At 37.9% G+C, this 121,896-nt stretch overlaps 4 protein-coding genes across 10 annotated transcripts in view; 1 reads left to right on the forward strand and 3 right to left on the reverse strand.

Moving 5' to 3' along the window:
* Nucleotides 1-2,073, reverse strand: part of LOC121294391 (nucleoredoxin-like protein 2) — a 2,957-nt gene extending 884 nt beyond the window's left edge. Inside the window, exons 1-3 of the mRNA XM_041218069.1 lie at nucleotides 1,990-2,073; nucleotides 1,025-1,566; nucleotides 1-26 (exon numbers count right to left, since the gene is read on the reverse strand). The exon at nucleotides 1-26 is cut by the window's left edge and continues 884 nt beyond it. Coding sequence (XP_041074003.1) covers nucleotides 1-26; nucleotides 1,025-1,326 — 328 coding nt within the window. The 5' untranslated portion in view covers nucleotides 1,327-1,566; nucleotides 1,990-2,073. The remainder of the gene's footprint in view (nucleotides 27-1,024; nucleotides 1,567-1,989) is intronic.
* A 13,439-nt stretch (nucleotides 2,074-15,512) lies between these two features.
* Nucleotides 15,513-40,565, reverse strand: spinb (spindlin b). Of its 4 annotated transcripts, none has more exons than XM_041250353.1 (8): nucleotides 40,384-40,565; nucleotides 31,923-31,998; nucleotides 28,482-28,743; nucleotides 25,758-25,952; nucleotides 25,507-25,555; nucleotides 21,202-21,455; nucleotides 17,367-17,600; nucleotides 15,513-17,048 (listed from the first exon to the last, which is right to left on the reverse strand). In XM_041250353.1, the coding sequence occupies exons 5-8, from the start codon at nucleotides 25,530-25,532 to the stop codon at nucleotides 16,849-16,851; spliced, it is 714 nt and encodes a 237-aa protein (XP_041106287.1). In that variant the 5' UTR covers nucleotides 25,533-25,555; nucleotides 25,758-25,952; nucleotides 28,482-28,743; nucleotides 31,923-31,998; nucleotides 40,384-40,565; the 3' UTR covers nucleotides 15,513-16,848. The 4 variants fall into 4 exon arrangements, with proteins under 4 accessions (XP_041106287.1, XP_041106278.1, XP_041106270.1 ...); XM_041250344.1 differs by having other exon boundaries at nucleotides 25,758-26,317; XM_041250336.1 differs by lacking the exon at nucleotides 25,758-25,952 and having other exon boundaries at nucleotides 28,482-28,568.
* Nucleotides 40,566-53,631: 13,066 nt separating this feature from the next.
* Nucleotides 53,632-78,171, reverse strand: LOC121317256 (tip elongation aberrant protein 1-like). The gene is given in 15 exon segments (XM_041253028.1): nucleotides 53,632-54,119; nucleotides 54,598-54,702; nucleotides 56,046-56,130; nucleotides 57,452-57,552; nucleotides 57,708-57,795; nucleotides 60,208-60,256; nucleotides 63,737-63,824; nucleotides 67,315-67,400; nucleotides 68,553-68,628; nucleotides 70,104-70,180; nucleotides 71,674-71,774; nucleotides 75,068-75,119; nucleotides 75,859-76,005; nucleotides 76,561-76,637; nucleotides 78,110-78,171. Coding segments are annotated over 15 exon segments (1,299 nt in total). The 3' UTR covers nucleotides 53,632-54,014.
* A 3,505-nt stretch (nucleotides 78,172-81,676) lies between these two features.
* mfsd14bb (major facilitator superfamily domain containing 14Bb) lies at nucleotides 81,677-120,241 on the forward strand. Of its 4 annotated transcripts, XM_041250367.1 has the most exons (13): nucleotides 81,677-81,952; nucleotides 90,832-90,876; nucleotides 92,133-92,228; nucleotides 93,322-93,384; nucleotides 97,271-97,398; nucleotides 98,844-98,958; nucleotides 110,189-110,407; nucleotides 110,672-110,785; nucleotides 111,244-111,315; nucleotides 111,763-111,875; nucleotides 114,697-114,794; nucleotides 115,529-115,689; nucleotides 119,182-120,241. In XM_041250367.1, exons 1-13 carry the CDS (start codon nucleotides 81,875-81,877, stop codon nucleotides 119,395-119,397), a joined length of 1,518 nt encoding a protein of 505 aa, XP_041106301.1. In that variant the 5' UTR covers nucleotides 81,677-81,874; the 3' UTR covers nucleotides 119,398-120,241. The 4 variants fall into 4 exon arrangements, with proteins under 4 accessions (XP_041106301.1, XP_041106312.1, XP_041106322.1 ...); XM_041250378.1 differs by lacking the exon at nucleotides 90,832-90,876; XM_041250388.1 differs by lacking the exons at nucleotides 90,832-90,876; nucleotides 92,133-92,228.
* The last annotated feature ends 1,655 nt before the right edge of the window (nucleotides 120,242-121,896 follow it).

The following is a 121,896-nucleotide window of genomic DNA, read 5'->3' on the forward strand; positions in this document are numbered from 1 at the left end:
TGATGTTGTACTTCTTTTTTAATTCACTGGAAGAGAGGAACACGTTTAATCCAAACAGTTACATTCAATTCCTTTTTTTAAAAAAATCTGGTATATCTTCACGCTTTATTTATTTTAATTATACACTATTGCTCAAAGGGTTCAATGTTTAGTGATTCCATAAATGTTAAAATTAAATTCAGACATATCACCCACTGCTTTCTATGCAGGCATCTGTGTTTAACCTACTTTTTATACTTAGTTCCATTAGTGTTTGACTCTTAAACCTCTTACATACAAGGTTACAGCTGGTGCTTTTGTGCAGTAGTTAGGGCTACAGAAACCTACTAAACAGTTGTATTCCATTCTGTCACGTATTCCTATATTTGAATTGATAAAGTAATGTCACAAAAATGTGTTTAATATATGCTAATTTATTGAGACAATAGGGTCCCCTTTCAAACAACTGCAGTAAGTTACAGACTGGAGGGAAATGCCTAAGGGCACCTTAGTGTCACAACAGACTTATGCCTATATAAAGCTACAAGCAAATCTAGAACAGTTTAAAAACGAGCGAGATAGAGGGAGATTACATGCTTGAGATTTAGCATTGACAACATTTAACACATTATAGACATGCGTCTGTAATTACATGGGGTCTGTTTTTTAGAAATGAGGGACTCATAGGAATTTAAGTCAACTGTTATGAATATAATACTGCTACTATACACAATATCATTTTTACATTTTCAGTGACACCTAGGTAGGCACACATGGCATTTATTTCAAAAGCTAGAATGTAATGCACAGCTGTGTCATTACAAAAAAATGTAAATACAGTTAATGTGAAGTACCAGTGTGCAAATGAACACAGATCCAAACCGCTCTGCGTTTCTGATGTGTGTCTTTAAAAACCTTTTTATGGAGAAAGCTAATATACGCTATATAAAGTTGCCCGTTGAAACGGATTTCTACTGCACTGTACTTCCAAACTTTTATGACGCTTTTTTTTTTCTAGATGTCAGGTATGAAAGTGTACACTTACTGCCTATACTGATCACTCCATGGCAGCGCCAACCAGTCCCCGTGCATTTCATGCATGTACTCCACCATATCCTCTGTCGTCTTGTCTGAAGAGATAAAAACTATTTCGAACTGGGCAGGTGGGTCGTTTTCCTCAACAATCTCAGTGTAGAAGTCACATAGAATCGGCGTGAAATCTCTGCAAGGAGGGCACCAGCCAGCAGAGAAATACAGGCCGACGACTTTATTTCTTAGAGCTTCTTCAGCGTCCACGGGATCCCCATCTTTATTGAGAAGCGTCCGACCAGAAAACACATCAACCATATTTTTCTTTTGATATTATTAAAGCGATGCGCCGAGATTTTGCAGTCAGTTATTAAGCATAACCTGCACCTGTTTATCTTTCAACTTTTTTTTCGTCAGATTTCTCTACACATCGCTTTCAAAATTAAAAACATCTAATGAACTTCAGCGTACCAGTTACCTGGTACATATGATCAGTGATCTTGTCCTTAAGCAATTTAATTGAACTGTAAGCGAATCCAAGATGACGAAGGTTGTTGTCTGTGAAAAGGATAGAATACTGACCAGTAATGCAACACGCTTATAACATCAACATTTGAAGAAAACAGCCCAACAGCTAAATAGAATACATCTACAGATCTACAAGTACACAGTATAGAAAATGTAATATAAAAAGTTAATTTACTGCATTTCATGTTATCAAATGTACACTATAACTGCATCCGTGTTTCGTTCAAAATGTGCTTTTAACAGTAAGTTACTTCAGGAATTGAAATTTGCATGCGAAGCTAAAGCTTGCCCAAAACATCTGCGCTTTGCTTTATACTTAAATTACATTTTATTTAGTTTTACATAATTTAAGCAGACAATACACTCTTGGGGTTGGTGTTTAAGGTATTCAATTTTTATAAGTGCTATAAAACACTATAAACAGCTATGTCATTTGGTTTAAAACGCACTTACTGTGGTGATAAAGTAAGCTTTCGCACAGCGCTGTTTTCCTCTCTGTCAGGTCAAGTAAATTCAACACAAACGAATACAAACCCGCCTGCTTTCTGTCTGCTGAGCGGCATCCAAACACACCAATCAACGAATGCTGTTTAAACTAGGAGGAGGTATAACCTTTCAACAGACTTTGCCAATGAACACACTGGAAATGCAGAGGAGAAAACCGAGTGAATGTCTATGAGCTCAGCGGGCAATCGTTGAGAATGGGAACGATAACAAGCCACAGCTGCTTTTTATTCCACCCATTTAAACAATTAATAACTGAAAAGAAATACTACATATGTTTTTTTTTTTTTTTAAAAAAGTAAATTAATGTGTTTTCAAATCTTCAAGGGTCAAAACCAGGTACAATAATTATGTACATATTTGTGTACATTTTTTTTTTATGTCAGTCACACAGAACTTTTGTTTTTTAGTTACCTGTATGGTATCTTACACGATTATTATTATTATTATTATTATTATTATTATTATTATTATTATTATTATTATTATTATTATTATTATCGGCTTAGATTCATCATAAACGTCTTGGAGTAGGTGCATTAAAACACATGCAATAAACTGTATTTTGACGAAAGAGAAATAATAAAGGATAATTTATCCAAATTATATTTTCTAACCTAACCTTTGCGTGTCCATTCTGTAATAGTCTATCTAGTGAAAATGGGCTGCTGCAGTAGAACATTTATATGAAATACTCCATCTTCAGCTTTTCTTAAAAAAAAAAATGTTGCTGCCCTCAACTGGCAAAAAAAGGTATTGCAAATCCATGTTGAGTCCAAGAAAAAAAAAAATAAATGAATATCGAAATTTTTGTGTAAATTACAAACTGAGACTATATTTGTATAAATAATACCACAGTTAAAAGACAGTTACTCCTACTGTAAATAACTGATTTATAAAAGGTAAAACTTTATGAAAACTGAGTCTTGTAGAAATAAATTACAAACTGAGACTATATTTGTATAAATAATACCGCAGTTAAAAGACAGTTACTCCTACTGTAAATAACTGATTTATAAAAGGTAAAACTTTATGAAAACTGAGTCTTGTAGAAATAAAACTGAAATCCCAATTACCAGTAGAAGTGAACCACCCACTTGGCTTGTGACTTGCACTGTTTCCATAGACACATCAGATATACATATCCCAGTTGAAACGCAGCCTTGTTGAAAATGTCTTTTCTTGTTTTAGCTGTTTGTTTAAGTGTACTGGTTCTTTTTAAATAGTTGGATGTTGCTGGAGAAGCGATGTGGTCGGTTTAAACTGAATTTAAAATTACATTCAATTAAAATGAATAATCCGCAAAGTAATTTATAAAGTAAGTTTCAGGTGTGTACTAGTTAAAGCCAATTATTAAATTATTAAAGCATATCATACTGCAACAAGGCACCCAGAGGTAGCATTAGGGCTTACATTAACACAGAAAGAAACTAGAACACAGTCTAACTGGTCATTGTTCTATATGCAGATGAGATAGGAAACGTTAGGTTACTTACCGTCACCCTGGTTCCCTGAAAGAGAAGACGACCACCAACTACACGAGGGAGAAGGATCGGCAGCGAGGGACGCATCAGAACCGCATAACCCAAGGGTTAGTGGTGTGACCTTACGCCCTCAAGGACACTCGTGCCTAATGAAGGCTACCTTAATGAGGTAGAACCTGAAGAAAGTATGTGGTTTAGCCCAGCTAGCCGCAGTACAAATATCAGACATCGAGGTCCCTCTGAAGAGGGACCAAAATGTAACCAACCATCTAGTGGAGTGTGCGGCTATCCTCCCAGGTGTCCACAATCCAGTGTGAGAGACGTTGCTTTGAGAGGGGCTGTCCTAGGGTCTGTATACTGTGACAGACAAAGAGCTGGTCAGAATGATGCAGTGCTCTTGTCTTATCCACGTAACGCTTCAATACCTGTACCGGGCAGAGGAAATTCAATCACCTATCCTCCTCCAAAGCAAACGGAGGTGGATGGAAAGACTCCAATTCCAGACTGATTCATGGGGAAGGCTGTACACAGGTTTGTATGCAGTGACACCCTGCTGCCATTGACCCAAATACGCATACAGGAGCTGTGCACCGATAGTACCTGTAGCTCACTGACCTGCTTTGTGGAAGTAATATCCATGAGGAAGGCTGTCTTCATAGACAGATATTTCAACTCCTTGGAGTGTATAGGCTCAAAACGGGGCCTTCGTGAAAGACGCCAGTACAACATCAAGACTCCATTTGGGGAGAAGGGCCCTCCTGGGAGGGCCTAACCACGAGCACCCTTCAAAAAACGGGCTGCTAGTATAGAAGCACCCAGGACACTGAGTCTATGGGGACATGGCATGCAGATATGGCTGCTAGGTATACTTTCAACATAGAGATGGATCAATCTGCCTCTAACAGATCTTGCAGAAACTGCAAAATAGTTGCTATAGGGCAATAAATAGGGTCATGACCTCATGGCCATGCACCAATTTTGAAAATATTTCAACTTATGGCATATAACACTGCTGTGGAGGAGGCCCTAGCATTCTGCAGTGCACTGACAACTGCGTCTGTGAGCCCTAAGGCGGACAGACGGTCCCGTTCAGGGGCCACATCCACAGTTGGAGTCTGCCCAGTCCTGGGTGACAGGATGCCTTGCACCTGACTGAGGAAATCCATGGGCAGCAGGATCCCCCGGGGATGGCCGTGCAGCAGCTAACAGAGTTTTAAAAAACAGAATCTCTTTGGCCACCTAGAGGCCACCAGGAGAACTGTCGCCTTGTCTATCCTGATCTCGAAGAAGGCATGGAGCAGCGTTATCGGCGGGAAAGCGTACAAAGCGCATTGGGCCACTCGTGGAGGGTGCGTCTGTCATCACCATTTGACGGTTGTGTATCATTCTCTTCCTTACGCCTTCGCTCATGTGAAAGGCTTGCCTCCACCAGCGTAGATCTTCCCAGCAGGGGCGCTTGGGGTTCAGCTGAAAGGTAATGAGCCACACTTGGATCAGGCACATGTGGAGTAACCCTAGTTGGGTGGGTGATGAAGCTGCAGCCATCAGACCCAACAGTTTAACACAACACCAATTGTACTGTGGACCCTTGTTGAATAGGGCCAGACAGTTGCGAATGGCAGCTACTCTGTCGTCTGACAAGTAGGCTCGCAACGTAGGGAATCCAGCCGGAGACCTAAGTAGACCGTACTTTGCACCGGTACAATCGCTGTGAGGGCCACTGCTGCTTCCTGAGACTGGGACAAATTAATCAGTCATCCAGGTAGTTCATCAGGGAGCTAAGTGGAATAAGTGTCCTTTCAGTCCACTGTGATAAACCATTTACCTGGCTGGACAGCCTGGTGAGTATGGCGGCGCCAGCATCTTGTTCTCTCCCGTACCAGAGTACAGGAGGGAGGCATTGAGGCTACCTGCCAAGACACTTTGCATTCTCAGAAAGAACGCTGCAGCAATTCTTCAACCACTGCTCCAAAGGAATAGGCAGGGGATGTAGGGGCTACTTCTGAAGGAAGAAGCTATCTTCTCATGATGCTCCTCAGCAATGCTGACATCTGGTTCTGTAACATCCAGGGTGACCACCAGTGCAGGCAGGGTCAGCTCCGGGGCCAGCATTATTTGTTGAGCCTGCTGTCTGGCAAGGGGCTCCCAACACCGCATACGGTTCAGCCGTGCTAGCAGGGGATATTGTGCAGGATGTGTAAGAGTGGACTTTAGCCAATCTTAATGTCTGCACAGTTCCAAGGGTGTGGTTTAAACACCGGAATGTGTAGACCTGTGTATTGAAGCACTCAGGCACCAAGGGTGAAAAAGCACAGAGGACACGGAGTGAGGTAGAATACAGTCCTGGTGCACCCCAGAATCATCGGGGCACCGAGAGCAGGTGTTATTGACATGCTGTGGCTCTAAGCACCAAGGCATGGAGCATCCATCCTAGCCTTAACCGCGTGTAGTCAACACAATCTGGGGTAGGGCATAGCATACACCAGGGTGGATACACAGGCTCGAGTGGCTGTAGGACGCAATCAGGAGACCAGTAAAGGAGAGCGCACGGTACTGCGCGGCGACAACCTGGTTCTGGACTGCGTGCAGTCACACAATGTGGTAGTGCGTAGCGTATACCAGAGTGCAGCACTAGCTCAAGGAGCTGCGACTTTTTTTTTCTTTTTTTTAACTGGAAGGTCAGTAATAGGAAAAATAGAGGATTGTGCACACAGCAATTCAGCTATGGGAGAAACACATTCACCATGCCAGATGGGTGACCAAGTGTGCCGAGTATGTGGGCTAAAACAAGCCTGCTGATTCAACTGATCAGGTTCTGACTTGACAGCTAACAAGCTGGATACTTTGGCTGTCTGATGCTGAAAAGTTTTTTGCTGACGCGTCCTTGCGTTTGGCGCCGTGATGCATTTTTCAATAAAATCTTTTGAAATCTTCTTCTTGGAAACCGGTGAAGCGATTGATATGACAATTGGCATATATCACCAGCATCCAAACTGGCATCAAGTTTGCGAAGCAGACATTTCTGCGATAAATTTTAATGTCAAAATGGCTGCCACAAATCTTATCGAAACGCGCCCTTAACAGCAAACTGCTGCTATTGAACACCATTTCACCAACAAACGCCAAACATGGTAGTTATTATCCCAGTAACAATGGAATACAAATGTCAAAATGGTTGTTTTATAAAACAAGATAGCTGCCAGGTGTATGTTTACGTGTGAAATTTAAAACGGCCTCAGTTGACAAAAGATTTACTTGACTAACTTTAAACTTCACAAGCATCATCCTTTATACTGTAGCAATACAACTGACTTTTAAGAAACTTGCGTTAAACAAGATGGCTACATTTTTGAAAAAAAAAAAAAAACTTTAAAAATCTTCTGTGGAACAGTTGAAGTTACTGATTTTAAACTTGGCACATTGAGAACTAAACACGTTTCGACGGGTACTGATACTGGGGCTTGGGAGCCGTAAAACTGTCTGGCAGTTGTAGTTTATTTTTAAATTGCAAGGCAGTAAAGAAACGATATACCACAGCAAGCTGTGAGGGTAAAAATAACAGCATGTAGCATGCACCAGGGGGACAAGGGCAGAGTCGGAAGTAGACATTGAAAACCGTAGAATAGATAGTGGAGAGTACACTGTTTACAAGGCCCACTCAAGAGGCCCTGTCTACTTGACAGCGGGGATGTGGCAAGGAAAAGAAATAGACAACCACTCGCGGATGACTCCACAGGCAGTTGCTCACACACGACAAACAGATAACCAAGAGCGGCCTACTACGCAAGCAAGGACACCGCTGAAAGACAGAAAGGCGGGTCTCGGTCTTTTCAGAGTCGTTGATTCCGGGATCTTTTCTATCAACATGTTCAGCTCAACACAGAGGTCTTATCTTACCATCTTGAGAAGGAAAGAGAAATGGCTTCCTCAGGATGACAGTTTTAATCACTCGGTCGGCGAGAGTGCGTCATCCCAGGAAGGGACCTATTGGCAGGTCTGATAAACCAAGGGGCAGGTATATCCCATAGATAATGTCATTGGTGGTCATCTTTGAATTGAAAGGGAACACTGCATTCAACAGTGTAATCTTTAGGCAGGCTGCCCTTACAATATATATGGACGTTCTTTAAACAGGGTTGCCTATAACTCAGCAGACCTCAAGAGTTAGAGTTAGGAGGGACTTCAGTTTATGGCAGAACTGCAATACTGAGCTAGTTCACTTTAAGAAATGGAAATGACCATATGTATGGGCTCGGCTGAAGAAGGGTTCTTAAAGTAGTGTACAAAACTGTGTCTGTCGTGGTCTTTACTTTACTTCGCAGGCCCCAAACGCCAAGAGCTTAAATGTATCTGCCTTGAGTACTGTTGGCAACTTCCACCGATTGAAGGTTGACAAATATGGAAGTGAATTCCTTGTCCAGCACTTCACTTTTGGCAAGATAGTTGCTTGGGTTTTCCTGTCAATCAGATGACCATATTTGCAAGTGCATTGAGAGTTTCCTACCTAAAGTTTTGCATAGCTTAACATACTTTTTTGTACATTGTCTTTTAAATGCTAACTGTACCCATTCTCATGCTTCAACAAGTTTACCACTAGAGGGCAGCTGTGTGTATTGTTAATTAAGTTAAATGTTAGATGAGTGCAAAACAATCACACAATGAGCCCTTCCAGTCAGTCATATGGTAACACAGGTGGAAAATAGACTAGCAGTACATTAAACTTCACTTTGCTCAATAGCCTTTTTAATTAAAGTCCTGAGGACAGTATTTTTTCATAATTTGTGGAAAAATCTAGTCTTTGACATCCTCCTTTTGCAGACAGAACTAGGGAATAGTCGGCAGATAACTCCTCTTTTCTTCAAGGCAACCACAAAATGGTTCTAGAAAGCATCAAGCTATTAAATTTCAAAGCATAATGTTGTTGTTTTTTAAAGATTATTAATTGTTGTTGGTTATTGATGACAGATACAGTATTTTTAAACAACCCATTATTGATCAGCAATCAGCTCGCCCACACAACTCCATACACGCTGTCTGCCATCTGTCCTGTACAGTTGAAACTGGGATTCATCCGTGAAAAGCACACTTCTCCAGTGTGCCAGTGGCCATTGAAGGTGAGCATTTGCATACTGAAGTCGGTTACTACGGCGAACTGCTGTCAGGTCAAGACTCTGGCGAGGACGACGAGCACGCAGATGAGCTTCCCGGAGACAGTTTGTGCAGAAATTCTTAGGTTGTGCAAACACACAGCACAACAGTATATATAGATGCACGTTTTACTCACTCTGGGGTTGTTCGGTGCTCGGTGAGTAGGGAACGGGAGAGAGAGGAGGAGAAACCAAGTTGGGGTTTAATATCAATTTCTATTACGTGCTGGTGGGACCAGCACGATACTTATTTATTTAAACTCATCGTGTTTGTTAGTGTGTCTATCTGCTCACCATTTGTTAAGTGTTAGTCCATTTTTGTTTGTCTATTTATTTTGGCGTAAAGTGCCGTGTCCTGTATTCCGTTTGTTTCAAGTCTCAGTTTCAACTGTGAAGAGAAGACTTCAAGCTGCAGGTTTGACAGGTCGAGTGGCAGTAAGAAAGCCATTGCTAAGATGGCAAAATAAGAAAAAGAGGCTTGCCTGGGCCATCAAGCACCGCCAGTGGACTACTGAAGACTGGAAGAAGGTCTTATGAATGATGAATCAAAATTTGAAATCTTTGGTTCATCACGCAGGGTTTTTGTATGCCGTCAAGTAGGCGAAAGGATGGTTCCTTGTTGTGTGACACCAACTGTCAAACATGGAGGAGGAAGCGTGATGGTCTGGGGCTCTTTTGCTGGATCCAGAGTCGGCAACTTGCACAGAGTGGGCGGCACCCTGAACCAAAACGGCTCACACAGCATTTTGCAGCGCCATGCAATACCCTCTGGTATACGCCTAGTTGGTCAGGGGTTCATCCTACAGCAAGATAATGACCTAAAACATACCTCCAGGGTATGTCAGAACTACCTTAGAAGAAAAGAACAAGACGGTAGGCTTCAAATCATGGAACGGCCAGCAGTCTCCATCGAGCTGATTTAGGATGAACTGGACAGAAGGGTGAAAGCAAAGCAACCTACAAGTGCAACACATTTGTGGGAACTTCTGCAACAGTGTTGGGAAGAACTTTCCGAACAATATTTGATTTGATTTCTACTGTAGAAAAAATGCCACGAGTGTTTTCGGCTGTTATATCTGCAAAAGGTGGCTACTTTGAGTAACAAATTTAGATTAAATTTTGTTAAACAAAACGATTCCATGATTTCTTTTTATCTCCAATTATTTATTTGGTCTATGCTTTAATTTCATAGTACATTGAGACATTAAACTGCATAAATTTCAATAAAAACTGGAAAAATGGAGGCGTTCTAAAACTTTTGACCAGTTGTGTGTGTGTGTGTGTGTATATATATATATATATATATATATATATATATATATATACGGCAGGGAAGGGGTTAAGTTTTCCATGCCAAAAGACATGTGAGAATGCACATTTGGGTGTTTAATTGTAAATTAGAGCCAGGTGCAGGGTATTTAAAGAAAGCAGCCAGTGCGCTTGAGGCTGTAGTGTGAAGAGCCCGGTTGTGATTGTGTGCAACTGTCAAAAAGGTACTGTGTGTGAACCTTGGTGTGTGGGTTTTTTTTTTTTAAACCGGTAAACAGCCTAGCTGTACGGTAGTAGGTAGGTGATCATTTTTGTGTAGTTAGTGCCCGATTAGAGCTAGGTGTTATTTTGTGTTTGGTTATTTTCTGTTTTCGTGATTATTAAAAATAGCGCACAAGCGCTTAAAATGCCATTTCCGTGTCCTGTTTTAAGGGGGCAACGAACGGTGAGAGTTGCAGGATCAGTTACTATATTATACACACACACATACAGTGCCTTGCAAAAGTATTCAGACCCCTGACCAATTCTCTCATACTACCGAATTACAAATGGTACATTGAAATTTCGTTCTGTTTGATATTTTATTTTCAAACACTTCAACTCAAAATAAATTATTGTAAGGTGACATTGGTTTTATGTTGGGAAATATTTTTAAGAAAAATAAAATACTGAAATATCTTGCTTGCATAAGTATTCAACCCCTGTGCTGTGGAAGCTCTCAGTTTGCACCGATGAAAGAAATTGCCTTACCATTGGTCTCCACCTGTGAACCATTAAAGTTGCTGTCACATTTTCTGGATAAAAACCCCATTGTTGAAGGATCATTGGTAAGGCTATGAATCTGAAGGAAACTGAAGGCCAAACTGTGGGAATGCTTCTCATCAACAGGGTCTGGGCATCTTGTTACAATTGAAGGAAGAATGGATGGAGCAAAATACAGGAAAATACTGGAAGAAGATCTGCGTCAGTTCGCTAAAAACCTTAAGCTTGGGAGGAAATTCACCTTTCAGCAGGACAATGATCCCAAACACAAGGCCAAAGCAACACTGGAGTGGCTCAAGAACAAAAAGGTGAATGTCCTACAGTGGCCCAGTCAAAGTCCTGATCTCAATCCCATTGAGAATCTGTGGCACTATTTGAAAATTGCGGTCCACAAGCGTCGTCCAACCAACCTGAACAACCTGGACCAAATCTGCCAAGAAGAATGGGCCAAAATCACTCCGACACTGTGTGCAAAGCTGGTACATACTTACCCCAAAAGACTTAAAGCTGTTATTGCAGCAAAAGGTGGCTCTTCCAATTAATGTATGGGGGTTGAATACTTATGCAAGCAAGATTTCAGTTTTTTATTTTTCTTAAAAATATTTCCTAACATAAAACCGATGTCATCTTACAATAATTTTTTGAGTTCAAGTTTAAGTGCTTTAAAATACAAATTTCAAACAGAATGAAATTTCAATGTACCATTTGTAATTCAGTAATATGAGAGAATTGGTCAGGGGTCTGACTACTTTTGCAAGGCACTAAATATAATAGTGGTAGACGATGAAAACGGTCCGTGTTATTTGAAGTATTAATATTATATATATAATATTATATATAGATATATATTTATAATATATATAACTATAGATTCCCTAAGGTTTCCCGCTATTTCTGGTGAGTAGGGTTTTTGTTTCCTTACCTGAGCGCTGAGTGGTTGTGATCTGCAGGGTGGGGGTGCCTTAGGTTGCCTCGTTCTTTTGGGGGGGAAGGTGGCCCGAGTGCCACTTGTCCTGCTGCTGACATCCACATTCATCACGCATATATATGATGCCTGCTCCTTGAACTAGGCAGAACCAAAAGTAATTATCATGTTCTATTACAAAGATATCATTCTATTCTGCATCATGTCAGACCAGGCAATTGGTCAGTCATTTAATTAATTTTACACATTATAAATGGACATTACCTGCATTCCTCAAAACACGGGTGATGGTTTACAATGCAAACAATTGGCGGCGGCCGTATTTATTTTGGGGGAAGGTGGCCCCAAGTGCCACTTGTTCTGCCTGCTGGCCGAGCCATTCTTAATAACTGTATTGCATTCATCTGAGCCCGGCTAGCATAGGGGCGGCTATCGAGCTCAAATGGAGGTCATGGGCCAAATTGTAATGTGAATGTATTATGTATCTGTCAGCTATTATGTTCAGGTCGGGCATAACTGTTTGCCAATTGTTCATGTGCCACCAGGCATATCTTTCGCAACCAATAAACTTATTTTGTACAACTAAGTGGATGTCTTCTTTCTGAATAAAGTTTTCAGATTTATACGAAGATGTTTTCTAAAAAAAAAAAAAAAAAAAAAAAAAAAAAAAATGCTTAGGTGTACTTTTATTTTACAGAAAGATTCTCTTCACAAAATGTAGTCAATTGTCACATTTGCAAATACTGGCACGTGTTGCTTTTGGGTGATAATCAGGCGTGGGGGGGTGGGGTAGGGCGAGTGTGGAGGATCAGCTTGCACAGCATACAATTTCATTGGTAATATTCACAGACTGGCACTGGAGTGCAGGTTTTAAGCATGTATTTATTAAGGATAAAATTGTAATTCAATTACAATGAGATGAACAGCATTTTACATAAATACATACTTGGGAGTACACACACACTGCAGAAATAGGCAGATGAACATCATTAGGAAATATTACATTTGAATTAAAGACACACTGCCATTTACTGCAATTAAACAATTTATTAGATCAGATTTTCTTTGCAAGATGCTGAACATGTCTACCACAGTCCTACGTGCTTGTTTACTGGTATTGTGATAGAATCCTTTTTTTTTTTTTTTAATTCTGAACTCTTAAATTATAAGGGGTTACTTTTATTAAATCTAAGATATGCATCAGCAAACCATGAGAATCATTGAATTGAATTGCGATTATAATGGACCAACTAGAAACAGATAGCGGTTTGACAACATATTGCTGAATAAGACGGCATTAACAGACATGTTGCTGTACGACACACATCTTTTACAAGTTTTAAATATGACCTAGTTTGTTAAATGTACAAATTGTAATCATCTTGCAATTGTTTCTCCATGTACTAAAGGAACTCAAACATTATTATAAACACAAAACTAACTTCAAAATGTTCCTAGATTGCAGAAAAGCCCACCTCTCTGTCTTAAACCCAGAGGGGTCAAGAAAATACAGTATGCTGTATGGTGCAAGAACCTTTGCGTCTCACCCATCAATACAACTGCCCCCAAAAATGAAATGTACACACAATCCACAAGAGTAAAAAATTAGTTGGGGAAATCTAACTAATAATCTAACAATCCCACGCAGCTCTTGTAGGGAGGGAATGGTATGCACAGTCCATGTTCTCACCACACTGAATTAGCCTACCTTTCATTCAAGCGATTCATATCTACTTACCTTAACACATTTAGCAGTGACAAACTTTTTCTGTGGACATACCAAGACGGTATGTAATTCAACTAAATCATAAAAGCTTCCAACACTGAATTGCACATTAAGTTTTTATTTTTATTTTTTTAAATGTTATAAGGATAAAGTTACATCATAATTCTTTAAACAAAAAAAAAAAAAAAAAAAAAAAAAATACTTATAGAATTGTTTTTTTTTTTTTTTTTTTTTTTTGTGTGTGTTTATATTGCTAAATGCAAAGGACATGAACTATCTACATTGTTAAAACAAACAAAAAAAGGCCAAATAGAAGCCATTTATCTATACGCAAAAGAGAACATCGAACTCCACATGTATCTGTAACCATTAAACTGCACTGTATTTACTGTAATTACACCAACAAAAAAACAAAAAACAAACAGCATCTTAAAAGGAACCATATTGGGATATCTTTTGCCACTCTTTCATTTTTGGACGTTATTAAAAAAAAAAAAGCAGTAATTTATTCTGATATGTAATTTAAAACTAAAAAATGATTTTTATTTTTTTTTACGTAATTCTTGTTCGACTATTTCAGTATTGTCTTTTTGATTTTGGCACTCAAAAGAACACACAAGTTTTTTTTTTTTTCATACTACCAGTATCAGTGAACATCTATGGTCCCTCAAATGCTGCATGACACACACACATACCACTGGCCTTAGTTGGCACTCTGCTTGCATCATCAGTGCATTTGATCCTACCAAGAATCTTAAAAAAAAAACAGCACGATAAAGATATAAAAGGACATAAATAAAAGTAAATTAAACAAAAAACAAATAATAATCCTGCTTAACATGCAACTCACTAGTTACATTAACTGCGCTACCTGAACTAAGCATGCAAACATAATTGTCTGTATTTAAAAGCTTCCAACATGGACCGGACATCAAACACAGTACAACAATGCTACAGTAGGTAAATGAAAAAGGCCAATAATTCTATACATATACATATATATTTTAGACTTGCACTTTTAAAAGCCCCAAGACTTCCAGAAAGTAACATGGAATCCCTGCAACAAGGGACTTGCATTTAGTTACCCAGGTAACACAAGAACTGCATACAGATCACAAACCTGAGCCCAAAGCAGATGGACAGGGATTACAAAATTCCATATACTAAATAAATCAGTTGTCACTAGAAACAGATATTTAGTATCCAGGAGTGACTGAAGGTATACCTCAGCAGGATCCATTTATATTTACTGTACAATAAGCAAGAAGCAGCATAACAAGGAGGTCGGGTTAAGTGACTACAAAGAACTTTGCTTTGTAAAATAAGTACTGTTTAAATATTGTAATACTTGCACATCAATACAGTAATAGCTCTCACAATGGACTGCAAATATTCTCATACCTTAACTCAAGCAGGCTTTGTTTCAAGTATTATTCTGAAACTTAACCATTAAAGTTGTTCTGTTGCTTAATATCCACTTAAATGCTATGAATAACATTGAGCTTCATCTCAAAAGGCTCAGGTTGGAGATGTACACACAAGTATTTAAAGTGTCATAAAAAATAAAAAATAATAATAATACCCATACCACCCCCCCCCCCCCCCCCCCCCCCCAAAAAAAAGTAACTAGAGAGAACGGCAGGATGCAGAGGACGAATTGCAAGATTGAACACTGTCATGAACACAATGAATCGCATTTACAACATGGATATTTAGTGCTTTATAAATGTTCATGAGAATCAATTTACCTGCCTTTGATTACCCATGTTAAATACAACATGATGGGAATGCACTGAAAAATGATACTACTGTACCAATACTGCAATGTTTATTTACTATTCAACACAGCAATGAGGCATACTGCTTAAGGCTCAAATGGTAATCCGGCAAAACAGAAAAAGGGTCATAAACAGCCGATTCCAAAATGCGCAAATGATAATAAACGGACACTCAATTCTGTGGGGCACCCGGAGATTCTGTATTTGCTAAAGAATATCAGATATGTAGTTTGGGCGTCCCGCATGTTTTTACAAATACGTTTATTACTATAATTATTTATTTATTTATATATATATATATATATATATATATATATATATATATATATATATATATATATATATATATATATATATATATATATATATATAAAATAAATAAAAGCTAAAACTATTATAGATTTGAGTGCATTTTTTTGTGGGTTCAAAAACTAAAAACGGGGACCAAACAGTTTTAAAAGAACACTTGTTAAACTAAAACCAGTACTTAAATGATATCCAGCACCATACTAGGTTAAGGAAAGCAGTTTTCATGCCATACTTGCAGGCATTCTTGATGTTACATACCCTGATGATGAAACACTGACCTGGGAAGGGAAGCTGTCTTGAAGCAAGGAATACAAGCAGCTTTCTTTAATCCAGTGTGGTACCAACTTTTGTGATACAGGTTTGCTATAATGTGCATGTTTCAAAACTGCATCTCTAATAATTTCAAATGTATCTAACAATGACCAAATGGAAATGACAGGCAAGATATGTGGAATTATTTAATGTATACCCCTTTTATTACACTTTTTTGTAACTTTCAGAAATAGAATGGTGCAAATTACACTGAATACATACTAGAAATGAACCTTCCAGATTGGTCTGATGTTATGATATTGGTGATATTATTATTATTATTATTATTATTATCATTAATTTAAAACAGAACTGCACTGAATTTTTTTGTAAAGACAAAAAAAGGTATTCTCTCAATTCAAGATTAAGGTGAATTAAGGCAAAAATATTACATCTGCAAATAATTTAAACTGATGTAACAAACTTAAGTTATTAAATTATTTATATGGAAGTGTGTTTGCATTCTTAAAATGAGTTTAACAAATACAGATTGCAAGCTTCCACATTAGATATTTTTAATCCTTTAAGGATGTGGATTTAAATGTCAAACAATCATATTTTAAAAAAGTGACATTTTTAATAGATTAAAAAAAAGTTTTAGCAAGAGAAAAAACAAAACAAAACTGAAATCATAATTAACAAAAACTAAAAGGTTTCTCTAGATTTGCCAGAATAAATTCTCCAAAACTTACTGCGAAAACTGTTGCTGTCTGGTTATTTTCGGTCTACTTTCTGTTCTTGGAGTGGTTTATCTTGTACAGATACATCCTGAAGAATTAACTTCTTATCTTAGAACAATGTGTGAAGACTGCATCCTCCTGGGGCATGTTCCTCTGTCCTATGTGTTTAACATCATCATGTTGGGCATTGCCCTCCCCCCTGCCCCCGCCCCGCCAAAAAAATAAATAAAAAAAAATTAAAAAAAAAGGAAAGAAACAACACTAAGCTGGATGGATGGCAGGGATTGTGGGCTGGCGGAAACAGCATGCTACTATGAGCCTGGAAAGCAAAATATCCATTTTGTCCCCTCAAGTTGTCCAGAGAAAAAGTTCAAAACATTTGGCAAAGTTTTTTTTGTGTCTTCTTTTAAGTAAGCCTAAGATGTTTTTACCAAATCATAGACATAAATGTGGAAATCGTCATCAAACTTGATGAAATAAACCGATGGTTTGGCTTCCACCTGATGGATGACCATGCCAGTCCTTTTAGAGCCATCTTCTTTGGCATATTCCACTTGCTTCCCCACAAGACTGTCAACAACCTCTCCAGGCTCTCGCTCAGCAGGAGGGGTGTCATCTATAAAATGGAAAGAAGGTTCACTCACTATTTCAAACTGATGATCCCAGCTTTGGCCTCAGGGTTTTAAACCTTAGCCTTACCTTCTACTGCTAGTGTGGAACATAAACATTTATACAATTTAATTAACGGTCCACCTTTTTCAATCTGTTACTGGACAGCTTAATGGATCATTACCAGTTACAAATAAGCTATCAGCAGACAATGTAAGAACATAATTCTTATCTTTTGTTAACTGCTTATTTATAAAACCACAATGTACAGAGTATAGCATATGCATTACAAAAAAAAAAAAAAAAGAGTAAAATGCATAATTACTGGAGTCTGGCATTATCCGCAGGTCACCCTCTTTATAATCATCTAGGAGTTGGTACATGTATAAAACAGGATCCTTTTCATAAGTGATATAAAACCATGTGTTCATAATTGGAGCCCGGGCTAGAACCATGCCCCTCCATTCATCTTTTGATCCGTCTTCTGTTTCAAACATGTGCTCCACAGCTTTGCCAATCATTGTATCTGCAAGGTGTGCATCACTGATTCGAGAAGAGGCTGTAAAAATAATCATATTAAGCAATATCAGTGACATTCATTCTCAACCAAGGCAAACTGGCTTGCCAAAAAGAACTTTAGAACCTCTACATTTCTCTGTATCAATACTCATCAATTTTGTCTTGGGGAAATCTGACAAGACTGAAAACAAATACACCATTTATATGCAGTTTGTTCAATTTATATGACGTTTCAGACTTGCTTTTGCAGTAAGAACACAACACTTCATCTGCTACAGTTTTTACATTGGGTCAAATACGAATTTTGGAACATCCTCTCAAGGATTTGCCTGTATTTAGCACCATTCATTTTGCCCTCTACCCTGACAAGCATCCCCATGGCATGATGCTGCCATCACCATGCTTCACAGTAGGGATGGTGTTACCTGGGTGATGTGATGTGTTGGGTTGGGTCCGCGCCAGACACAATGCTTTGCATTAGGCCAAATAGTTCCATTTTTGTTTCATCGGACCACAGAATCTTTTGCGTCTCCCAAATGCTTTTTTGCGAATTCCAAGCAGGATTTTACATGGGCGTTTTTCAGAAATGGATTCCTTCTTGCCACTCTTCCATACAGGCCAGATTTGTAGAGTGCTTCAGCTATTGTTGACACATGGACAGTTTCTCCCATGAAACACTGTAGGTCTTTCAGAGTTGTCATTGGCCTCTTGGTGGCTTCTCTGACCAATACCCTTCTTACGCGGCTGCTCAGTTTGGTAGGATGGCCTGCTCTAAGCAAATTCTGGGTGGTGCCATATACCTTCCACTTCTTAATGATTGACTTGACTGTGCTCCAAGGGATACTCAATGCCTTTGAAACCTTTTTATACCTTTCACCTGATCTGTGCCTTTCCACTTTATCCCAGAGTTGTTTTGAAAGCTCCTTGGTAGTATATTTGCTTTGAATGCACTACCCAACAGTGGGACCTTACAGGGACAGGTGTATTTAATCTGAAATCATGTAAACCACTTTTATTGCACACAGATGGACTCCATTTAATTTTCTGTTTGAATTCTGAAGGCAACTGATTGCACCCGAGTTATTTAGGAGTGTCATAGCAAGAGGGAATGAACGCTTATCTAATGAAGACTTTTCAGGTTTTTATTTTTAATTGATTTGTTTTTTCACCCCCCCCCCCCCCCCCCCTTTTTTTTTTCACACATTGAAAGTGTTGAGTAGGTTGTGTAAATCACAGGGGGAAAAAATCCCATTTAAATGCACCAAGATTTCAGGTTGTAACACAGCAATCTGTGCAAACTACCAAGGGGGGTGAATACTTCCTATAGGCACTGTGTGTGTGTGTATGTGTGTGTGTGTGTATGTATATATATGTATATATATATATATGTGTGTGTGTATGTGTATATATATATATATATATATATATATATATATATATATATATATATATATATATATATATATATATATATATATATATATATATAGAGAGAGAGAGAGAGAGCGCGCGAGAGAGAGAGAGCGACATGTAAATACATTCATTCTGAAACACAGATTAAAGGCATTAAATCTTCATTCAACTCAACATTCATGAACGTTTTACTTGTACATTTAAAAGGGACAGTCTACTGGAAATTAGCAGACCGGTTTGTAGAACACTTAAGAAGCACTCACATTAATATCACTGCATTTCCAGTAGCCTATCACTTCAAAAGTGATGATCACACTGCTGAAGACATCACAGTCTGTGTAATCAATCAGTGCTATGGAACAAATGTTGTTCCTTTTGTTTCCGAGCAAGAGTTTATCTTCAAACTGGGAACTTTGGAACCACTGGGAATGAACACTCTATTCTAATAATCATGACACCATTCACATCATTTTTGTATAATTACAATTCTTGAACAACAACAAGTTTTCTACACTGTTTACTTTTCTTTTTAAACAGCTGAAGGACTTTTGCCTGAAACGTCCTGAAAATAAGATTTTTTAATCTTTTTGTGTACAGATTCTGTAGCCATGTGACAAAAAGTCTTGTGGTCTGACAAAACTAAAATGTAACTTTTTGGCCTAAATGCAAAGTGTTGGAAAACATGGATTGAGAATTGATTAGCAGTTTGCTATGCATGTGGACTCGCAGAGCTATACTGGTGTTCTTTTCTGAAAAGAGACTAATATTGCAGATAGCAGACTGTTTGGTTCAAATTGCATGTACTGCTAACCACTGATAGAGACGTTGCGTCTACAAGCTCTTGCCCAACATTGACTGCAAGCTAACGAGATAACAATACTGTGGACTAGAAGGGAACAGGCTCTAAAGACTTCAGAGAGATCGAAAGAGATAATGCCACTAGGATCAAAGGGGGTCGCAAGAAGATAACAAAAGGCAGATGTATGGACCTGTTGTCTCCAGGAGTGTGAAGAAAGCACTGAGTTCAGAGGTTGTCACACTAGACTACACACACACACACTCACACAATAAATTAAATTACCTTGACCATTGGTTAAGTGTCAGAGAAAGGGGAGGTGGACCATCTATACAGAAGGGTATTTAATGTCATGCAAACATTGTAATGTTGAGTATTCTGTTTGTCCTGTACCTGGGACCAGACTCCCTGCATATTTCAATAAACCTGGCAACTGATTGAAGAAAAAGACTCTGTGCATTTTCTTGAATCTACTTAATCACAATCATTTTTTTTTAAGTTACTTCACAAAGCGTTATTTTTGGTGCAAACCCAACACAGCGCATCACCCAAAGAACATCATCCCTACTGTGAAGCATGGCGGTGGCAGCATCATGTTATGGTGATGTTTCTCATCGGCAGGGATTGTGGCACTTGTCAGGATAGAAGGGAAAATGAATGGAGCAAAGTACAGAGAAGTCCTTGAGGAAAACATGCTGCCTACAGAACAAAAACTGAAACTGGGACAGAAGTTCACCTTTCAGACAGTTTTGTAAAGAAGAATGGTAAAATATTGCCAAACAGGTGTGCAAAATTGGTAGAGACCTATCCCAACAGACTCACAGCTGTAATTGCTGCCAAAGGTGCTTCCACCAAGTATTAACACGGGAGGGTGGAGACTTATCCAATCATGATCTTTCAGTTTTGTATTTTTAACATTTAATTTTTTTCTCAATAAAAACTTTTTTTACCCTTAACAGTGTGGAGTATTTTATGTAGAGAAGTGGAAAACAATCCTTATTTAAACGCATGAGGCACTGACACAACAAAATGTGAAAAAAGTTCAAGGGGGTGTATATAGTTTAAAGATGGCGCTTACAATAAAATGGACTTAAGTTAGGAAATTCACCTTAAAATAAGGAAAATGGCAAAAGTGGGCTTACTGTAATAATACATAATACATGATACAATATAGTAGACAATAGTAAATCGACAGGATCATTTCTGCAAATATCTTATGGTACAGTAGTTAGATTAAAGGTGAAACAACTTCCAAAATAAATATTTCATTTTGACCGTCACCTGCAAGCAAAATTCCCACCTTAGACTAGTGTCTTAAGATCCTGTTTAATTGGATTGTTTCTGTTCTACTGACCTGTATTAAAGGCAAACCATACCAAAACATTGGCAAAAAACGCCACAAAAACTAAAATAAATAAATAAAACACCTTACCTATTCGGTCTGGCAGAACCTCGAGACCTTGAACCCTGTCATCTTTGTGAAGCTCAAGTCCATAGACACAGTCAAATCCATCGTATTTAATTAAGTAGAGGGAGGGGTTAACTGGAACCTGATCTAGAACGGTTCCCTTCCATTGTGTCACAGGTCCACTTCCTTCTTTCCAACCATGTTGTATTCTACACCCAACAATATTCCGCCGGGGCTGTGAAACAGGCTTGCTTGGCCCCACATTATTTCGATGCTTTCTGTATCAAATGTAGAAATTAAACAATACAATTTAAAACAGAAAAAAAAAATAATGCATTTGACATGGTATTCACATTAATTGAATTTCATACCTCATTTTATTTTAAGCACAATTTACAAAGTGTTTTTATTAATGATAAGCAAAAACATAGTGCTTGACTATTTATTTTAAACCAATAGTCCATGGGAATACCCATATTTGTACATTCAATGCCAGAAGTATCTGAATTTTTATCTTTTTCTGCTTCAGGCTTTAGTTCTTTTTCACAGCAACTGCCTCAGACTGTTCCTTCCTTGTTACTATGCTGCGCTGCAAGAGATTCAAATAATTCTAAAGCCAAAACACTTTTTGTAGATTGCAAGTGGAGTGCAATCATTTTACAGGGAAAGCCATTGCAGAATAAATCCCAGAGACTGTGTGAAGAAGTCTATAGAATAGTATAGACTTAATATTCTAATATTAAAAGTAGTGTTGTACTTGGCATTCCTTAGCCAGAAACCTATTTGAGAGTAAAAATGAAGGGAAAATATATTTAAAAACAAAACAAAAAAAAAAAAAACTCAGATAAGACATATAGTTGATATTTTGCATTGTGTGATTTTATTTCTCTTGTTTCTCACACTGAATGCAAATATGAGTGCTTTTTTCCCCCCTTGTATTTTCATTTTCTTGATCTTATCAAAAAGTTTCCATAAATTCTTCCGTTACTGGACTGAATCTCATTGTTTCCAAGTTCGCGTCATTGTCATCTTCATTTTGAATTTGCTATTTCTTCTCTGTTGTACTGTGCTTGTCGTGGAGTGATGGTAGCTGTTGTTTGTTTTTAAACAAAGCTGCCAACTAGGGAGCGTCATGACGTAGGAACACGGATTCATATGTACATGATGACAAGGATCGATTTCTTTAAATATAGCTTTCTATTCCCATGGCAACACACACACTTGTCTAGTCTTTGGATCCATTTTATTTCACACATTTATGGGGATATTTTTATGCCTTTTGTGTTTTGATAAATCACTATCTAGTTATATAATACTCACTACTGTATTTCTTAAGTCACTCACTCTCTTCCATTTGTTAACTTTCTATTCAACAGACACTGTAGATATGTCCTAGTAATCAGAGAGAACATGCCCACTTCTATTTTAACTACACACAATAGTAAGACACAGTTAGGAAAAGAAAAAAAAAAAAAAAATTGTCAAAATTGTCAAAACAACATTTTGAAAAACTTTCATTTAGAAGTCTATCAAACTATTATTCTTTTTTATTTCTACATATCTGAAGTGTGAATGTTTTATAAGTACCGAGGACAGACTAAACATTTCTTAGCAGTATACACACAATGTAGTCTAATATAGGCCAATGGAGTGCATTATTTATGGAAAGTAGGTTGTTACAATCCTCTCACATGCTTTATACACTACACCCTTGCTATAACAAACCTGTTGGTGTTCAAGCCTTGTATTCTTTATATCGCGGGGTTAATCTCAGTGAAAGGACAATCAAAATGAAAGATAAACTGTTGCAGTAAGTTAATGAGATGAGATTGTGAATACAAGTAGAATTATATGCACCTGTTTGTCACATGTATGCAGCATTCTGCCTTTGCTTTATCCTATTCGTTCAAGAATTAAAAACGCCATACAAAAAGCAAAAATCCCAAACTTATTCCAAATCAATCTGACAATACTCCTTTAAAGTGCACCAACTCTTAAGAACATAAGAACATAAGAAAGTTTACAAACGAGAGGAGGCCATTCGGCCCATCTTGCTCGTTTGGTTGTTAGTAGCTTATTGATCCCAAAATCTCATCAAGCAGCTTCTTGAAGGATCCCAGGGTGTCAGCTTCAACAACATTACTGGGGAGTTGATTCCAGACCCTCACAATTCTCTGTGTAAAAAAGTGTCTCCTATTTTCTGTTCTGAATGCCCCTTTTTCTAAACTCCATTTGTGACCCCTGGTCCTTGTTTCTTTTTTCAGGCTGAAAAAGTCCCTTGGGTCGACACCGTCAATACCTTTTAGAATTTTGAATGCTTGAATTAGGTCGCCACGTAGTCTTCTTTGTTCAAGACTGAACAGATTCAATTCTTTTAGCCTGTCTGCATATGACATGCCTTTTAAGCCCGGAATAATTCTGGTCGCTCTTCTTTGCACTCTTTCTAGAGCAGCAATATCTTTTTTATAGCGAGGTGACCAGAACTGAACACAATATTCAAGATGAGGTCTTACTAGTGCATTGTACAGTAAGATCTTAATCCAACACCAACTCTTAATCCAACACGCAAGAATCCCAAACTGAGCTTTGATTCAAACTTAACCAGACATGAAAAGTTAATCAGATCCTCAAGTTTTCGTTGTTTTTTCTTTAATCAAATTTTACTTTGCAGCATGGTTGCTGAACAAGCCACAGAAGTGCTTTCTCATGCCTGCGTTACTTTCCAGCTTTGTTGCAACATAAAATTATTTTTGTTTTGGAGGCCTACTTACACAGCGCGTATTTATTAAGACAAAAGACTTGACTTCACTGTGGGGTGTCATCCCGTGTGTACAGAGCAGAACGCTGACAGGGTGTGAGAATTATGTTTGAACACTTTTTTTTTTTTTTTTTTTTTTTTTTTTAAATCATTGTGGCTGTTAACATCAAAGACTATTCTGTCCTGTTTTGTATTTTTCAGACCAAGAAAACGGTCTTGTCATTCTTAATTGTTTACTCTTCACACCAGCAACTTATTCATCAACATATTTAATGTGGTTAATATAGGATGTGGCATAACAAAATATATCAAGACTATCTGATAAAATACCATATTATTTGTAGTGATATGCAAGAAATGTGTCTCTTAGAAATTTTTAGTACTTGTTTGAAGCAAAATTTGTGGATGCCCTTGTGCTCTCCCACACATGTGCAATCAATTCTAGTCAAATTAACCTTTCTGCTGCCAAGTTAGAAGAATGTTCCCAAGGTAAAAATGTCCATTTTGCACTGTTCTGTTACACTAAAATAATGGCTGCAAATTCCTATGAATCCCAATGCATTAGCTGATATTCCTGTGGTGTTTCACGTAAACTAAATCTGTGCCCATTTTTATTTGATTTATCTTCAGGACTACAAAAGATGATTTAAAAAAAAAAAAAAAAAAAAAAAAAAAGTGCAATCCTTTGAAACTAATGATTTTCATATGACTCTGTGGCCATTATTTTAAACTGTCACCCATTGTTCTATTTAACACACACACACTTTTCAATGATAAAACCCAGATTTTAGACAGGATAACAGAAACATGTAGCAGCAACAATGCTCATTCCTAGTGCACTGGACAGTGTCAAAAGTTTTCTGAAGCAAGTGTCTGAAAATCATCATTTAAGAGTTCCATCTTCACCTGTATTTTAAACCTCTCAAACTTCATTGCTGCTCACAAGATTATCAAGCTCTAAACGTGACCAGAAAGTCCCACTTATTTTGCAATCTTTATTTTTAACTATATATTTATTATAAAATCTCCTGTCATTGGTAAAGTACATAAGGGCATTCTCATGAAAAAGTGCTGGAACATTTATCTTATTATATATATCATCCCCCCCCCCTGTCTAATCTATGGACATCTCTCTATTGTACCAACACTGTTGACTTAGATAGCACTATGTAACACAATTTTTGTTCCTGGGTAGTAAGTGTTATTTCCTAATTGCTTATGCCTCAAAAGTATAGAAAATGGCTATTATTCCCCACAAACTTTGTTTTTGTGACCAGGACAGTGATATTTCAATACTTTTGAGGCATAAGCAATTAGGAAATAACACTTACTACCCTGGAACAAAAAATAAATAAATAAATAAAAATTATTACACGGTGTAGTCAACGTGGTGTAAAAAGAATGATGATTCTTTTGAGATGGTACAAAAGTACACAGCTTTAGTCAGACAAACACCACATTATGACCCTTTTACTATATAGGAAAACACAGTAGCATTTTCATGCTGAAATTGGTTTTCAGCTGCATTCCATTACACTGTCACAGCAAAATAAAAAATGTTCACGACTTACTTGTGGGAACCCTTTTTCTTCATCATACTTGCAGAAACACCTGTGTGTCCTAAAATCGAAGAAATATGAATGCCAGGGGTGAAAATACTGCACACCATATCAAGGTATATCAGCATGACACAGAACCTGTGCCAAGGGTATACATAACCCAGTACAGCATCATGAAAAAGAAGGCAATGTTTGTAAAACAGCTAACAAGCAGTTTTATCAAAATAACACAAATGACATTACTTAAAATATTGAGAAATTACTTTGTAGTGCGGTCGAGAGTTCCCCTCTAAATATGTACAGAACACAATCTGTACTCCAAAACAGGATCAACCAGCATCCGACATCCAGAGAGGGAAATTAAACATGTCTGTTCAACCTCCGTTTGAGAGCCTCTGTAGTTGTGAGTGTATAATGGCCCACTGAAACACAATGGAACTCCACGATTGCAGCAAAAACTTAAACAAAAACAAAAAATCAGATTTGGGCCTCGGCACCGGCTGAATTAATGAGAAGGGAACTAAATTACATAAAATAAATATTTTGGTCACAGTTCAAAAGACGGCAGTTTTTAGGCACAAAATATAAATATCTCAGCATTGTTTGTTCAATGGGGCCTTCTTAGCTTTTATTGAACAGCAACGCCACTTTGCCTGCAATGCGAGAGCCAAAATAGCACAACATGCCACCTGAAACACTGAAGATGAATATTAGGCAGTCCTGTAATACAGATTGCTTGTAACTCGCGGCTACCATCAGGAATGTTGGATTTCATTGTGGTCTTTGGGTAGTCGCCATTGTCTATGTTCATGCATACACTGTACTGTTTAAAAAAAAAAAAAAAAATTAAAATTGGTGGCGAAAGGGTTCATTTTTAGTGGACTAGAAGAAATGGAAAATCAAAAGAATACATCTGCGCATTAAACAGTAGCTCAAATGTTTTCAGGTCAATGTCATGGTCAGCTATACTGTTAGCATGCAGTTTATAAAAAAACCTGCAAATATGATGTCACTATCTTAAATGGTTTCTTAAATCTACATGGAATCACAAAACCTACAGTAAACATACAGCTCTGGAGAAAATTGAGAGACCAGTGCAAAATTATCATTTTCTCTGGTTTTACTATTTATAGGTATGTGTTTGGGTAAAATGAACATTTTTGTTTTATTCTATAAACTACTGACAACAATTCTCCCAAATTCCAAATAAAAATATTGTCATTTAGAGCATTTATTTGCAGAAAATGACAACTGGTCAAAATAACAAAAAAGATGCAGTGTTGTCAGACCTTGAATAATGCAAAGAAAATAAGTTCACAATCATTTTTAAACAAGACAATACTAATGTTTTAACTTAGGAAGAGTTCAGAAATCAATATTTGGTGGAATAACCCTGATTTTCAAGTACAGCTTTCATGCGTCTTGGCATGCTCTCCACCAGTCTTTCACATTGATGTTGGGTGACTTTATGCCACTCCTGGCGCAAAAATTCAAGCAGCTCGGCTTTGTGTGATGGCTTGTGACCATCCATCTTCCTCTTGATCACGTTCCAGAGGTTTTCAATGGGGTTCAGGTCTGGAGATTGGGCTGGCCATGACAGGGCCTTGATCTGGTGGTCCTCCATCCACACCTTGATTGACCTGGCTGTGTGGCATGGAGCATTGTCCTGCTGGAAAAACCAATCCTTAGAGTTGGGGAACATTGTCAGAGCAGAAGGAAGCAAGTTTTCTTCCAGGACAACCTTGTACTTGGCTTGATTCATGCCAAAGCTGCCTGATTCCAGCCATGCTGAAGCACCCCCAGATCATCACCGATCCTCCACCACTTTCACAGTGGGTGCGTGACACTGTGGCTTGTAGGCCTCTCCAGGTCTCCGTCTAACCATCAGACGACCAGGTGTTGGGCAAAGCTGAAAACTGAACTCATCTGGGGGTGCTTCAGCAAGGCTGGAATCAGGCAGATTTGTCTTTGTGAAGGACGCATGAATCAAGCCAAGTACAAGGCTGTCCTGGAAGAAAACTTGCTTCCTTCTGCTCTGACAATGTTCCCCAACTCTAAGGATTGGTTTTTCCAGCAGGGCAATGCTCCATGCCACACAGCCAGGTCAATCAAGGTGTGGATGGAGGACCACCAGATCAAGGCCCTGTCATGGCCAGCCCAATCTCCAGACCTGAACCCCATTGAAAACCTCTGGAACGTGATCAAGAGGAAGATGGATGGTCACAAGCCATCAAACAAAGCCGAGCTGCTTGAATTTTTGCGCCAGGAGTGGCATAAAGTCACCCAACATCAATGTGAAAGACTGGTGGAGAGCATGCCAAGACACATGAAAGCTGTGCTTGAAAATCAGGGTTATTCCACCAAATATTGATTTCTGAACTCTTCCTAAGTTAAAACATTAGTATTGTGTTGTTTAAAAATGAATATGAACTTATTTTCTTTGCATTATTCGAGGTCTGACAACACTGCATCTTTTTTGTTATTTTGACCAGTTGTCATTTTCTGCAAATAAATGCTCTAAATGACACATACCTATAAATAGTAAAACCAGAGAAACTGATAATTTTGCAGTGGTCTCAATTTTTTCCAGAGCTGTATTTTATCTATCTCAAAACACAGATCTCAGGGTTAACAGAGTAGTAGTGACCCCTAGCCATGAGCTTGGGAATAACTTAAAAGCAACTACAGTAAAATGGAAAGCCCATAGTCAAGACAGAATACTGTCGAATACTTGAGGCTTAAACCAACAAATGTCTTTAAAAACTGGGCTAAGAAAGCTGCCCTGCCCACATTCCTTAAGACTACCACAACTCAAAATTGATCACCCATCTGTACTTTTATGAACAGTAATGTCTGACCAGTTTTCTTTCCTTGTTTAGCCTCATTCATACCAGAATTGCAACATTTCAACTTGCTTATTTTGATCTGGAGCTGTCGTGTTCCACTATTGAATTAGTTTTCAAGACACACACAAAAAGAGTGCCTACCTGCATCAGCTCTGGATCTCTGGCCTGATGTCTTCCCGAATGGGGTCTTCATTCATCTGTGTTTAGATGAGCAGCAAAGCTGCCAGACTAGGGTGAAATATCAATAATAACCAATATTGTGAGGAGACTACAGCAAGAGAAAGCTAATTTTCTTTAATCCAACATGCAGACAGGCTGCATACAGTAGCGTTTCCCAAGGAGGATGCTAGATGTACAGATGGATTTTCAAGGAGCTGCCGAAACAAGGTTCAATCCCAGGTTCCTGTAAAAGTAATAATATGACTTTGTATCCTGACTGGTACTGGAGATTAAACTAATATACATATACATATAACATGTACTGTTGGCTTAAAGTTTAAATCATCTGAAAATGCCAAAATTCCAGCTCTAACAGAAATTCAATGAAATGCTCTTTGAAAAAGCAACTATGCATGTGTGTGTGTGTGTAATTATATATATACACACACACACAATTAGTGATAAAGAACTTGGCTTTACAATTTATTTCCTCCCTATTTGTACAAGGTATACATTTTATTATTGCATTTTTTTTTCTTCGAATTTGTACTGGGCAGTGGAGGTTTTATTTTGATCAGTATGGGATTAAATTATAGAAACTCTGCGAGAGCTCCAATGGGTACAGTCATCGGTTCAGTGTTCTCAGATTGACCCGTCTGGCTGCCCCCCATGGTTCCAAACCACTCAGAGAATCATGTGGGAAATGTTTTTTCCCCTCCTAAACCTGGGCTACCATTTGTACATAGATAATTTCTACACAAGAATCCCTCTGTTTAAGGCCTTGTACACATCCATAACAATGGCTTACAGCATAAGACCAAACAGGAAGGGATTTCCTCATCAATTGGTAACCAAGAAACAGAGGCGTGACGAAATCAGCACTCTACACTGTGAGGAACTGCTGCCAATGAAATATACAGATAAATAAAGGATGTGTACCTCCTCACCACCATCCATGATGAGGGAACAATAGCAGTTCCTGTGCAAGGTACAGGCATGCACACAAACAAGCTGATGTGTGTGTCGCGGACTACGATCAAAACACGGGAGGCACGGATAAGCTGGACCAGATGCTGGAGCCGTACAATGCTGTTAGGAAGACCACTGCATGCATGTACAAGAAGCTTGACATGTACATGGTCCAGATTTATTTGTACAACAGCCATGTAGTGTACAGTACGGCTCCAGAGAATCGGCTCACTTTTCTGGACTTTCAGACCTCTGTGATCTCAAGCCTTCTGTTTGATGCACAACAAATGCCAGAGACTGAAAGAGTGGAAACAGTAGCAAGACTTAGTGAACGATATTTTATACGGATACTGCCACAATCCGAGAAAAAAGCCAAGCCACAAAAAAGGAGCCGTTTGTGTTTTCCGCAAGGGCATGCGGAGGGATACACTGTACTACTGTCCCTGCTGTCTCTCTCAGCCAGCCCTATGTTTGGAGGAGTGTTTTGAAACCACATGGTACAGGAGAGACTAAATAAACTTCAGGCACTTGTTTTTATGTCATGCAGCAACATTACCTTGGGCTCCAAAGGGATTATGCCACTTGAAATTAGGGTGGGTACTATGAACCATGGACTGCATTTTTCAAAGGGGAAAGGTCAAAGGTCAAAGTGGCCTACTCTCAGTCTAGGGCCTGTAAACGCCTGAAAAGCTAGAGATATTTGAAGACACCAAGTTACTAAATTTTTCACCCAATATAGAATGCCTGAAATGCTAAAACAATCTCTAAGGAGGTGGGTGTCAGTGACGAAAGCACTATCAGCCACATTCTGAGTAGTTGTGGTTAAAATAAATAAATAAATAAATAAATAAATAAATAAAATAAAAGTAGTGCTGGATATTTTAAATGCTGCAAGACTTTATTCTCTTTATTCGTACGTGATTCTTGGCCGCTATCCTTAAGCATTATAGAAGCTCAGTACACTGCAGTAAGTAAACAGTTTTGAGAAAAAAAAAAAAAAAAAAAAAAAAGATATTAAGTCTATCTGGGTGTTGCTTTGCAAGCGGTGACTTTAGCTTTAACTCTTAAAACTCAGTCCCATTCATTTTGGGGCGCCAGCGCACCGAAGGTTACGCACATACAGGGTTCCCACTCTTTAAGAACTCATTTTCCAGAACTTTCCAAAGGATGTTTTGCAGGTACAAACACAAACAATGATCTAATACATCTCCGGATGCAACAGTCAAAATAATCTCAGTGTCATCACACTATATACCCCACCCTCACACAGGTTTTCTCAATGCCCCCCTTTCTGTTCATGTAGCCTACTTTATATATATTTATAAAAATCTCATATGGAATAGCTTGTGGCAAATTTTTCTGACCACACTGGAAAGGACGGGACAGTGTAAAGACAACACAGATGAAAATAGTTCCTTTTAACTATTTATTGAACAGATTGACAGCATACAGTTCAATTACTTGCTCTCAGTCACTGACTACTTCAGGTCAAGACTACTTATTTGTTTTTTATTTTTCCCCAACCCTGGTTATCATTTAGACTGATTTTTGATTTTGTCAACAGAAATGTGCCTTAAAATGTCCCTGTTTTCTGTGGTACTGTATGCCAGTTATTGAACAAAAAAATAAATAAAACAATAAATAAGACAACTGCTCTTCACTCTTTGATGACTGCTTCAAATCTGAAACCACACTATCTTTCTATTGAAACCTTTGACTCACAACTCAGAGAGGGTCTTGTCAAGGTCAATTACCTCAGTATTTGTTCAGCCACATTTTCGGTAGGCATTGGACTTGTGAGGAGAGTCCTGCTTCTTTTCAACCCTTTCTGCCATCTCATCTGCTTCTTTTTGCATTATTTAAATGATGTGTATGACCTTTTGCTTCTGGAAGATGTGTAGCGGAAGAGCTGCCAAAGAGCTCAGAGTTTGTCTCCCAACCAGATTCTGCTTCTCCCTTTTGCAAACTCCCATGTACAACATGCAGGCCGCAACTTCCCAGGTTTAGCGGATCAGGTAGATTTGGGTCCTTCGTTTTCTTGTTCTCTTCAAAAATTTCCAATTAACTGTTGGGCCATTTGTCAATAGCAATTTCGAACAGTTGCACAAATCTGGCAGTTTTGAAACTTGTCACATCGCCTCTGTGTTGATTCTGGTGTGTATGATCATGTTGCTGAGAAAATGTCTCGTAACCAATTTATTTATTGATTTTTTTAATTGCATCGTATTTGGAGTGTGGAGACCTTAAGACAGGCAGTGAGAGCATGCACTGACCTGCACCACTGGTAAACTCCATCAACCACAGAAATTACAGCTACAAATAACAGCAGAGGTCACCTAAATATGCAGAATGATGTAGTGTCCCTGGGAGCTTTACATCTTTACACACAGTCACAGAGACTAGTAACAACCTCTTCGCCATGTGGACAGGTTCATCCAACACTTCATACTGTACCTCTATTCTGGTTGCAGGCATCATTGCCGATCCTACCTCCGCTCACTGCTCCTCTTCATACTGGTTCCAATTATATCTATAGATCAACAAAAAACAAACTGAATAAAGTATTAAATTATAAATTTCTACTACAAATGCACAGATTTTCATTTTTTTTCCCTAAACGCTACTCCCAATATCTCACTGCAGTACCAAATCTGGGCACGCCCAGCTAGTCAAAGCTTGATCTGCGTGAATATTGTATATATCAGGCCTGATTAGTGTTGCAGACATTATTTAAAATGGATGGTTGAAGTAAGCTGCTGTTGCTTCTATACAGGTAACGTGTTGGGGGCCAACAAATATGAAATTTAAAGTCATGATGGCGATCTTGGTGCATCACAGCAAAATGAGAACGATCAAGTGGATCGAAAAGAAGGAAAGACGAGAAAAGTCTGGGTATAACTAGGAATTTTACAGCTACTCAGAAAAGCCTACGCTGGACAAACACTGACTTAAAAAAAGTCAGTCTTATAAATCTAATATAAATCACATATTAAATGTCACTCGCATGCAAAAATTAGATCATTGGATTTGTATATCATGTAAACAAAAGTTGTTATATTAAAATCCACTACCAAATCGTTATATGTAGCAAGTGTATATGGCGCCACTGCCATGTATGGAACAGGGTATAGTACCCAAAGCACGGGGGGGTGGGGGTGGAGGTGGGGTATGATTGTAGTGGTTCAGTAAAATATGTACCGAATACCTAGTGTAAAAGACAGTGTAAGAAAAGTGCTATGGTAGAATAGATTTGAAACATACAAAATATACGCCAACACTAATAATTTTAATCTCAAACTAAGCACTGTCCGCCCCTCCCCCCTCCAGCTTATGTTATCCAGTGCCAAAACTTTAATTTCTTCATTAGCCATCTTGACAGCAAAGCGTTGTATAGCGTAAGCTGTACTGAAAGAAATAACTGGGAAACCCCTCTGCTGTTTGGGATTCTTTTTTGTTAAATGCACATATATACATGCATACACACACACACACACACACGTATACATACATACATACATACATACATACATACATACATTATATATATATATATATATATATATATTATATATATATATATATATATACACACACATACATACATTACATATATATATATATATATATACACACACACATACATACTATATATATATATATATATATATATATATATATATATATATATAAAACAGTGATTGTTTAATTCCATAAAAACACGATTACTGTTCTATATAACATTTTAAAACTACATGTGAACGTTTTATTCCATTTATATGGATTACCTGTAAAATAGGATTTTCAATCAAAATATAAACAAATAGCTATGGTGACTTCACCATGAAATTATGCAAATTAGTACCATCTAACATTCGAACCTTCCTTCGGTGTTCCAAACCTTCGAAGGTCAAAATGCACCCTTCGTTGCAGCCCTAACTACAATACTGTATGTTATTGACTACCCATTTATTTGGGCGGTATACTGTATAAAATTATTTGGGCAGTTCAGTAAACAAAAGATGATGCGTGGAAATTTTTAAAATAATCAAATAAACTGTTAGTAGTTCAAAAGTTGTGATTGTTATGTAAATTAGTTTAAATATGTCAAACATTTTATGTCGATTGTACTTTTGCATCAGAGAATAATTTTAGATTTAATTGAGACTGATAAGCCATCCAAACCTAGAAATTTATGTTGATCAGTGTGCGACTGCAATTCCTCAGGTCTGGCCAAACCCCTTTTACACCCGTAAACCCTAATGATCCCAAGAGGTGGGGCCCAGCCTAGCTAGCTGAAAACAAAGTAAATTGCAGGAATATGAAATAATAAACAATAACAATATTTCACCACCTCCCAGATACAATACAACATTCATTCACTGTACAGCATGCCATATCTAGCTTTCTAAGGCATCTACTGTTTAAAAGGTATCTTGCAGTTCAAACACAACAATACATTTCTGTGTAGATTTCATCAACAGAAATAAAACTGTTCTTATGCCGTTAAATATTAATAAACAACAAAGACATGATGGATTTTGTTTAGTGTATGGCCACACCACTCAAAAATCATGCTGGATGTAAGAAAACCAGAAGTTACATATGAAAAGGTAAACACACATGCAGCTGAAAACATAGAAGATTTTAGGTAACAGGTGCCACAACCCTACATTTTTTAACCAGCGGCGAGGCAGCGGGATCCCACTGATCAACAGAGGCAGCAACTAAATGGGGATCGACAAGAAATAGAGTTGTGGATATACGCTTCATTATCTATACTCTGCAATTAGTTTTAGCGATTGTCTGTTATGACCTATAATACCCATTTTGTGTCTGTGATCATAGGCCACACACTGCCATAGAACAGCCGACCACTGACAGCGACACTGAAATGTTTTCAAAGACGATAAAATTACAAATATTTCAATACTGTACAGTAGACATAAGGATCGATAAGATGGCATTATATAAAGCAGATAAGACAACTTCAGCAATGAATATGGAACAATAAACGTTTCTTTACTCACCATTACGTCAGTGGTACAAATTTTCTGGTGCAGTAAAATGCAGATAGGTTTTTGTGATCCAGAAATAGAGATTTATATTCCAATATGGTAATGTCATAACTATTTACATGTTATGTATCCCGATGAAACACACACTATCATTAAAGTCTCGATATAATTTCAAGAGAGCCGATATTATGACTAAGTTTGTCACAAATAGTAATGCAACTGAAATACTGTAACTTACTTACTCGTTAGGTAAGCAACAAAATTAAGAAACAGACAACCCACAGTCCACAAAACGATTTCCTCTGAGCCAGCAATCAATAGCAGTTGCTTTGTCCCTGCCTGTGTTGTTTGGTGACAAATTTTTCAGCAGCACTGTAATTACTGAATGAATCAGCTTTTCTGATAACCGCGATCCTAAAAATTGCATCATAACTTCTTTGTAATCCCTTTGATACTTGACCCCTTTTCAATCCACTCTTATCCACATGATCACTGCAGCTAATTTATCCATTTTCATTACTGTACACCGTATACAATAAGCACTTTAGCACTTTGTATTTTTCAAATCTTATTTTCATTAGAAAAAAAACCAAAAACCTTGCCTTATTCTCATATTTGGGCTAATTTTATTATATATACAGTACTGTGCAAAAGTTTTAGGCAGGTGTGAAAAAATGCTGTAAAGTAAGAATGCTTTCAAAAACAGAAACATTAATAGATTATATTTATCAATTAACTAAATGCAAAGTGAGTGAACAGAAGAAAAATCTAAATCAAATCCATATTTGGTGTGACCACCCTTTGCCTTCAAAACAGCATAGTTCTTCTAGGTACACTTGCACAAAGTCTGGGATTTTGTAGGCATATAGTCAGGTGTATGATTAAACAATTATACCAAACAGGTGCTAATGATCATCAATTCTATTTGTAGGTTGAAACACAATTATTAACTGAAACAGAAACAGTTGTGTAAGAGGAATAAAACTGGGTGATGAACAGCCAAACTCAGCCGACAAGGTGAGGTTGCTGAAGACAGTTTACTGTCAAAAGTCATACACCCTAGCAAGACTGAGCACAGCAACAAGACACAAGGTAGTTATACTGCATCAGAAAGGTCTCTCCCAGGCAGAAATTTCAAGGCAGACAGGGGTTTCCAGATGGCTGTCCAAGCTCTTTTGAAGAAGCACAAAGAATCGGGCAACGTTGAGGACCGTAGACGCAGTGATCGGCCAAGGAAACTTACTGCAGCAGATGAAAGACACATCATGCTTACTTCCCTTCGCAATCAGAAGATGTCCAGCAATGCCATCAGCTCAGAATTGGCAGAAAACAGTGGCACCCTGGTACACCCATCTACTGTCCGGAGAAGTCTGGTCAGAAGTGGCCTTCATGGAAGAATTGCGGCCAAAAACGCCATACCTCCGACGTGGAAACAAGCCCAAGCGACTCAACTATGCATGAAAACACAGGAACTGGGGTGCAGAAAAATGGCAGCAGGTGCTCTGGACTGATGAGTCAAAATTTGAAATATTTGGCTGTAGCAGAAGGCAGTTTGTTTGACGAAGGGCTGGACAGCGGTACACGAATGAGTGTCTGCAGGCAACAGTGAAGCATGGTGGAGGTTCCTTGCAAGTTTGGGGCTGCATTTCTGCAAACGGAGTTGGGGATTTGGTCAGAATTAATGGTCTCCTCAATGCTGAGAAGTACAGGGAGACATTTATCCATCATGCAATACCATCAGGGAGGCATCTGATTGGCCCCAAATTTATTCTGCAGCATGACAACGACCCCAAACATACAGCGAAAGTCATTAAGAACTATCTTCAGCGTAAAGAAGAACAAGGAGTCCTGGAAGTGATGGTATGGCCCCCACAGAGCCCTGATCTCAACATCATTGAGTCTGTCTGGGATTACATGAAGAGAGAGAAGCAACTGAGGCTGCCTAAATCCACAGAAGAACTGTGGTTAGTTCTCCAAGATGTTTGGGCCAACCTACCTGCCGAGTTCCTTCAAAAACTGTGTGCAAGTGTACCTAGAAGAATTGATGCTGTTTTGAAGGCAAAGGGTGGTCACACCAAATATTGATTTGATGTAGATTTTTCTTCTGTTCACTCACTTTGCATTTTGTTAATTGATAAATATAAACTATTAACAAGTCTATTTTTGAAAGCATTCTTACTTTACAGCATTTTTTCACACCTGCCTAAAACTTTTGCACAGTACTGTGTATATATATATATATATATATATATATATATATATATATATATATATATATATATATATATATATATATATATATATATATATATATATATATATATATATATATACACACACATATACATATATATATATATATATATATATATATATATATATATATATATATATATATATTATATATATATAATTTATCAACACATTCTACCCCACAACTTCCAAGTTAAAAAAAAAATTCTAGAAATTTGTAGAAAATTAACTAAAAATAAAAACAGATACACAAAGAGCTTGGTTGGATAAGTGTCCACCCCCCTTGGAATAGCAATCCTAAATTAGCTCAGGTGTAACAAAACACCAAGTTAAGTGGCATCCACCTGTGTTAAATTATAGTGATTCAAATAATTCCAGGATAAATTCAACCGTTCCTGTAGGTTCCCTCTCCTGAGTAGTGCATTTCAAAGCAAAGACTCAACCATGATCACCAAGGCGCTTTCAAAATAACTCTGGGACAAAAGTTGTTGAAAGGCACAGATCAGGGGATGGATATAAAAAAAAAATCTACAGCCTTGAATATCCCTTGGAGCACGGTCAAGACAATTTTTAATAATAGAAGGTGTATGGCACCACCAAAACCCTGACTAGATCAGGCCGTTCCTCCAAACTGTATGACTGTGCAAGAAGGAGACTGATCAGATAGGCTACCAAGAGGCCAATGCAACTTGCCAAGAGCTACAGGCTTTTATGGCCAAGAATGGTCAAAGTGTGCACATGACAACAATATCCCAAGCACTCCACAAATCTGGTCTGTATAGTAGGGTGGCAAAATGGAAGCCATTACTCAAGAAAGCCCACCTTGAATCCTATTTGAAGTATGCAAAAATAAAAACTTGGGAGATTCTGTAGCCATGTGGCAAAAGGTTTTGTGGTCTGACTAAACTAAAATTTAACTTTTTTGGCGCAAACCCAACACATACACACACACACACACACACCTTTGTGTGTTCATGGTGGTTTCCTATAAAACCTCAAGATAATCACCGTCAATAAAGTGCGCGCCACAAACAACAGAATTGTTTTGGTGAACGAATTGCGCAGTGAAGTCCTCTCTTTTGACTTCCACAAACCGCACCCAGGAGTAAAATACAGTGCTCTTTTCCCCTCGAAAGGCATGAACCCGATGCCCTGGCAGGTTGGAGTTCGTGCAACCCCCGCACACGCACGTATTCACCATATTATTATTATTATAATTATTATTATTATTATTATTATTCTCACAAACCTGCAGGCCAGGTCAAATCTTTTTTGCTTTCCACCGTCAAGGTCTCTACATTACTAGTCTCCACAAAAACAACAACAAACAGTACTTGCAGTATAAGCAGCCTCTGTGCCATGACACATGTTCAGTATAAATTTAAAAACTGCCATAGATCAACGTGTTCACATGTATTCTACAGTTTCCAGGTTTCAGCAATCAGTATTGTATTTATGCATATAAACACAGCGAGTTACAGTATATTTCGTGACATGCCTGTGCAGAGGGATTTCTAAAAAATAAATAGTTGGTTTAAACTTAATTGAATTGTATTGTTCAAGTGGCTCGGTCATGGAATTCAGGTTTGATGCTTTACCTCAGATTTCTTGATTGCTTAAATCATGTAACAGTCACCTGATTACAGGACATCAAATTCAGATGATTTGAATATTACTAACCACACAAAACTTTTGTACCTTCGAGTGTTTCGTTTTAGTTGCAACTATATGAAAAAGTAGAGAATTAGTTGCCTGGCATGTGAACAGTAGGCTAGTGAAGTGTAATGAAATGCACAGCAAGCAGTAGTTCTTCAATATCACAATCGTAGTTATGAACAGCACTGTCCTAGCTAAAATGTATCATTTCTATGACTGCTTCTCAAACATACTTAAAATGGATTGAATCAAGAAACTTAAGTAACCTCATCCTATTTGATATCTATTTTGTATACCACCAGCATATCAAATAAAACTAATAAGTGGATACTATATTATATCATTAAATGTGCAGCAATACCTAACCCCACTCCTCTAAGAATTTAGATCTACTTTACAGAAGAGATGTACCCCGTCAACCGTAACCCAAAGGGGTTTTATCATACTGTCAACAGTAGACAACTATTGAAAAACCTTCCTAAATAAAAAAAAAAAAAAAAAAAAAAAAAAAAAAAAAAAAAATTAATAAAAATACAAATCCTAAAACTATGGGGCAACATTTAGGCAAATAGTTTAAAACTGCCAAATCTATATTCATAATCCCCCCCCACTTTAAGTACAATAAAACTACATATCCGTTTGTATATCTGTGGGGTCAACATATCATACTATGGGCAAAATAGGAATTTTATGCAAAAATGGGGCATGCAAAATGTCCTCACATATGTGTTCATCAGTCTGCAAAAACAAAAGCATTAGTGAAGCAGTTGTGTTTAGCACTTTGGTAACTTCATACATTTGGCAACAGTATGAGAAACATGTTGCCAAGGAGGGTTCCAAGAATGTGGACTTTGGTTGTTCTACTGTTTGACAGCACCTCCTCACCTGCAACACAAATGCTAGCTTTCATGTCACCATCTTACCAATATGTCAAAATTCACCAAACGCTGAAAAAAATGCATGCATGGCTCGTGCACCTGTACAAAAATAACTAAATGGTTAAAAATCAAATCAGAAGTTATGATTTACTGTACCTAATTTGACCTTTAGCTTGAGCATTACATTAGTGTTTGACTACCAAATTATAAAAAAATGTTATTGGTACCACACTATACTCTTGTGTTTATGCTTTCTTCTAATTGTTGCTACTTATGGGTTAATAAAAATATACCACTCGTGTTATTTTTTCACTTTGTTTGAATACAAATCTTGTCACATTAAAACATGTCCCTAAATGATAGTTTTGCCAATAGTGTATTATTTTTTAAAGGACACATATTCAAAATAATGCTTGCTGAACTTCCTCACACTCAAGCATCTGTCTGCCAACGTTTTTGCTGCAAAAAAAAAAAAAAAATACCAACAAAAATACTAAATCTCAAGTATGCTTACCTACAGCTTTTCTAGAGGGACATACTTAAAATATGGAAACTGACTGGTTAATTAATGGTTTGCATTAAGTGGACAGAAAATATAGAATACAGAATTGTTAAAAAGCTATATATGAAAAAAAGTTATACAAATCACCACCGCCTGCAACAGCACCCAGTGTTTTTTTTTGTTTTGTTTTTACAGCAGCAGTAGCAGCAGCGTCAATGTCAGCCATGTTGCTCCACTATTTACAAACCCCGCAGCAGCAGAAACCAGCAGAACGGCGCAGTCGAACAAAGGAAGGACTGTACTCCCTGACATGAAACACATTTCAAATAAACACAAAACTATATAAACAACCCCCTTTTCCACAGAACCACACTCACACACCACACACACACACACACACACACACACACACACACACACACACACACACATGAGCGAAACAGGAAGATCCGCCTTCACAAGTGAGTCGGAAAGCTCACTAAGGACACTGGTTTAATATTTAGTATAAATCACAGCGAATACCCACTTACTCTTATATATAGATATATATCTATAGATATAGATATTATATATATATATATATATATTAGTTTATTTCTTCTCCCGCTCACCCCAGTCTCAGCCTCCGTTTGCAAGCAACCCCGATAGATTCCACAGCCGAACCCTCCCCTTCTTTTTGCCAGATTGTGAGCTCACCAATTCAATTGGTTGGCGCGCTGGAATCACCTTTCCTGCTAATAGCGAGTAATTTTTCACTGTCTGGAGCAGCCTGGCCTGCGTCTGTTTTACATTTGAATGCGACAGGAAGGGGAACTAGCATGGGAGCATGCGCTCATTTAAGTAAGTTTTTAACTTACTGTCTGTTTAAAAAAAAAAAAAAAAAAAAAATCACGTTGGTTTAAACTTAGATTTTTGCATTTAAAAATCGTGCTGGTATGTTTTTTTCGATGACTGAATTTCTAATGACATGACGTTTATATTCCAAAGTAAACTTGTCATGTTTTCAAAGTTTTTCCACCTAAGACAGTACAGTACTAAGACTGGAAATCCCAGTGTGGGAAATGTACCGTATTTGTACAATGCAAACATGTAAAACAATGGTGGCATCGAATATTGTGTGTGTGTGTGTGTTTTTTTTAATACTTTTGTTTATTATATCAAATTCATACTTAATAATTACTAGAATGTGTTTTAATTGTACATTTGCAGTTAGTAGTCAGCAAACTGGGTAGGTTCTAAAAAATTACTCCAACCTGACCAAAATACTGAATTAGAACAACATTTATTGTGTTTGGATGCTTTGGATATAAATAAATAAATAAAAGTAATTGCACTGCTGTGGGATGTAAACTGTATATCACTATTTATATTGTGATTATAGTTGTCTTATTGTCTTTTTGTAAGAATCTGTTAAGTCATTTGGATATTACAGGAGCCAGAGATACTGCTTAGGAAGAAAGGGACACCATTTCTGCTCGACCAAGAAGTTCCTCACCACATGGGACAGAGACTTTGCTGAGCGTAAAGGCTAAAGCTTTCTAATTTTACTCAGTGGCACTGGAACCATTTTTAAAGTGGGGGTGGTGAAAGTCATTGAACAAAACTGTACACCCTGTATATGATGGAAGCCATGCAAAGCCAAGGGGCTGCTGCCACACCCACAGCACCCCTAGCTCCATCGCCCTTGATTTTACTTAACATGCAAATTAAAGGGACTTGAAATTATGTCAAAAAGGGAAAGTGAATCATTTTGAAACTACTGGATCATAGTCCAGCTTTTCTAATTAAATAATGAATGGAAATTGTAGGTCAAGTAGGTCAACTCTGACAAGTTTTGCTGTAAAAGTTCCTTCAATCCAGGTCATTTATTCAGGAACTAAACATAACCATTGTAAGTGTTACGCCTTCAAAGGAAGATTTCTTGGCAAACCTGATAACAACCCAGACTCCCTGGCCCCACAAATGTTCTGGAAGGGCTAATAGAAGAGTAGGAAATGGAAAAGATATTTAGGAACATTTAAATGTTTCCAACAAAATAAGTAATAAGGAAAGTTAATAGAAATTAAGAAAACACTGAGACTAAATAAAGATATCCTGAATCAAACAAATAGGTAATAAATAATAATTAAGAATAACTAAAATGAACTAAATTAAACCTTTGCTACCATTAAACCATGCTATGTTATATACCAAAAGAAAGGTACATTTTATAGGGAGCTATAAATAAGCCCTAATATATAAACTAGGAGTGAAATGTCAAGTTTTATTTCCTAAAAAAGTTGTAATCATTCTGAAATAAAGACACAAAGAAGACAGTTCTTAACACCTTCAATACTAGGATGTGTCAACTCTGATATGATCTAGCCAATCAGAGACTTTCCAGAATCATGAAAAAACAAAGCTTTACCCACTAAAATTGTTCTTTAAAAATGGGTTTCAAGCTCATTGCTGCATCCAGGGAATGTGAGCGGAGCAGTGACAAAATTTCGCTCTGCTCGTTCTTCCATTCTGTTCCATTGCTTGTGATTCCCGATTCCAGACAAAACAGGCATGCTCTCCTCTGCTCTGCTCCGCTAACTCTGCACCAGTCTCCAAAAATGGTTTCCAAGCAGTTATTGTTTTACAGCAGCTGTCAAATTGCTCCATGGAGGAATCCAGTCTTGCTGTCATAAGTCTTTAACTGGTTTAGCTAGAACATGCTAAAGAAGCTTCACACAAGTATAACTTAACATTAATGCTTATTAAGGTTACCTAAAAAGAGAGGTTAACCGTGGTATAGCATTAAAATCAATGCATGTATGTGATTATGTAGGTAGAATTGCCACACCCCTTTTATATTTCATAATATCAGCCTTTCTGCAAATATGAAGAGCAGCAGATAACAACTGCCAGCTGCAAAAACGACCAGAGAAAACAAAATGATTCAATAAACTTGGAAGAAAACTCAAATCTTGTTTAAAGACTTCAAAAGAAGCTCAATTTCCGGGATCACCATTGGGGAAAAAGCAAGTTAATAATTAATTAATTAATCAAGCAATTAATTAATCAGTTAATTAATTAATTGAAAGGTTGAATTTATCAATTTTACTGGAAAAAAAAGTTGCTCTTATCAAACAAAAGCGTGAAAGCACTCCACCCCACCAAGTCATCACACACTCTATCAACACTGCAATCTGAATTAAGCATCTTCTCCAATTGAACTAAATAATAGAGAATTATAGAAACTATACTTGGAGAATGTAATAAATGAATTTCTCTGACTGACTAGGGAAAAACTGAGAACAGAAAAGCATGTTTCCTTGTAACCTTGAGTCGTTTTTCTCGAATTTCATTACTACAATAACCCAAGTTGAATTTCCACTCTGGAATTCTAGAAAGTTAACGGAAAAGATGATGGGCCCAAAATTTTATCAGTGATGCTATGGAGATGAGGCCAGTTTGTCTTCAACTCACATGTTATCACAAATTACAGATGCTGAAGTTTAATTATAAGAATGTGTGACCTTTTACTTATATTGTCCTACAATTATATATTATAACACATTTCTTAATGTATACATGTGAGTTTAAAACTTGTTCTAGAAATAATTACGGTACTTTTGTTAATCTGATTGCATACAGTACAATTTGATTTGCCGTTAGGAAACTGAAAGAGTTCCTATTGTATTTTTGGTAACCTGTGCTATTTTGCATGCGCTTGCGCTACGGACAGGGACCTGGAGTGGGAGGAGCCCGATTATACTGCGCCCGAGTGGGAGGAGCCCGAACGTTCACAGTCCTAGAAGGGGGAGACGGTGCGTCCACAGCCCAGGTACCCACCAGCAGAGGAAGCATACCTGCTGTTTCTGCCTCCACAGCCAGGGGAGGACTGCTTGTCACTCACACCACCACCAGCAGAGGGAGAATACCTACTAGTTCCACTTCCACCCCCGTGGGAGGACTGCATGCCACTCCTACTTCCACCAGCAGAAGGAGCATGCCTGCTGGTTTCCTCACTGCCACCAGAAGGGGAGGAGCCCCGGCCGTTTTCGCTGCCAGAAGGGGAGGCGCCCCGGCCGCCTTTGCTGCCAGAAGGGGAGGAGCCCCTGCTGCCTTCGCTAGGAGCAGAGCAGCAGGAGCTGCCTCTGTCTCCACCACCACCAGGAGCAGAGCAGCAGGAGCTGCCTCTGTCTTCACCACCACCAGGAGCAGAGCAGCAGGAGCTGCCTCTGTCTCCAACCCCGCTATAGGGAGAGAAGCAGGAGCTGCTTCTCCCTTCAGCATTGGAGGGACCAGGGCAGGATTCTGCTGGACCTCAGCAGCCCCTGCATAGGTTGCTGAGGGGAGCACGGGGGAAAAACGCCCGGCCAGAGTGGCTGCGAAGAGGGCCAAACCCCACACCACAGCTAGGCCTGGCTCTCCTCCCGCCGTCGCCTCCTGAGGGCCCGCGGCTGCCTGCCTCACACCGCCCAAGGATGCTACATCTGCATCGCCTGCGGCTGCCTGTTGCTCCGCATCGCCTGGGGCTGCCTGGTGCTCTGAATCGCCTGGGGCTGCCTGTTTCTCCGCATTGCCTGGGGCTGCCTGGTGCTCCGCATTGCCTGGGGCTGCCTGGTGCACTGCATTGCCTGGGACTGCCTGGTGCTCTGCATCGCCTGGGGCTGCCTGGTGCACTGCATTGCCTGGGGCTGCCTGTAGCTCCGCATCTCCTGGGGCTGCCTGGTGCTCCGCATCGCCTGGAGCTGCTTGTCTGTGTCTTTTATCCCCTAGGGTTGCCGAGAGTCCCGCTTCACCTGGGGTTGCCTGTGTCTCCTCCGCTTCGCCTGGGGTCACCGAGGGTCCCGCTTCGCCTGGGGCGCCGAGGGTCCCACATCGCCTGGGGTTACCTGTCTCCCCTCTGCTTCGCTTGGGGCCACTGCCTGGCTTGCGCTGCCTGGAGCCGGTACTAGTCCTGCAGGAGCACAAGAAGCACTAGTGCCCCACAAAGGAGAGCTGCTGGCCATGAAGAAGGGGGGGAAGTCAGGAGACCAGCTCCCCCAGCCACACTTTCTCAGCAGGAGAAACAGTGGCTGAAGCCCCGGAAGAGGGAGCTGCCAGCCACTAAGGATTGGAGGGAGAAGGACATCGCACCGTGGCCGCCACCATCGACACCTTGCTCCCCCTCTTCCGGGACTTTGAGACTAAGGGGGGAGGTGGCTGTTGGGGCCATGTGTGCTTCACACAAGGAGGGAGATAAGTAGCAGGGCGGTAGGAAAGCCCTGCTTAAATGTATTTTGTTTATTTATTTTTAGAACGGAGTCTCCCCCTCCACCCCTGCGTTATTTATGTATTATGATTTATTTATTGTATTTGTTTGTTTTATGATTTATTGTATTGTATTTGTGTATATATTTATTGTATGACAGCGAAGTACCATGTGTTTTGTTATTGTTGTGCAGCGTGGAGAAGGTGGCCATCTCCCAAATTAATTAAGTGATTAATTTGTTGCTAATCGGAAGATGGTCACCTGTATAAATATGTGAAGCTCTCTCACTCCGGGTGGGGTGTCCGAGAGGCGGAACGAGAGCAGAGATAGAAGAAAAAATGAAACTAAAAACACTTAAAGGATCTGTGAAGGCTACTGCCCAGCCGGACCTTATCAGTTATTATTGTGTTCGTGATTTGTTTTTGTTTATCTCTTTTATTTTTGTGCTCTGTGAGCAGTGTTTCTTTTGTTTAAATATTTTCTTTATTTTTGTTATTTAATAAACGACGCATGCTGCGCCTGTAAACTGCAGTTACCTGACCTGTGTGTGCTTCCTTCTGGTCTGAGTCACCGCAAAGCCATTTCCTGCCACAAGCGTCTTTCATACCAGAGTATCACAAGGCACTGTACATAAGTACATAATAATAATAATAATAATAAATAATAATAATAATAATAATAATAATAATAATAATAATAATAATAATAATCATTAAAAGCTAGCAATTATGTTGCATTAAAACAACTAAGATAAAAATGCCATTTTATAAAAATGTGTTTTAAGTTTAGACTTAAAAATACCCATAGACCCAGCTTCTCTAACACATTGAGGTAGTGCATTCCATAATTTAGGGGCTCTAAAAGAAAAAGCTCTACCTCCTGTATTGATTTTATTGACCCTGGGAACAACAAGCAGACCTGCTTCCTGTGATCTAAGAGTGTGATTTGGGAGATACGCGGTCAGCAGCTCCTGCAGATAGCTAGGTGCTGCTCCATTCAAAGCTTTATAGGTCAATAATAAGATTTTAAAGTCAATTCTATATTGAACAGGGAGCCAGTACAAAGAGACTAGACATGCTCATTTTTTTTTTTATTTTAGTCAAAATTGTAGCAGCGGTATAATGAACAAGCTGTAGGCGAGACACTGCACGTTTTGGGATGCCAGAGAGGAGTGCCTTCCACTAATCAATTCTTGAAGAAACAAAGGCATGCATTAATCTCTCAGCATCAGACAAGGAGATAATAGGTCTCAGTTTGGCTATGTTTCTCAAGTGATAGAAGGATACTTTAGAAACTTCCCTAATATGAGACTCAAATGATAAGTCAGGATTAAGGGGAACCCCCAAATGTTTTTATTTCAGTTTGGTAAAAGACCACTAGGGTCAAACTCATGCAATTGTACATTTTTTTAGTTGGTTATGGGAGCCTACAAACATAACATTTGTTTTATCTGAATTCAACAATAGGAAGTTTTGAGACACCCAACACTTGTTATCAGCAAGGCAAGCAGCAAATAACACCCCGACAGAAGTATCACCAGGTTTTAAAGACAAATACAGCTGAGGGTCATCCGCATAGCAGTGGAAGTTCACACCATGTTTCCTAACAATATCACCCAATAGTAACATATATAATTAAACATACTGTGAATTTGTCCATAGAATCTTATTAACCACCAGTTAACTGAATCTGCCAGTATTCTTTAGGCAGATCGAGCATGGATAGAAACTTTGCTTTCACCTTTTCTATCAGTTTATCTACCCAGGGCATAGGGTAAGAATCAAACTTGGAAAACTCATTAAGCTTCCTAAAGTCATTACAGAATCTCAGGGGCTTATCCATTCACTGCTTGACTCCTCAATCACACCCTTTTCTAACATTTGGTCTACATCAGTCTTTATCTCCTGTTTTTTTGTCTTAGGCAGTTTATAAGGTTTAACTTTTACTCTTACCACTGGTAGCATTACTATGTCATGGAAAATAACATAATTTTTTCCTTGTCCCACAGTAAAGACAATATTTTTCTTTATCATGTCCAGAACTTCTCTGCATTGATCTCTATCTAGAGTCTGGGAAATATGAACCTTAGCTGCCTGACTTTAATTTCCTCCTCCAGATTTACCCCTAATATTACCATAGTCTCCCTATCTTTCCACGGCTTTAATGGGTTGATATTTTTTTTCCTACAGCAATCAGGGTATGGAATTTTATAGTTTACTGGACCTACAGCTTCAGTTAATTCATACAGCCCCTGCCATTTCACATCCAGTTTATTTTCAGGGGTGGGTACCAGTAACATAACCGTCTCCAGGGTGAAATTCCATCATGCTCATCTGACGATTATAACTCGCTTTCTGAGCAGTTTGAGTCTTTTTCATATGCTATGGGATTATGAGTGTCACTTGTTCAATCCTGGTCCTCATGTCAATAACATGGTTTATTATGTTTTCCCTCATATTCAGCTGTTCCTCCTAGACCTTTTTCGCTATATCTAAAATACTGCAGGTTTGTCTGCCATACAGTAACTCGAATGCAGAGAACCCCGTGGATGCCTGTGAAGCTTTCCTGATCGCAAAATTCAAGTACAAGAGCATAATGTCCGAACAGTTCCCATTTTTGTTGATCACTTTCCTGAGCATATGTTTCATAGTCCTATAAAACCTTTCAACTAAACCGTCCTTTTGGGGGTGATAAACTGAAGTTCTTATAGGTTTTATCTTCCACAAGTCATACAGGTCCTTGTAACAAAGTGCCCGCCCCTGTGTATATTATCTGTTATGTGTTGCATGTGGTGTGTTTAAATGTTGGTGTATAGACATTGGTACACGGGATATAAACGGGTCTGTGTAACACGAGTGTTTAAAAATGTATATGTGTATTTAGGCACGAGGATTGCACAGCACTTCACGTGCAAGTAAAATGTAGTAATATGTGAGCACGGGGAATTGCACTTTATTAATTCACGTGCTGGGATTCAAGTGAATAATTAATTGGTAATTGAATCCCAGCACAATAGTATATATAGATGCACGTTGTCACATACTGCGGTTGGGTGTTCGGTGAGCGGAGAACGGGATTGGAGACGGAGGAAATAAGCAGCAGCAGCAGCAGCAGCAGCAGCAGCAGCAGCAGCAGCAGTAGTAGTAATAATAAGAGGAGAAAGTATCCGCTCACCGTGTTTGTCAGTGTCTGTCCGTGCACCGTTTTGTTAAGTTTAGTCTGTTTTTGTTTGTCTATGTATTTTGGCGTAGAGTGCCGTGTCCTGTGTTTTTCGTGTTTGTTAAACCTTTTATTTTGTATTAAACCGGCGCCAACAGGCGTCTTCATCATTTCATTTCATCCGTCCTGTGTTTTGTGTATTGCATTACCTTTCCTGGTTCTGACGCCGCCCACTTCGGCCGTCTCTGTGACACGTGGTGTCCTGCGTGGGATTTAACAGCGCCTCCAAGCGTCAGACCAGGAGAGGTGTTTTGTCAAAAAAAAAAAAAAAAAATAACAAAAAAAAAAAAAAAACAACAAAAAAAACAAAAAAATAAAAAAAATAAACATGGAAGGCTGGGACTGGAGAGATGGCTGCCAGGACCTGGAGGAGTTCCTCGGTGGTCTGGAGGACCAGGGCTGGTGCCTTGCCTGTGGGGAGTTTGGGCACCCGGTGGTGCGCTGCCCCTACCAGGAAGGAGAGGAGGAACTGCCGCAGGAGAGGAAGGTGAGGAGGTGGCAGAGAAGGGGAAAGGGGAAGAGGAAGGCAGAGGTCCCACCGCTGTCTCCACAGCCGCACCAGTCTCCTGCAAGGGAGGAAGAGCCGCACCAGTCCCCTGCAAGTGAGGGAGAGCCGCACCAGTCCCCTGTATCAAGGGGAGACTACACACCGCTCCCACCTCCACCACCAGGAGACTACACGCCGCTCCTACCTCCATGGGCAGGCGCAGAGCAGCAGGAGCTGCCTCTGCCTCCGCCACCTCCACCGGCAGGAGCAGAGCAGCAGGAGCTGCCTCTGCCTCCGCCACCTCCACCGGCAGGCGCAGAGCAGCAGGAGCTGCCTCTGCCTCCGCCACCTCCACCGGCAGGGGGAGAGCAGCAGGAGCTGCCTCTGCCTCCGCCACCTCCACCGGCAGGGGGAGAGCAGCAGGAGCTGCCTCTGCCTCCGCCACCTCCACCGGCAGGGGGAGAGCAGCAGGAGCTGCCTCTGCCTCCGCCACCTCCACCGGCAGGGGGAGAGCAGCAGGAGCTGCCTCTGCCTCCGCCACCTCCACCGGCAGCAGAGCAGCAGGAGCTGCCTCTGCCTCCGCCACCAGCAGAGGGTGAATGCCTGCTGGGTCCCTGTCCACCAGCAGAGGGTGAATGCCTGCTGGGTCCCTGTCCACCAGCAGAGGGTGAATGCCTGCTGGTATCACTTCCCCCACCAGCAGAGGGTGAATGCCTGCTGGTATCACTTCCCCCACCAGCAGAGGGTGAATGCCTGCTGGTATCACTTCCCCCACCAGCAGAGGGTGAATGCCTGCTGGTATCACTTCCCCCACCATCACGAGGAGAGGAGCTGGAGCTTCCTCTGCCTCCACCTCCATCAGGGGGAGAGGAGCAGGAGCTGCCTCTCCCTGCACCAGAAGGGCCAGGACTAGATGCTGGCGGTCCTCAGCAGCCCTTGCATAGGCTGCTGAGGGAAGCACGGGGAAGAACCTCCCGGCTGCAGTGGCCGAAAAGAGGGCCAACACCCGCACCCCAGCTTGTCCTGACTGCCAGCCTCGCTTCGCCCAGGGATGCCAGCCTCGCTTCGCCCAAGGATGCCAGCCTCGCTTCGCCCAAGGATGCCAGCCTCGCTTCGCCCAAGGATGCCAGCCTCGCTTCGCCCAAGGATGCCAGCCTCGCTTCGCCCAAGGATGCCAGCCTCGCTTCGCCCAAGGATGCCAGCCTCGCTTCGCCCAAGGATGCCAGCCTCGCTTCGCCCAAGGATCGCTCTGCATCGCCTGGGGTTGCCCGCCGCTCTGCATCGCCTGGGGTTGCCCGCCGCTCTGCATCGCCTGGGGTTGCCCGCCGCTCTGCATCGCCTGGGGTTGCCCGCCGCTCTGCATCGCCTGGGGTTGCCCGCCGCTCTGCATCGCCTGGGGTTGCCCGCCGCTCCGCATCACAGCCGGAAGTACTGTGGCCGGAACCCCACGAAGGGGAGCTGCCGGCCACGAAGAAGGGGGAGGAGGTCTGGAGACCGCCAACCCCAGCAGCAGTTTCGCTGCCGGAGGAGGGGGAGGAGGTCTGGAGACCGCCAACCCCAGCAGCAGTTTCGCTGCCGGAGGAGGGGGAGGAGGTCTGGAGACCGCCAACCCCAGCAGCAGTTTCTCCGCCGGAGATCGTGGGGGAGGTCCGGAGACCTGCTCCCTCTGCAGTTTCTTCCCTGCAGGAAGAACGGTGGTTGAAGCCCCACCAAGGGGAGCTGCCGGCGCCGAAGGAGGGGGAAGGTCAGGAGACCACACCCCAAGCAGCCTTTCCGCTGCTAGGACTACCCTGGCAGGAGAATGCTACCCTGCTGACAGCATTACGACCTGTGGGCCCCTGGAAGCCTCTGGTCCTGGCCAAGGACTTTGGGCGGGACTTTTGGGCTTTTAAGGGGGGAGGTGGCCATTGAGGCCATGTGTGCTTTGCACAGGAGGGGGTATATGTAACAAAGTGCCCGCCCCTGTGTATATTATCTGTTATGTGTTGCATGTGGTGTGTTTAAATGTTGGTGTATAGACATTGGTACACGGGATATAAACGGGTCTGTGTAACACGAGTGTTTAAAAATGTATATTTGTATTTAGGCACGAGGATTGCACAGCACTTCACGTGCAAGTAAAATGTAGTAATATGTGAGCACGGGGAATTGCACTTTATTAATTCACGTGCTGGGATTCAAGTGAATAATTAATTGGTAATTGAATCCCAGCACAATAGTATATATAGATGCACGTTGTCACATACTGCGGTTGGGTGTTCGGTGAGCGGAGAACGGGATTGGAGACGGAGGAAATAAGCAGCAGCAACAGCAGCAGCAGCAGCAGCAGCAGTAGTAGTAATAATAAGAGGAGAAAGTATCTGCTCACCGTGTTTGTCAGTGTCTGTCCGTGCACCGTTTTGTTAAGTTTAGTCTGTTTTTGTTTGTCTATTTATTTTGGCGTAGAGTGCCGTGTCCTGTGTTTTTCGTGTTTGTTAAACCTTTTATTTTGTATTAAACCGGCGCCAACAGGCGTCTTCATCATTTCATTTCATCCGTCCTGTGTTTTGTGTATTGCCTTACCTTTCCTGGTTCTGACGCCGCCCACTTCGGCCGTCTCTGTGACAGTCCTTTAATAATTTGGACATAAAAGGTTTTTGCTGATCTGTCAAAACTTCCTTTGGTATCCCTACTCTTGTAAATACCTGCAGTAGCTCCTCAGTTGTTTTAGAACCTGTATTACATAATGGTATTGCCTTGGTACCACGTTACATAGTTGAGAATCATTAATATAGCATGTCCTTTCGCTGATCTGTCTAGGGACCCCACTAAATCCATAGCTACAGGCTCAAAGGGGACATAAATGATGGGGAACGGTAGCAATGAGGCTCTGAAATGATTACTGGGGCTCGTCCACTGACATTCAATAAAAGATGTACAAAATTGTTCAACCCCACAGCCATTAACCCTTAGCAGTCCATTTATTCAGCGCTTGTCAGGCACGTCAGCTCCAATTTATTTTCACATGCGCTGTTTATTTTAGCTCTTCATAATCATGCATACTGATAAATCCTCTCCTGATCACTCGTTTTATCACCAAACTCCTCAATAATGCAATCCAAGTCATTATTGTATTGCTATAACATCTCGCAAATGTTTGTGATATTCTTTGAGTGCTGGATGCGGAAGCAGCTGTCTTCTTTGTTTGGGTCTGTGTTATCTCTGTGGTGCAGGGGCTATGTGTATTGCTCAGAGCCTCCCCCTTTTTTTGGCTTCTCTTGGCTCCTATTGGTCTCACTCGGCCATTGAAAGGTTTTCTCATGTTTTTCAAGACTGGAAAGGGAAAATTGTAATGTCAGACCTGGTCCGACATAGGACCTCAAAGGGTTAAAACCTTTTTAGGAGTCTGTCAGTATTTTTGTTAATACCTAAATGACCTCCAAACAAATGACAATAACTTCTCTACTTCTACTCCATCTTTCCGAACGACTCTGTACAAGAGGTCACTTTTAGAACGTAATAATCCCCTTTGCCTTTATTTGTCCCCTATACCGGTACCCCATCTATCATCACTACTGTTCTCTTTATGTTTTCAAGAGCTTGGTCATTCACCTAATCCGTTCACCAAATCTTGTACAAGTTTAGTGGCAAGCGGTCCACATTTTTCTTGTGCTTTCCCTAATGCCATTTGTGCAGCTGAACTATGTTTAAGGTGACTCACCATTTTTCAGCATTTTGTTACCACCTCCACACACACAAACAAACAGGAGAATATGCCCATGACTAAAAGGAAAGAAGGTGCAATTGAAGTGTGCTTTACAGTTGAGTTAAAAAAAATTTAAAAAATGAAAGTAACCGAAAACAATAATTTCATACAGTATATAAAAAGCGAATGCCCCCCAAAAAAACGATTTACATATAACTCAAAAATAGCTAAAAAATAAGCACCGAAAAATGAAATTAATGAAAACCAAAGAACATAAGCCCTAATTCGACTGCATTTATATTTTAACAGTATTAGCAATAAAAAGAAAGTCTCTACAAGTTTACTGTACAAGATGTATTATTTTTTTTAAAATCCATTGATATTCGATATGGAAATTATTATCAATATCTTTCACATTTGGAATTCTTAGGAATTTAATGAGTTATCCATAACAATTGCATCATCTTTTATCTGTTAATATACATTGTTTCTGCCTGTCTTGCCTATGATAGCTGTGCTTGAGTCATTTGGTGTGCATTTTCTTTTTCAATTAAAACAATAAATAAATGAATAAATATTTGTTTTGCATTTAACCACTGTCTTAAATATAATGTATAATGTTAATTTTATTGCTGGAGAAATGCATAACAAGCACAAAATATGCACTTTATTAAAAAAACTGTCAATTTTGAAATATTTTTTGCATTTTCCATTTTGTAAAATATAGTGCTTAATATATCTATGTATATAACACATAACATCATTAGTTATATTAGTTAAATGTCATATTACTTTATTTAGTGTTACAGAAAATTGTCTTTACACAAATATGCAAATATCTTGAATTATAAACTGCACACACCAGAACAGAATGGATAGCAACCTTTGTGTTCCTAATACATGAACAAATGTACAGTAATGTCACAGTTTACTGTGTATTTCAGCACTCCTTACATTGCCAGTAATTAATCTAGTCTGAGGGGTTGTTTTCCAATAACACGGCTACTTGTGAATTCAGTATTATTATATCAAGTAAGGTGCAGGTGTGTCTTTCACAAAACCCTGTGAGAATTCAACTTGTTCTGAGATTCTCATGGGTATTATTAAGAAGTAATTGGGAAACAGGCCTTATAATCCATTTGAAATTAATTGCCGATCTATGGGGTAAAGTTATACAGTTTTTATATATATATATATATATATATATATATATATATATATATATATATATATATATATATATATATATCTCACAACTACCCCAGACACATGCATTTTGCTAAGTTTGTTCTAAGATGCTCTCACAAGGTTGGCTAGGTTAAAGTAGCTTTTGGGAAGCAACCCCCTGATTATACAAAAGCTGTATTTCACTCACACTTTCACCAATTTAGATGCTGGAAAACATTTTAACCGTGATAATCAGGGCTAATTGGACAACAAGATATCAAAGTGCTCAAGCACCTCTTTAAGAGAACACAAATACATCATTTTGGCTATTGTCACTCAACTCAGAAATAAATGATTTGCAGAGCCAAACTCATTTATGCTCTATAATTTTACCCAAACTGATGTCTACTGGTCAGCAGTCTACAATTTCTTTGGCTCTGAATCCTGAGCTGTCTATGCTTTACATGCCTTTAAACTGTTGCATTATAGAAAGCATCTGTTCACTGCGTTTTTGAATGTTTGATTGCTGCTCTTTTAGTTTCTCTTGTTCATGTAATACTTCCTCCTGTGAACGAGGAAATAATAAAAACAGACACCGGGGTGAAACTGGTTCAATTATAGGGAAGTTGTTACAGTTTAAAACTGCCTTTAGCTTATATCTATATGCATCCAATATGGTTTGTATTAATGTATAATACAGCTTGCGATAACCAATTTATATTGTGTATCTGTTAAAGAAGTAGGCCTGTGACATCTTGGTTAATCTGACCAGACAACAAAACTTATGAACAGCTTTCTGGTGAAGTGTTCAGTATAAAGTAGGTGTGACTAAAATTAAAACTCAAGATTATTTTTTTTTTATGTCCCTAGAAATCATATTGAAAACACCAGAACAAAACTAAACAGTAAAAAAAAAAAAATCTTATATCTTTATTTCCATGTAATACTAACAAGGATTTATACAGGAAATGACTGGCAGTATCTCATTTGAAAAAACTAAAAACAAGTGGTTGTCATTATCTTGCGAATATGTTATACTTTACCCTGAGTTTACAGAGTTCCTTTCTTTCTCTGTCATTTTCCTCTGCTCTGGCTTTCAGCCATGCCTCATTCTGGGCCTTGTGTTTTTCTAGCATTTCCTTAAGTTCCTGCAAGGATAAAAATGGTAAAAGCTTCAGTTTCCTTCAGTTTCCAGGCTTTTTTTTTATTAGAAGCAGACTGAACAGATGCAAGTAAACTGATTGAAGTGGAAATTGTGGTAAAGCATACACAATCATTCTAAAATGAGTCAAATATCTGACCAAAGTAAGTAACAAGTTACAAAAAAGATCTCCTTCAATAATCAAGCACTGAAGCATAAATAAATTAACAGCTGGTTTCACAGAGAAGGATTAGAACTATTCTAGGTTTACCTTACCTAAATTAACATAGGGTAGTCCAGGACTAGCACTAATCAGGATCTGTGAAACCAGCCATTTGTGTTTTGTGGTAAGCCATTGGAATTGTGGACATACTAACTAGAAAGGAGTCACAACCTTGGCTGCAATCACTTCACAGAGACAATTAAAACCAATAAAAAGAATGGACAATAATCATCAAGTTCCATAAAATTACATTCTCAAGTCTAATTCATATGAATCTCTAAGAATGCAAAATTCCACAAAAACCCTCCAGAAAAAAGGAAGAAACTGATTTTAATAATGCAATTTAATAGAATAGCATCATTGTAACCTTTGCGTAAGATGGTGGAGAGTCAAGAGCCAAATTATAAAACATTGACATTGAACGATCTAACTCCTGATATAGGTGCACTGATATTCAGGAAACATTCCCCTGTATTTCTCAGTACATTCCTCAATATGTTTTAATGGTATTTCATTTGAATCTGTTAGTAAAGGAAATGTATTGATCATTGCATGCAGATACTTCTATACACTACTCTTGAGGTCTCTTAAATGAACAAGCAGTGATTGGTACTGAGAAGGCAAGATAATGCGTGAAAATTCTAGGAGTTAAAGTTCTTTAAACGAAAATAAATGACAAACATTTAGACAGTTTCATTTTTATATTTGAAAAAATAAGTCTCAGGAGGGGTCATTGTGTAAAAAAAACTAAACATTCTGAATTGTTTTCCTGCAAGAACAGAAACTTCCATGAGCAACTAATGTAGACTGTGTTATTTCAACAGGAAGTGCAGCGAAAAAAGTGTAAGCGATTCCCACAGTTAACAAATACTATGAAAAAAATACCAGTAAAAAATCTAATACATGTTTAACATAATGTGTCCATCTTTCATATAGTAAAATGCGAGACAGCAATATATATTTGATAAGATTTACTGGAATTATTTAGTAAGCTCTGTGAACTTTAGCAACTACCCGGTTATCCCCATAGACATGGCTTATGTAATGATCTGTTTTCAACAGAATGTGAAATAACTGAAATTGACAAGATTTAAATGATGAAAGCAATAAATAAGTTAAAAAAATACCTGCTGCTGTTTTTGATGTTGGGTGCTATAGGCTTCTTTTTCATACTGAAAAGCAATTCTCGCTCGAGAAGGCTCAGACTTTTCACTGTATGAATTTTTTTATTATTATTATTATTATTATTATTATTATTAAAATGAGTGTGTTTATCTTAGCAAAGAAGGTACCATATTAAATAAAATTGGTTCTAGCAACTCAACCATAGTCAGGTCATTCCACACCTTAAAGTAGATTCCTGCATTGGGTCGGGTTCCCACAACGCGGGTCGCGGTTTGTGGTTCGGGTGCGGGTCAAAAATCTACTTTTTAGGTGAGGCTCTGAATTTGAATCGCCAAAAGCATTTTCTGTCCTTTCAGTGTACTCGACTGTAACCCTTTCCCAAATAACATATTAGAAGGTAAACGTATTTCCTGCAGCAAAGCAGTTAGCTGACTACGCAGTGTTCTCGGTTTGTTTTGCCGCATATTTGGTATATAAGATCAATTTATCACGTCTGCTTAGTGATATAAAATATGTCTGTGGATAAGGTAAAACAGAAGATAGCACAGGGTTTATAGTGTAGCGTGCACGGGGATAGGGGTCGAGGTTGGTAGGTGACACAATCTAAGGGAGCCTGGCTCTTTTGTACAGCGGAATCGGCACTATGCTTCACAGCAGGAGGGCCTGGGTTCGCGTCTGACTTCCATCTGCGAGAAGCCCCTGCTTGTGGGAACCGAGGTTCACCACAAAATCATGTAGTAGATAATAGTTTGAGTGGTAAATCAGAAGTGTGGAATTCTCTTGGAATCATAGCAAATGAAAATAATGAACATATGACTGGATTCGTTGCTTATAAAACCTGTTATGTATGGGTGTAGCTTCCTTTTAACTGGTGGCACAAAAGGAATAAACAGGTATCTTATAGTAAAGTAAGTAGACATAGATAATGGTTCTGTGTTAAAATATATCCACACCACTAGAGGGAGCGACCTCACTGTATAGCCTATTGTATAATCTCGATCTGTGGAGAACGGTAGAGAGATCTATGTGTGAATGTGACAGCGTGAGTAAGTCAGTCGATGTAGGTTCAAGTTGGGTCTGTGTCGTAAAAATCGGATCCGTGCAGGTCTGCCTTAAGGACTAAGTTTTGGGATCTTGCACACCTCACTGGTGCAGATTCTTTTAAAATCGTATACGAATGTACTGTAACTGGAAGTGTTTTAGGAAAAATTTAAACATATTAGCTTTCATCTCACATTATTTTTGAAGTTATGGACCTGTAAAGGGGGGGTGCCCTTGAAGTGGGCTCAAGCAGACACCTGCACAGCTGGTGGTCCAGTGCACTAGCGTGATGAGTATAAACAGTCACTTTCAATTTTGAAAACATAAACACATTTAACCTAATAGACCAGGTACATAAAGCACATACTTATCCAGTTTCTGAAATGCATTGTCCACTATAGCAAAAGCTCTGGTAACCATTTTCATAGCTTCATTGCGAACAGTATTGAAATCTCTGTGGTCTCCTACCTAAAGAACAACATATCTTTTAATATTCATGAAAGAGGAAGGAAAACAACAAGAAGCAGTGAAATGAACAATGAAGATTAACAATGAAAAGAATGCTTTAACATTTTGTGTGAACACAAAAAATGTTAAACTCTTAAAATACAGTAACTGCTTACTTGGATGGGAGGAGGTGAGTCAATTCCTTCTGGAAAAGTAGACACTGTTAACTCATACTTGACTTTAGGAACCTTTGTAGGTGCAAACCTTATGGAAAGAATTAGAAGTTTAAAGTAAATAATTTGTTTATTATTAATTTTAATCCCAAAAACAAGGGCCAGAATATTTAAGTTATTTTTTGCCAAAGTGTGCTTTGTTACTAGTTTTTACTAGTTCTGAAGAAAGACAGTTTTAATGTACCTCCAGCTTATGTTATTCTCAGTAGATTGTGCTAAAGTATGTCCAGACCAAGTTTCAGAACAATAAGTGGTTCCATATTGTAGCAAAGTGCCCGTCCCTGTGTGTATTTTGTGTTGTATGTTGTGTGTTAATGTTGGCGTATAGTCATTGGTACATGGGTTATAAACGGGTCTGTGTAACCCGAGTGTTTAAAATGTATATTTGTATTTAGGCACGAGGATTGCACAGCACTTCACGTGCAAGTAAAAAGTAATAATATGTGAGCACGGTGAACTGCACTTTATAAATTCACGTGCAGTTGTACCGCGACTCCAATTGAATGATTGATTAGCAATCGAGTCTCGGTACAGCTACATAAAAGCAGCATGTTTTCACTCACTTGTGGTTGTGTGTTCGGTGAGTGGAGAACGGGACTGGAGATGGAGGTAATAATAATAATAACAGTAATAATAATTAAAATATCAGCTCGTCGTGTTTGTTTAGTGTTAGTCCGTTTTGTTTGTCTGTTTATTTTGGCTGCCAGTGCCGTGTCCTGTGTTTTTGTTTGTCTTACAACTGTTTATTTTCTGTCTGTCTGTGCACTATTAAATGTTGAGCGAGACCATTCGCTCAGCTCCACCAAACTCCACCTCTCTGTCGTTTATTTCATGGTTCCTGTTTCTGGTCTGACACACACACACACACACACATACACACACATATATACATCGTCTACACTACCAGGACAAAGAGAGTGAAACATCTTGCTGAAAGCCTCCGATCAGCATGAGGGTAAACCGGACCAAAAGAAAGATAAAACTGTAAACATTGGGCTAGTAGCCGGAGTCTGGGGTTGTTTATTGAACAGAGATTAGTTGAGGGATTGTAGATCCCACCAAAGTATAGCGAGCAAGGTGAATAATCGAGATCTCCATGTATTTAGAGTAGCACATGCCATTTTCATGGCACCTTTTTTTTGATATTTTTTATACAGTCTCATTTTTGTTCACAAACGTTCTCCTCTTAGTCCTCAGTGTGCTACCATTGCTGGTAGTATCATGTAAACTGTAATCTGTGTTTATGTAAATAAAACCTGATCGCATGTGGGGTGTATCAACTATAAACTCCATCTCGATCTCCTGCCTGCTACTCAGCAGCGAATGCATGCATCCACACGGCAGGCGGTAGCGCCTGTTACAGTGGCAAAAGACAGATGGTCCGACAGAAAACCTCCATACAACCACAGGTCCCTGGCAGGTTTCATCACAACAGGACAAGGGGTTCTCTATATATAGCGAAACTGTTAAGTGTGACATACATACATAAATGTCAGAACACCTTTATTTAGGATAAAATTGATTGATTAGGTGTGGGTCTGGATCTGACATTCAACCTGAAAGGTCGCCATCCTAATGAGATGAGAAGAATAGCTGGTAGAAGTCAACTACGACGAAATTTTAGAATGAGAGCATTCACAACAAACCTAAAATATTTAGCAAGCCGACTAGGATAATATAAATATGCAACATAATAAAAACAGGTGGCCCTTGACATTTACACCTCCAGGTTTTTCACTGAGAGGAAAGCTGGTTTAAACAATGTCTGTAAGTGAATCAATAAGTCAAACATCTTACCTCAGTCTAGCTCTCTGCTGATATTAATAATGGAAGCGGATGAGTAAGCTAATTATTCATCTACACTGATGTCAAATGTTTGGAGGTGTAAATGTCAATTCAGTTAACAGTTTAACAAAGTAATATTAGAGCAATATATTTGTTTCAATTCAATTCACTCATCATTGATTAATTGAATCCCATAAATGTATTCCACAATGGCTCTGCTAATGGCATTAATATATGATTTTCCTCAGCATTGCCTACTGAATTGTTTGGTTACACTCAGATTCCGTTTGGAGTAATCTGGCTAATTTAATTTCACCAATCATCCACAAACAACAGCATTTAAAAAATGTACAGATTTCTTGATGAGTAGGTGGAAAGATTTTTAACTGTTGTAACCCTTGCAACTTGCCTAGACACATGCAGCATTTGGAATTGGAGGCTATATTTTAACTGCTGCACATGCACATTTTTTCATAAGACTACCTGACATTAATTAATTTAGAGATAGAAAGCTTTGCAAAATGAACATCAGCCTTTTTATGTTTTTAACAAAGCATTCATTTAATCCAAGAGCCATAACGAGATGCTCTAGTAAGCTAACCTTTGTGAAAACAATTATTTAGTGCTATGCAGTGCTTTTTAGAAATACAGTACTTACCCACTGCTGACTCCTTGGATTCCAAATTCTGACAGGATTTCTTTCATTACTTCAATACAATAAAAGAAGTGAATGCATGAATCCAGTGACACATTTAAATACATTGTAATCTGGTTATTTTAAGCAGACAGCACTCTTTAGATGGACAGCCAACTCGAGTCAACTGGAGGGTGCTCCAGTTGGCCTGAATTCTCCCAGAACACGAGCTGATTGACAACTCAAGCTGGTGAAACGGGTGCCATTTCCATGCTTTTCCGAGTTACCGGGTTATCATGTGAGTTAGGCTGGAAATACTACAGATTTAAAGGTCAAGGCCGCTTTGTTGACAAAAATGGAAACTCCTTCTGTGAATTCGCTGCAGACAGTATAAGGTACCCTTATGTGTGTGTTTTTTTTTTAACTTATTCGCTAAAACATTACAAACCACCAACTTCAATCATGACACACATTTCAGTACCACAAATTACTAAAACTAACATACAAGATTTGGTATTGTACTACTCTCAGTAAAACAATATTTTTGATTATCTTTGACAAATCTGTTCTATTCACAACTTTTAAGCTACAGTCTAGCAATACATTGATATACATTTTGATATATGAATATCAGCCCTGCTAAACTTGGAGGTAGCACGTTTTTTACAAAAGCATCTCTAAAACATATTTTAATGCTCCCCAAACATTTATTAGTAATAGAATTGCATCATGGTTTCATGCAGCATAACTTTATGCCATCTTCAAATCTTTTTATTCAGTGAAAATGACTCTCACCTTACTTGTTTTTGGCGTTCACGAACCTGGGTGTATTATTGTGTTCAAGCCCCCTACAACATTTTTGATTGACATCTAGTGATGTAATTTACCCCCAGCCCGAATTCAGACTTTAGAATTCAGACCATCCCAAGGAGTGAAATTGGACTGGAGAATACGAGCTCCTGTCCAAATTGGGAGCCAACTTGAGCAATTGAAAAGCATGGAAATGGAGGTGGGAGTCGGGGTACTTGAGCATGTGCCCAAGTTGGAAACGTGGTATTAGTAAAGCTATGGCCAAATGTTTTGCATCACCCTATAGAATTTGTTATATTTGTCTCAGAAAGATTGACTGAAACCTGCTGAATAATGTTACGTTAACATACTGAATTGCATACCACTTTCTAGTTTTCCATATGGTTTTCGAAAAACTCAAAAAGCAATTTAAAAAGTGCCATGAAAATACTGTACTACTATTATGGCTTCAGGTAGACTTTTGCGATAGTTTGTAGTTTATTTGATTACATAATGTTAAAGAGATCTAAATTATGTGTATTTATTATTATTATTATTATTATTTATTATTATTATTATTATTATTATTATTATCCATCCGTTGGCAATAACTGCTTAAGAATGGCTCAAGTGTTAGTGTTCCAAGAAAGCATCATCTTTCAAAACTTGAAATGGCAACTGTACTCATAATAATAATAATAATAACTGACAAAAAGGAAAAAAAAAAAAAATTAAAATAAAATTTGGCCCTAAACAAGTGAAAAGTATTAAAAACTATACCTGGTGATAACTCTCACTATAGTCAACATATTACAAATAATTATCATTATATGAGCTTTCATGTTTTTTTTTTTTTAATACATTAAAATACTTCCAGACCAAGACAAGCCTGTCCACACATGGCACTGAATGAATAAGAAACTTCTCGTTATACTATCCGATTTGAAAAGTATGAACTCATGTAACAATAATGCCTTTAATATACAGAGGCTGAGTAATTGTGTAATATAGTTTTCAAGATGTTTCACACTGTTTTAGGGCCCCATTCGGGCAGTTTGGTCTTTGCCTGTCTTTCACCCACTCCCCAGGTAATGTGAATGCTGTTTCAAGTGTTTCATGTAGATGATATTAAAAAAAAAGATATTACTATTTGAAATTTGAATTAAAGAAAAACTCAGATTTCGAAAATCTGCCAAATCCACTGTCCGAGGACCTACTTCAGAGCCAATCCCTTTAACAGAGAAAAGGTGACCCAAACAATTCCCACAGAGGATGGAAGCGCTCCAGGGACAACTAAACAATCAGTGCCACCAACTGGACCAGTATCTGAAACTGAGAGCTTACCTGGAACATCAGTATCCTCTGATGGTGCAATTGGATCTGCAAACATCTTAGAAGGAATGTGGCGAGACACAGGTATTTATTTATTTATTTATTTTTATAAATCTTCATTAGAGACTAATGAATATATAATAATTTAGTGCCAATATCTATTTGTGTTTTTTTTTTCAGTTCTCACACTGCCTTGAAAAACTAGAACTTAAGTTAATTTAAACAAAGTTTTATGAGCTCTAAGCTCCCTCTTGTTACAAGTATATAGTATTGTATTTAAATAGCATTTAGCTTATTTTTGCAAATTAGTTACTTATAAGTGAAGTAAAAAACATACAACAAATCTGACCGCAACATTGTGATTTGCGGAAAACATATTGTTTGAATTTTGTAGTTGTGGGTGGACTTGCATAATTATTCACAGTTGAGGAAAAACACACAATTTCAGAAATGACAAGGGTTTTTTTTTTCCCCCTGCAACTCCTATTTTTTAAAATGCACTCGCAGACATCTTTTTCTCAAAGCAGGATTAATCCCTGCAACTGCCCTTGCGAAACCTGTATCTCTGTTGAATATCTGACCCATATTACCTAGTTGATTTGTTCTAGTTTTGTAAAATGAACAGATGTTTTTTTTTTTTTGTTTCTCCTTTTAAAATTTAGGAAGTAATGAAGACTCTTAAAAATCTACCCTATTAATTATCGAAGGGGCGACAGGAGAGAGTTGTAACATGGAACGGTTGTAATACATCGAATTTCTCCAGTCAGAAGCAAGCTTTTATTGATATTTTTTCTCTAAAGACCAATTTTTTACCAAGGTGAGTAAATTTTTCCCCCAATTTTCTTTTAGTAATATAGACATGATAACCAGTGTCTGGATCCATGTTTTCATCATTCTCATCCCCGATCTCTGTACTTCTAATTGACACAATTGATTGCTCTTAGTTTTGTTGTTTCTTGCTGGAGCATACGGTTTAGTAGTGGCTTCTTGGGTTGGGGCAAGTTGTAACATGTGCTATAATTGACCCCACACAACATTAGCGCAACTATTTTTGAGCACATGAAGCTTGCACTGAAGGAAACAAAATGTACATATGTCACAATTGTGACTCACAATTTTTTCAATAAAACATTTAATGAGTTAAATAAAATGTGTTGTTAGTTATTGAATTATTATTTACAGAATGTTACAGCTGACCCCACCCCCATTACAACCGACCCTGGCCACATTACATATGAAGCTCATTTGCTGTATGTATATGACCGCTTAAAATAGTCTAACTATGGGAATTGGCAGTCTGGTCAAACTAGCTCAAATTGTCTTTGCGTAATGGAGAGAAAGGTACAAAAAAAAAAAGAAAAAAAAGTTACGTTTGTCCCTGGTCTCCCCTACTGTATTTTTGACCACATTGAAAAAAAAAAAAAAACCTTACTTGGCTGTCTTTCAGAAGGATTTATTAGTTTCATCACCTTAACATCATTAAACTCCTGTTCTTCATTAGCGCCTCCAAAGATATAAATCTGAATGAAGTAAACGTGGCATATTTACTGTAACTATGATTGCATTATGCAAAATGCACAACATATGTATGTGTGTGTAACGGGAGAATGTGGGGTTAATATACCGTGACCGTTCATCAGCTGTATCCTCACGGAGATGGCAGTTTGCTTAGACTTAATATGACAGTTTGATATTTGCTAACACTTAACGTTTTCCTTGACTACTTCTTATTTTTGAGGCAAAAGTATAATTGTAGTTGTTCTTGTATGCGGGAGTGCGATCAGATTCATTGTCTCTAGAGCAAGGACATTGCCCTGGCAACTGGGGGCATTACTTTGGCAGATGTGTCCGCAGTATAAACAGGGGCTCTTTTTGAGAGCCTTGAGCAAAATTTGCAAGTTGCCTGTTGGAGTGCTGCCCTTGGTCATCTTGCTGGTCGATACTTGGGTAAGAATCTTAAATTATTTCTTGCATATATCTGTAATTGCTGCATGCTTTAATAAACAAAACGTAATTTGCTTAACTGTGTCTGAGACCTTTCCTACAACATCAGTGATTGATTAAATTTAAGATGACCTGATGACTGATCCCTGGTAAGTGTAGCTCGTAATGGTAATTAATTAATGGTTAACGTGTATGTAAGCATGTATGATGAAATAACACAACTTTGCAGCTTGTTTACTGTAATACAATATGTGACAGTGTAACAGGGTCTTGCTTCTGGGTGTGTGCATTCGCTGCTGAGTGACAGGCAGGAGATCAAGACAGGGGTTGAAGTTGAAACGCCGGCACAGGCGCGCAGGATTTATTCACATACAAACAGAAAGTGAAAGTAAATACAAATGGTCATGTGACGTTACCAACGATGGTAACGCACAGAGGACTGCTACAGCAAGCTGTACAAAAAAATAATGTTAAATAAAACAGCACAAAAAACTATCAAAATAAAGGTGCCGTAATAATGGCGTGCGCTGCTCCCTAAGACATTGAGGTCCCGCTTTATACACCTCGCTCACTATACATTAGTGGGATTTACAATCCCTGAACTAATCTTTTCTGTTCAATCATAAACAAACCCCGACTTCCGACTACTAGCAGGGCCGTCGGCGGTTTCGCTTCTGATCCCGGGTCACTCTCACGGTGATCAGGATTACGCAGCCAGGTCTCCATGTCTGGGTAGCGTGGACGATCTTTTGCCCGTTGTCCGTGGCTTTGCTGCAGCCCCGAGGTAAACAAACAGGACCTCTTTATACCCGATGCCATGCTGGAACACACCTAGATGCTGATTATCCACAGCTGGCAATCACACACAGCAGGCAGGCTATCCCAGGAGCATCAGATACTTCCTTAAATTAATTACAACAATTTACACACTTATTTACAATATTTACACACAAAACCCACTCTTCATGTGCAGGGCTCCTGCCCTGCTACATACCCCCCCCCCCCCTTGTGCAAAGCACAGATGGCCACCACTGGCCACCTCCCCCCTTGACTGCCGCCTCTGTGTGGGTGGGAGTTACAGCTGGACAGGAGGGTACGGTGGGTCTTTTACGGGCCGCTCTTTCCATTCAGGTGCCCCCTTAAAAAGGGACCAAGGACCGGTGATAGGGGACCCAGGCGGCATGGATAGGGCGACCAGAGCGCAGGCTGGACACCGGGCAGCTGCAGCTGCAGGCAGAGGAGAGAGCCCCTGCGACAGTGTAGTGACGTCTGGTTCACCAGGGGGAGCGAAACAAGAGTCTGGGCGAACGACCGTGCCTGGTGGTGCCGCGACCTGGGACCCAGGCCCAGCGATGAGAGGTCCAGACACGACAATGGGGTGTCTGGGAGCACGGGCCGAGGGAGCTGACCCTTAGGCGCCGGAATGGACTACAGGGGTGGAGGTCGGGGCTGTGGTGGATCTGGTCTTCTTGACTCCTCCACCATAGAAACCCATCGCTTCTCTCTCTCCTCACTGTCGGGGATGGCAGCACCTCCTCCTCAGGCTGGTGGATGGCAGCTCCTCCTCCTCCTCCTCTGGCTGTCAGGATGGTATCTCCTCCTTCCTTTGCCCTCGGGATGGCAGCTACTCCTTCTTGGACTGTAGCGCCTCCTCTGGCTCTTCAGACAGGCAGGCAGCCACTCCTATTCTGGCCTTTGAGGACAGCAGCTCCTCCTACTTTGGCCTTGGAGGACGGTAGCTCCTCCCCCTCTGGCTTTCAGGGCTCTAGCTCCTCCCTCTGTGGCTTTTCAGCCACGTCTCAGTTGGGTCCCCTCTCTGGCTCCCTCAGCAGTGCCTCTAGTGGCTGCTGAGCGTCACCTGCGGGCTTGCCCCCCCCAAAAAAATTTCAGGGGTTTGGGGCATCAGCTCTTTCCCCAGGGTCCTCCCCCCTGGAATCACGATCTCCTCCTGATGTCCCGCCTTGCCTTGGCAAAACGCAGAGAATCCCACTACTGCCACCATATGTAACAGGGTCTTGCTTCTGGGTGTGTGCATTCGCTGCTGAGTGACAGGCAGGAGATCAAGACAGGGGTTGAAGTTGAAACGCCGGCACAGGCGCGCAGGATTTATTCACATACAAACAGAAAGTGAAAGTAAATACAAATGGTCATGTGATGTTACCAACGATGGTAACGCACAGAGGACTGCTACAGCAAGCTGTACAAAAAAAGAATGCTAAATAAAACAGCACAAAAAACTATCAAAATAAAGGTGCCGTAATAATGGCGTGCGCTACTCCCTAAGACATGGAGGTCCCGCTTTATACACCTCGCTCACTATACATTAGTGTGATTTACAATCCCTGAACTAATCTTTTCTGTTCAATCATAAACAAACCCTGACTTCCGACTACTAGCAGGGCTGTTGGCGGTTTCACTTCTGATCCCGGGTCACTCTCACGGCGATCAGGATTACGCAGTCAGGTCTCCCTGTCCGGGTAGCGTGGACGATCTTTTGCCCGTTGTCCGTGGCTTTGCTGCAGCCCCGAGGTGAACAAACAGGACCTCTTTATACCCGATGCCGTGCTGGAACACACCTAGCTGCTGATTATCCACAGCTGGCAATCACACACAGCAGGCAGGCTATCCCAGGAGCATCAGATACTTCCTTAAATTAATTACAACAATTTACACACTTATTTACAATATTTACACACAAAACCCACTCTTCATGTGCAGGGCTCCTGCCCTGCTACAGTGACAAATATAACATTTCTCGTGTACAAAACCAATTTAATCTTATTGACACTATCGAAGACTACCAAAACAAACTTAATAAAAACTCCTGTAGTTTATTATGTCACCAGAACTATCAAATGGGGCAGTTGTTTCAGTTGGAGAGTATTAAATGTCTAAATATCCTTGATGCCCGTTTAAGCTCTTTTATCTTGAAGTGTTTTATTTATCTCTATTTAGTATGTAAAGATTTCCGATAGAAAGTCATGCTGTCTCTGACTATTCAGAAATAAATCACACTTCATGTTTAGTTACCATTAACATTATTCAAAGCAACACATTCTGACTCACGTGACTATGGAGAATAAATGCTGCATGACCATGCCTGTGAGCTGGAGGGATCCCTACATAAAGCGACACTTTCCATTTCATCTTTGCTGTAAAGAGATTGCAAAATTAGAATATTAGCATGCATTCTTCTAGAAACGAGGGAGGCTTTCACTGTTTGTGCCGCCTTGAAGCTAGTATTATAAACCCCTTTATCATTACCGACCCAGTTCTAGTCACAAAATAAACACACTAAATATCGGTCTTTTTCACAAAATACACAGCTGTCCTGAAAAATACAGGTCTAAAAGCAATTATTTTTAATTTTTTCATTCACATCATAAAAAACAAAACAAACAAAAACAATGAATAACCTACTCTAAAGTATAAAACTGCTTTTACTTTACACCATGCAAATGACCAGGTGTGACTTTGATCGTGATTAAAGGCTGCAGGATCTAAGGGATATCCGAGGTCTGGTCAGCCGTTCCAAAAAAATATATAAGCTCATAAATTAAATAAAAGAGCATCATGGTGCGGTAAACCCCTCAGAATATGATTAAAATATCTAGTTCAAATTAGCTCAGCAGCAAATCTTACCAGTATACCTTTATACTGTATTCAACCAAAGTGGAGCTTTGTTTAACATGTTGAACACTATATTAATATAATCTAGTAGGTATTTTTATCACAGTTAGAAAGTACTGTACTGGTCTTTTTTAATAGCATAGAATGGACTTTCCAAAGCCACAAACAAGCAGAATTTTATTTTTGAAATGTAGGTAATACTGTACTAGGTAAGGTAAGGTAGGGTAAATATTTTTACAGATTGCCAAAAAATACTGAGAAAGACAATTCTACAAAAATGCTGTTTACCTTTTCTTATTGTGTTCCTGAAGATGTTATGATTGAGTGTTTGAAGTTATGCATGAAATATGTAAAAACTCCCCTACTGGGGGTCACTTTTTCATCTGCAGAGGAGTATATGGCATTAACCCTTTGTGATATTTAAATCATGTATTTAAGTCTGTTTTTATTAATAAAATGAAGGTGTACTATCTGTACTGTGTACTGTGATGTGTCATTACCTCCATTAAATATTACAATCCTGCGGGATATAAAACATGTTTTTCTTATTGTGAAATTCTACCAGCAGGTGGTGCCAACCACACATATGAAACCCAATTAAAGGAGCGTGCGCTGCAGCAAAACTATTGGTCAGCAAAACTCAATGCTTATTCTGCTGCATTATTAACACATACCAATGCTTAGCTTTTGTATTTCATTTGTTGTGGTGCCATTTTTGCTTTCACATCTACCTCCAAACAAGTAGATATCGTATGAAAGAGGAGATAAAAGAGAGGTAATTAAGAGGTTAGGGTTTCCGGTATAACCAGTTCATCATCATCATCATCATCATCATCATCATCATCATCATCATCATCATCATCATTATCCATCATTATCCATCATTATTATTATAACTTGTAGTTGAGCTGCTAAAAAAATATCTTGGTAAAACAAAAATGCGTACTCCTATATACATACACACTTATTCTATTTTGACGTCCCATATATTTCTGTCATCTCGCAAATAATATGTTATTGATGCTGTGAAAAATAGTGTGTCTAATCCAGCACACTGTCTAATCCGGCACAATTTTCTGCTCCCAAGTGACCCTGGGTTGGATAGGTTTTTCTTGTTTTACTTAATTTATTGCAATGACATTTTTGTGTGGGTTATTCTGTAAACTATACATTTTGAAGTGGTGGAAAGTTACCACTTGACAGATGTGTCAGTGTTAGTTTTCATTTCCTACCAGCTCCACTCCACTGTACAATCAGGTCAAGTCCTTTTCTCCTAATGGTGGATCTTAGTTTAGACTGTAACATGGTCTGATCTGGAAGTGCAGCACTTTATTCAGACTTATTGGGCACTGACCTCTACTTATCCCTCTGATCAGCGTGTCAACTTATTTTATCATGTAAAATGGATATATCTTGCATGGGATTTGTTTTACTTAGTTCTTATGTAATTGCTGATTTGTTGCACTGAAGAATCACTAGTGCAGTATGTGTCAGATTATGAGATGCAAAAGAATGTGAAAACCTAAGCTGTTTAAAGTAACGTTAGCAAGGAAATCCTGTGGGGTAAAGTAAACATGTTTACTTTGTCTTAAATTGTACAGTTAGAATGCATGTAGAATACTACATCATTTGCACTGCCGCTTCCCTTTCTGCTGCACCAGGAACAATGGATTTTGGCAAAATCTAATAAAATAAATAAAAAATAATAATACCACGGCAAATTTCCACCATTGATTCAAACTCGGTAAATATTACAAATAACAAATGACAGGATGTTTTTCAACATTGTAACCAGAGATCCAATGGGAATGCATAAAAAAGACAAAAACAAAACAAAACTTTGACCTTCACCCTCATCTTTTGTTTCTCTGTCAGATCCGCTTTAGTGTGTTTACAGCATTAAACTACACCGTCTGTCAAATCTTATTCTGTCTACAGACTCCAGAAATGCTCTAAGAGACAATGCTGATAAACTAATGGTGATGCAAAAAAAACATTGGCACATAAAAATAAGAGAAAACCTCATCAAAGCTTACAAAATGGCCACTCCAGGCGGTTTATATTCATGTTAGACCAAGAGCAAAGGGCCCTATCACAAAGCTTTAACTCGTGCATGAGCTATTTAAAGGATTACAGTTTTATTGATAATAATAACAGGAAGGACACTTGATTTAAAATCCTTTGGTGCTACAGTATGTCTGTAAGTTTAATTCCATTATACTTACCTTGTCATGATGGGCAGTGAATGTCTGACTCACAGACGCACTTGGCGACTCTCCCTTAACCTAGCACTTCTGCCAGGCTAGAGTCCCGGAAGTGAAACACACATGACGTGAGTCATATGTTCTCTCCCAGCTTCATTTTATTAACCAATAGCTCCATATATAATAATAAGTTAAAAAGAAACATAGAGTTAAAACAATGTTATTATGGTCTGTTTTCTTTTGAGTCTGTGTCGAAAATATAAGTTCTTCCCTGTAAAATATTTTCAATATACAGGGGAAACAAACAGTGATTTGCACAGACAAAACTGTATGTCCCAAACTGTGCTGCTGAAGCATTTAATTGTGAATTGACCTGCCAGAATGCAGCACATGCAAAAGCCAAACCTACTGCTGGCATTTTCAAACCTGGAATTTGACTTCAAACAGAAACAGTTGAATTATCATTCAAACTTATTTTTACATCAACCAGGTGCACACTTCTTGTGTGAAAAATCAGAATTAAGTTTGAGAATATCATTTGGTAGGTTTGTGCTTATGATTTTTTTTTTTTTTTTTTTTTTACAAATGTTATGTTTAAATAAAAAGGCAATACAGTTTTCTCATTTGTTTACCTTCTTGATTGTGTAAGCTACACATTTCATCGTCAAGTAGTGCTGGGACAGTAATGGATTTATAATTGCACTCAACGCAATAACATTTCATGTTGCTTAGTTTTTTTTAGAAACAAGAAAATGTTTTTAAACATTTATATATATGATATATATATATATATATATATATATTATATATTATATATACTAACTTATATATATTTATATTACACGGGAAATTTTGTTTTTATAGTGGTGTAAAACAAATGTCACCATTAGAAGTGTAACGTCAAACGTATTGTACATGCGTCTGAGATCACATAAGCAACAGGTAGTGTATTCAGTATGTCTTCTTAACTAGATGGTATAGAAGGCTTGATCTACCATATTTCTTAAAAAACTATAATATTATATATATATATATATATATATATATATATATATATATATATATATACACACACACACACACACACACACACACACACACACACACACACACACACACACACACACACACACACACACACACACACACACACACACACACACACACACACACACACACACACACACACACACACACACACACACACACACACACACACACACACATATATATATATATATATATGATGTGAGTGCAAGAACTTCATAGCTAAAACATTGGTTATGAGTATGTTTCATGAATTTGCCTTGAGCAGTTGTTTAGCGACTCTAGGTGTGTCGAGAAGGCTTCAAGATGAAGGAAGCTTGTGTACCTGCAGCTGAAACTACCTTTAGGGAATACAAATAAGATGCATCAGAATATCTGGTGTCTGACCAAATGCACAGAATGGTAAACTATGGAATATGCAACAGGTTACCCATGAAACACTAGCTTTTTGAAAGCATTTTTAAACCTTTCCTATGCATACAATACTGTATATCGAATCAAGCCTGCTGATAAAATATTAGACTTGATAATCATTTATAATTACCTGTATCAAGAATGTAAATATCCTTGTGATAGGAATCTTCTGCTGAACTGCCTCCAAACATGTAGATCTGTTCACCAAGTAGTGCAGTTGTATGGTTAAACCTAAGAAGAACCATTACTTAATTTATCACAGTAACTGTTCAGGTTTGACACATTCAAAATGTGGCAACTTAATTGTAATGCATTTTCTGTCTATTAAACATTAAAATAGTGGCTTATGGTTATAATTCACAGAGATTACTTTTTTTTTTTTTTTTTGGTATGAATATTATTGATAAAGAAAATACTTAATATAGTCCCTTATACTCTGCTTGATCTTGCCTTCAAATACATTACCATTAACTGCTCTTGTACAACTCTTTACATGTTGCTGTACTTTTACCACAGAAAACAAAACTAAGGGTTATTGGAATAACCAGCTAATCTAAATATATCCTATTTCATGTATCAAATAGCCAGTTATATCAAACACAAAACTATTTAAGTATATTGTCCACAGTTACATTTAACTGCCATAGTATTAGATATATTTAATATTTAATAAAGTTGCAGTATTATTGCAGAGTTACTCTGAGCTAATTCTGTAGGTCTCTTGTAATAGGATATTATATTAAAATCTATACACAATCCACTGAGCGGGAAATGCGCTACTGTTGTGTTATCACCAGCTTTCAGAAACACACTAGGCTGAAATATAAGTATTTTAATTGTCTTAGGTTTTTGATTCCTCTTTATGTCTGATGAAAAAGGAAACTTTCTGTAACTCAGATGCATTAATTAAATGGGTAATATAAAACCTGTCCTTTATAGCAAAATGGCAAGGGGTGAATAAGTAAGGAGTTCCCCTTTGGAATAAAAATATATTATTTTTCAAAAAGGTGGTTAAGAAGGGGGACATTTTGAACAGGAGTTTGCTTTGACATGATCAGGAATCATTTATGGTGATGTCTGCTCACTATACTAGTGTAAACCTCTCCATCAGTATAGGCCAATGTGTCTTTTATATCCCGTTTACGCTAGCCACTTTTAAGTCAGCATTGAGGTGGCTTAGCTCTTAGGACGGCTTTCTTTTTGTAGTAGTAGTAGTAGTATAAACGCAGGTGTCCTAAGTTCAGCCGTCTCAAAAGAGGAGCTCTGCGACGGCTTTGATCTGTTTTTACTCTACTGTGAATTCATCGGTAACTGAGTCAGATAACATTTGCCATGTACACTTGTGGACAATGCCCCCATTGTCAGCATTACACAGACACAGACAACAGCAACAGGAAGTCTGTATTGTTACTTGGACAACAGAACCAAAAATATCTTCACAGAACGCTGAGAGAGACAAAGGAGGATTCCAAAATACAAATGGGTTTTTATATTTGTGCTATAATGTGAAAATACTTTTTCAAATGTATAATTGCCAGATAAAGATTATTTATTTAACATTTTTTGAGTAGGTACTGCCTCCTGTTGAGTTTTTTAAACTGTTCTGGGGCAGGAAAATGTCTTCACGCAAGGGGTGGTCAATATGACTTAATCGGGCATGCACTACAGTTCAGGGGCTATGCGCGTGCTTACGGGACCAGAGCCAACTTTGGACTGTGCTCAAGTGTAAATGGGTGGCTCAAATGCCAAGAATCTTTTAATCTGGTCAACCCTAAGCCAGCTTTAGTGTAAACCCATCTTTAGAAGTAATAAACAGCAGCATCTACTGATCTATCACTTTGGTTCAAGTTTCCCTTTGTTGTGCTTGCTCTAAACAGTAGTGTTCTAGATGCTCCTGGTGCTTACTAAAATACTGAAGAGCAGCCCCTGAACAAAAGAATGCTATTACAATAAGAACTACCTAGAATGCTTGCAAACATTATAAAAAGGGGTGGGGAAGCTACTTGAGCACCACAAACTAGACCAAAGCACTAACATGCAATAACTAAAGCAAATGATCTGAGTTACTGAATTATAATGCCTTAGGAACACAATGCTGTCTATCAAAAGTGCACATATTTATTTTTGTACTTTGCATTGCTTGATTTCTCTGCTGTAATGTATAATTTAAACTCAAATTCCAAGTAAATAATATTTGAAAAGTTTGGTAGTTCATTATAACCACAAGGATTATGTTCTATAAGATAAATGCAGTTTAGACCTACAGTACACCAAATACAGTTTTAAATAGGACTTCATTTTCCTCTTAGTGTCTTTGTGGTGATAATATAGCCAGGCTCTTTAAAGAGTTCAGTTTTATTATGAGAGGCTTAAATAAGTATTTAATTGATATGCAATTACTATTTATTGAAGTTCCATATTATACAAATCATTAGAAATGCAATACTACTCACTGCTTCAGCATTTGTGCTCATTGAACATTATACACTTGTTTTAGCATTTTGGCTTCTAGTAAAAACTAGCTATTGTCCAGAACTCACTGCACTAAATCAAAAGAGCTATATTGTTGAGCTCAAGAGCTGTCCATTGGTTGAATAGGCATTCTTGATATTATTCTCAAAACATGATAAATTACAATATATTTAACCATGCATTGAAACTATGTACAATAATCATAACTACTAATATGTCTTAATAAAGACACTTAAAATAATTATGTAATATACAAAGCTGCAATGGCATACACACAAGCACCTCTATTACATACCTATAGACTGTTTATTAATATGTGATTGAACTTCAATAAATGTGTATTGCATATCAATTAAATACTTATTAATATCATACAAATACATTATCCCATTGTGGTTTTATTCATGTCAGTAAGAAGAAAAAGAGCTCTCAATGTTCCAGGTACTAATGGGGTTCACATAAAAGGTAACAGATAGTGACAGGATGAGATTTCACTTGAGAACGCTACTCTGAGGACTACTGTTATCACACCCTGGCAGCAAAAAAAAAAAAAACTAGCATTATCAATTGAAAATATCTAAGGATGTTAAGGGGAATCTTCCTTTGAACATATGAATATTAGAAATTCAGACGACATTAAATTGCATTTGGGACGGTTCTTTTTACATGTTAAGCTTTACTGTTATGATATGAAGGCATGTCTTAGGACAAACAACTGATGTGCACGCAACACAAACCCTCCATAAAGTACACTGGCAGCTGCAGTATTACATGCAATGACCAAGCATATCAAAGAACCATTGTGGCAAGCTAAATGGAAATTTAGGGTTAAAATGTTTCACTCAAGCATGCCTAAAGTATTCAGGATTTATATGGGTCTCCATCCTACTTAGGACTTCACCTTTCCAAATACTACAGTTGCAGGAAGTATGAAAAGGAGGTCATTTACTTCATATGAACCAGATGTTTCTATGGTTAAGTGCTTACTTTTGTGCATTTTCCAAAAAGGTTTTTTTTTTTTTTAATTCGCTGTTGTATGCTGAGCAACTTACCTTGCAGATGGAACAGAGCCAGTGGTTTTGACTGGAGTCCATGTCAGTGCCACTGAAATAGGGAAAATATTCCAGTTATACCATAACAGAAAACATTAAATAACAGGGACATTTCAACTTGCTTATTGAGTCAAATGTTTATAATTTTGTTGTGTGCATGTAGCCTATGCAATGACTAATGCCATGACTAATTCCAGTAAGGCAATGTTAGAGTTTGAACATTACTGATGTACTCCCTACAAGCTTGTAAAAAACATTATAGTTCTGCTTTTCATCTCACTACATGCAGTATCTTAAACTGCCTAAATACTACTAATGTTAAAAAAATGGCAATAATAAATGATAAAAAATGCATTTATTTTTACAGATCACATGACTGAATATGTACTTTACAGATGTTAATTTGTGAAAACAATTAATTCTAAGAGGCTTTTTTGAGCCAGGTGACCTATCACACATACAGTATAAGCTATAGTGTGGGAACTATTTTGTAGAAAGCATGTATTTTAGTATTATCAGTCATACACTTTAGCATTATCAATCATATTTTCTATAATACTGTACGGGGGGGGTGGATACCACCTCTAAGTATTTTGTAACAAGGTTACGAGTTGCTGTTCCTACCTATTTCTAATTTACAAGGAAGTTTATCTGTGTTGTTTAATAGACATGGATTCCACCACTGTCCTGTACATTCTCTTGACATAACAGCCCTTCTTACTAACTTGGTGAGATCTTCACTTTGACACACAAATTAAGTGGTTTATGCTAGAAGCGTGGTATTTACTGACCTGTGTTAAACACAAGGAGGTCATCACAAGCATTGCCTTTCAATATACCTCCAAAGACATAGATGTTTTCCCCAACAACATTTGAACTGTGCTTCAAACTCTGCAGGGCCCTTCCACTGGTCTTTAACTTTTCCCATGTTAATGTTCCTGGCAATAATTAACAGAATGGTTTTACTCTCTTAAACACTAAATATATCACAAGAACGACTGTCTTTCATATTTTAATAAACCTCTGATAAAGTTCATGCCCTTTTAAATAAAAATAGAATAATTTTCAGCAGGGACCACACACTTTATTTGAATAGTGTTACTGAATGGTTTGCAGGAATAACCTACTGAAACAATTCACAATTCATACCCCTGTCTTTCTTTCTTTCTGATCTCTGTCTATTCCACACACTCTTTCTCTGTTTCCTGACTACCAGCAGTACTGCCATGGGTTGCACAGTCACAATATCATGGTGTATCTATGGCTTTAGAGAAAGAAGAAACATAAATTGAAGGCATACACATAATATTGTGTAATATTTGTTAATGTTAATTTAATTAAGCTAATTTGGAAACAAACAAACAAACAAAAAAACACAGTCTTTATGCACCAGGTAATAAAAGTTTTGCATACATGAAAAGCTATAAAGAATAGATATAAATCTTATTTATTCAAAAGCTAAACAATGACATGAAAGTGTTGATCTTGTTTACTGACAGGGGAGTTCAAAGCAGAAACACCTCCAAACAAGAATGCTAAGTTTCCAGCCACTGCCAGCGCATGTCCATACCTGGGAAAATGTGAACAGCACAGAAACTCTCAGCTATCATGCACATGCCTTTATATTGCTGTAACAGGGTATCTTTTTTTACAAACGTTACCTGATGTTTACCAAATAGTAACATTTAAAATGCAAAATCTATATGCAGTGTAAAAAACAAAACAAATCAAAACAAAAAAAAAAACTTTGTTAAATGATTGTGACAGGGAGCGTGAGGATCTGAGCTGCAAGTCTCCCTCCTGACCCAAGAGGGCACTAAGCAGAGGTACTTGCATGCCTGTTCAGAGATGGGCCGGCTTGGAGAGAGGGGCGGAAAAGGAAGTCGGCCATCTTGGTGCAGGGCGGAATGACCATATTAGGGGACAAAATCACTGTGATCAGCTGTGTTGCATTAGACAACTGGCAGGTGTGCTGAGTTGCGTTGATCATGGGGTGGAGTCCCCTGGTATATAAGGGCTGTCATTTTGTAAGTGTGAGGCTTGTTGAGGTAATACTGGAGCTAGGTTCCTGAGCTGTGTGTTTGTTTATTTGGTTATTTTTGTGCTACGTGTTTGTGTTTATTGTCAGAGTGATCCCTGACGCCAAGGAGCTGCCGCACCACTGCCAGCACTTTTCACCTTGGACACCACACACCCCGAACAACAGAACTGGACACTTAAGCACCTGAGCACCTGCACTTGTCACCACCCAAGGAGAGGGACTCACTCTGTTGGAACTTATGATTTATATTTTTGTTGCTTTGAACTGTGTTTTTTTTGTTAATAAAATTCACCCTACCATGGTGGTAGGGTATTTGTAAATTCAGAAGTGACTCTGTGACGTCTGCTCCACACCCACACCCACTGCACCGTCACATTGATACAAAAATATAATGGTTTGGAATATGATTGTGGGTGTTGATAAAGCTGATATTTTATCAGTGTCCTCAGTATCAGTGACCCTATCAGCAGGCTCGCATGCAAGCATAAGGCAATTTCTACAGTCAAGCAAGCAGAACTAAATATAATCTGATAAATGGGGCGACATTAAAAGTGCTGTTGGATACTTATTTACAGTCTTGGATACTGTAAATTTTCAATAGAGGCCCTTTTCTCAAAACAAATCGCAAGCTTTTGGTCCACAAGTCTGGCTGCTTTGCATCGTAGTTAAAGTGCTTGCTTGCGGAGTGCAGGGTCGCCCATTTGCGCCCAGCTTCTGCCCTGTTACATGTGTGGACACATCCTTGTTACACCAGAATAATTTTTAATTGCCAATAGATGGAAAACACAAACACAAACCTAATCCAGTCTTTAAGAGCTGCAAACTGCATCATTGCCAAATAATATTACTACAAAGTACACTACAGTTCATAAAATGCAAAGACAAAGATTTAAATTGCTGAATCAAAAGACAGACACTCTCTATCTATAATTTGCTGATTAAAAAACATGCAACCACAAGTACAGCATGTTTCTAAAAAAGAAGCATGCTTAATCATTTACCTTGGGCTTGGTGACTGTCCTTTGATCTCCTTGTCAACCCACTGACCACTTGCTAATGCCATTTCCGTGAAAAAAAAAAAAAAAAAAAATATATATATATATATATATATATATATATATATATATATATATATATATATACAGCATAACATACTTGCAGTTTGCCATTTTTAAGTAATATTTAATTCATTATTCATAGTTTACATTGTTCATGGATTTAGAACATTTGCTTTGAATGACAAACCAAATTAATATAAGAACATAAGAACATAAGAAAGTTTACAAACGAGAGGAGGCCATTCAGCCCATCTTGCTCGTTTGGTTGTTAGTAGCTTATTGATCCCAAAATTTCATCAAGCAGCTTCTTGAAGGATCCCATGGTGTCAGCTTCAACAACATTACTGGGGAGTTGATTCCAGACCCTCACAATTCTCTGTGTAAAAAAGTGCCTCCTATTTTCTGTTCTGAATGCCCCTTTGTCTAATCTCCATTTGTGACCCCTGGTCCTTGTTTCTTTTTTCAGGCTGAAAAAGTCCCTTGCGTCGACACTGTCAATACCTTTTAGAATTTTGAATGCTTGAATTAGGTCGCCACGTAGTCTTCTTTGTTCAAGACTGAACAGATTCAATTCTTTTAGCCTGTCTGCATATGACATGCCTTTTAAGCCTGGAATAATTCTGGTCGCTCTTCTTTGCACTCTTTCTAGAGCAGCAATATCTTTTTTATAGCGAGGTGACCAGAACTGAACACAATATTCAAGATGAGGTCTTACAAGTGCATTGTACAGTTTTAACATTACTTCCCTTGATTTAAATTCAACACTTTTCACAATGTATCCGAGCATCTTGTTAGCCTTTTTTATAGCTTCCCCACATTGTCTAGATGAAGACATTTCTGAGTCAACAAAAACTCCTAGGTCTTTTTCATAGATTCCTTCTCCAATTTCAGTATCTCCCATATGATATTTATAATGTACATTTTTATTTCCTGCGTGCAGTACCTTACACTTTTTTCTATTAAATGTCATTTGCCATGTGTCTGCCCAGTTCTGAATCTTGTCTAGATCATTTTGAATGACCTTTGCTGCTGCAACAGTGTTTGCCACTCCTCACTTTTGTGTCGTCTGCAAATTTAACAAGTTTGCTTACTATACCAGAATCTAAATCATTAATGTAGATTAGGAATAGCAGAGGACCTAATACTGATCCCTGTGGTACACCACTGGTTACCACACTCCATTCTGAGGTTTTTCCTCTAATAAGTACTTTCTGTTTTCTACATGTTCCTAGTCCTTCGCACAAAACACATTCACCTGTACATACCTTTCACCTGGCACTCTCAACAGCCTCTTTCAGCGCTAGTGTGCACTACAATAAACTAAACAACTACACTCTGTGATCTGTTTGCTTTGCACTTCTGTTCTACTAGCACACATGTTGCTAGGATGCATTGATACACAGACACCTTTGCTGCAGTCAATATGATGCCATTTCCGGGTTCAGGAAATAATGAGTGTGGTATATACTCTGACCCTGACCAGATCACTGGGGATAACACATAGGTCTGTACTTCAACACAATACACACCAGATTCAAGTGTGGACTGAATACAGTGCTCATCCACTTCTTGCATGCATATGTTAAGTCTTAACAAAAATGTATGCATGTCGAAGCAAGAACAGGTTGTAAAAAAAAAAATTGATACAGGGTGCCCTGGTCACAAAACCTTAAGCGACTGTTTTAAGCAATGTTTATAATGACAATTTCAACCTAAAATATAATTAATAAGCATCTGTTAACTTTTTCTTTCTAGTTAGTCTTCCTTAAGTGTTGTTTCAGCTTATTAAACCCAGGCCTCCTTTTCCTTTGAACCTTGCTTGCCATTCATTTTGTCATTCTAGAGACATACATTCCTGCTACCATGTCTTTTTTTCTATTATATTTAAATATAAATGCAACTGACTTGAAGGGTTTTATGTTTCTATGGCATTTATCCAACCCATAATGTTTATTGTTTAGAGCAGGGGTCTCCAACCCTGATCCTAGAGAGCCCCAAATCCTCAGGTTTTCTAGGTGTCTATGTCACCGGTGGCTAAATATCTGGAACACCTATTAATCTTGACTAATTAAGCCAATAATGAGTGCAATTAAGTAACTGAGAGCTTGGTTGACATGAATACCATAAAACCCAATAGCTCTTCAGGACCAGGGTTAGAAACCACTGGTTTAGAGTATGTCATGAAAGGCTGAAATGGGTGTCATTGTACTTACTCCAAAACAGGTTCAACTGTATTGTGTTTCATGCATTTGGGTGCTGATCAGTACACATATTTTAAAGTGACAATAGGGCTGCAGCACTGCAAAAGGTTTAATTCTGATTGGTGTTCATTTCTTTTGTTGTTAGCGTGTATACTGAACACATGCATTGTTCCATCATACAATGTATCATGTGTTAAGAAATTGTACAACATAAAATCTTGCTTCAGTCTTGGAATATGCATTTACAGTTCTCTTTATCCTCAGTTGGTATATAAATTTAAGAATGTTAACAAAAATCACTTGACTTTAGAATTTGTAGATTTTTTTTTTTTTTTTTTTTTATCAAGCAACTTTACAGTTTGAACCTGCACAGTGTTTTGCTGTTGCAATGCCCCTAGGTGAAATGACAAAACTCCAGTTCTCAGTTTCCTAGGTAATATTCTCTCTCATTGTCACATTGTGTTACTAGCTGCAAAGTATGTCAGTAGGGAAAGCAACTGGTTGGTTATTGAAAGAGAAAATGACTACTTTACTGTCCAGTTGAAATGACCAACTAAACCGCAAGACACCTGAGAATAGGGCTTGTAAACAGCGACTTAACCTTGTGTTACACAAAAAATATCTTTACCAAAAACATGTCTTTTCAAAACTGGACAGACCTACACAATGTGGAAGGACACAACAGGTAAGATTTACAGAATTATTTTGTTACAAAAATCCTCTTTGGGCTGCCACTTTACATACATACAACCATTTGATTGGAAGCAAATCATCTGACATACTGTATTGTAATGAGAGAGTGTGTATTCATGCCCTGCAATGATATTCTACTACCACATGAAGTTCCCTTGCTCAGTTCTCAACAGAGCTATTCCATGGCCATGTCTATTGTATTCTTTAGCGTCAAACTCAATGAACCATGGTTTAGATTACACTGTTCTATCAAGACTTTCAGTCATAGGTATTTTCGCACCTCTTTACATTTTTACAGAACCACACAGTCAATTTATTAATGTAAACAGCCCTTTTTTCCCCAGTCATAATTATGGTGTTTTTTTTATAGTAGGATAGAAAGAAACCACAGTTTACAGAAGTAACGTTGAACAGATATTATAGTTGAGGTTAAGGTGTTCTCCCTCCAGTTACTCCTTATTGCTTAATTTAATTAAAAGATTAAAGACCCTACTAGACCACTATTCCTTCAATGATCTCAAAGGAATGCCTGCTTTGTTTTATGCCGCTTGATGAATAACGTCACTCACTACCCGAGTGACGCTTTTTCCGGTTGTGTCAAAGGCGTCGGCAGGAAGAGAGTGCACTGTATGTTTAGCTGAGAAGAGAGAGAGAGAGAGGAATCCATAACGCGGAGTATTGTTGCACTCTCTGCTCAGCTGTTACAGTACAAAGTCTAAACAGTCAACAATAATAAGACAACCTGGAAGAAGCGGATATACCCCCGATATCGACGCAACATGGATTTTATATAATTCCGGAAAGATGTGACGAAATGAATAAAGAGAAAAACAAGAAACAGACCGACCGCATCATGTTGGTCAAAAAGATAATAATGAAAGATGGGACCACGGTAAGTGCTTGTTGATAGATCAAAAGTTGCTAAAGCTGTCTAGTATTTTGTATATTTTTGTTTCTGAAAAAGAACCCCCCGTTCACTTTAGCGCCAATCGGGGGGCAAAAGCAAGTCCAAGTTAAGATTTTACTACTCACTTTAAGTTTCGGGTTTATTGAAACGGTGTTTGTGGCTGAAACCGCCCCCCCCCCCCCCCAAAAAAAAAAAAAGGTAGGTCAGGGTTAATGCGGACACATTTAGTTAGGTACACTTGCAGATAACTGTATTAGTCAATTAGTTTTGTCTGACATTTTATATTTGCAATAATGTGGTATATTATTGTATCGCAACATTTTGTCAAGTTGTATTTTTTTTAACGGACAATGTTTCGTGTTTTGTTTGTATTATCACTAATTTTTTTTTGCATACTAGGGCTTTTAGTATTGTTGCTTTTGTTAATATTATATACAGTATTTTGCAAATTGCATTTTTATTTATTTATTGCTATGATAAATAGTTAGAAAAATACTCATACCGTTAACTTGTCGGCGTTATTCCAACTGCCATAGGCAACACGATGTACAAATGAATAGAATGACGAATATCATGAGTCTTGAGTTTCTGTTTCTGTTTTGACTCGTTACACGTAACACGACAGTAGTGGCAAGAAGTAAAATGATTATTTTATATAAAGATTTCAAACAAATTGTATAAGTAGGAACGTAATGTTAGATTGTAAGCATACTGTATGTAACAATGTGAATATTCACAGAATGCAGTGACCACCATAACCACGTTCTGAAATCCCACTCATTAAATCTATTTCCAGGTAATATCTAAAGAGAATGCTTGCCGTAGACAATTTCCTGTTGTATTTATTGTATGAAAAAGAACATCACTGTTTAAACTGCTGCTATGGAAAACCAAAATTGTTCATGCATGCCTGACGTAAACTAACTTGATACCAAAAATGCAGCATGTTTGACAAACGTGGGAACTAAAGCTCTTAAGCATTATTTGGACAGTATTGTACTGCATGAAGTAGTATATTGCTATCATAATGGCGAGAAAAGGGCAATTAACAAAGGCAGACAGACAGACCATTATAACCCTTAAAAGTGTAGGTCTTTCCTTTAGAGAAATTGCACAGAAAGCCAAGGGGTCAGTGAGTACAGTTTCCTACACCATCAAAAGGCACTTGGAAACTGGAGGAAACTCTGACAGGAAGAGGTCTGGTAGACCCAAAGCCACAACAGAATCAGAAGACAAGTTTCTGAGAGTCAACAGCTTGCGTGATAGATGGTTCACAGGACAACAGCTTCAAGCACAGCTTAACACTGGTCGAAGTAAATAAGTCTCAGTTTCAACTGTGAAGAGAAGACTTCAAGCTGCAGGTTTGACAGGTCGAGTGGCAGTAAGAAAGCCATTGCTAAGATGGCAAAATAAGAAAAAAAGGCTTGTCTGGGCCATCAAGCACCACCAGTGGACTACTGAAGACTGGAAGAACGTCTTATGGACCGATAAATCAAAATTTGAAATCTTCGGTTCATCACGCAGGGTTTTTGTATGCAGTCGAGTAGGCAAAAGGATGGTTCCCCGGTGTGTGACACCAACTGTCAAACATGGAGGAGGAAGTGTGATGGTCTGGGGCTCGCTGGATCCAGAGTCGGCAACTTGCTCAGAGTGAGTGGCACCCTGAACCAAAACGGCTACCACAGCATTTTGCAGCGCCATGCAATACCCTCTAGTATACGCCTGGTAGGTCAGGAGTTCATACTACAGCAAGATAATGACCCAAAACATACCTCCAGGCTATGTCAGAACTACCTTAGAAGAAAAGAACAAGACGGTAGGCTTCAAATCATGGAATGGAAAGCAGTCTTCATTCTTAAACCCCATCGAACTGGTTTGGGATGAACTGGAAAGAAGGGTGAAAGCAAAGCAACCTACAAGTGCAACACATTTGTGGGAACTTCTGCAACAGTGTTGGGAAGAACTTTCCGAACAATATTTGAATTCCATTGTAGAAAGAATGCCTCGAGTGTGTTCGGCTGTTATATCTGCAAAAGGTAGCTTCTTTGAGTCAAAAATTTAGATTAAATTTTGTTAAACAAAACAATTCCATGATTTCTTTTTTAACTCCAATTGTTTATTTGTTCTGTGCTTTAATTTCAGAGTACATTGAGACATTAATGTACTCTAGACATTGCAAATCAAGTCTGAACAAATAAACGACTTGAGTTAAGTAGTAACATGCTGTGAAATCTATGAAATCGGAGCCTGCTGGATGGTTCTTTAGCAGAACCTTTTGTAAATCCTTTTGGCAGCTGTATTTGTTTCTGGTGGCTTGTGGTAATTCAGGTGAGGTACATTATATTATTATTATTATTATTATTATTATTATTATTATTATATTTATTATTGTTATTTGTTATTATTTATTTTTATGGGATCTGGAGGTGGGGTAGCGGGGCGGGGGTGGTACAGCTTGTCTGCAGAGGGGGGAACGGGGGTGTAGGAAGAAATGGTAGCCTGGAGATAGGAGGGAGCAAAAAGGTCAAGACAGCGGTAGGCGAGTTTTGAATTGGATGTGAGCAGCGATAGGGAGCCAATGGAGAGAGTGGTGCAGTATGTAGCATGGTAGAAATGAGGAACGGAAAAAGACAGGGCGAGCAGCAGAGGTTTGGATGAGCTGGATGGGTAGCACAGGCAGGAAGGCCAGCCAGGAGGGAGATGCAGTAGTCAAGGCGGGACAATATCAGGGCCTGAACTAGGAAACTTGTGGAGTAATCGGTGAGGAAGGAGTGAATCCTGCGTATATTGCTGAGGAAGAAGCGACAGGAGCGAGCCAGTCGAGATGTGGGTGTGCAAGAACAAAAACTACTGCTATCATTGAAACTTTAGCATCTACTTCATCTACCGATCTGGCCTCAGTCATGAAAACAAATGTTTTCGCACTTGCAACTGACGGCAGTAATGATACGGAGACACAGTTGTACCCTGTTGTTATAAGGTATTTCAGTATAAACTTCATGCTTTACTGTCATGCAGTGGCATATCAGCAACATGAGAAAACATCTTCAAGACTGTAAATACTCTTGCAGTCATTTAACATACCAAGGAAAAATTGAATAGCTTTTAGAGCAGACAATGCTTCTGTTATGAATGGGGCATATAAAGGGGTAGCTACCTACGTAAAGAAAGAGAACAACGCAATCAACATTCAGGGCTTACCATTTAATTCACATAACAGCACACAGCTTCAAAAATGTTGCCAGCAAGAGTAGATGAGCTACTCATTGACGTATACTATCACTTAGACTAAAGTGGTAATGCCAGAAACAGGTACTGAGACAAGGAAGATACTGAAACATGTGAACACCAGGTTTGTGCATTAACAGATTCAAGTTTTGACTTTTTAGCAAATAAATTCTCTAATATAATAATTGACGGATCATATCACGTAATACATTGTATGGTTTTATACCGTACTTGGTTTAAGCTAGAAACCGTTCATATTAATATCATAATTAAGATATTAATTAATATCTTTAAATCATTGTTTTTAAAAACAACAGCAATTGTAGTTTGTATTTAAGGTGGTTGAGTTTGTCAAGGAAATTCATGGTTAAATTCATTTTAATATAAGCATTTTCCAGATATTTAATTCAGACTTTTGTCTGTGTGTCATGCTGTGGGGAATGGGTTGTTACTTCAAAACTGATTAGATCAGGCACAGGCCACAAGCAACGTTAGCTCTTTGAAGCTCGCCTTCCAAATGCTGTCTGATTGTCTAATCTCCTAAGGTGTCATAACGTACCAAGCAAGCTATAGTGGCAATGCAGTTGTTCCATTATTGTGTTAAGTTAGTTTAAATACTTTAAGAATCATTTTTAATTGCATAACTTGTGGACAGAAGTTTAATAGTTGTTTTAAGTAAGTTTTCCAATAAATCTGAAGTGTTTATTGTGTTTTAAATGACTATTATAAACTAATAACTATTTTTAAATATTATCCTTTGATTGTATTATGATGTTTTATATTCTTGTAATCGTAATTTTGTATCGAGAACGCAACTGAAATTTGTTTGCTTCTCCAATGAATGTAACTAAAGTTATATTGAATAGGCGGTTTAAATGATAAATGTGAAATTCTTCGATAACAAAATAGGTGAATACATTCCATTTCTAACACATCTTTTATGTGTGACATGCAACTGTCTATCAAATACTATGAACCAATGGAAGGACCGACAAAGACTAGTTTACAGTACAAGGGAATGCCTATAAATTGTGTTATTTAAACTCAAAACAAGGTTTTTCACTCTCTCTGGACTCTCTCTGTTCTCTCTGGATTTGCTCTTTCTTCAAAACATCTCATTGCTCTCATCAAACTGAAGTTATTCATCGAAGATGCAATTATGCAATCTTCAAAGCTCTCCCGAAGAAGATGCTCTGCCTCCGGAACGACAAAAGCTTTTGCCTACAGTACAGACTTCACAGAGATACTGTACTGCGTTGCTGCTCAACAAACTTCTACAGAGAGGACGACCTTGTTAAGAAGACATTGTTTTAAATGTCGTACCAACAGAATAAGTATCAAACTTATATTGTGTGTTACAAGTAACTGAACTGAAGCCATGATATCAATATCGTCACAATACATAATGTACGTCTATCCAACTAGATGCTGAACATTGTACATGCGTACTTAGCCACGTGGAAGCTGGTCTCTGTAAATGTAATGCGTGACTGAACTGAACGATGTATGATGAGCTATTAAGACTGCTTCACTAATGCAGAACTCTTTGACCAGAGAGCACATCAACTTTTCCTTGAATGTTTTATTTTGTTTCTTCTTTATACATGTGTTTTTAACTATGAAACCTAACCTTTATTCTTCTTCCTTTTGAGAATATGAATAATGTAATAGTTTGGATTGTTAGGTTTCTTTTTGTCTTATAACAAATACACATTTATGATTGATTTGAATTACTTAAGCATACATAATATTAATTGTTAATCTCTCTTCATTGTGAATCTAGGGATAATTAAGCCAGAATCGCTAGTTCTTAGTGAGGTATTCTGTTTATTATGGTTAATAATTACATTATGGGCAATAATGGGTATTTTCTTTAATGGTAATTGGCGAGGACACAGTTGTGATGTAAACCCTAGATATACAACGTAAATGTGCACGATAAGTTTAGGCTCATGCATTGATAGATTGCTGCAACCATGACGCTCACTCGTGGAGTTCTGCAATGTAAACAAAGGTAGCTGTCCAATATTTTTATACATCGGTTTTAAAACGAATCCCCACCCAGCTAGTTTCACTTCAGAATGTCGTTGTTTCTTCTATTAGGTCCAGGCAAGATAGTTCAGAAAGCCACATGTGGTGAGACACCAACCATGCATAAAAAAACACCAGGCAAGCAATTGTTGACATAACCTACCACAAGTAGTTGTAACTGTTTTTTTATATGTTCTCTTTGTTTTAAGAAGACATCTTAATTTCTTGAATAAATCCACACTAAAGATAAGAACACTTTAGTTATTGACTTTATTATTGTTATTGATTAAGTTTGTTATTGATTGATTTGGTATGCAATTCATTAAATGTACATTTTCGTTTATACCTCTTTCAGAAATCAACCTAAAATACTTAAAATATTAAACAGTAAAACTTATACTGTGTGACCTTGTACTTATACTTTAGTTTAGGCTTCGCTATGATGTCAATAGAAATGTCCCTTGACACATGCAGTGTGAAACCTGAGTTTGCTGATTCATGTTTTGTATGTATTTTTTTTCTAGTAGGTCAGAGCAAGGTAGTTCAGAACACTACTAGGTGTAGTGAGACACCAACCAAAAAAATGCCAAGCAAGCAACCGTTTAAAGTGGCACAACATACCAAAAGTATGTGTAACTACTATTTAAATTTGTCAAAGCGTTTTACAATATGACTTGATGTTTAGGTAAATTTAGAAAAGTGTTGTAATTAATTGAATTAGGACATGTTTATGCTGCTGATTATAATCTTCTCTTTACTTTTTATTAACCCAGTAAGTTTTTGCGTTGATATACTTGTCAAGCCATTTTGATTTAAATTATGCAAGACTGACCTTGTGTGGATTGCTTTATTGGAGTTTAGGCTCAGCTATGATGTCAAGTGAGGTGTCTACTGACACAGGCAGTGTGAAACCTAAGGCTGTTGAAACTACTTCTGCAAATGGCAAAGGTACCATCTGTTTACCAGAATACATATTATTGCAAGATGGTAGCCTGTTACAAAGCAATACTGTAATGCACTTCTCAGCAATTGCCAATATTCTAAGGGGAAAGTAGCCCTCTAACTCTGCATGGAAAAAAAGAATATGTTTAAGAGCAATGTCCAGGGACTTAAGTGTTTCACATATTGCTTGCTTTACATAAGAACATAAGAACATAAGAAAGTTTACAAACGAGAGGAGGCCATTCAGCCCATCTTGCTCGTTTGGTTGTTAGTAGCTTAGTAGAGGGGCCAGAGACAGGTAGAGTTGTCAGCAAGAAGAGTGGTGTAAAGACAAAAGTAGCAGCAGCTAGGAAGCCAGACACCAGATTTAGTAGAATACAGCACAGCCTAGAGAACCCTCTTGTGATGCTGTCTTGCCTGTTTCACCAAACCTGCTTGCCATGTTTTGATGGGTTGAATACTCTCTTGCAGAGAGATGAACCATTTATTCATATTCTCAAGCGGGAACTAGATTCCTTGCATTTAGTCCTTTTCAGCAAGATTATCAAGTAATCATTGGCAGCAGATACGCATACGAGATGTACAAGTTAGAGCAAACCAAAAGGGCAGAGATGACGTAGTAATTGGTGTGAAAGCAAGACAAAATTTAGAGGAATCCAGGGAGGGTAGAAAATTACGAAGAGTGAGACGAATGTCTTCTTTGATTCTGTCAGAAAATACTATGCAGAGGCAAGTACTTGTATTGCCAGAAAATTGCCAGAGCATGATGAGGTTTTGAAACATGTTGAAGTCGCTGACATTAGCCAGAGAACAAGTGCCAAATTTGCATCTGCACTGTATTTTGTAAGATGATTTGATCTGTTGTCATATGACAAATTAGATCAGTTGAAAAATTTATTTGCTGTATATCGGGTGGATAACTGCATGGTACAAGATTGGAAAGATCACATTTGCAGCTACAAGCCAGCCAAAGTTGCCCTGTTGACTAAGGTGATGCTATCCATGCCAGGGTTCTCGCCAGCGCTGTTGAGCGTAACAGGCCGCTACGTTGCTACCTGGAAAAATGACGCTGTAATCAGGCCGCTATGCTGTGTTTTAAGTTTGCATAATGGCCAAAAAATAATCCTGGAAACACTGTTGATTTTATTCCTTTGTTAGAAATTAGTTTGCTTAAAATACTTGTTTCAGCTCTCAATACTCTTCAATGGGTTGGTTGTGACAGCATGTTCTCTAGTTTGATGCGTGTAATGAACTTCACTGAACTTTATTAGCACATTCCCCCGTTGATGGATGAGACTAGAACCTGGGTGCGCCCCTGATACACAGCTGTGTAACAACCAACACCGTTGCAAATCTTTATTATTATAACATAACTACATTCCCTTTAAGACTTTCATTTAGTTAGCAACTGTGGCTAAAGTAACTTAACATTTTTAGCCACATTGGAAAAACTTTAGCCGCTTAACGATACTATAAACGAATTGCCCTTTAAATCCTTCACATTATTTTGGCTGTGACTCCGTTTTCTTTCCACTACAGAAAGGTAAAGCAAAATTGTGCCAGTAAACAGTGCTATTAGTGTATGTTAATATGAATGCCTCCCTGACAAACCGCAGCTCTAGTTATACAAGATTGTACTAATGTGATTGATAATATTAGTAGGATTGTACAGCTACTACTGTGTTAAAACGTTTTTTTTTGTTGTTTTTGTTTACCGTTATTCCTCCTTCGAATTGACTTTGTTAGTATTTCCAAAATATATTACAACACATTTTTAAAGAGATAGCAAACAATGGGTGGGGGGAAACAAAAATTTAGCTGCGATCTTGAAGCTGCGTGTTTCTGGCTTGCCGTCTGTGAAAATGTCTTCAAATGTCTGCTTCACCTCCCCCCGACTAGTATTACAGTCATATTTTAGTTGTGTGCATGGGTGACTGGTATTCCTTGGGATGCATCTTTTGTACATGATTCTGGTAATTGGTCTGTACAATTTGTTTCGTAACACTTTTTTTTTTTCCCTGTTTGTATGCCATATGGGTTTTTTTGGTTTTGTTTATTTGTAACCTCGCATGTAGCGAGGTTATGGACCGTGACATGACGGTTGACGTGAGGCCCTGACCACGCTCAGGCAGCGTGAGTTTACTGTTGCAATGTCCAGAATGAGGCGATGGGGATATTCTTTCTCTGATATGTTGCCATATGTGTGTGGTCAAATTCAAACATAGTTTGGTGGAAAAGATTTGGATTTATTGACAAAAAGGTTCCAAAAAGTGCTGGAACCCCATTCCATCTATCAAAAAAAGTTCTCAAGTACTCAGACTATTGTCTGGTAAACCAGTAATCCCTTTAAACTTGACACTACTTCTGTCATCCAGTTTAGATATAGAAATAGATATATAAATAGAATTGTAGTTATATATTAGCGTTTATAATCTTTTATCATAATTCAGAGAGAATACAATGAAATCTGTTTTTCTAAAAATAAAAAATCAACAAAGTATTTTTCTCCAAAACACATAGCCTAACGAAAAAAGGGCAGTTCAGAACATTTGTATGTTTGTAAAGAAATTACCATCAGTACCCTTGATGGGTTTATGAAAAGCTTCCTTAGTGCCGGCAGTGGAGTAGTTCCTTGTTTTCAGTACCTTTCTCTGTCTCCTCAGTTACCAGTGAGTGTACCACCACCATCTGCCCCTCAAGAGAGACAAGTAGGTGACAAATTCAACTATTCTGCTTTGAAATCTCCAAATGTACTACAGTAAACAATACTGTACGTTTTAGGATAAACAGATGAGGTGCAACTAGCCTAATGAGTATTGACGATTTATTTTCTTTTTAAAATACATTTTGAAAGAACTTTATTCCGAACCAGTAGTATTGGATTAAAGCAAGATATATTTTTTCTAAAGCACTAGTATATTACAGTACATGCATGTTTGGACACTTTCCCTTTAAGACTCGTACACAGAGAATACCATGTTGCCCTCCATATTTCCACTTGGATGTAAGCTAACGAATTCAATTGTCACGACACAAATAAAATACCGACCTTGTAAATGAAAAGGAAACGCTTACTACCCATTTCTGGTTTTATATACAGTTGTACTCCCTGGGTATTGTGAAGCAATGTTGGTTCCTGGAAGCACAGCATGACATGAATGGCAGAGGAAAATTACTAGCTTCTGGTTGTTCACATCCTTTTCAAAGCTACATTGTTTGTAGAACAAATGGTCATTGTACATACAATAGACACAATGCTTAAAAATGATAGCCTGCACATGTTTTCCAGTCAATTGGTACAGTACTCTGTACAAAGGAGGTTACATGCCTGTGCATTAAAATAACAATATTGAAATATGGGACTGCATTAGCCATATGAATGTGTGCCACAGAGTTTAGCAGCCATGTGTATGAGTCATGTTGTTTTTGGGCAATCAGTTAAATACATTTTGTTTTTTCTCTGGATTTAAACCCAGAGTGAAAAGCTTTTTATTCATCTATTCTCTTCGTCTAATAAACTCTTATTTACTAGCTGAAAGAGGGGACATAAGTAATACAGTACAGTTGCAAAATCTAAACTGAAAAGTTAAAGGTGAAGCACTCATAGTTTTGTTCTTGGGTGGAGTGGAGTTGTCTGAGTGCATATATTGTACCTCCCATTTTAATTCATTCATGGGGACGGGAGACAGATGGGTGGACTTTTTTCAGTTTTGTCCCTGGAGCCAACTACAGTGTAACTCTTTTCTATTAGAGTAATAATCTGACATGATAAACTGATTCATACTGCAAATGTAACAGGGGGATATAACTGAGAAATACAGTACTGTGAAAGTAAAACAGTGATTACACAATACGTACAAAAAACATATCATCTACTTGACTGAACATTACGTTCCGTTTTTTATTTTGCCTACTGTATATGCCTATATAAATAACTCACAAGTGTAACTCCCCCCCCCCACAGCAACAGGGAATTGGTCATGCTACCGTTACACATGCAGTGGTTGTCATTTTCTTGGAGTTCTTCGCCTGGGGTTTGTTGACCACTCCAATGTTAACAGTAAGTATCACATTGTTAACATGACTTGCATAAAATTTTACATTAGGAAATTGAGTCATCAGAACAAATAACAATAACAAATATTTAATTTTTTTTTTTTTTTTAAACAAATTGTGTTGTTGGAGGTGCAGACCTGCTTTGCAGATTAGGCCATGTGCAAGTAATTTGCCTGTCATATACAGTAGCTCAAATTGTGCAGGTATTGTATTTATAGCATTTTCACAATAACTGTTCAGCTGTATATTGCTGTATGTGGTAACTTGCATCCAAATGATCCATTTGAATCTCACTATACACAACAAATGCTTGTTTAGCCCCGTATGGATGAAAAAATGGCCAGATTTACTAATTGCAGCTTCACATGTCTGGTTAGTTTAAAAAAAAAAAAAAAAAAATAAAAAGTGTATTTTACTTGAAGGGTTTTTAAATTGCAAATGTTGTTGTAGTTTGTAAAGTTTATTTTAATAACTGTTAGTTTTGCTACTGCAACAGTTGAGCATGTGCTTGCTGTTGGTGTATAGCCTGAAAATAACATCTAAAAATGTTCTGAATATTTACTTAGAAGATGCTCTTTAACCAGCATTTAGTGTCTCTTCACACACGTGTGTGTAAAGCTTTCTGTAGCTTTCAGGAATCTAACCTAACATAACTATGTAAAAAAAGAATTGTCTGGAATTTAATTATTACAATATAGAATATTTAGGTTGCTATTTGTGTTTTATTCTGTTGTGTTGTGTTCTGCTCATGTACTGTGGTACTGTAGCTTTAATTAAAAGACCAACTCGCACTGTGACATTGCTGCTCACTGCCTGTGTGTTCGAATGATCTTCAGATCGGGTTCAGGTTAAGTGAGTGTTCTGCATTGCGATGGGGTCATTCGCAAGACAACCCCACCTGAACACAAAGATTTGGGGGTTCTAAAAAATAATTAACCCCAATCTAGATGCGGGTTGTATTTCGGGTTGGGGTCCTAATATAAATATTTAAATCTAGTAGTTTGTATTTTGTAGTTAAATTTACAAAATATAAATGTGTATATAGCAATTATATGTATGTATGTACAATATCTAAATATATTCTAAATGTGTTCTAGGTTCTACATGAAACATTTCCTCAACATACGTTTTTAATGAACGGTCTAATTCAAGGTGTAAAGGTAAGAGTTGCATTTAATTTGCATGTTTGTATCTTTTACCTTTTTATACAGTTTCATTTTTTCTGGGAAACCTACTCTGTAGTAAAGGAAGGCCTGCCTTTTATATTGTGAATTAAAATGAACTGTATAAAGATAGTTTAGATTACTCCTAAGGTCCTTGTCAACGTGAGGTTGAAGCAATATGTTTGTTCTAACAGTTTGCTTTTAACCTCAAAACCTGTGGTTCTTGCATTAGCTCTTTAAACATGAAAGTGAACAGCACAGAGTGTGTGAGTGTTACATTATTTTATTTAAAAAAGATTATATTTTAAGAATAACTAACTACAGTAGAATAAGCATGGCCTTAAAACCCCCAAAACACCCACCCACTGGCTGGTAATACATCTGTGAGCGTAATCTTTTGTGACTGCATGTTGGCATGAGTTGGCCTTCTACTATAGTTTCACCCACAGTAGTGAATACGTTTCTTAATACAGTTCTTAACTTTGAGAGCCGTTCTCACAATACGTTCCTTTCAACCAAATCACCAGCATTGTTGTGGGAGGGAGAATGAACTGGATACAGTATGATGATTGTAAGAGCGTTTTCCAGAGAAAGATCTCTCAAGTAAACATTGACACATGTATTGCTGCAGTATGGACACGCGGGATAACCAACTGTCCTTTTAATGTACAGTGTAAATTTTTACTGTTATGCGTGCAAACATTAATTGAGATTTACTTTTAGTAGGTGAATACAGTCATACTTATGTTAAACTAAATTGCATAACACTGTAAATCTTTTCTCATAAGCAAGTTTCTCATAAGTTTTTATTCTCTAAGTGCACATATACAGTTTAATATTTCTAAATCGGGTTTGAAACACCTGTTTGTTCAGTTGTTCCACCAAGTGTCATGACATTTTCTGCCTAATCAGACCACGGTCAAACGTGTAAGTCTGCCTAGACGATGCATGCCGAAGTTGGATGACGCAATCTCGTGTTTTTCTGAAGAACCTGATGTTTTACTAAAAGTTGGTCATTTTATTAAGAAACTGTGTACTCCTCCCCCCAAAAAAGGAAAATAAGGGGCCATAGTTATACAGTATTGGGTTGTTCCAGCTCAAATGAACCAGTGAGGGCTCTACTTCAGTGACTTGCATCAGGTATTTATTTGGAAAGCATTTCAGTAGTTTTAAGGTAATTTCTAAAAGCGAGGTCAAAGGTCATCAACCTAACTACTTTTACCACCTTTTCATGACATCTGCTATTAAATGTTTTTCTTTCTGTTTTGTGTTTTTTTTTTTTTTTTTTTTTTTTGTAGAAACACGTCCCAGAATTTGGTTAAATACAGTGCCTATAAGAAGTATTTACACAACCTACTCAACACTTTGAAGAGGCAAGATAAATTTTTATTGTGAAACAACAGTTAATGAAAAAAAAAAAAAAAAAACCTGACATAAATATTCACCCCCGAGTCAATACTTGGTAGAACCACCTTTGGCAGCAATTACAGCTGCGAGTCTTTTGGGGTAAGTCTCTACCAGGTTTGCACATCTGGATCTTGCAATATTTGCCCATATTTCTTGACAAAATTGTTCAAGGCTTTGACTGGGCCACTCTAGGACATTCACTTTCTTGTCTTTAAGCCACTCCAGTCTCACTTTGGCTGTGTGCTTGAGGTCATTGTCCTGCTGAAAGGTGAATCTCTGTCCCAGTCATAGGTCTTTTGCAGACTGAAGCAGGTTTTTCTCAAGGATTTGTCTGTATTTAGCTCCATCCATTTTGCCCTTTACCCTGACAAGCTTCTCAGTCCCTGCTGATGAAAAGCATCCCCATAGCATTGTGCTGCCACCACCATGATGTGCTGTGTTGTGTTTGCGCCAGACATAACGCTTTGCATTTAGGCCAAATACTTCAATTTTTGTTGCATCGGACCACACAATCTTTTGCCACATCTTTTCAGAGTCTTCCACATGCCTTTTTGCAAATTCCAAGCAGGATTTTACATGGGCTTTTTTCAGAAATTGATTCCTTCTTGCCACTCTTCCATACAGGCCAAATTTGTGGAGTACCTCAGCTATTGTTTACACATGGAGAGTTTCTCTCATCTCAGCCATGGAACGCTGTAGGTCTTTCAGAGTTGTCATTGGCCTCTTGGTGGCTTCTCTGACCAATGCCCTTCTTACCCGGCAGCTCAGAACGGCCTGCTCTAAGCAGATTCTGGGAGGTGGCGTATACCTTCCACTTCTTAATGATTGACTTAACTGTGCTCCAGGGGATATTCAGTGCCTGTGAAATCTTTTTATACCCCTCCCTTGAACTATGCCTTTCCACAGCTTTATCCCGGAGTTGTTTTGAAAGCTCCTTGGTCTTCATGGTAATATATTTGCTTTGAATGCACTACCCAACAGTGGGACCTTACAGAGACAGGTGTATTTAATCTGAAAACATGTGAACCACTTTTGTTGCACACAGATGGACTCCAATTAACTTATTGTGTGAATTCTGAAGGCAATTGGTTGAACCTGAGCTTATTTAGGAGTGTCATAGCAAAGGGGGTGAATATTTATCTAAAGAAGACTTCAGGTTTTTATTTTTAATTGATTTGTATTTTCACCCCCCATTTTTTTCACACATTGAAAGTGTTGAGTAGGTTGTGTAAATCTAAGGAAAGAAATCCCATTTAAATGCATCAAGATTTCAGGTTGTAACACAACAAACTGTGAAAACATCCAAGGGGGTGAATACTTCCTATAGGCACTGTATAACTACACTATAGTTGGCTTAAAATACAGCAAAACATTGTTAAAAAATCAACTGCAAAAATGGAAAAATAACTTATTTTACAGTGGCACAAAAAAGCAGGCATGTCCTCAGAATCAGCTTTGCCAGTTAACATTCCTCCTTTTACTTTTAGAAGTGTTTGCAAACCCAAGTTCTATTTTTGCCACATCAACAAAGTCTTCGCAGTGAATATGCATGAAATGGAACCATCCAAAGCAAATGTAGTCTTGAAATATATGATTCTGAAATTCACAGCAGTGCAATCTTTCAAAAACAAAATGAGATTCTGAAGCAGGCTCACAGTTGGTACCGTAGCTTTTGTCCCTCGATTCTGTCAAAGTGAAATATTGTATCGGAGGAACTATAGTAACTAAAAATGTCATTGATTTGACACTGCTTGGTGTTTTATTAGTTTTGCAAGAATTCACCATGTGACTTGCTACAGTACAAGGTCTTTTGCACAGTGGCCTAAATTAGGCGCAGTGCTTGCAAAACTAGAGTTCTACAGTGATTTTTATTCTTAAATATTTTCTATAGATAGAAAGAGCTGTCTTTCAAGAATTGCTGGTAATATTTTTTAATACTGTATTATTCCAGATAACCCACAAGAGACTTTATATAAAAGACTGCTTAGTACAGTAGTGTAAAAACAATGTGTAATTTGTTTGAGACTTTTCCAAATAGTTGCTGTGTTTTCCTAAATTGTTAAACTTCCTTTACCTCCTGTTTTGAAGCTCTTAGACATTGCTATAGGACTGAAATGTATTCAAAAGAGTACCATGGTTAGCTTACTGGCAGCAGTACATTATTCCTGGTAGACACTCATTAATTAAAATCCATTCTATCTGGACCTATTTCTGTGATAAAATGTCGCTGTAGTCAATAAGATAGTAAACATTTAAAGGCAATTATTAATTCTTCCCAACAAATTACAGCATTGCTTCATTCTAATTAAAATGTAGTTGCTTTGATTGCTGTACCTTCTTAGTGGGTGGGAATAACCTTTTTATAAACTGTACTGAATTTCTCTATCATGTATGCTTTTTGTAAGAGCTTACTCATCGGGAAAAATAAATAAGGTAATCTTATTTGTTCTTTTTTGCTTTTTCTTTCTACTTCTAGGGCTTTTTATCATTTATGAGTGCTCCTCTAATAGGGGCCCTGTCAGATGTATGGGGGAGGAAGTCTTTTCTGCTGGTCACAGTGTTCTTCACCTGTGCCCCAATTCCTCTAATGAGGATAAGTCCCTGGTAAGAGGCATGGGCTTGAACCAATGCTCTGTATGTGACGTTGCGTGTCCTGTGTGCAAGGCCTAGCTGTGTAATTCACTCGGTGTAACCGATAACAGACAATGCTTTTGTGTAGTGTGTGTTTCAGTGATTCACATTAGATCATTATAAACTATGAAGAACTGCTGAGAGTGAGACTGTTCTATGGTGAATTGGGTTTAAAGTACAATTATTGTACAGCTGGCAAATTTTAAATATACATTATCTCCAACAGTAAACGCTGTTGTAGCTGACCATTGTGAACTTAAAATATTGTATAGTTGCTAAAACATTTCTCACATGCTCACTAAAACATCTATATACGCTCCTGCACTTGATTAAATATGTACATGTCTTTGATTAATGTTATGTCAAATCTATTGAGATAATGGCAGTGTTCTTGTATGTCTTTAGAAATGCAGGTTTTGTTTTTGAGGTGGTTCAAAACAACTAGTATTTGAAGTACATGCTTTGTGTCATGTAAGACTTGAGTACATACAGTGCTACTTGGAGTCATTTTCTGATAGTTAAATTGCATGTTTTGTCAACTTGGAAAATGTGTTTCTTTAGAATGATTTATGCTCTCTTCCTGGAGTGTGTAAGAAAAGGGATTATTTATTTATTTTTTTAAATAAAATCTGAATCAAATTGCTATTGTTTGCTGCACTTTATGTCAAAACACTACAGCATAAATGCAATTCTAGGACTGATGCTGTGAAATCCTACATTTTTAAAACTGCTTTTTCTGGAGTACTCCAGATGAATGTATTCCTTGCATTTCTGCAAACCATCTGTATGCATTTAACTGTGGTACATTACATTGTTGTGTTTCTATGAATTTCAAGCTCACTGACTCATTTAATAGTAAATGTTTTCAATAAATGCAGATATTCCCACACCCATTTTAATAGTACTGCTAATCAGTTGTAAAATTGGTACTCCAGAAAGCATTCTGATTAATCGGGTAGGAGTGGAATTTATATATGAGGGATCTCCTTTGAAAAACTTGATAAACTACGTTTCCTTTAGATAACCTATCCTTGTGACCTATATACAATTTTCTGAAAACTGAGGTGTTCGTGGGTTTTATACCACTTTTTTGTTTTTCCAGAAAATGTTTTTACAGGACATCCCTTATATATCTACATATCTATACATCTTAATATTTTAATGTAATTAAATATTAATGTTCTGCCTGTTCTGTATCCAGGTATGTGTGCCCTCATTTTTGTTTCAGCTAGTTAATTATTTAACAGGTTTACAAACTAATGGATAGAGGTACACAGAAATCTGGGCTTTATTTTTCAGTGACGGTTGGTTTGAAACGCTTCATAAATGTATTTGTGTATTAGTTAATAACATAATTCAGTGCAGTTACATTCATTCCAAATGTTTAACTCCTTTTGGTTTTCTTTTTTTTTTTCTAGGTGGTATTTTGCTATGATTTCTGTGTCTGGAATCTTTTCTGTCACCTTCTCTGTTATATTTGCTTATGTAGCTGATATCACAGAAGAACATGAAAGAAGTACAGCATATGGACTGGTAAGGAGACTTTCTTTTCTTTTTATTTCTTGTAAAATACCATATCAGATGCTAATTAAGTTGGTTACGTTTGAAAATAAGTTTAAAATGTTTTATATAAATTCTTATGATTATGTATTTCAAAGGCTGGGGGGCTGGGGGGGTCTGAAGTCCTGTAATACTGCATAGATTTCTGACCTCCTGGTATTATAAGAGTTTAACCCTTTGTACCTCCAAGCATTTGTCACCTCACAGCCAAGTATTTTATGACCGTTTTTATGACAGTGCTATAACAAAAATCCTATTTGAGACAGTAGAGTTAACAAATTTGTATTTATTTTCAGACCCTGAACAAACTACCAGATTTTCATCCTAACTTTTTTTTTTTCACAAAATCTAATTATCTATTTTGTACCTTTTTTAGAGGGATTTTTACAACCCTAACATGTTTATATAAATTACTACTTTGAGTAACCTGGGGTAAACTAAAGCGATTTTTTGACTGTTTAACATTCATTGTTTAGTCTACAGTTATAATACACAACATAAAGAGACTTCACCACAAAAACAACTGATAAGAATGTCAACTGGTTGCATAACAATATAACATTGTATAAAACTATCAAAAGTTTGTATATCAAACAAACATGGTTTTTGAGTATGTCCCTATAACAGTGTCAAACATCTCCCTGGATTTTACTCAGTTCATGTTTTTATGCACTCTGCTTGGTCTTGTTATAACAGTGGCAGACCACTCATTCTATAGAATATATAGTGTCTGGGGTTGGTCAGCCTTACACCTGCCAAGAGATCTAAATTCATCATCTGCTGTAGCACCTGACCAGTTTGCCATGCCAGTTATTATAACACAGATCTAAAAGAACAAATAAAATAAATGCATGAATAAATATAAAACAATAGCGTCGCCCCCTACTTCCTAATAATTTAACAAATGTGTTTACATAGTTACTATACAGTAGATTCTGAAGTACAGCAGCAGTTTGCATATTTATTAGAACACCCCATTGCTTATGTTTTGGTGTGTTATCGAACTAGGCAAATTAGTGTGTGACTAATTTAATTGATGACATTAATAGGCCACTCATACAATTCATTTAAAATAGTAAGAGAAAAAGAGCACATAGCCACAACTTTTAAGGTGCCTAATTAAAGCACAGTGGTCACTCGCACGTGCCTATTGTTTCTATACCACTGATTACGGATCGAAATTTGAAATTCTTACACCCAGAGGTTTTCATGCAGATAGGTATTGTATATATAAAGGATGTAAATGGTAAATCGTGAGGTGGTATAATACATTTGCACACTACTTTATAAAGAAAGAAAATGCATATAAATAAAAACCATCATCCCCTACTTTCTACATTATTATTCCATTATACGTATAAATCATGCAATTTACAGTCTTTCTGCGTTTTACATGTATGTCTGTATAATACATTTTATCTATTGTACTGTCACACTAACAATGAAAAAAGAAACCCAGTATGGATTCAGATACTGTTATTTGCAGTATGTATGTGTACATACATATATACATGAGAAAGTTTGTCAACCCCTTAGGATCTTTACATATTTAAAACCTAAAATGTTAAAAGATCTTAATCTATGTCCTAATAATACATAAAGATAACCTGATTAAATAAATGACACAAAAACATGATACACTTTTCAATATCCATGTGTGAGTATGTGAACCTTTAGATTCAGTAACTGGTGGCACCCCCTTGAGCAGCAATGACTTCGACTAAGAGTTTCCTGTAACTGTTGGTCAGTCTCTCACATCGGTTTTAAGGAACTGCTGTAACTGTGACGTTTGAGGGTTTCCTTGCATGGACAGCTTGCTTCAGATACTGCCACAACATTTCAATGGGGTTTAGGTCCGGACTTTAACTAGGCCATTCTAATACGTGGAATTTCTTCTGCAGCCATTCTTTTGTAGATCTGCTTGTATGTTTAGGATCATTGTCTTGCTGCATGACACACTTTCGGTTCAGCTTCAGCTCATGGACGGATGGTCTGATATTCTCCTCTAGAATCTTCTGATACATTGCAGAATTCATGGTTGTGTCAATGATGGCAAGCCATCCAGGTCCTGAGGCAGCAAAGTAGCCCCAAACCATCACACTCCCACCACCATGCTTGACGGTTGGGATGAGGTTCTTCTGTTCGAACACAGTGTTTGGTTTTCGCCAAACATAATGTTTCTCATTGAGGCCAAAAAGCTCTACCTTTGACTCTGTTCAGAGAATATTATTCCAGAAGATCATCTTCAGAAGGGCAACAATGTTCTTTTTAGGGAGCAGTGGTTACCTCCTGGTTATCCTTCCATGAACACCATACTTGTTCAGTCTTTTTCTAGAATCAACGGGTATGAATACTTTTGAATTAACATTTTTAGAGTTTTGCAAAAAAAAAAAAAAAATGCTGAAAAATAATTGTAGACCTCTATTTCTTTCAACTTTTAACTTTTTTCCTCATCCACAAAAGCAATTTTTGCTATAAGATTTTTCCTAAAATTCTTTGTTTGAGAAGTTTCTAGAAATTATAGATTCACTGGGGTATGTAAACTTTTGATTACAACTGTATTTGTTTATCCTTTCTTTTTCTTTCTCTCGAATATAGAATAAACAGATATGTAGCGCATAAATACAGTACTTTAGAGCATACATGGATGTTTATACATGCATGTACTTCGAAATGATTTTCTAAAATTTAGAATATCAGAATTTACAGTATTTGAGACTCTCTCTGGAAACACTTGTATTCGGTTTCTATTAATAATCCAAAATAGTCTACAGTGTAAATGTTTATTGTTACCATTTACTTCCCACCTCTGCATAAATGTGTGGCATTTAACAATTTTACAATATCAAAAATATTAACCTCAGATAACACTGTAATAAATAACAAAGAAGAATTTTCTTTTTATTACACAACATACAAATGATCCAAAGGGACTTGGTATAACTTTCTGTTGCGGTGCACTTTCTGTACTCTTGTGTTTTCTTCCTTTACTTTTTTCTTTTGTTTGCAAGTATGAAATTATATATATTACACACACACACACAGTGCCTTGCAAAAGTATTCAGACTCCTGACCAATTCTCTCATATTACTGAATTACAAATGGTACATTGAAATTTCGTTCTGTTTGATATTTTATTTTTAAACACTGAAACTCGAATCAATTATTGTAAGGTGGCATTGGTTTTATATTGGGAAATATTTTTAAGAAAAATAAAAAAACTGAAATATCCTGCTTGCATAAGTATTCAACCCCTGTGCTGTGGAAGCTCCCAGTTTGTTCCGTTTAAAGAAATTGCCCTAACGAGGACACAATTACCTTACCATTGGCCTCCACCTCTGAACCATTAAAGTTGCTGTCACATTTTCTGGAAAAAACCCCCACTGTTGAAGGATCATTGGTAAGGCTGTGAATCTGAAGGAAAATGAAGACCAAAGAGCATTCTACGGAAGTTAGAGATAAAATAACACAAATGCATAGATTAGGGAAAGGGTACAAAATAATATCCAAGTGTTTGGATATCCCAGTGAGCACAGTTGGATCAATAATCAGGAAGTGGAAGCTACATCACAACACCCAGGCACTGATAAGAAAAGGCCGTCCCTCAAAACTCAGCGCTCAAACAAGAAGACTTGTGAGAAGCCACAGAGAGGCCAACAGTCACTTTGAAGGAGCTACAGAGTTCAGTGGCTGGGAGTGGAGTAATGGTGCACCAGTCAACCATATCAAGAGCGCTGCATAACACTGGCCTGTATGGGAGGGTGGCAAGAAAGAAGCTGTTACTCAAAAATTATCATCTGAATTCCTGTCTGGAGTTTGCCAGAAAGCATGAGAGTGACCCAGCTGCGATGTGGGAAAAGGTTTTATGGTAGATGAGACCAAGATAGAGCTTTTTGGCCAAAACTGAAAGCGCTATATGTGGCGCAAACCTAACACTGCCCATGCCTCAAGACCCACCATCCCTACAGTGAAGTATGGTGGTGGCAGCATCATGCTGTGGGGATACTTCTCATCAGCAGGGACTGGGCATCTTGTTACAATTGAAGGAAGCATGGATGGAGCAGAATACAGGAAAATACTGCAAGAGAATCTGCTTCAGTTCGCTAAAAAACTGAAGCTTGGGAGGAAATTCACCATTCAACAGGACATTGATCCCAAGCACAAGGCCAAAGCAACATTGGAGTGGCGCAAGAACAAAAAGGTGAATGTCCTATAGTGGCCCAGTCAAAGTCCTGATCTCAATCCCATTGAGAATCTGTGGTACTATTTGAAAATTACGGTCCACAAGCGTCGTCCAACCAATCTGAACAACGTGGAGCAAATCTGCCAAGAAGAGTGGGCCAAAATCACTCCGACACTGTGTGCAAAGCTGGTACATACTTTACCCCAAAAGACTTAAAGCAGTTATAGCAGTGAAAGGTGGCTCTAATGTGTGGGGGTTGAATACTTATGCAAGCAAGATATTTCAGTTTTTTATTTTTCTTAAAAATATTTCCCAACATAAAACCAATGTCACCTTACAATAATTGATTTTGAGTTGAAGTGTTTTAAAATAAAATATCAAACAGAACGAAATTTCAGTGTACCATTTGTAATTTGGTAATATGAGAGAATTGGTCAGTGGTCTGAATACTTTTGCAAGGCAACTGTGTGTGTGTATATATATGTGTATATATATATATATATATATATATATATATATATATATATATATATATATATATATATATATATATATATATATATATATATATAACACACACACACACAGTACTGTGCAAAAGTTTTAGGCAGGTGTGAAAAAATGCTGTAAAGTAAGAATACTTTCAAAAATAGACATGTTAATAGATTATATTTATCAATTAACTGAATGCATAGTGAGTGAACAAAGAAAAATCTAAATCAAATCCATATTTGGCGTGACCACCCTTTGCCTTCAAAACAGCATCAATTCTTCTAAGTACACTTGCTCAAAGTCTGGGATTTTGTAGGCATATAGTCAGGTGTATGATTAAACAGTTATACGAAACAGGTGCTAATGATCATCAATTCAATATGTAGGTTGAAACACAATCATTAACTGAAACAGAAACAGCTGTGTAGGAGGAATACAACTGGGTGAGGAACAGCCAAACTCAGCTAACAAGGTGAGGTTGCTGAAGACAGTTTACTGTCAAAAGTCATACACCCTAGCAAGACTGAGCACAGCAACAAGACACAAGGTAGTTATACTGCATCAGAAAGGTCTCTCCCAGGCAGAAATTTCAAGGCAGACAGGGGTTTTCAGATGTGCTGTCCAAGCTCTTTTGAAGAAGCACGAAGAATCGGGCAATGTTGAGGACCGTAGACGCAGTGATAGGCCAAGGAAACTTACTGCAGCAGATGAAAGACACATCATGCTTACTTCCCTTCGCAATCAGAAGATGTCCAGCAATGCCATCAGCTCAGAATTGGCAGAAAACAGTGAAGCATGGTGGAGGTTCCTTGCAAGTTTGGGGCTGCATTTCTGCAAACGGAGTTGGGGATTTGGTCAGAATTAATGGTCTCCTCAATGCTGAGAAGTACAGGCAGACATTTATCCATCATGCAATAACATCAGTGGGGCATCTGATTGGCCCCAAATTTATTCTGCAGCATTACAACGACCCCAAACATACAGCGAAAGTCATTAAGAACTATCTTCAGCGTAAAGAAGAACAAGGAGTCCTGGAAGTGATGGTATTGCCCCCACAGAGCCCTGATCTCAACATCATCGAGTCTGTCTGGGATTACATGAAGAGAGAGAAGCAACTGAGGCTGCGTAAATCCACAGAAGAACTGTGGTTAGTTCTCCAAGATGTTTGGGTCAACCTACCTGCCGAGTTCCTTCAAAAACTGTGTGCAAGTGTACCTAGAAGAATTGATGCTGTTTTGAAGCAAAGGGTGGTCACACCAAATATTGATTTGATGTAGATTTTTCTTCTGTCCACTCTCTTTGCATTTAGTTAATTGATAAATATAAACTACTAACATGTCTATTTTTGAAAGCATTCTTACTTTACAGCATTTTTTCACACCTGCCTAAAACTTGTGCACAGTACTGTGTGTGTGTATAATGTGTATGTATATATATATATATATATATATATATATATATATATATATATATATATATATATATATATAATATATAACCATTTCAAACATCGAAAACAAATGTAACCAGCCACTATCGCTGTTACAAAAATGTAGCTGTGCCTATTAAACAAAAAAAAAAAAAGGTAAAAGTGAGTATTGTCAGGGGTGTGCAATTCATTCGCCTGATGCCTGGAACTATAAAATTTACCGCAACAATTTGCCCGTTGGTACTTTTATTATTAATACAACTTTTAAAATGACGGTATAGTTGCCTTTTATATAGCTGTAGTTCTTTAAATATGTACTGTGCAAATGTAAATGGACAGTCAATAATAAGTACTATTTGGCAAATTACGACTGTAAATATAATATACAGTAATAGTGTAAATATGAACCATAAACACATAATTGCATCACTTTTTGAAATAACTCTATCTAAATAGCTTGACAGTTACATGTGATGTCTACACAGTAAATAAATATGTAAGGAAAAAGCTTTATATATTATATTCATAGTGTCATCGTACTTTTCTCTTTTCGTGCTTAAGCGAAACGGGAGCAAGAACAAATAAAAACAAAGGCTGAGGGAATCCAAGGTGAAATACACAGCACTCAAAACAGAATGTTCAATGACACTGCGAATGTAAGGGAAATGTGAAAACACAAAAAAAAAAAAAAAAAAAAAAAAAAAAAAACTTATATATATGGTCGTCTTGTTATTGCCAGCTTCGGTGTGACTGATAAAAGAATCCAACATTCGAAGTAAAATTTGTCTGCGCCACAAATAGTAGTAGGCTAATGAAAGTCACTCAAAATATAGTAATGCAATTCATCCAAAACAAGTTGCACTGCAGCGCTGGCTGTTAACTTTTTTCTCTCCCTCGCTGCTTCCCTACTTGTCATAAAACATTGCAACATTTCTTTCACCACCTCTTTTAAGCCAATCAGGATACACATCACATTTTATCTGCATTTTTAATATCGGCATGATAAAAGAAACTGGGTAGAAGTGGAGCCTCAACTGTGTTAACCATGTCTCAATTTTAAATAAAAAAAAGAGCAGAAAACATGCAAGGATAAAGGGGAAAAAGAGCAGCAGCCAGCTGTCAGCCACAAACAACAAAAAATATGATGAAAATAAGAGTGTTTTAACCTCACTGGAAGGACTTTTGGCCACAGTTAGATCTTAAGGGAAGCCAGTCTGAAGAAGGAGAACCAGTCTCCAAAGTGCATTGTGAGGTTTGCCTGAAATATTCTACAATGTGTGATCAGTTTTGTATTGATCCAATTAAAGCACATGAAACCAGCAAAGCTCACAGGGCATGTTTGTCATGGTACAATCAGGAGATTAAAAAATCTAATTGTGCTGCTGTGGTCACAGTAAGTTCTTCCAGTTCCACAGCTCAACTTGTGGGGTAGCCCCTTATTACACAGGCAATGCACAAATTAAAAAAGGTGGGGGAAAAGTGTTAAGTGATTAAGTGTTATTTAACAATTCATACTTAATTGTGTGGATGTAGGAGACAATTACACCAACAGAAAGAAAGTCTTTGAATTAGGTGTGAGGCAGAAGTCCTTAGACATGACACTAAGGAATTAGTTAGTCGATCAAGGTTCATCTCTTAGCTGATGGGAGTACAGAAAATGCCATACAGGAAACTGCTGGTTAAGGTTGTCAGTGCAGGAAAGCCCTATAGAGTATTGGCAGATCTTGTTCCACTGGAGCATGCACATGCATTAGGTGTACTAGATGGTATTGTTAATGGAATCCAGAAGTTGTCTTGGCAGATTGTCTCAGGAAAAACCAGGTCCAACATTAATATCACAGAATTTTGATAGTGCAGCTGTTCCAGTGCTACTAAAAAAAAAAAAAAAAAGTTATCCCGTTTCTACTCCCATTCCACTGTGTAGCTTACAAGCTTCAGATGGCAATTCTAGATCGTGAAAACCTTGCCTGTCATTACGCAGTTTGAAGAAACTCTGAAGTGGATTTTTACATTTTACTGGAATAGTCCAAAAAGGATAAGAGATGCAAAAGAAATTGCAACAGCTATAGATGAAAATTTCGCCCACTTCAGCAATATTAAACAGGTATGGTAGATCTCAAGCAAAGCAAGAGCCTTCAATGCGATTTGGTTCAAGTTGGCAGTGGCACTGATGAGTCAGCAGCTAAGGCAAAGAAGTTCCTTGCTGAAGTCACTAGTGTCGGTTTCATTAAAACACTCTACAGTCTGAGATATCCTAGAGCCAGTATCCTGTCTCAGAATTCTTTCATTCTAATGACCTACTGTTGTTACATGTCCAGCCTGCAGTAGAGAAGTGTTCTTAAGGTTAGTAGAACTGAAGAGTGACTCTGGTGTACACATGCAATAGTTTAATAAGATGTACCACCCAGAAGAAAGTAAGTTCGGGGATGATTCAGCTGAGATCCAATTGTCTGGTCACTGACCCCCAGCAGCCAGTTTAACAAGTAATGTTAGACTTATTGATAGCATGGTCAAATACATTGAAAGGTTTTCCAACTTCAACTGCATGCCAGCTCAGGGATTCAGCTTTTTTGACTACAAGTTGTGGCCAGAAAGTAGAGAAGAGCTCAGCTCATATGACAAATTTGATATTCAACAAATCCTAGTCCATTTTGATGCCCTTTTCACTGAGGGGGGGAAGGCTGCAAGTGTGGAGTTTAGTGACATATGGCATATGACATACCAGTTCTACCTACATACTCTACCATGCTGTCAACAAGCCTCTTGAGCTGGTGGAGATGTTTACATTGCATTTGTCAACAGCCGAAGTAGAACATAGTTTTCATCCACAATTGTCATAAAGAGCCCCTTACGGACACTGCTTAATCAGGACATCTTGCAATATTTGATGCTTCTTAAGATTGAGGGGCCTGAATTTGAGGAGTACGACCCAAGCAGAGCTATTGAATACTAGCTAACCTCTGGTGGCACTTGAATCTTTTTAGTTTCTTTAATCTACTTTTTGCCTAGTGTTGTGCACAAAAAACTAGATGTGCTTAGTTATAGCAAGAATATTTGGACTGCTTTTAAGTTTTTTTTGCTTTCAGGCTGGATGAGCGCAGCAATTTTGACGTAGTTTTTAAATTTTCTTTTTTTTTTTGCGCAGCAATTTGTTATTGTTCATTGTTGAATAAAAGCAAAGCCATAAAAGTTAGATTTGATTTTTGTGTGTTTTGTGGGACACTGAGCAGGCAAGTAGATTTTAGAGCATTTTGTCCCTTGAACAAGATTTTTTTCAGAAATTGGCCACCTCTGATTGTGATTTATTATTTATGTTTACCAGAGCATTTATACTTCTAAAAAACACAAAGATTGTGCTTCAGTGATTTTAGTATTCAATTGTACAAGAAGTTGAAAACAGCAAAGTTCATGAGCATTATATAGATGTTTGTTTACTCGTAACAGTAAGTGATAGTTCAGTTATATTTATTGTCTGTTACAGTAGCTGATGTGTTCAGTACAAAAAAAAATACATGTCTAGTCATAGTGGATCTGTAGACATTTAGTTAATAAGAACTGTCTCAAACTCAGCATCATAGGATAGCTAGTATCCTGTGGTTAAGATCTGCTGAAAGAAAAAACCTTACAGATGGGGTTGATTAATTATTGATGCTTCAATTAGAACTGCCTGTATTTGTTTCCATGCTGATGTGAGGTAAGCACACATGAGTTTAATTATGCAGAACACATTTAGCTGTAAAGATTTATTTACCTGAACTGAAATGCAAATTTTGCTGGTACTGTAGTTGAGTAGAAAAATAAAACGATCACTGTTCCAAAACTGGCTATTGCAGTCTACTGTATGCCCTAGTATGGATCATTAATAATAGAGTAAATATCTTAAAAAAAAAAAAAAAAAAAAAAAAAAAAAAAATATATATATATATATATATATATATATATATATATATATATATATATATATATATATATATATATATATATATATATATATATATATATATATATATATATATATATATATATATATATTATATATATATACATATATATATATATATATATATATATAATATATATATATTATATATATATATATGTATATATATAATATATATATATATATATAATACAATATATATATAATATATATATATAATATAGACAACAGATTTAATATGGAGTCCTTGCCATTCTATAAACACATACAATACAAATTATTTACAGGTGTACATCTTATAAGGGCTGACTGGGAACAAAAGATGTGAAAATGTGTGTGTACACTTTCAGACATTGTGTGCAAATGTGATTTTAGGTCTGAAAGGATAGGCTACATAATGACCTTTTAGAGCAGAGGTTTGATTGTAACTTTTCATAATTTACTTGTATTCATTTGTAGAGCTAGTTGATTGGACTGAATTTCTTGTTTTACAAGCCAATCAATATACATTGAATTAAACATTCACATGTTTTTAAAAAATATGTAGTTTACATTGAACAGTTATCATGCTTTTGTAAATACCCATTGTGTATGTTTTTAAGTGAGGATATGTCCTACTCTGTGTTCAGTGCCATAATAATCTTGTGTTTCAGGGGCATGATCTTGTGCAAATGAACTGTAGCTGACCTATTTAACATACTGGCAAAGTAATAAACATAACAAAAATGAGCTTACTCATGTCAGTTGCTCTCGGTTGTTGCTTCCTCAGTTTGCGCTCATTTGGGCATTACACAAAATATTCCTAAACACCATGATGATGCCTTGCTTTTGTTAAGTCTGCAGTTGATGCAGAGAAGTTGATGAGAAAATGGTTTAGCTACAGCATCTATCTGTCAGTCCATCTGTTGGGCTGTATAGAATGCCTTTAGTGTTCATGAAGCACTGCGTACACCACTGTGTCTTTGTCCCAGAAGGCTGTGCTACCACCTGAGAAAAGACTGCTGTCGTGCACTAGTGGCCATGTCTGTATAGCTCATGTAGTTCCTACTGGTATCACGGATGTTTTTAAATGGATCTGAAGGTTAAATTGAACATTGTGGCCTGCTTGCGATAAAGAGCATTTTGTGCTTCGAGTTAATCTTTCTCTTATGTCTTTCAGGTATCTGCCACTTTTGCGGCAAGTTTAGTAACTAGTCCTGCCATTGGCGCTTACCTGTCAGCCAATTATGGAGATAACCTAGTGGTACTTGTGGCCACAATCATCGCATTGTTAGACATTTGCTTCGTCCTCTTGGCGGTACCAGAGTCACTGCCTGAGAAGATGAGGCCAGTCTCATGGGGAGCACCTATCTCGTGGGAACAAGCAGACCCTTTTGCTGTAAGTGCGTTTGGAGGAACTTTTTTGTTGTCTAAGAAGTACATAAATGATATACGATACACGTCTTGGTTGTCTGAAGTATGCAATGACTAAACTGGCTTTGGAAATGGACAATAGGAAATAAGAAACACAAAACTAAACATTTTTTCATGAATTAATAATCGCTCTGCATAGATTCTAGTTAAAAACAGTATAACAAGTCTGTGTGTGTGTGTGTGGTTTTTTGCTCTATTGTTTACAGACTTCTCATTTTTTATTTTCTAGTCTTTGAAGAAAGTTGGGAAGGATTCCACAGTGTTGCTCATCTGCATCACAGTGTTTCTGTCTTATCTGCCAGAGGCAGGCCAGTACTCTAGCTTTTTCCTTTACTTGAGACAGGTAACTTCACAATTGCTAGCATTTCAAGATACATATTTTATATAGATGTTGGTTAGTGTTAGGAAAATGCCTTATTAGTTTGTTGTAACTTTCTTTGTTTCAGTGCAATCTTAATTCTTAAACAGCAGGACAGTAATAATGTAAAGTAAAAAAATTATATTCAACTTTTTAGTAAATGGTTACATTTTGAAGTTTGAGATCTCTTTGTGAACCACCTGTGTTTTTGGATCAGTTTGAATTTAGTAAATACAGTAATAAATTAAAAATAATTCCAAGTAAACATTTGAACCTGTTTTGAACAAGTAGAGCTGTGTTTAAAATAAATGAATAAAAAGTTAGTTTTTTTAACAGCTGAAATATTAATTTCACAGAGTTTTTTTTTTAGGCATTTCAGTAGAAAACTTTGCTTTCCATCAAAAGCATGAAAATTGCTGAGTCAAGTTGTTTATTTTTTGTAGGTCATTGGTTTCTCGTCTGTGACCATAGCAGCCTTTATAGCTGTTGTGGGGATCCTTTCCATTATAGCTCAGGTATGTATAACAATATATGTTCTTTTGGAAATGTGTATACCTAACAGAAGACAGATTTTGTAATGAGTTTCAAATCGTGTGGGCTATATCAAGATACCGTCTTTACAGTTGATAAATACTGTTTTTCAATACGTAGTTTTAGTCTTAAATTGTATTAGTTGAATAGATATATAATTCAGGATTTGCAATTTTAGATGTTTGTGGTGGTTTTTTTTTTTTTTTTTTTTTTTAAAACATTTTGGTGTTATTTTTAACCAACTTCAGTCTCGGCAAAATTCGCGCTTTAGCGGTGAGCTGAGGATACAGATAATTGGGCATACTAAATTGGGGTGAAAACTGGGGAAAAAATTGGCAATGACTAAATTCAAAAGAAAATAATACATAAATAATAATTCTCAAAGGTATTGTAATCTCTGATGTTGTTGTTTCCATGTCTTATTCCTACAGACTGTGTTTCTCAGGGTCCTAATGAGATCAATAGGTAACAAGAACACTGTACTACTTGGACTAGGTTTTCAGATGCTCCAGCTGGCCTGGTATGGGTTTGGATCTGAACCATGGTAAGTAAGTGGCTTTGCATGCTGTGAAGCTTTTCCTTTGTAGCAAATACAAACTTATCCTGTGCATAGGGCTGTAAAAGCAAAAGCAAAATGTTTGGAATACATTTTAAACCAAAGTTTGATCTTTGAAAACATCTGTATGTTTTTATTAACCACTTACAGTGCAGTCCGTTTGTAAGAATCACATCCATCCCAGGTGTTTTGTTTCTTATAAGTGGACCGATATGATTACTGTGGTGCAGAATCAAACTTAGTATGAGAATTGCTTGTTTCCTGGCTGAAGTGTAATGGGTTGACCACTAGATGTCACGAGTTCCGCATGTACAGTGCCTATAGAAAGACTACAACCCCTTGAACTTTTTTCAAATTTTGCTGTCGGTGCCTCAGAGTTTCCTGCATTTAAATGAGGATTTTTTTTTCCAGTTATCTACACACCATAATCCACACTGTTAAGGGGAAAAAAGGTTTTATTGAGAAAAAAATTATATATTACACAAAACTGAAAGATAATAATTGGATAAGTCTCCACCCCCCTGAGTTAATACTTGGTGGAAGCACCTTTGGCGGCAATGACAGCTGTGAGTCTGTTGGGATAGGTCTCTACCAACTTTGCACACCTAGATTTGTCAATATTTGACCGTTCTTTACAAAACTGTTCGAGGTCTGTCAAGTTCCTTGGGGATCGTATGGGAATGGATAGCAATCTCGAAGTCATGCCACAAATTGTCGATTGGATTTAGGTCGGGGCTCTGACTGGGCCACTCAAGGACATTTACCGTTTTGTTCCTTAGCCACTCCAGTGTAGCTTTGGCTGTGTGCTTTAGGTCGTTGTCATGCTGAAAGGTGAACTTCTGTCCCAGTTTCAGCTTTCTTGCAGAGGGCAACAGGTTTTCCTCAAGGACTTCTCTATACTTAATTCCATTCATTTTCCCTTCTATCCTGACAAGTGCCCCAGTCCCTGCCGATGAGAAACATCGCCATAACATGATGCTGCCACCACCATGCGTCACAGTAGGGATGGTGTTCTTTGGGTGCTGCGCTATGTTGGGTTTGCGCCAAACATAACGCTTTGCATTTAGACCAAAAAGTTCCATATTAGTTTCGTCAGACCACAAAACTTTTTGCCACATGGCTACAGAATCTCCTGAGTGTTTTTTTGCATTCTTCAAATGGGATTCATGGTGGGCTTTTTTGAGTAATGGCTTCCTTCTTGCCACCCTACCATACAGGCCAGATTTGTGGAGTCCTTGGGATATTGCTGTCACATACATACTTTGTCCAGTCCTGGCCATAAAAGCCTGTAGCTCTTGCAAAGTTGCCATTGGCATCTTGGTAGCCTCTCATCAGTCTCCTTCTTGTTCGGTCATCCAGTTTGGAGGGACGGCTGATCTAGGCAGGGACTTGGTAGTGCCATACACCTTCCACTTCTTAATAATTGTCTTGACCATGCTCCAAGGGATATGCAAGGCCTTTTGATATATCTTTTTTATACCCATCCCCTTATCTGTGCCTTTCAACAACTTTGTCCCGGAGTTCTTTTGAAAGCGCCTTGGTGCTCATGGTTGAGTCTTTGCTTTGAAATGCACTACCCACTAGAGGGAACCTACAGGAACTTCTGAATTTATCCTGAAATCAAGTGAATCACTACAATTTTTAACACAGGTGGAGGTTACTTGGTGTGTTATTTTGAAGGTGATTGGATACACCTGAGCTAATTTAGGATTGCTATTACAAGGCGGTGGACACTTATCCAACCAAGATATTTCAATTTTTATTTTTTATTATTTTTCTACAAATTTCTAGAATTTTTTTTTTTACTTGGAAGTTGTTGGGTAGGATGTGTAGATAAATGAAAAAAAAATAAAACTATAATGCATTTTAATTTCAGGCTATAAGGCAACAAAAGGTGAACATTTTGAAAGGAGGTGTAGACTTTTTATAGGCACTGTATGCATGCCCACGAAAAATCCACATCATTACATCCATTGCATTACAATTAGCAAAAGTGTGCATCAGCAGTTTAAATACAGTATACAGATGTCACTGGTGCTCAATCACTGAGGACAATACATCAAAACAAGTCCTCATGGGTAAACAGCTTGTTATATGATCATGGTTATGACTCATGTTTACTCAAGACTACAGAATCCTATTTTACTACAGTATACTTGAGACACAATCGTCTCGTGAGGGTGCCTAGTTTATCTGCCCTACTTTGTTACGTGTAATGGCCTTTGAATTAAAATGACTTGCAGTACAGTATTTTACTGTCAGGACTACCACTGCATCAAAATCTTAAGGTTCACACAGCTACTCAGCAGCATTACCATGCAGATCAAGTTTTTTCACCAGCTGATCTGAGTAGTAGGATTTAAATAAAGTAACAGGAGTATTTCATTTTACGTGGTGAGACAATTTGTATACTGCTTATTAACAATGGACACACCTCTTTCAATACAGCCTCAAGTACACACACACACACACACACGTTTCCTGTATCTGAATGTTAGTAATTATATACTGTACATTAATTACAAAAACCCTATAGCGCAATGACCTACTAAAGTAATGTAGTCAGTGTTTCTAGAATCTACATTTGTTTTCTTAGTTTTCTTCCAAAGCCAGGTGGCATATAAAACATACTTCTGTTTTTACAGTGTAGTGTGTTTTTTTTTTGTCACTTTTTTGCATCATGCCCCAGGTTTATATCAGGAGGTGACCCGTTTCCAAGAGTGGTATATATTTTGCTGGTTATTTATCACAATATTAAATGACCCCACCCAATGCATTCTTTCATTAACCCACAGCATCTTTCTTACAGGATGATGTGGGCAGCTGGAGCAATAGCAGCGATGTCTAGTATTACATTCCCTGCAGTAAGTGCACTAGTTTCTCGAAGTGCAGAATCTGATCAGCAGGGTAAGGAAATCAGAAACTGTTGCAGTTAATTTTCCCTTAAATTCAAAATGAATTTGAAACATTTGTACTGTCTAGTGGTGCAGTTCCAATACAGGAGATTAAAAAAAGTTTTATATCCAAAAATTCTGTTAAGAAATACCATAGTCAGGTTAGTGAAGAGTCTGGAACGCAACTGGTCTATGTATAATGACAAATACTAAATGTACAACACACATTGAAGCTCGGTCTTTTAGAAAGTTAAACATAGCATTGTTTCAGTCCATTCTTTATATGTCTGCTTGCAACGTGTTAACAGGATTAGGGCATTTTTTAACTGTTTCTATTAGTACATCTATAGTGCCATACAGTAGTACAAAAAGCCACAATGAAAGTGGAACTCATTGTTAATGTAATCTCCTGAACTATCCATAACTTGGCAATTGAAACAACCACTTAGACTATTTGTTTCAGTGTGGCCTTGTATGGAGCTTATTCTGATTTAGTTTGTAACATGCCATTCTTTTTCCAAAGGTGTTTCTATATAGTGTGGTGGCAAGTCCTTCAGGACAGAGCCCTTGTTCAGCTTTTGCATTTTAAACATGACAGGTTGTGTTTGATAAATGTATAGCAGTGATTTGCAATGGTCATTGCACCATCTAGTGGTAGAAAACATACTTTGCTAGCATTTGACAAAGTGAATAACTGTTCTGGTTTAGTACAGCATGTGGTTAAGTATTTGCTTTATTTCCTTCCAGGTGTTGTCCAAGGAATGATAACAGGAATTAGAGGCTTGTGCAATGGCCTTGGACCAGCCCTCTATGGCTTCATATTCTTTTTGTTTCATGTGGAGCTGAATGAGTTGGACCCAGTCCCGCAGACAGATAAAACTACTGCAATGCAGCATCCAATAATGGAGGTATGTGACACACACATTTCATTTTTGAATCTCTTTGCTCTTAAGTCGCTTTCCAAAGGTATTTGGTATTAATAACAAAGGTATGGAAAAGCAGAGATTGTGTGCGTTCTAGGTCTTGTTTTTTGTGGATGGACCTCCTTGCAGCAGCATCTAAGACACTTTTGGGTTCTCAATACTCTTTCGTGGATGTTTAAGCATGTTAACAAAACAAATCTACCAGGCTGCTGTATTAACTGCACTTCTATGTGGCTGTGAGACCTGGACCCGAGCTCAAGGATTTCAACATGAGGCACGTAAGAAAAATCCTCTGCACTAAATGGCAGGAGAAAATCACCAATACCAAAGTCTTACAGTGAGGTCAAACTATTAGTTTAGAAGCACAATTTATCGAGGCTCAACTTAAATAAACAGGTCAAGTGCTCTCTGGATGACACAAGGCTGCTGAAATTTATCCTTTTATGGAGAGCTAAAGTTGAGTAAATTCTCTGTGGACGGACAGAAGACTCATTAAGGGGGTAATGGCTTGACAGATCGCTATGGCGATGTTAATGACAACGTTTCACAGCTGAAGAGAACAGAAAAGCCCTGTATGTGGATGTGTATGTGCAGCATGCATCAGACTCCTCATCTCCACACACACACACATATATCTTTTTTTTTTTAATTTATCGACACATCCTACCCCACAACTTCCAAGTGAAAAAAATATTCAAGAAATTTGTAGAAAAATAATAAAAAATAAAAAATGAAGTAGCTTGGTTGGATAAGTGTCCACCCCCTTGTATTCGCAATTAGCTCAGGTGTAACCAGTCACCTTCGGGATCACACAGTAAGTTAAATGGCCTCCACCTGTGTTCAATTGTAGTGATTCACATGATTTCAGGATAAATTCAACCGTTCCTATAGGTTTTGTCTGCTGGGTAATGCATTTCAAAGCAAAGACTCAACCATGAGCACCAAGGCGCTTTCAAAAGAACTCCGGGACAAAATTGTTGAAAGGCACAGATCAGTATAAAAAAAATATCAAAGGCCTTGAGCACAGTTAAGACCATTATTAAGAAGTGGAAGGTGTATGGCATGACCAAGACCCTGCCTAGTCTAGGCTGTCCCTCCAAACTAGATGACTGAGCAAGAAGGAGACTGATGAGAGGCTACCAAGATGCCAATGGCAACTTTGCAAGAGCTACAGGCTTTTATGGCCAAGACTGGTCAAAGTGTGAATGTGACAACAATATCCCAAGCACTCCACAAATCTGGCCTGTATGGTAGGGTGGCAAGAAGGAAGCCATTACTCAAGAAAACCCACCTTGAATCCCGTTTTGAGGTACGCAAAAAAACACTCAGGAGATTCTGTAGCCATGTGGCAAAAAGTTTTGTGGTCTGACGAAACTAATATGGAACTTTTTGGTCTAAATGCAAAGCGTTATGTTTGGCGCAAACCCAACATAGCGCATCAGCCAAAGAACACGATCCCTACTGTGAAGCATGGTGGTGGATGTTTCTCATTGGCAGGGATAGAAGGGAAAATGAATGGAGCAAAGTACAGAGAAGTCCTTCAGGAAACCTGCTGCCCTCTGTAAGAAAGCTGAAACTGGGACGGAAGTTCCTTTCAGCATGACAACGACCCAAAGCACACAGCCAAAGCTACGCTGGAGTGGCTAAGGAACAAAAAGGTAGATGTCCTTGAGTGGCCCAGTCAGAGCCCTGACCTAAATCCAATTGACAATTTGTGGCACGACTTGAAGATTGCTGTCCATCAACGCTACCCAAGAACTTGACAGAGCTTGTAGAGAAGAATGGTCAGATATTGCTAAATGTAGCTGTAATTGCTGCCAAAGGGGCTTCCATCAACTCAGGGGGTTGGAGACTTATCCAATTATAATCTTTTCAGTTTTGTATTTTAAATATATAATTTTTTTCTCAATAAAAACTTTTTTAACCCCTTAACAGTGTGGAGCATGGTGTGTAGATAAGTGGAAAAAGTCCTAATTTAAATGCATGAAACTGAGGTTCTGACACAGCAAAACGTGAAAAAAAGTTCAAGGTGTAGACTTTGAGAGAGAGAATATAATAATGTATTTCTTAATAACTTCTGGTTGTTTACAACATTTTCCCAGGAACCTATCCCCTCCCATAGACTTTAATGTTAATGGAATTGTGTTGGCAACTGCACGTTCCTTGTTCACAGTGCTACTGAGCGCACTTGCATGATTTATGTGCATACTTCATGCAGCTCTTATCTGGCAGAATTGGTGGCTTTCAAACTGGCTAAGAAGCAGCACTTAAAACTGAGATGGATTTACAGTGGGAGGTGGTACATTGTAAAAAGCAGACAATGTTGGACAATTTCTTTTAAAATTGTGTTCTTTTAGAGTTGATTGTGAGTACAACACTTTTTTTGTGTTTGCTTTACTCATTGTAAGGGCAATTGTAGCACATCGTTGTGCAGAATTTTTTTAAGCTTACTCTTTTTTTTTTTTTTCTTTTACACACACATGAAGTAAACAGTTCTATGTTTATATAAATACACTTATAAATATATATATATACCATATAAATACACTTGAAAACGGGGGCTTTTTGCTTATTGGCAACTTTCGGTTAATGACAACTTTTTGCTGGGAACAGAGAGGTTGTTAATAAGCGGCATCTACTGTCTACTCTCATATATATATATATATACACACACACACACACACACACACACACACACACACATATATAATATATATATATATATATATATATATATATATATATATATATATATATATATATATATATATATAGTGCTTTCTATTCTATGAGCTCTACTGAGTCTGCAGTACATATTTAATATGAGTCATGCAAGACTAAGTGAGGCAAGACTGGATTGTAAATATGACTTTATATATCTTGTTTAAATATAGCTGATACAACAAATATTAAAAAATTATTAAATAACATAAAATGTTTTTAAAGTTCATGCTGCATAGTTACCATCAGTTTATTTGCCGTAGCATCTTTCTTTTGTAGTATTTTTTAGCAGTTTAGTATATTCAGCAGGTTGTTTTGTGTTTTTTTTGTTTGTTTTGTATTTTTTTTCCCCCCACATCTCCCCTGCACGCCTCACAAGAGAAAATGGTGTTGCTTTGAAAAGGGGCGGGATTGACAGTGATGTGAACCAATCAAATGATAGAGACTATTGCCTGGCAGTGTGAGGATGTTAGGGCAACAGTTCAATCTATTTTTGCTCCTGTGATGAGGTTTAGCCAATCACAGGCCAGAATTTCAACCACTCACATATCCTCAGTAACCCATTACTGCTTTTCCAGTGACTTGCATATTTTCGATGTATATACAATATAAAACACTGGATTAACACAATTCTAGTAATTCATATTATGTTCATATTTATTTTGTAATCTCCATGTACTTTAACTTCAATCTATTCACATTAGCATATAGCACCAATATTTGTTTATATTTAAATGTCTTTATTTGTACTTACAGAGTTCAATTATCCCTGGCCCTCCATTCCTGTTTGGAGCATGTGCTGTTCTTCTTGCTTTCCTAGTTGCCTTATTTATTCCTGAACACAATAGCCTTGATGTTAAGACTTGCAATACCAAGAAACATAGCAACAGTATCGGCAGCACCCAGAGCATGAACCCACTCCCGGGCAGTGATGAGGACATTGAGCCACTGCTGCAGGACAGCAATGTGTGAAGGCAAGTTCAGACTCCTCGAGCTCTGTTACAGGATGGAAGCATCAAGACTAAAGAATCAGGTTTTGGCTAAAGACTGAGAATGTGTTCTGAACTCTTTCTCTAATCAATATGTCTTTCCTGCAAATCTTCAGCAATGTTGATTTGTTTGAAAAAGGTTGTTATGGAAATATTTCTGAAAGTTTAAGTGGGCTGTAAATATTATTTTTGTTGTTATTATTATTATTATTATTATTATTATTATTATTATAATAATAATGTATTGTTATGATTTTTGTTTTTGGGGAAAAAAAACAAAGGCAGGTGGAGTAAGTCGACATGTACCAGTAGCAGTCATTTCAACTATTGACTTAATAGGCTCCCTAATATATCAAATTTTGTAGGGATTGGCAGTTAAGATTTGCACAGCGGAGAAACCATGAGCAACTGCAAAACCTCTTTAAACCAAACTTGTCATTTTTTTCTTTTGTTTTTCTGCTGGAATTTGATACATTTTATAATGCATATTGAGGGTAATGTAAGCATGAACTTTTCTAAACTCCCTCATATTGTGATTTACAAAACGCTGCCACTGTTCTAGGGTTATTGATGGAAACCAGCATATGTGTGTCTTTAAACATCCAACTCTAGCCTTATAACAAGTCTTGAATACATTATATTTTAATTTGGTATGTACGCAAGGCTACATATCAGCAATGTATTCTGCAGCTAGAGAGCACTTTAAAACCCAGCTTATCATATTTGTTTTCTGATGTATCGCATCCTGTTTCTTTCTACACCTTGTCCTGCTTGCTGTGGAGTGAAGAACATTCTTTGTTTACGATGATGGTACAGATGTTTACATCCACACGTAAAACACTGTGCATTATTATCTACCATCTTATCAATCAATATTTCTATTTAATATTCTACAGTGATGACTGAAACTTAATTTGTTTCTGATTTCTTTGCAATTTGTCTCTTTTATAATGAACGAAAGTAAAGATTCATTTGACCTTTAAATATTATATATATATATATATATATATATATATATATATATATATATATATATATATATATATATATATAATATATATATATATAGTTTATGTAGACAGCATTTCAAATACATCTGTAAGAAACTTAACTTCTTGCAGAAACATGACTGTTGAAATGTGCAAATGGGATGTTGTGTGTGTGTTTTGTAGCGCTTAAATACTAACAAACCATTTTCTTTTCTTTTTTGTAAATGGTAATGTTCTGATCTTTTTGGAAGAGTTTTATATTGAGATGTTTTACACATGCTCAGTCTAGATCACAACTTTTTGTATATTTTACTGTACTTCTGGTGTTTTTTCTGATGATAGGCTTTCCTGCAGAATAAATGCTGTCAAGTTTCAAAAATAAACTTGCATTATTGTTATTGTTATTATTATTACTATTATTATTATTATTGTTATTATTTTAAACCATATGCATGCACAATATCTTAATATGTATAACCCCAATGTCTGGCTTACTATTTTTTTTTTTTCAGTTTTCAATGACTTGTTTTTGAGTACTTTACAAATTATTATACAAACTCCGGCCAGCCCCAATTTTCAATGTCTCCACAATAAAACAATTTGTGTTAAATATGTGCTGAGAGAAAAAAACAAAAAAAAAAAAAAAAAACTTGCAGAACAAGAATATAGCTCTGCATTTGCAATAGTGATGACTAGTTAAATAGCAGGTCCTTTTTTCACTCTGTTCCAGAATGGGTTTTGGTGGGCAGGGTAAATTACACTTTACTGTATTTTCTAATGTCCCTGTACAATCCAGTGGTTTACCAACTCCCTTTTTGTAGTCATTTGAAAATGAAATGTGTTGGTTTAGTGACACTTATTTTTCCCAGATGTTTTTATTGTTAGACAAACCTCTGTAAAGCACTGCTACTTGTTTTAGGCTTTTTAGTCTATTCTTGCATTGCTCGCCAACAGTAGTCTCCCTTGAGTGTAATTAGTGTAGTATGGCTGTTGGTGAATTTTTTTTTTTTTTTTCCTGAGCTACACCTGGGAGCCGTAGCATTCAATTGCACCCCCCCAAATAATTAGTTGAAATTTACCAGAATTGTCAAACACTTAATTGGGTATACAGGTACTAAATGCCAACAGGAACCACTGCAGGAATAATTGTGCATGATTGCACACTGCTTTATGGAGGAGTGATGTCTCTGGTATGTTCTTAATAGAAGAAGAAAAAAAAAATCAAAGGCAAATTTAAGTCCCATACTCTTTTACTTAATAGGCTTTCAGTTTAAAAGAGCTGTGACCAACAAAGCTTGAACATTGTTTATACAGTATATAAACACACCTTGGTGTTGGAGGTAATTTTTATGTCACTTTTTAACACTATAATATAGCACAAGAGCAGAGGTTTCCAGTCCCCAAAGAATGGCATCAACCACTCTCCCAAAAGCATCCTAGTTGCTGATTTAACTCCATTCTGGAGATTAAATATTTGCGATTACTGGACCATT

The sequence above is a fragment of the Polyodon spathula genome, chromosome 1, assembly GCF_017654505.1.
Source record: "Polyodon spathula isolate WHYD16114869_AA chromosome 1, ASM1765450v1, whole genome shotgun sequence".
Taxonomy (NCBI): Eukaryota; Metazoa; Chordata; class Actinopteri; order Acipenseriformes; family Polyodontidae; genus Polyodon; species Polyodon spathula.

What these genes read in the sequence shown, in the direction of transcription:
- spinb (XM_041250336.1), bottom strand. Translation starts at nt 28,533, where the DNA reads ATGAAGACCCCATTCGGGAAGACATCAGGCCAGAGATCCAGAGCTGAT. An exon ending in GAGATCCAGAGCTGATGCAG is followed by an intron (nt 25,556 to 28,481) that starts GTAGGCACTCTT and finishes CTTCGATTTTAG; the next exon opens with GACACACAGGTGTTTCTGCA. An exon ending in GGTTCTGCCAGACCGAATAG is followed by an intron (nt 17,601 to 21,201) that starts GTAAGGTGTTTT and finishes TTATTTTTACAG; the next exon opens with CCTCTTCTCGAATCAGTGAT.
- mfsd14bb (XM_041250367.1), top strand. Translation starts at nt 81,875, where the DNA reads ATGAATAAAGAGAAAAACAAGAAACAGACCGACCGCATCATGTTGGTC. An exon ending in TTTTCCTTTACTTGAGACAG is followed by an intron (nt 110,786 to 111,243) that starts GTAACTTCACAA and finishes TATTTTTTGTAG; the next exon opens with GTCATTGGTTTCTCGTCTGT. An exon ending in TCCTTTCCATTATAGCTCAG is followed by an intron (nt 111,316 to 111,762) that starts GTATGTATAACA and finishes TTATTCCTACAG; the next exon opens with ACTGTGTTTCTCAGGGTCCT.